This window comes from Sphaerodactylus townsendi, linkage group LG13 (genome assembly GCF_021028975.2).
Source record: "Sphaerodactylus townsendi isolate TG3544 linkage group LG13, MPM_Stown_v2.3, whole genome shotgun sequence".
Classification (NCBI taxonomy): Eukaryota; Metazoa; Chordata; class Lepidosauria; order Squamata; family Sphaerodactylidae; genus Sphaerodactylus; species Sphaerodactylus townsendi.
The window spans coordinates 32725073-32839125 of record NC_059437.1 but is presented as its reverse complement, the minus strand read 5'-3'; the positions used below and the strand labels follow the sequence as shown (position 1 = coordinate 32839125).

General features: G+C 48.3%; 3 protein-coding genes across 14 annotated transcripts; 2 read left to right on the top strand and 1 right to left on the bottom strand.

Annotated features, from left to right (window-relative positions):
• Positions 1–1087: 1087 nt before the first annotated feature.
• On the top strand, positions 1088–28789 carry SHROOM4 (shroom family member 4). Of its 5 annotated transcripts, none has more exons than XM_048514599.1 (11): positions 1088–1420; positions 13769–13920; positions 17502–17633; positions 19809–22062; positions 22658–22719; positions 23878–24540; positions 24858–24970; positions 25048–25321; positions 25625–25784; positions 27241–27513; positions 27966–28789. In XM_048514599.1, exons 1-11 carry the CDS (start codon positions 1250–1252, stop codon positions 28233–28235), a joined length of 4524 nt encoding a protein of 1507 aa, XP_048370556.1. In that variant the 5' UTR covers positions 1088–1249; the 3' UTR covers positions 28236–28789. The 5 variants fall into 5 exon arrangements, with proteins under 5 accessions (XP_048370556.1, XP_048370558.1, XP_048370557.1 ...); XM_048514601.1 differs by lacking the exon at positions 1088–1420 and adding an exon at positions 2295–2309; XM_048514600.1 differs by lacking the exon at positions 1088–1420 and adding an exon at positions 13317–13380.
• An 11785-nt stretch (positions 28790–40574) lies between these two features.
• Positions 40575–99187, top strand: LOC125442724 (diacylglycerol kinase delta-like). Of its 6 annotated transcripts, none has more exons than XM_048514343.1 (30): positions 40579–40892; positions 41399–41624; positions 62990–63100; positions 63353–63433; positions 63595–63699; positions 64210–64342; positions 68759–68865; positions 69091–69216; positions 70589–70691; positions 75716–75878; positions 76090–76198; positions 78052–78191; positions 79410–79491; positions 79698–79789; positions 80655–80754; positions 81329–81575; positions 82369–82470; positions 83101–83200; positions 84257–84364; positions 85947–86043; positions 86773–86880; positions 87736–87849; positions 88150–88284; positions 88789–88955; positions 89551–89671; positions 90008–90094; positions 90831–90968; positions 93497–93608; positions 94920–95050; positions 95582–99187. In XM_048514343.1, exons 2-30 carry the CDS (start codon positions 41430–41432, stop codon positions 95654–95656), a joined length of 3489 nt encoding a protein of 1162 aa, XP_048370300.1. In that variant the 5' UTR covers positions 40579–40892; positions 41399–41429; the 3' UTR covers positions 95657–99187. The 6 variants fall into 6 exon arrangements, with proteins under 6 accessions (XP_048370302.1, XP_048370303.1, XP_048370300.1 ...); XM_048514344.1 differs by having other exon boundaries at positions 40580–40892; positions 90831–90950; XM_048514345.1 differs by lacking the exon at positions 94920–95050 and having other exon boundaries at positions 40575–40892.
• A 389-nt stretch (positions 99188–99576) lies between these two features.
• Positions 99577–110672, bottom strand: CCNB3 (cyclin B3). 3 transcript variants are annotated; one of them, XM_048513643.1, is made up of 12 exons: positions 110590–110672; positions 109624–109735; positions 109215–109298; positions 108793–108911; positions 107208–107310; positions 105986–106084; positions 104752–104844; positions 103850–103987; positions 102894–103049; positions 101903–102052; positions 101575–101705; positions 99577–99845 (listed from the first exon to the last, which is right to left on the bottom strand). In XM_048513643.1, the coding sequence occupies exons 2-12, from the start codon at positions 109711–109713 to the stop codon at positions 99755–99757; spliced, it is 1254 nt and encodes a 417-aa protein (XP_048369600.1). In that variant the 5' UTR covers positions 109714–109735; positions 110590–110672; the 3' UTR covers positions 99577–99754. The 3 variants fall into 3 exon arrangements, with proteins under 3 accessions (XP_048369600.1, XP_048369603.1, XP_048369601.1); XM_048513646.1 differs by having other exon boundaries at positions 107214–107310; XM_048513644.1 differs by having other exon boundaries at positions 110599–110660.
• Between the last annotated feature and the right edge of the window lie 3381 nt (positions 110673–114053).

Genomic DNA, 114053 nt, shown 5'->3' with positions numbered 1-114053 from the left:
CTAGAATTATCATCCCATTTCCACGTCACAATAGCACGTTTTCCACTTTTCCAGCCCAAGTGGATTTATTTTATGTTGGCGCACAGCTAGGTTGGTTAGACAGCTTGGCTGCGGAACACCTAGCAACTACCAGGGGTCCAGGTTTACCTGAAGTGGCTTACCAGACAAGATTCAACAGTAGGTGAACCTGTTTTCGAAGCTTTGCCTAGACCTGGGAAGCGTGAGGTAATAACAAAAATAAATGAATGAAATAAAAATCCGGCTGCAATCCTCCCACCCGCACAAGGGAGTAAATCTCCTGGAATACAATGGGCCTCATTTCCAAGTAAACAAGTCACTCAGGAAGGCTTCTGTCAGAATACAGCTTGTTTTACTGGTGGCAACGGACTCGTGAGGTTACCTTTTTGGAACGTGTTAAGTGCACACACTGGGACTGAGAAGCAGGGCCCTGTGTGCTAGATGCAGGGCCCTGCTTAACTTCCTCGCAGCGGCCTTGAGCCTGAAAAGAGCCAGGGGTCCTGAGCCCCCCCTTCCGCATTTATGAACCACATCTCATCAGTGAATTTAGGGGTCCCTCTGTCAATTCATTGCAAACCACATCTCATCAGTGAGTTTCTCCAAGGCACAGGTTGCTTCAGAGTGTTGATCACATTCGTACCTGCAGGCTGCAGCTCCCTGGTTTTTCAATTCTAGTCCATTAGAATTGCTGGCCCGTTAGACGTGGGGCCTACACACAAAGGCCCCTTCCACACATGCAGAACAATGCACTTTCAATGCACTTTGCAGATGAGCGGAATAGCAACATGCACTTGCAAACAGTTGTGAAAGTGGATTGGAAGTGCATTATTCTGCATGTGCGGAAGGGACCTAAACCAATTCGCTTTTGCACCCCGTGTGCCTCAATCACGGCGGCGAAATTACTGCCAACGTGATCGCGTGCTTTTACACTACTCACACAAAGGAGAAGTGGCGTTAGAGAAATCCTTTCTTTCGCCAGAGCTGGACGACGTCATTTGGGAACTTGAAAGGACGGCTCAGAGAGGGTGCAACGGGAGCTTGCTCGGAAGTAAAGGCCAGCGCTGCCTGGTAGCGCGGAGCGCCGGCAGCTCCGCCCGTCTCGCCCTGTCCCACCCACCGCCGCCGCCTCCGGCCCGCCTCCCCAGCCCGCAGACATCGTCCGTCCCGTCGATGCCGAGCGGCCGTCGGGTTGGCCGGGCCCGCCGTGTGTGAGGGGCTGCGGGATGGTGCCATGGCGCGCCCGACGGGGGAGGAGGCGCAGTCGCGGCGGCGGGAAAGCCCGACGGCCAGCCGGCTGCTGGTCTCCTTCCAGTACGTGCACGTGCAGCTGGGCGGCGGCGCGCCCTGGGGCTTCACTCTACGCGGGGGGCTGGAGCATGGCGAGCCCCTCATCGTCTCCAAGGTGAGAGAGGCCCGTGAGGTCCTGCTGGCGGGCTCAGGGGCTGTGAGGGCTCTGCTGCCAGCGTCGCCCCCGCGCTCTCTTACGCCCCCTCCGCCGCCATTTGGTTGTTTCTCCGGAGTTTAGTTGTGTCGGGGAAAGTTTTTGGTTTGAGTTGGGCCTGGCGAGGGGAGAGTGGTTGCTTTACTGCCTCATTTTTGCAAAACACCCTGGGGCGGTTGTACGGTGCACCCCTGTTGCAGACTAGCGGGATCCGGGAGAAGAGGGCTTGCTGGGGAGGAGGATCGCCTTCACGCCAAGAGTGCTTCCCCGGGGCATCTGTAAGCCCGTGTTTTGGCGACTGTTGCTTGCCCAGGTGTAGAAATAGCCATCCAGCCGGGGCGACTACGCCTCCTGAGCACCTCTGAGGACTGGAGTCATTTGTGCTTTGTCTTTGAACGATGGACTGAAACTACCGTGTCGCTTGGCTTTTCCCGCTCTGATAGTGGTGACTGTGTGGCAGAGCATGGTTGTTGCTGGCATCTTCAGACCTGAGGCCTTTGTGTTGTGGTGCCCTGGATAGAACTACTTACGTGCTGTCCCTGAATCCCAGCCCTCCATTAATTAAAACGGGTTCGACTGCGAATGCAACTTAGCAGTTGCTCTGCCTAGAGGTTGGCAGGCCATACTTCCTCATAAGCGCAAGCCCCCCCCCCCCCCCCGGTACCATATATTTTTCCGCAGGGTGGTGAATGTATCTTTTCCCGTGCCAGTCTCTGCTAGAGATGGCCTTTGGGGCTTGGCTTGCTGCACTGCCAAAAAGGGTTGTGCTCCTAATGCAACTTGCCAATTAAAATCAAATCCATCTGTGGCTTGGGGAAGACGGCTGGCTCGGCTCAGGCGGGATCAGAAGGTAAAAGCTGCCAGCAAGAATGTGGAGAGGGGTATGGAGGTCAAGAGCCGGCTGGTTTTGCATTGCGGTCCATGGAGGGTTGCTGATGGGATGGTTGGGTTTGAACAAGGGGCCAGTCCCTTTAAAATACTTCCTTCCTGTGTGAATCTCCTGCTACCCATCATGGCCTCAGCCTCTGGTTGATTGGCACTGGAGTGTGTGTTAGTTTCTGTGAGTAGTACAGCATTCTGTGTCCGAGGGCAGGCAACATGCATACAACTTAGGGTTGTCTGTACAGCAACTGCTAGGTCATGGCCTTTCTCAGTTGCAGATCCAGCCCTCTAGAATGATCTACTGGAGTGTGCCTTTGGTGGCCACATCCAGGAAAGTATGCAAGATTGTTCTATTGCAGAGTGTGTTTGTGCGAGGATGAATTATTCCAGCTGGCTTAGCTTTGTGGTTCTTTAAAATCTGTGCATTGTTTTTAAATGTGCATTGACTTTGGGGGTCTTTGCAGCTTGGATGGTTGATTAGTTGCCCCAAGTCCAAAGAAATAAGTCAGGATGTAAATTATTTAATTAAACTTCTCAGCTGGATTGGTGGTATTGAAGAATTCCTTGACTGAGCAAGAAGCTCTGATATGTACCCCCATCACCCTTTTAACTGTCAAAGGTAGCTTCACACCTGTGTCCATCAAATAATGAGTGTAATGACGAATAATCAAAGTTGGACAAAGCGCCTGTTGAGTTTTGAGTAGCAAAAAGGCATTGGGGCCCCGACGTGGTTTTTTCCCCCCCTAGACAAAAGATTATGCAGGAAGGAATGAAAGTTGCCAGACTGTTACTTGGGGTGGATCTGGATCATGGCTATCCATTTCTCCTGGTCTTCTCTTTCCCCTCTGGCTTTATGAATATCAGCTGTTCTTGGGGAAGTATTTTGCTAGTTTTAGGAGGAGAAAGGGGTGGAAATACATTACAGTTGCCTACAAATGGCACAGATGAGTTTCTGCTGGCCCCTGTTTGGCAGTGGCAACACAGATAAGGCAGTCTTGCTGGCATATACCATACCCTTGCACTGGCACCTTGACTCTGTCATTGATGGCTCCTGATCCCTTGCCTTCGAAGCTGCAGTGCAGATTTTGATTTTGCTTGATTTCTTTACCCGCTGTGCTTGCCCCAAGCTTGATTTCAGGCCTGCTGCTTCTCCTGTTCTCGTGAAAGAGGCTTTGTGCTGCACTTCACCCTTTTTCTCCCCCCACCTCCTTAAAACATTTCCTGAGTGTTGGTTTACCCAGTCTGTATTTGTTTTAAATCTCCCCAGAAACTCCTTCCTGACCAATAGGAGAAACTACTAACAAAGTGTTATGATAACTGTGTGGGCTTGTATATGCACCAGGAGTTCTTGCTGAGAGTAAGTGGGGAAGGGCCTGCCATTCCTACTGGCCTCTCCCTTGCGTCTGCCAAACTTAGCAATGTGGCGCTTTCTGCTCCTCTTTGCCCCCTCTTCACAGTTTGCCTTGTGCCTTGCTTTCCTGTGCTGTCTGTTTCAGTAGCTGAAAAGCCGCATTGGAGCCCTGTGGAGCAGGCCAGCCCTGTCTCTTGTAAGTCCAGGCATTTCTACCAAGCTTCTTGATTAAGGAGTTGGTCACTGTCCTGTCTTGTGGTTCCTGGAATAATGGATTTGACTTTCCCCCACCTTGCTGCAAAAGCTCCCTCTAGGGTTCTGCCTGAAGCATTTTTGCACATTATAAAGGACTGTCTAAGTCAGTTTTCAGAAGTCAATTTGATATTTGATTTGAGATGGCTGTATGCATGCGCGTGGAAGGTCCTGTAGCTCAGCAGCACAACACCTCCTTTGGATGTACAGAGTTTCAGGCTCAATCCCTAATCTCCCCAGTTTAAAAGTCTCTTTGGTCCCTTCCGCACATACAGAATAGTACACTTTCAGTGCACTTCGCAGCTGTGCGGAATAGCAAAATCCACTTGCAAAGAATTGTGAAAGTGGATTGAAAGTGCATTATTCTACATGTGCAGAAGGAGCCTTGGATGGCAGGGTGGAAAAAGACCTTTCTGTTTTCAAGGGAGAGACCCTGCAAGTTGGAACAAATGGCAGTGGACTCAGTATACTGCAGCTTTCTATCTTCTGGTCATTTATCTAGGGAGCAATGTCAGGGTTTTAAGGGAGAGCCCTAAGCATTCATAGTTGTGAGAATGGGCTTAGAAGATGATGGCTGAAATGTTCTGTTATCCTTTTTTTTAAAAAAAAAAAGTGCACATGTATGTTTTTAGTGAATATCCAATTTAAAAAATGTGAAGCTTCTACTTGCAATAGTCAAATTCCAATAGTTAAAAAAGCCTCAAAAATACTTAAACGGAGAAACAGTGTGTAACACAATTTTGGTTACCCACTTCCCCCAGCTATGGACTGATCTCCTCCCAGCATACTCTTTCTCCCTGACTGCTTGATAGACAGACTGTATGTGTGAAGCAGTATCAGCCTGAACCTGCTGGAGATGCTAGCACACACACACACTGTTGGATCGATTGATGGGCAGGGAGGGTGTGTGATAATAACTGGAAAGGATACAGAACTCTTGGAGGTGTTGCTGCTGATGTTGCACCATGACCCCACTATTGCATGCTTTTTCGTGTTGCTACGTGAATCTCTGTGGTCCCTTCCACACATGCAGAACAATGCACTTTCAGTCCACTTTCACAATTGTTTGCAAGTGGATTTTGCTATTTTCCACAGTCAAATCCAGCGGCAAAGTGGATTGAAAGTGCATTATTTTGCATGTGTGGAAGTGGCCTGTGTGAAATAAACTCAGGTTAGCAAAGCTTTCCTAACCATCTGTATACACCCCCAACCCACTTCCTAGATGGGCTGAAGTGGGTGGCTGTCTGCCAGGAGAGTCGGCTGGGTGTAGATCAGCCAGGGCCAGCCACAGTGAATCATTAACTGTCCTTGTTCCTGCACTGCCAGCTTTGGCATTTGGTTCTTGTGCTTGAGGCAAGGCCACTCCCCTGGGAGGAATGCCTTCTTGATGCCAGGACTGGATTGGTCCCTGCGGGAGGAAAGGAGAAGATTTCAGGTGTGTAAAGGATGACTTTTGTCTTTTGGCATCTGTGGAGGCCTATAAGTCACAACGGCTTCAGGGACTGAAGGCGAAACCTTGCTTGTAGTGCCTCGTCATGAGATAGCTTGTGTGCTGCAGGACCCACCTCTAGAAGCTGCATCCTGGAGGGTTGCTTGCGAGGGGCATGCCGGGAAGGGAATCTGCTTTTTGTTTGAGCAGGTCCACCTGGGCCAGGAATAGACCTCCCTCTGCCCCTGTGGTTGCTGGGATAGTTGTGAGAAGTGGCTGTTGGCCTCTTCCACACAGCAGAGCTTTTCCATTTTCCTTGCATCGCCACCTTGCATGTGAGACAGCTGCTGCTGCTTCTTCACAGCAACAGCTCTCCATGTTGCTCTTCATTACCACTGCAGGTTCAGGGGCCTTTGCAGCAGCAATGGAACATCCTCATGCTTGTTTCTCTCACTGTTTCCTTTCTTCAGTCCCCTGTCCTCCCTCCCTCCACCCACCATCAGAGGATTTAGGGCACAGCGGACTAAACAAGGGTAATTAACTTACAACTGTTTGAATTCTGTTTTTGTAAGCCCTAAAAAAAATTTGGTTAATGTGTGTGTGTGGAAGGGGGGGGGCAGCTGAAGGGAATTGAGGCAGGGAAAATAATGCTGATGTGGACTGGAGTATCCAAATTATGCACCTTCCCTTCGGTACTCCTTGCTAGGGTGCTTTGACTGTGATCTTTTGAATAGATCTCACCGAACCAGGTGTAGAAAAGGTCACAGCAAAGTGGGGGGAAATATGGAAGGAGGACTAAAAAAGAGAGAGGAGGAGATGATGGTCGTGAGGATGCTTCTCAAAACAGTTCTGCTACATGGGAGCCACAATGTACCAAAATATCTGTATGGAAGAAGAATTGGATGACATTTGAAAGTGAAGAAAGACACCTCTGGAAGTGAATAGAGCTGAACAGGAGCTGAACTATAGATCTAGAACGTCTCTCTTGTTAAGGGAATGAAGCTCAGGATGCCGACTGATGTCCCAGGTGGGGCTGGTCTTCAGCATGTAACTCCCACGCATTGAGTGGTTATTTCCTCTGAACTTGGCTTGTTTCTTCATGGTGGTATCACAATGAGAGGCGATGTGATATAGCAGCTAGTTGGACTTGGATTTTAGAGACCTGTTTCAAGTGTCTGTTGCGCTATGAAGTAGCCAAGGTGGCTTTGGACTAGTAGTTGCACATTCAGCCTGACCAACATCTCAGAGTATTTGTGGGGATAAAATGCAGAGGAGCCCTGAGCTTCTTGGAGGGAGAGGGGGATAAGCATAGTGTCTAAAATCAGGCACCAAATCTGGATCTCCTATATGCTTGGACTTCTTTGTGTGTTGTTTTTCTTTTAAGCCTAAACTGTTTGGTAAGTTTTGGAGAAGGCATTACCAACATCTTGATTAGATCTTCAGCCTCCTAGATGCAACCAGAATTCCTTCCTTCTTCCCATAGCTTCCTGCCATGTTTCCGTTTGCCCCAATCCTTTTTGTTTTGCTTGCCAGGGACCATCCACTCTTTTTGCAACTTGCTGGTCACTGTTGGGTTAATGAGCATACAGCTGATGCAAACTGGAGTAACTTTCTGGAATTTTGTATGTGCTCAAGAGATGCAGGGTTGAGCATGTGCCGAGTCCCTCTCAGTGGTGATGGAAAGGGAGTCCCTCCTATCTTTTCCTTGACAGCAGGATGGCAAGGACAGCTAGCATCTTCTTTGCTGTTCTGTGGCAAAGTCACCAGCTGCCCAGGCAAGAACAAGGGCCTCTTTGTGCCACAATTAGCCGTCAGCCTGTGAACTCCCTTTTTTGTGTGTGCTCTGGCCCGGCCCTTTTTCTTTCCCACTCCCTCCTGGAAACTGGGACCTGGTTTTGGGCCAAAAGACTTACGGCTCCTCCTTTCTCCAATTTGGCAGGCCTGGCCCTACCCATTTTGGTAGTTAGAGAACTCTGCCTAACAGACACAGGATCCATAATGTTGCTTCCTTTCTACTGCCCCATCTTGTACGTCAGCAGTGGCCGGAGGACCTGTTCTCTCTGCTTTCTCTGAAGAACAGCTCACTAATTATCTAAAACCACCAGTATCCAATGAAATTATCAAACAAACAAAACACAACCAAACCCAGTACAAAGCAGCAGCAGCAGCATCAGAAGTTAGAAACAAATATTTTACAGTCATAAAAAATGGAAGAGATGGAGTTAGACTAGGTCTCACTACTGGAAATAGTGTGGGTTTCAGTTGCTACTCTGGCCATGGAGTTCCACAAATTGGCTGCCACTCTTGCAAAGGCCTTTCTCATCTCACATCTGGCAGACAAGGCAAATGCAGTGGGGCTCTGAGGAAGATCTCAAATTCTGTGTAGGTCCAAACAGGAAAATGATACACTCTGGACTAATACTCCAGAGGTCAAGTCCAGCACCTGAATTGGGTCCAGAAACCACTTAGAAGCCAGTACAGATGATGCAACTCTGGCATAATGAGACCCATATAGCCAGCTCTCTCAGGACTGACTACCCACAGTGTCTGAATATTCTTCAGGTGCAGCCCTGTGTAGTGTATTGTTACAGTAGGCCAATACAGGGTATGAGTACCTGACCACTAACGAGTCTGGGGATCCCCATCATGGTTTGGTCTTCTGGTCTGGAGGGAGCCAGTCATGAATGAACAAGGGTTTTTTACTTCAATTTGGTCCTGCATTGTGCATCTGTACAGCCGCCTCCGATTGCATCTCACTTGTGGTGTGAAGAGCAGCTGCTGCCAAGCAGCATTGTAATCCAGAAAGTGGGGAGGAGGCAGCACTTCCACCCACAGCAGGGGGTCTATGAGTTCCAGCCAGCCGCAGGCCAGTCGTTTCCTGTGGGGAGGGGCGCACGTCTGCTTATCTTCTTGCAGCCTAATCTATAGCAGGAGGACAATGATGATGGATCTCTTTGTCTTTGTGAGCTCTTTTGAAAGTTTCACTAATATCCTCCCAACCTCAGACCTCCTCCTCCTCACCCTTCACAGTTCCAGACTAAGTGAAATTCCAGATTTGGCAGCCACTATTTAGAGAAGTTAATTAAATGCAAATTTGGATCATTCATTCCGAGCTCAGAATTCACGTCCCCAAAGCTTATCAGGTATCAGTTGGTTGAATCCCCGGCAGCATGTGTGGCAGAAGGTTCCGTTTCCTGTGCTCCCACCTCGGTTCCCTTCATCATGGCTACCTGAAGGCTAAGAAAGATGCCCTTATATCCTTGTCTTGGAGTGGGCTGGGAGAGGTTGGAAGTTATTGTCTTAGCCTTCCTGGGTTTTGATGCGCTCTGTTGTGCATCCACTGTTAATATGGGTGGAGGGACATTTGTGCAGCCCGGGTTTTTCTTTTCACTGGGGCAATGTGGGTGGGTGTGTGGTCTTGAGAGTCTTTTTTGTCCAAGAAGCCAATTGCTGCCTCTCTGCCACCTTGCCTGTTTCCCTGTGGAGATGAAAGCACTGTTGGCCTATAGAAATATTGGGTTAGAGCAGGGGTCTGCAACCTGCGGCTCTCCAGATGTTCATGGACTACAATTCCCATCAGTTAATTCACCCCATCCTGGCAGGGGGTGATGGGAATTGTAGTCCACGAACATTTGGAGAGCCGCAGGTTGCAGACCCCTGCGTTAGAGGCATCTCAGTACACAACTTACAAAATTAGCTTCTCAGGTTGCTCTGACTAGTTTAGATTTAAGTTTTGGGGCAGAACTGTGGAGTGGTTAAAAACGTTCCCAAATGGATTGCTGCTTCATGACTCCCTTTCACATAAATCCTCTATTTGCCTAGGGCTCTCCATGGAGCTGCCTGGCAGTTTCGGGCTCCAGCATTTCTGAAACTGCCCCATTCTTCTTCAATCTTTGTTTTTGAAACCAGGCTATTCCATGTATCTTGTTTTTGAGAGCATGGGGAACATTTGATAATTGATGTTCTTGGCACTACATCTAATTAGTAATTGCACTATGGGATTCCCAGACTCCCCAGATAGATGGAGCGTCTAGACACCGTGCCCCTGTTGCCGAGTCTTGCCTGGGCTTGGTGCCACAGATGGATGAACTGGCTTTTGGCCTCCTTCACCTGGGCTGTCAAGTACTCTGGCTTCTCTGTTCTTTGCCTGCCACACCCCAATGCTCCTGGGCCATTTGCGTCATGTTTAGAACCCCATCGTGGTACCTACAGGAGGAGAGGTATCTTGGACTCAGAAGGCTGCTGAGGCTCTTGGAAACTGGAAAAGTTGCCAGGCAACTGCAGGGGTTCTGAGAACTACGTTCCCCTTGTAGATGGGGATGGAGAAGACTTAGTGTGGGAACTTTTGACAAACTTTCAGAGAATCCTGTACTTCTCTGGGAGGCAGTTTGAAAACCTCTGGCAGGAGCCCGCATGACTGGGACTTCAGACATATGTGTACAGCCTCCGCATCCAGCATTTTTACAGTCCAGGCCTGCTGTTTGCTCCTCCCTAGCAAACTCCAAGCTCCCTGTTGCCTCCAGCTGGGATTTGAGGAATGAGAGCCTCTCTTCTTGCTCTGAGTGTGCCAGGCCCTCTGACTGTGCTGGCCGTCCCCATCTGGACTCTATTTCCGAAATGTGTCTGAGATGCATGGGATGCAGACCCAGAGTTTAGAGCAGAGGGTTGTTTGTTTTCTTTCCGATCTGAGCTCAGCCCCTCGTGGCATTTGGAGAGAATGTGCTGATTTTGTACATTAGCTGTGCTCCGTGCGTTTGGAGCTGCAGCAGACATGTAGGGAGACCGGGGGCATGGGAGAACCAGCAGAGGCTAGGTGGGGTGGTGGGATCACGGAGAGGGGAAATTGGAAGGGTGAGACATGCTTCCTTTTCCTCCAATGGAGTGTGCTCTGTTTTCTGCAATTGAGTGCCCTCAAGCTGCAATTAGGCTTCTTGCTAGCAGAGCAGAGTTGGGTCCCCATCAGAATTTGAGTGAAGCATTCTGCGATCCACTGAGCCCGGGCATAGGTGTCAAACTCGCGGCCCTCCAGATGTTATGGACTACAGTTCCCATTATCCCCATGCCAGCATCATGCTGGCAGGGGATGATGGGAACTGTAGTCCATAACATCTGGAGGGCCACGAGTTTGACACCTGTGCTCCTGAGGGTAAGGCTAACTTATGGCATATCAGTTTGCCATTAGAAAATGATTATTTAAAAAGAATGACTAGACTTTGTAATTTCCGGAAAGTGGGAAGGTGATGGTTTCCCAGCAGTTCGGATGGTGAAGGAGACTTTATTTTCATAGTCTCTCAAATAACCACTTTATAAGGTATAGATAAGAATCCCCTATGGATGTTCAGGAAGGGTGTATCTTGGAAGAGATTTGGAACTTTTTATTCCACACCTCTATAGGAAGGTAAACAGTTCTTGCGGACTACCGTAATGATTTTGCCTTATTGGCAAACCTGTGTTCTTAAGATCTGCCCAACTATTGCGGCTTAGTTTCAAAATGTGGAACTGGACTTTCACTGCATTTAAAGAATGCTGCTATGTTTGTAAGAGGAGGCAATTCCACTGCAAATTGCTATAGCACTGATAAATGACAGATTCTGTATTCAAAGCCCCAGCACATGTATCTGTATGTGATTAACATACCTCGGGAGGTTTGGGGTTTTTTACGTTACAATTGAGGACAGGAGTCCTTGGCTGCTGGAGTTCATTTGTTGGTTTTAATGCCAGGTATTCCTTAGCATTAGCAAGCCTGCAGAACTTGCCGTTCTGGAGATGTTTTGAATTTAACAATTCTGAGTGACAGAGTATCTCCCATATACGTTTGTTTAAAAATGGGTCTCATCCTGTCCTTTTGAGTTTCTCATCAGTTGAGATTCTGATCTTAAGAGAAGCTGAGGGGTTTCTTGGGGAATTTTGTAATGTTAATCATGTGTTTTAGCTCTTTCCAAGGAATGGTAATGCTTGAAGAGTTGGAGTGACTGTCCGTTCAGAATTTGTTCAGCAGAATTTGTTCTTTGTTGGGGATCAGTGGATGGTTCCACTCTGTGGGAGAGGGCAGGTTTTTCTCCTCCTTCATGCAGTCTGGACAAATTACTCACATTACTGTGCCCCGCCACTCAACAACTTTGCTTATTAAACCCTGTTCTCTCATTCAGAAGTGACGGGAGTCCATCGGGATTTGAAATCTTGTCGCAGCCTAGACAGGCATCTTGCCTACCTCCATAGCTTTGAGAAAGTTTCTTGACTTGTACATATCCCAGGATTAACTGTGGGCGGCAATTCATGCAGCTTCTGAACTATTTTCTCAGGTGGCTTCTGTCGTTGGCCTTTGGGTTGGCTTAGAAAGGCTCTTCCCATGTTAAGAAGCTTCTCAGCATTGTGTGTGTGTTTAAAAGTCTCAGCAGCCATAATTGGTCAACACGTGCCATGGCCTTGGGAGAATCTTAGTTGGATGTGTGTGAAGTTGGATACTTTGGGACTTGTGTCTGGGCCAAGCTTTTGGGGCCTCGTGGGGTAGCCAAGCAGATGAAGAAATGCTGGCATTTCTTTAGTGCCCTTCAGTGTTTGTAGATTGTAGCAGGGATCTGCTAGGTTAGAAGTGGCATCTCTCTCTGCAAGGGCCCCAGATATTAGCCTGTCCCTGCAAACCTGAGGACAGAATTGGAGAGCTGAACCTACTAGCCCGGAGGGGGTCTTGTTTCCAATCAAAGTCATCAATGTTTTGGGGGTATGCCTGACCACTTGTCAAACCACATGACTTAGTGGTGAGGTCTCCATTTGCGCTCTCTCTCTCTCTGTGTTTTCCCCTTCCTGCCAATCATCCATTTTTCCTACCCGCCAATCATCCATTCTGTTAGCCAGAATGGTTTTGGCTTGCACTGCTGGGCATGGCTTGAGCATGGACTCTTCCGGCGAGCAGCATCACAAGGCCTGTGTGGGTTCTGGACAGTCCCACTGGCATTTTGGCAGCACAATGGGCCCTTGTGTTTGCCAGGCCGCGGGGGAAGCAGCTGAGGGAGCCCCCTTTGTGTTTCATGTGACTGTGACGGAGAAGGGTGGCCAAGCCCAGCTCTCTGCCGTGCCTGGTTCTGTTGTCCCAGCTTGGTCCTGGAGTTGTTGCTGTCAGAACCGTCTCCTCAGGGTCCCTGCTCTACAGCCAGGAGGTGAGGATAGACTGTAGCTTGTTCCCTTGTCAAAGGGGGTATCCAAGAGAAAGGGGACTATTTCTCTCTGGGTAAGGTCAAGAAGATGGAAGGCTCCAGAGCAGAGGGGAATAGTTTCTATTGGATGAAGAGCCAAGAAAAGGGGAGTTTATTGGCCCCTAAATTGGGAGGTGATCTGGAGTTGAGAGAGGTCACAGGTGAGCTGTTTGGGGAAGGGAGGAGATTGTTCCAGCCCCCCATCTCTCCTGTGGGTTGAGGGTATGAACAGAGAAGTAGGTAAAGAGAAACCTGATCAGAAACATCTCCCTTGATAAGCCTGAGGACTATTTTAAAGAGGATTATTTTTTGACTGATGAACGTTTTATGCCGTTTTTGTGTTCTGGCTGAGGTTTTATTAGTGTATTGATATGAGTGGGTTTTCCCCTATTTATCAAAAATGATGTTATCATTCTTTGTATTGTTGCCAACTATAAACATTTTTCTGGAGTGGTGGTATCTGGGCTTTCTAAATAAAGGTTGTTAGATATCAGCTGCAGAAGAAAGGAGGGGTGCATTGTTGCCTGGATGAGAGACTGCCCTGCGATGCGGGATGGTATTTGGTGGCACTCTCTGTGGTGTTCCATTCTGTTAAAGCTCTTCCCTGGACTTGCTGCCAGTCGGGCACAGGAGAATTGTGTGTGGCTGGGAGGGGGTGGGGGGGAGTTGGCTTGTTTGTTCTCTTTAATGCTAAACTAAGCAATTTCCAGCTGGTATTCATTTCTGCCTCACTTTGGAGGAGAGAGGTTGTGCCGCACTAAGGGGTTGTTGCTTGAAGCATGACCTGCTTCTTGGGAAGAATGCTGCTATGTTTGTAAGAGGAGGCCGGATAGTCTTTCTCCATTTCCTTCTCCTTGGCTCCTTTGATGGGGGCTGCCGCTTGCTGGGCAAATTGGGGAGTGCCTGGGGGGGTGTTGACAAGACCTTGAGCAGGAGCACAGCCTGCCTGTTTGCTCTCACAAGCCAGCACGGTGGTGTGGTTAGAGTCCGGGACCAGGATCTCAGTGGGAATCCCCACTATCATGGAAGTCCAGTGGTTGACCTTCGGCCAGTACTTTCAGTCTCGCCTGCCTTACAGGATTGTTGTTAGGATAAAATGGATGATGGCAGAACAGTGTTGTAGGCCACTTTGGATCTCTGTAATGGAGAAAAGTGAGGGATAAGTATCTAAATGAATTACAGTTGGCCTTCTTTTGGTTCAGGTGGAGGATGGCGGGAAGGCAGCCTTGTCACAGAAGATGCACCCTGGGGACGAGCTGGTGAACATCAACGGGACCCCGCTGTATGGCTCTCGGCAGGAGGCTCTGATCCTCATCAAGGGCTCCTACCGCACACTCAAGATGATCATCAGGAGGTGAGAGGTGCCAGGCAGCTGGAGCAGAGTCAAGAGCGGACCAGACTTTAGCTAGCCCAAGGGTATGCAACCTGCGGCTTTGCAGATGTTCATGGACTACAATTCCCATCAGCCGCTGCCACCATGACCAATTGGCCATGGTGGCAGGGGCTGATGGGAATTGTAGTCCACGAACATCTGCAGAGCCGCAGGTTGTAGATCTCTGAGCTAGCCCTTGGAGAGGTCCCCTGTCCTGTCCTTTTACTGCATCAGCTCTACTGGGCACTGCAGTTGCAGAAGCGCTTGCTTGGTGGTACTTGAGTTTCCTGTGATGCCACAACAAAAGGCCAGTCTTTTCGGCTCCCCTCCATACCTTTCCTGTGCCATCTTTTCCAACTCCCTTATCAGATTCTGGAATCCTTTGGCTGAATTGCTGCTGCCCCCTTGTGGCAGGAATTAAGATTTGTAGACCGAAACTTTTATTGGGGATCACAAAAGCAGCTCCCTTTCCTCCGTCCATCCAAATTCGGACACCATCTCGAGCGGGCTGCCATTATCCGTAATATAATAATTTAGAACTGCTGATACTGCTGTTCTGCAACATGTAATAATTGGACAGATCTGAGATATAAAGTAGATTTCTTTGAGGCAGCTGCTGTTTGTGGGAAAGTGTGTAGACTTTTGAACTTTGCAGAATGTTGTTCAGCACAGCAGCAAGTTGAGCTTATTCCCGAAATAGAGATCGTAATTATAGTAATGCAGAGATGCTTCCGCATTATGTGGGTATCATAAGATCTCTGGTTTTTTTAAAAAAAAGATTACAAGGTTCACGGCAGGAAAGGAAACATCCCTTCACCAATTCTTTCTTAAAGACTGTTCAGGGAAGTTTCTGTCTCTCTGTGAATTTCTTTCTTGGCCACCCTATATATGACTTAAAAGTCACAATCTGCCTTTCAGTATGGTCTCCTGCACTGAGCCAGAGGATCTTGCTGTTAACCTTCACACACATGTGTGTGCAAATACCTCCGCGCACCACAGTCCTTGCTGGCAAGGCGGAGGTGCCTGTCTGGATAGCTGCAGGGCTGTCTGATCCAGGTTAGTCTCCCTGGCTTTGCCCTCCTCTCCTGCCCAGCCCTCGCCAGCAAATCCACGCTCACGAGCATCCAGGCTTCTTTCGCCCCAATCTCATCGCTTCCAGCACAGAGTTGGCAGTGATCTCACCCTTCCTGTGCTCTGTCCCAGCCGCTTCCTGCGTGGGGTGAGTGTTGAGGCTGAGCCAGGAGGCGGCTGTAGTTGTTCCACTAGATGGAGTTCTGGAAATCCCCCTGCCAGTCCAGAACTTGAGGGGAGTCTCCCTGTTTTCAGGGACCTCTCAGTATTGGGGACAGCAACAGCCCCTCTGTAGAGCAGCCTGCCTCCTGCTGTAAGTAAGAGTGGCTAGCAGGTGCTGTGCGTTGGGGACTACTGGAACCTTTTCTTTCCCAAGCAGGCAACCTGGAGTTCCTTTCAGCCGTGGGTCTTGCAGCAGGATGACTGCTGCTTGCAGAGCCAGGAAGCCCCATTCCCCTGGGGGGTGGTCTCCGGCCTCTGATATTACCGCCGTCTGCTCCGTGTGCAGTGTTATCTCTCTGCACATCACTTCCTCCCCACTTCCTGGCTGTGAGGGAATGAGAATGGCTTCTCCCCCTGGGAGTAGGGAGGGGCCAGGAAACCCCTGGCCAGTAAGGAGCCCTTCCCTATTGGGCCAGTTCCAGCCCCTCCAGGCTGAATCTTCCCCACAACTTCCAGCTGTCTGTAGGCAGGAGCGCTGGAGCGCTGTCTGTCCTCTAAGCAGTTCCCTCCAGCCTCTTCCACTTCCCAGTGACAGGTGAGTGTAGACAAACCTCTGCCATCTACCTTGGTTGCATCTCTTACATTTTGGGGAAAGAGGGGAGGTTTTCTCCTGTGCATTTTGCTGTAAACAAACCTGAGCATCAGAGGACAGCAGGGACCCTTCTTTCCCCTTTAGTAAGGTTTCCAATACAGACTTTCTCATTCTGCCTGGACTGATGGAGCTTGCAGGTACATGCATGCAGGTCCTCAGCTGGTGGATTCCAAAGGCTCCTCAACAAACCTCTCTTTTAAGCTGTCCTTGTTCTACTGATAGCGTTAACCTGTGAGGTGCTGGAGTATTTGGTAGTGAAGAGGATGTTATGTCTTCCCTGCGTTGATCTCAAAATACACTGCAGCAATCCCTCCATGCCTGGATTGTCTTTGGTCTTCTTGGTGCTCCGTGGTTGGGTTGCATGGGCGAGGATTAGCCAGCGCCTACTCTTATGTTGTTCCCCACTGGTGTAGCGTTCTAGTTAATGGCTCATAAACCACTTGAGTGTGATGGCACATTGTGGTCTGGATTGAAAGGATGGATGACTTGTGTGATGGTGGAGAAATAGGTGTAGCTATAGCAGGCTGCTGGGCAGAGTAGGTGGCCTTTAGGAATTCCACCCCTCCCAGTCCTATGGGAAGCTGCACACTTGTAAGTCCCTCATGGCAGCAATGAAGCATCATTCCTCAGCCAGGGGTCCCTTTATCCTTGTTCTGCTAAGAGCCGGTGACTGTCACCTCTTGATGGGACCTTCTTTGAGTTCTCTGATTCCTCCTCCTTGTTACTGTGAGTGCTGTTCCTCCTCTCGATGGCTGTTTTTAGATGAAAACTTAGATTCTGAATGTTCCAATCACAATGCTTCCCCCTAACGTCTCTCTTCCCACTCCAGCTGGCACTATTATACTCTGCTGGAATCTCAGGAAAAACATTTTGTAAAAATGCTGTGGGGGAGCTTTTTATCTGGGCTTCTGAGATTCCCTTAGGTTTTCATCAGCAACCTAGAGAGTGACAGTTTTATGGACTTTGGAGGCAACATGCTGTTGCACGAATTGGAGCATTTTCTGTAAATGCATCATCAGTGAACAACCTGGCTGGGTCCTGCAGAGAATGCAAACTTTTCTGGCTGCAGTTCACAGGACAGTAGGGCAAGGTGCCAGGGGCTGGGAATGCGGCATAGGAGTGCTTGGGTGGGAAAAGGAACTGAAGACAGCCAGGGTTGTGGGGCACAGAGGGGGGCCCAGTATGCAGGATTTTTTGCTGGGGTGGGACCCAGTTAGGTCTGGACACTCCAGGTTCCTTGCCTTATGAGCCAGTGTGCTGTAGTGGTTAAAGGCAGGTGTACTCTAATCTATTTGATTCCCCTCCCACTAGAGCTGTGGAGGCTTATCTGGAGAACCAGATTAGCTTGTGCACTCCAACACATGTCAGCTGGGTGTCTTTGGGCTAGTCACAGTTCTTTGGAGCTCCCTCAGCCCTACCTACCTCTTAGGGTGTTTGTTGCAGGGAGGGGTGAAAGGAGATTGCAAGCCCCTTTGAGTCTCCTTATAGGAGAGAAAGGGGGGGATATAAATCCAAACTCTTCTTCTTCTTGGTAGGTCTGGACACTCTAGGTTCCTTGCCTTATATCAGCTCCTCACTATACTTCCCTGGTGTTGTGTGTGTGTGTGTGTCTTTGGGTAAGGGAGTCTTAGTGTGCCTTCCTCCCAGTAATGTCCTTTTCATTCTTGCCACTGGGCAGGAGGAACGTGCCCGTCATCAGGCCTCACTCATGGCATCTGGCCAAGCTGTCCGAGGTCCGGACTGAGACTGCCACCATGCACTTTCCTGCAGATGCCTTCAGCCTCTCCTGGCACTCGGGATGTGACACCAGGTGAGTAGACAGTGGAGAAGGGTCCTTGTGCCCATGCGTTCCCCTCTTAGGTACAGTATTCATAGCAGCAAGAGGGGCTGAAGATGGGTGAGTATATTCAGGAGGATTAATCAGGGGCTCAGACGGTCTGGTGTCTGGTTTCTTTGACGGCCAGAGTAGTTCCTGGCTATTCCACCCCCACTCCCCATGTGTGTGTTTTCATATAAATGCAGAAATGTGTCAGGGTAGTTGGGTGGTCATCTGAGCCTCTCTTTGTTTGGGTTTGTACCTCAGTTATCCTAGACAGCTGCTTTTTTGCTGGATTTGTCATCAAGCCAGAGCTGGGAGCTCTGTGGCTGCCCTGAAGGGCCACAGGATGGATTGTGTTGCTGGTTAGGTTCAGTGCTGAATTTCCTAGGGTGCTGGGGAGGGGGCTGCCTACCCCCTCCGTGCTCTCACTTGGCGGTTCCTGTGAGCCTTGCCTGGGAACTCAGAGCAGCGTGTGGCTCGGCTTCTTCATCAGGCTGCTCCATGACATGAATGGGTCTTGTTGGGGAGCTTCTGCGGGGTTGATTTGCACCCTTCCTTCTCAGAGCTGTTGCTGGCCCCGGGGCAAAACCGTCCCCATGGTGCGAGCTGAGCTGAGCTGAGCTGGGCGTGGGGCACGGGCTGGAGCTGGCTCCCTGGCAGCTGCTTGTTTTGGGCTGAGCTTTCTCTCATCTCCTGTCAGGAAGGGAGGCGGCTTGGGAGATTCTCCGGCTGCCAGAAAAGGAGGTAATGAATTCCAGATCTCTTGCCCAAGTGAAAAGAGCTGGAGCTGCCAATTCCGTCTGGTTGGCGGGTGTGGCAGGCATGTTGTGTGTACTCTTCTCCCCTGACCTGAAACGGCTCTTCGGGTGCTCGGGATCACTCCTGCCTGCCTGGATTCTGAAAAGAGACAGAAGCCACAGCAACAAGGGATACTGGGGCAGAAGTTGCCTTGAAAAGGAAGACTGTCCCCCTGCAGGGCCCAACAAAAAGGATGTTCTATAAAGAACAAGTGGGACATGGGGAAGCATGATGCCCGGGCGGGAGGGGGGTGGGGTTGTCTCCAACAGGTAGCTCATGAGCTCCCAGTAGCTTTCCAGTACCTCCTGCATCCACCCCCACTCCCCATGTGTGTGTTTTCATATAAATGCAGAAATGTGTCAGGGTAGTTGGGTGGTCATCTGAGCCTCTCTTTGTTTGGGTTTGTCAAACTGGGTGTCAAACTGAATTGTTACAAGGATCAGATATGAAACAAATGTGACGGGGGTGGGGGTGTCTGCCTTGGCTGGGGAGTCCCCAGCAGGCCCACTGGCCCAGAATATCTCTGTGGGAGGTGGTCAACACTGGAGGGGGGGGTTGCCTCATCTGGAGAGCCCAGATCAGCACTGTGAGGGTGGAGGTGGGGCTGCCTCAGCTGAGGAGGCTGCAGTGAGGGCAGCTGGGGGTTGGTGGGATCCAAGCCTTCCTGTGAAGCTAGTGTAGACGTCAGATCCTTAGGGACTCAGGCATTCACCATACCAAAACTAAATAGGTCCAGGTGTGTTCAGTACTTGGATAGGAAATTCCCTGGGAATTCCCATATACACTCTTGAAATTCCATAATGGTGGAAAGACAGATTAGAAATAGAATCTGTTAGTAATTCCGTATGTAGCAGTGTAGAAGGGAATGATTTGTCCAGCCCCCAAATTCTGTCATCGCTTGCTTTTTGAGGCTAGGGTGTCATCTCAGCAGGATGACCATCACATGGCCCAGGTGCACCTTTGGGACAGGTGGTGCTGCCCAGTGAAGGACTGTTCATCCCCAAGGGGCAGGGAAGCCATCAGAGAAGCAGCTCCTGGCCTTTGGGGCCATCCTCCACGTTGGGCAGCTGGGATCTTTTCCTCCTCCTGTGCTTCTCCATTACTGGCTGCCAGCATTGCTTAGACCTCCTTGCCTGCCACCCATTTGAGGGTCTTTTCCAAAAAGGTCCTTTTAAATGGAGATGTTAAACATGGGCTGTGGTGTTGTCTTGGCAACATCCTGGCAGATGACCACCGTAAGTAAGGGGAGGGTGGGAGGGTAGTGAGCTAGACTGCAAAGTGCCCTGAGTCAGCTGGGACAGGATTCTGCCCTTCTGAGCTTGAGTGGTCCTGATCTTGGGTGGTGTCTCCTCTTCCCTGCCCCTGCAGCGACCTGTCCTTGCCGTGGAACCCGCTGTCGCGCCACTGCAGCACTGACAAGAGCAGCTCCCTCGGGAGCATGGAGAGTCTGGACCAGCCCAGCCAGACCTACTACGAGGGCAGCCTCTCCCCCATTGACCAGGCCATGTACCAGAACAAGCGCGACTCTGCCTACAGCTCCTTCTCGGCCAGCTCTAACACTTCCGACTCTGCCTTGAGACCCGAAGAGAACAGCTCCGCTGAATATATTCAGCAAGGCCAGCTGCCGGACCCCCGCTACCTGCAGACGGGCAGCGAAGGTAGCGAGACGTCGGGCGCCGTCAGCGTGCCTTCCCTGACCGGCCAGCTCAGCCCCAGTGCAAGGCCAGCCTCCTGCACTCAGGAAACTCACTTTCCCAGCTCTGCCAAAGCCTTTGCCCCTCCGCAGCCCCCTGTGAGGCAGGACAGCCTGCGCGCTTGCAACCCCTCTCCAGCCAGCGCAGAGGTACGGGGGGCTTTGCCTCAGGCCGATTCTTTGCACCCAAAAGGCAAGTGGACCTCAGACATTTCTCTCTGTGTGCGTGGCAGAGACCCTGAAGGGATCTGCGGGCAACTGGCCTCTGCGAGCCACACCAAAGAAACCCTTTCCACCGACCAGTACTATTTGCTGAGCTCCCACGCAGACAGACACCTGCCCATGGAGAGAGGAGCGCAGAGCATGGAGTCACTTCTGAATGAGGAGGGAGGGGTTCCCCCTCCGGAAGAGCCTGCCCAGCGTGCGGACAGCAAGGAGCGTGAGGCTGAGCGAGGCGGCCGGAACAACCTCTCTCCCTTTGCTTGGAAGGCTTGTTGGTTGGGCCACCTGGCTCACCGGCACAGTGCCCCTGAGCAGCTGTTGGCTGCCCAGTTGCAGACTCTGAATGTAGCCCATAGCCAGGAGGGACCCCACTGGACAGTTTCTCCACTGCATGTGGAGAGCAAGACAACCAGAACCCAGGAACCACGGCTGATTCAAGGCCACAGCAATCAGAGCCACTCCGGTCAGGAACAAGAGTCGGACCTTTGCCCAGTTTCAGGGGAAGGGCCTTGGTCTCCCGAGAGCAGCCGCACCATTCAAGAGAGGCCCAGGAGTGCCTCGGTTGAGTTTCCGCCTTCAGGTGACACCCAACCAGGCCTCAAGGCTGTCCCCAGTACAGATGCTTTAATGGAAGGGGGACGAGGTGGTGAAGGGAGGCAGCCCGTCGTGAGGAAGGGAGGCTCGGCTCAGCACCGCTCGGCCCAGATGCGCCGGCACAGCGACCGTTTTGCCACCAATCTGCGCAACGAGATCCAATGGCGCAAGGCCCAACTCCAGAAGGCCAAAGGCTCTGCCATACTGCTGTGTGGAGAGGAGCCGGTGCAGGAGACGGAGGAGCCCCCCGACAGCCCCACTGCTCCTGCCCCCTCTCCTCCTCCTCTTCCTTCCCCTCCTCCTGCCCCTGCTGCTCCACCCCTCCCAGCAGAAAGCAGGCCACACAGAACCACCGGTCCCAAGCGCTGGGGCTCTGAACTGAGTGTGCTGCAAGGAGCGGTTGATCCCCAGAGCCCCAGCAGGGTGCCTTCAGAGCCCAAGTGGAAGGCCCCCTTGCTAGAAACTGAGAAGGTCCCAGCAGCCCTGCACCTGCCCTCTGGGGGAAGAGGCCGCTGGCGGTGGTCTCCGGAGCACAAATTGCAGCCCCACTCTCAGAGCCCCCAGGGGCCGGGGCCAGGCTCACCATCGCGGCCTGCAGAAGAATCTGGCCTCCTGCCTTTTGCTGACAGGCGGAAGTTCTTTGAGGAGACAAGTAAGGCTCCAGCCCCCGTGCATGCAGCCTTCCACCGCAGCAGGCCCGGAAGTCTGCATCCAAGAGAGGTGGACCCAAACTCTTTCCAGCCAGTGAGTTCTGAGCACAGGGACCAGCGCCGGCACTCCATGGACCACTCCTACGGCTCGCCGTCCTCCCCTCCCATCTACCCGGAGTTCCGATCAGAGGTGTCTGGGTTTTACAAGCCACTGGCCCGGCACAGAGACTGTGAGTGTTGGCGGTCCCTTCCCTGTGCTTGTGCGACCCGAGAGGCCTGTGCCTACTGCTGTGGGGAGAGATGTCCCGCCTTGCTTCAGAGGAACATGCCAGCGCCATCCAGCCATTATGCCCACCACTGCCATCATCGCCCCTGGGCCCGCTGCACTGACTGCTGCTGCCCAGCTCAGCACAAGCTCCTGGAGGAAGGAGGTCCCTGGCAGGGCAGGAAGACCTTCCCGCAGGTAAGAGGAGTGCGTTCAGGGTGCAGTGCTCACGGTTTGCATGTACATGGTCACTTGACTTAGTTATAGTGGGGCTGGGGGAGGCTGCTGCTGGCCAGAATAGATGCTTTACTTGGCTAACCCTGTGTAAGAAAAGCAGATGAATCTGATGGAGGACAGGATCTATTGAGGGTAGAACATTTCCCTAGGGGACAGGTAAGTTGTAATCATCACATGTGGCTTACAAGCTACCTGGGGTATCTGCTTTTGCTCGGGTTTTAATGCCCCAGAGTCAGGGGTTGGGGGTTATGCACACTCAGTAGCTCCCTCTTGCCCAGGGCTTCCTCTCATCTGTGAAATCCCTTTCCCTTTCAAAGTGGTGGGCTTAGCCTTAGCACCGTATCTCTCAGCTCACTTGTGGCCCCACAATCCCCAGCTCTGTCAAATGTAGAAAATCAGTCAGGTCACTAATAAAGGTGTTCTCCTTACAATGAGTAAGGATAGGCTTGTCTCTCCTGGACTGCCCAGCACCATCACCATAGTCCAGTCTGAAAGGCAGCCTGCGAGAAGAACTGTGTCCTGTTCCATCCCCTCACCCTTTGGTTCTTCTTTCCAGGAATTTCCCGTGGATAACTGGGAGCCCCCGGCAATAAACAGAAAGAACAGCCAGTCAATGAGGTAAGGACAGGGCGGGGAACACTTGCCCTTGGGTCTCCTGGGGCGGCAGAGAATCCATTTGCCTGCCACAGATGTCCTTGTGGTGCTTGTGGGGTGCTCCTGCCTGTTGAATTTGCTCATAATACAGAAGAGGGCTTTCCATCAATGACCACCGTACCAATGACTATGTGGCCTGAATGCAGTTTTGGGCACCAGCAGCCCACAGAGGGGATTCTTGCGGGTCAGAAGATAGCAAAAGCACTACTTCCCATTCCTGCTGAGCTTTGTGTTTGCCATAGCTGCTCTTCTGGGAGGGTCAAGAGGCAGTTCGCTTTGTGGATAAATACTGCATCTTTGTGGCATCTGGCACATGGCACAAACCGAGGCCAGTGGGGACCGTTCTTTGGATGCCGAGAGCCACCCACAACTCCTCCTGCTGTTGGAGGAATATAGTGTGTGACTGGAATGATAGCAGCCAAGAATGCAAAACATGAACAACCTGTGTGTGTGTGTGTGCGTGCTTGCGTCTGTCTGTCTGTCCACACCACAAAGGAAACAGTGGAGCCCAGCAGAAGATTTGGGAGGGGCCCCTGAGCAAAAGAGCCTGACTTGGGCCTAGTATGTGCAGGAGGCCCTGATGGGCAGAAGGTCAGAACATCTGCCAGTGAGCCCGCTGAAGCCCGCACAAGGGCCAGAGAAAACGCATCCTCCCTCTCCACATACACACGCACTCGCAGCAAACATTCAGAAGATTTCTTTCCCCTCGTCAGGCTTGCCAGACATTATTGTAATGTTGCTGCTGTGGGTTGACAACTATCCCTTTGTGTAGTTGAGCTGTTTTGCTCAGCTGGCCTCATGACCAGAAGTCTGCTCCTGCTGTTAATTCTTCGCGGAGGAACAGTGACCACATTGCAGGGCCAGCTAGAGCCTCGCTTAGCTCCCGGCTGTAACTAATGAGCTGGCATCCTTCACAGAGCTGGCTTTTGATTAGGGAAGGGAGGATCTTTGCCAAAGTGAACTGAGCTAATTGAGGAGTCCAGTAGCTGAAGTCAGACTTCTGGAACGGGCTGGGAGTCCTAAGCTGTGTGCCTCGTACAAAGCCTGGCGCTGCAGGGGCTGCCTGAGCTGGAGAGTCCCAGCGTTGCTGCTCTCTCAACTGTGTCCTGGTCTTTCTTCCAGCGAGCTGGCACAGCAGAAGATGGGCTTTGTGAGGGTAGGACCCTTCCGGGCCTGCTCAGAAAACTTTGAGCCAGAGTGGGCTCCTTTCTGCCGGGCTGTGTCCACTCACAGCCTCTCTTGGGATGGCGAGAGGCCAGGCCGAGCTGTGGAGGAGGAGGAGGGCGCCTACGAGGAGGGTGCCGCTGAACCACGCAAGCACCCACTGCGCGAGAGGGCGTATTCTGAAAGCCATCTTTGCGGGGAGTCAGGCAGTGCTTCTAGAAGACAGAGGCGAGAGGCCCCACTGGCCAAGTTGGAGGAGTTGCCTTGCATGACCAGAAAGAAGGGGCCGCCCCCTCCACGACCCCCACCCCCAAAGTGGGAGAAGTACCACCCACGCCATGCCTTCTGCCACCAGCCGCTTTCCACTGAGGCTGGCCTGGCGGCAGTCCCAGAAGACTCTCACGCCTCCAGCCAGGACAGCACAGCAATGGCCAGGCAACGGTCTCAGAGCCTGCCCCTGGAGCAGCTCTGGCATGATGTGGCCCGGGACCCCCAGCCCAGGCCTCAGGGGTCCCCTTTGCCCAAGGAGCAGGGAAACCTTCACTACTATTGCCGTGGCTCACCACGTGGGACTCCAGAGTGGCCAACTCCAGACTTGGGTGGCGAGAGTGACTCTTCCAGGCAAGTTCCAGGGATTTTTATGTCCTATTGCTCAAACTCCAGGGAAGGATGGGGGGATAGTGCTCCAGGAATGACTGGCTGGGCAGGGTTGGGGAAATCAGTGCCCGGGGTCTTTACATATTCTGTTATTGGGTATCTTGACATGGGCAAATTGCCCCTCTTTGGGGAGGTTCAGCTTGAACTATATTGTGGCTGTAGCAAAAGTTTCTGTTTGGAAATGACAACTTGGGGGAAGGGAGCCTGCAGTACCTGTGCTTGTGAAGATGCAGTGTTGTTAATCTGTTTCTTACCCGTACCTGGTTGGTTTTGTGTTGAAGGCCAGCGAGTTCCCTGGCAGAGGAAGCAAAAGCCGAGCTCTCGTGGGATAAGGAGCAGAGCGCAGCGTCTAGCAGAGACCCAGAGCAGCCAGCAGTCAGCCCCTCCAGTCTGTGTGAGTCACGTTTTGTCTCGGGATTGCCAATGCCCTGATGTCCTTTCTCCTGACTGACACGATGTCTCTCCACATAGGCTCCAAAGACTACGAGTCCATGCAAGCGGGTGCTGGAGGAGACGGCTGTCATCCAGGCACAGCAAGTCCAGCACCGCCCTTCCACCTGAACTCTGAAGAGCTGATGAGGGATGTGGCAGGCAGGGACCGTTCTCTGGCAGGTGTGCTGAATCCATCCTTAGGGCCAGTGACAGCAGCCGAGGTGATGAGCGACCTCTTCTCCCCCGGCAAGTGCGAGATGTGGAAGAGGCAGGACTGGAAACCGCAGGTGGCTGGCAAGGAACTTCCTGAGAGGTAGGAACTGCTTGGTGAGCTGAGACTTGCAGATAGAAGCACCCATGTTTTTGGAAACTGAAAGTGTGGGGGTTGCTGGGGAAGCAGAAAGTTGTCCTACCTGTGGAACTGTTTTGAGTCTTGTGGGACCCTGCCTCAACCTTCCCTCATAGCTGAATACGTGGACATAGGGTTCCCCTGAAGGTGTCCCCGAAAGATAGGGTTTTGTCCAACCTTTTGCTCCCAGTTGTGCTGAGACTTGGGTCTTCTGGCCCCTTGGGGTCACACAGAATTTAGTCTCTGTCATGCTCTTTCTTGGTGCAGGCATCCAGCTCAGCCTGCCTCTCCAACCTCAGCAGGCACCACCTGTTCAGCCTATTACAGCCTGTCATCAGGAAAGGCCGAGTTGCTGAACAAGATGAAAGAGCTTTCAGGAGCCAGTGCAGAAGAGGAGGAGCCGGACCACGATCTGGCCCAAAAAAAGGTAAGAGACCCTGCTCATCCGGAGAGCGAATTGTCTGTCAGAGATCATTCTCTCCTGTAGTCCCAGCAAATCTGGAGAAAGAAGCCCCCAGTAGAGTCCAGAGGAGGAGGCAGGCCCTAACTTTGCTGACCTGTAGCCCCATCTCTAGGACCTCATGCTACAAAAATCTCTAGGACCTCATGCTAGTCATGGGGAGAAGCAAAAAGCTTGTAGGACTCTGAAAGTCCTACTTTCCTCCCTTCTCCCCTAGGTTTCTGGCATGATGTATCCAAGCTTTGCCCCACACACTTTGAAGTCTGCCTTGTTGCAGCCATGAGGGCTAGCAATGCACTCTTTTTGGACAGTGTATGAAAGCTGGGTGCTTTTGGGGCGTTGATTTCTGTGCCCATTTTCTGCAGCTGTCCTCCATACTTTTGTATGAGTCCTCCCCTTGGGGGCAGGGGTGGGGAGGATGCCGGCATGAAAACTTTGCTTTAAATCTTGCTGGAGTTAGCCTGTGGATTAAAGCCTCCTGGGGCCCCTTTTCTCCCATTCAAGTTGCTAATGTATTTTTGCTTCTGCTGCTTGGGACTCGGCTGGGTGTGAAATGCCCACATCTGTCCCATTTGGGGAGTCCCTACTGGGTCTGGCTAACTCTGAAGACCAAAGCATTTCCCATGCTGACCTTGTGTATGAGTGTGTAAGTGAAGGAAGCCAAAGGATGATGGTTGGTGTTAAAGCAATTTGTGCATTACAAAAATAAGGGTTTTTTAGTTGAGAAGAGAGTAGGGCAGATTTTAAGACCCCCAGAGGTGCTCACCAAGAGTCAGAACGAGTTAATTCCCCCTGCTTAAATTTCACCTCCCACGTGTTGGTTTTTGGTCTTTAAAATATTAATAGCTACACGATCGTTTCCAGCCTCCAAGCCTGATTTGATATTCCATCTCAGGCTGAAGGATAGCCTTGTGTGTCTCCTAAGCTTGCCTTTTTCCTTCAGATTTTCATCAATATAAATGTATCTGATTAAACAATAGCCCAAGATCACCTGACATAATAAGGGCTTGCCTGCCTGCCAGTGCTGCACAGTCAGATTGGTTTGAAAACACTTGATTATCATGCATTGCAGTGTCATGAAAACTTTGGGACTTGTCTCTCAGAGGGAGGGTATGGAGAACACGTCATTAGAGATCCTAAGCAATTACAGAACTTCCACTCTGGTGGGTTGGTAGCCAGTGGCTAAAAGAAGTTCAGAAACTTCCTTTTCCCTTAATGCTGCCCCACCATGCTTCTAATGCAGGGGTGTCGAACTCTGGCGCTTCAGATGTTCATGGACTACAATTCCCATCAGCCCCTGCTGGCATGGCCAATTGCCATGCCAGCAGGGGCTGGTGAGAATTGTAGTCCATGAACATCTGAAGTGCCAGATTTGGACACCTATGTTCTAACGGCATCCTATTGTGGCCTCTCCCTTTCCCAGGTGCAGCTGATTGAAAGCATCAGCCGGAAGCTGGCGGTGCTGCAGGAGGCCCAGCGGGGCTTGCAGGATGACATCAATGCCAATGTAATCCTGGGCAAAGAAGTGGAGAGTCACGTCAAGGGGGTCTGCAAGCAGCACGAATTTGAGAAGTTCCGCCTCTTCATCGGAGACCTGGACAAAGTAGTCAACCTGTTTCTCTCGCTTTCCGGGAGACTGGCCAGGGTGGAGAATGCCCTTAGCAACCTGGACTCTGATGCTCCAGAGGAAGAAAAGGTATGCTATGGGCAGGTAGGGTGCAGTTATGGCAGCTTGTAAAACCAAAACACACCTACCAGCTGGTCCTCTTGAATGGAAGAGCATCCTGTTAGCCAACCGGTGTCTCTTTCCTACTACCTCTTTATCTCAGCCTCCTGTAATTCCAAGCCAAATCAGAACAAATAATTATGCAAATGTACCTATAATCTTTGAGATTATGCATGGAGGGTTTCAGGACTCTGCTGTTTTGAATAGGGGGAGAGGAGTTCAGGAACCATCTGCCATTGTTTCATAGGAGAGGGGTGAACAGAAATGCCTGATGCTTTAGGGGGGGTTGGCTAGTTTTGGGCTCTCCCTAAAATCCTGTTCTTTGGTACCTCCTCAGGCAGCCCCTTACTTTTGGCTGACTACTTGCACTTCCATGCAGGCACTTACCTGTCCCCTCCTGTTTCTCTTCCCCTCCCTACAAGCTGGCCCTGCTGGAGAAGAAGCGTCAGCTGACAGCCCAGCTAGAGGATGCCAAAGAGCTGCAGGAGCACGTTGCTCAGCGGGAGAGCGTGGTCTTTGCCAGCGTGTCGCGCTGCCTGCCCAGCGAGCAGCTGCAGGACTACCAGCATTTTGTGCGCATGAAATCAGCGCTCGCCATCCAGCAGCGGCAGCTGGATGACAAAATCAAGCTAGGCGAGGAGCAGCTCCGCTGCCTGCGTGAGAGCCTGCGCCGGGTGCCCTGGGACTGCTAGCGGAGCCCTGCGTGGTGGCCTCCAGGAGGGACACGCCGGGAGGAGGCCTCCCATGTGCCAAAGGAGTCCCCCCTTGGAGAGATGCCGGCTGCCCTGCCTGTCCTGGACTGCTTGCCATCTGCTGCCTTCTCGCGCTCAGGATAATCCTCTTTGCCAAAGACTCTGCCATGCCAGAAAACTGTATCACCTTCTTTCATGGGGGAAGGAAGGGCTCACCAAAGTGTCAGGACTCAGGCTGTGTACCTGGGATGGACGGTTACACCTGCTCAAAAACAGGATGGTGGGATTCCTGGAGCAACACTGGAAGGGCGATCATGGGGCAGTTCAACCTCTCTCCTAGACTTCTATAGGCTGTGCCAGGGAAACCAACTCCTTTCTGCCCCGTGTGGTATCTGCATTGCCAAGCAGAGGGCAAAGGTGCCTGCAAGCAATTGTGTCCTCTCAACCTGGCTGTGGTTCCACATCTCATGTGCCTGATAACACTTGGGGCTCTCTGTTTCTCCTGTTCTATTTATTTTCCGAACTAATTTTGTTTATTAAAAAAAGGAAAGAAAGAAAAATAATTAAGAGAGGAATAATGACGGGATTTGTCTGCCTTCGCAAAGATGCCATTCCTTTCGCGTGCCAGCAGTTCGTCCTTCTAGCCTTCTTCCCGAGCTTATAATGCCAGCAGCAGCCATGACCCCAATCCTTTGGCGGGGGGGGGGGGGGGTTCCCCCCATTTGTGGGGGATCTGTTCAGGTAGACATTCTGTGGAATTTAAACCAAATGCGGAACCCACAATTTTCTCTTCCATCTTTCAAAGTGCCTTGATCCAAAATAGCTCCTGTACGTTCAGGAAGAGAGAAGTCCTTCCAGCTCCTCTTCCTGGCTGAGCCAACTTTTCCCATCAGCGTCTGGAGCAAGGGTAGCCCTTCTGGCCTTCTCAACTGGTTACTCATTTCCCCTTTTTCCATGTAAGGGCGAAGTTTTAAAACTGTCTCTGTGCATCATCTATCCAGCAATGATTCAGCCTGAACACAGCTTTTTTGCTGCATGTGAATGGGGAGGGGAGGCTGGAGCCCCCATTTCCCATGTAACACTGAAGAAGGCCCTTGTGCTTTTCTGATCCCTTGAGATGGGGTCTGGGTAATCCCAGACTCGAGAGCAAAGCTACTTCCTTGCCATGCAGATGAAGCTTTGTTGAAGAGAAGTAGTTGCTGTTGAGCCAGCCGTGGGCCTGCGCCCTCCTTTCCCTTGCCAAGAAGGTGTGGCTGGATCTCAGGAAGCTCCTTCTGGATTTGAGGTTAAGGGTCTGTTGTGGGTCTCTTGGACTACAGTGACCTTTGATTAGAGGCTCTCAAAACTGCTGGGTGTCTTCATGCAGCCGGAGCCAGCCAGATGCTGTCTGCATTTAGACCCCTTGTGCCTTAACGTACCTTACAAGAGAAACTGCTTATTTGGGTACAAGTCACATTTATTGGCCCCTTTTGCTGCCCCTCTTAGTTCTGTTTCAGGGAGATTGTGGGGGTGGAGAAAGAGCCAGTCTTTTTTGCCCCATATTTCTGGAGGAGTTGAGCGTTCCTGATGTGGACTCATCTGTGCAGGGAATGCTTTATGTTCTCTCAGGTCTGAGGAGTTAGTGGGACTTGTCCTTCTTCGTTCCTCAGTCCCCCCTGTGGCCAAAGGAATGTGCTGGGCTCTTGCCACAGAAATTCCACCTCAACATCCTCTTCCTCTCCATTGTTTTTGAAACAATGTTGGAAGGCTGAGCTCTCTTTAACCCCTTGAGCGCACTGCTGCCCTTAGCCTGTTCTCTGGCTGCAGATTCCCTCAGGCAATCAGAAAAGGGGAGGAGAGTCGCTCCCCACCCCCACTCCAGCACAGTCAAAAGCCACCCACACTTTCTAACCTTGGGGCTGCTCTCTCAGTAGAACCTGAGTTATATACATCCAAACCCACCTCCTTAATAACAGAGACTCCTTTGTGGAAAAATAGCACTTAACGCCTGAAAATAGCTGAAAGGGCTTTCAGGTTTGCGACAAAGATAGTCCATCTTTCAGATTCTCCCCTGTTAAAGGATTACTACACTTCCCCTAATGAGACATTCGTCTTCTCCCCTCCTCTGTTTGTCTGCACAGCAGCAAGGTGATGCAAATGGATGTGGGGTTTTATCCCCCCCACCCCTTGTTTTCCTGATTCAGATCTTTTTCTCCCCTGGGGCTGTTCTTTGCCCTCTGGAGAGGGAAGCCACACAGGTGTGCCCTCAGCTAAGCTTTCAAAACATTTGTCTGGAGAACTTTTCCGCAGGCAAGCCTCAAACTGTCTAGACAAAGTTGGCCGTGTTTGGATGAGAGGTAGACAGTGAGTTTGATTAAAAACAACAACCGGGGACCTCCTTTACGCTAGCGCTGTTCTGAGCAAGCCAGGGACTGCAGAGTTGGCAACGCTCTTCAGGGGCAGCAGGGAGGTCTGGAATACCCTGCTATCACCTGCCCTGCTGGAAAGGGATGTTTCTCTAATCTGTATGGGGTTGGGCAGGCTTCAGGGACTCAACAGGATTGATTGTTTGCCAGTCATTCCAGAACCCCCTTTGCAGCCACACACTCCCTTTCCAAGCCTGCCTTTGCACGGAACAAAGGCAGGCAGCCCGGCTTGTTTGCTTTGTCCACCCCGCCCCTCTCATGTAGGGCTCTGGTCTCTGTCTTTTGGTTTCTAATCTGGTCTTTCCTCCACCCCAAACTGTATTTATATGATTTACACAGAAGTCAGTTCCTGTTGCTCATAATCCCTCAGGGAAGGTTGAACCTTCTGCCTGACCTTTACGAAAACGTTAATGTTCCATTTTCAACGGCATTTAGACACCCACCTTGGCTTCTGGCCCTGTGCAGCATTGCAGGCTTCTCTTGGCACCTGCAATTGTTGCTGCTCCCTGGATCACTCTCAGCTATACTCTCTGCTGCTCGTGTGTTTTCAGGGGGTGGGGGAGGTTCCTTCGTTTCCCAGCCCTTGAGGCTCTTACCCAAAGCTTGGATCTTGGATCTTACCCAAAGCTACTGTCCTCTAACCCAGAGACCATCTCTCATCCTCTTGCTGCTGTCCAAAAATGGCAATCTTGAACTCAAGTGTAAGGCTTTCCCCACTAGTCTGTTCAGAAACTAGCGTAGGGTTTGCTTGCTTTTTATCCCCCTTCTTTACATGGTGGGGCTTGAGTTTCTCATCTGGTGCAGCCGGGCGTGAGCCGTTTGCTGCCCCGCTTGCTCCACCAGAAGCTCCGGCCACCATCAGCTGGGGTGAAGCTTTTGTGGGAAATGGACGCAGGCCTCCTGTATGCCAAGGCCCTGAGAAAGGAATGCGTTCTTGGGCTTATTGCCATGACTGTACTGGTCCCCTGCTTTTCTTGCAACAGGGGAAAAGTTATTGTCCTCCCCCAAGTGATTGGGGAGTTGGGTGTCCTCCCCCAAGTGAGAATCAGACTAGGCAAGACAGCATCTCTCTGTATGTGACCAAGTTCTGGTGGTGATGGAATATGTAAATTTTTTACACAACAGGGTTCTTTGTCAAGTGGGGTTAAAAGCTGTTTGAAACATTCTGGGTAACTTGGAAACTTTGCATACTTAAGATCACTCCCCTCTTTCTTTGGGGGGCTGCTGAGGGGAGACCAGTTTTGCCGGGTCATATGTGAAGGGATCAGACCCTGCACGCTTAACCAGGCTGCCTCCTCCCCCTCACACCCCTGTCGTGCCATTCCCAGGATAAGCCGCCTCTTCTTGCCTAGGCCAGCTTTTCCTCTGCACAGGGAGAGTCCAAGTGCCAACTCTGTATGTTGCTATGTTATTAAATGCATGTATTGCTGGGTGTAATTTTGTGCTTCCTACACACCAAAGAAATCAGTGGTTGCTGTCCAGCATTTCCACAGCAAAGTTTTTTTCAGTAGCATTTCTGAAGGTGTCTCTCGCCAGTCAGGTGGTTTGGAACCTCCTCCAGCAGCTCCTGCCTTGGGCGTGGGAGGGAGGGGAAGGGGGCAGAGTCACTTGCATTAAACGGTGCTAATGATGATAAGCTTATGGAGTCCTGTGTGGTGATTTTCCACTGGAGCCGATGCTTGCAGCCTCTTTTAGCTGTGGAAGGGCAGGAGGGCTGCATCTGAACTCTCAAAGACATGGGCTTAGGTTGTGGCAGGCTGCTGGCCTTCCAGCCCTAAAGACAGTCCTTGGAAGTTAAGCCTGAATACTGGCTTCATCTTTGCTGGCGCTCTTCAGGAGACAGAGTTGATAGAAAAAGAAACAGATTGGCCACATCTTGAAGGCCAATAAAATTTTAATCCCTCTTAACCTTTTATGACCATATCTTGTTTTGTCAGATGCATGTAGGGGATCCCCATTACCTTCCATATGAATGTTTCTCTGCTTTGGCTTCCAAATTGGAAGTGCTTTTTCTTTCTTTTTTTTAAAGCATCTATATGATGCTTTGACCTAATTGTGTTCCAGTTGTCCTTCCTTGTCCGCAGGATGCTTTCCCAAACCTGCTTTTTGCTGTTCTCACCGTTCATGCATATTATCACAGCTGCATAGGATTGTGGCCATTTCCAAAGGTCCCACCTCAATTAGCACTGTTTTCCTATCATCATCATCAGAAGAAGAAGAGTTTGGATTTATATCCCCCTTTTCTCTCCTGTAAGACTCAACGGGGCTTACAATCTCCTTTCCCTTCCCCCCCCCAACAAACACTCTGTAAGGTGGGTGGGGCTGGGAGAGCTCTGAAGAACTGTGACTAGCCGAAGGTCACCCAGCTGACATGTGTTAGAGTGCACAAACTAATCTGGTTCACCAGATAAGCCTCCACAGTTCAAGTGACAGAGTGGGGAATCAAACCTGGTTCTCTAGAGCGCACCTGCTCTTAAACACTACACCACGCTGGCTCTCAGCCCCTTGTGACTCTCATTCTCCCCACACAGAACCCACAGTTGCCATAGTGCTATAACAGGACTTTTTTCAAAGCCCTTAAATGGCCATTTGAAGGCACAGCAGAGGGGAAAAGGCAGGGAAGATGGTGGCTGATGGACAGAGGGCACAGAGAACGTGTGTGGAAGCTCTGTTGTCCCTGTCATATGTCTGCATTTGCAGTGGCAGCGAACACAAAACAGACGCTTCTCATGTTGTGGTTGTAGCCGACAAAGATGCTCCTTGATGAAGTCCTGAACGAAATCGAATAAAATGTAGACCCTATTTATGTTTATAGTGTATCTTGTGAAAAAACCCCACATGCATCTGTTGTAGCTGATTCTAGCGCATCAGAGTTGCTCATGAAACAAAATCTTTGTAACCTTTAAGGTGCCCCCTTTTTAGTTTTGCCAAAATAGACTTCTCTAGAGTAGGACAGGTTCTGTAGTGTTCTTTGTGAATGAAGTTGCTTGATCAACCTGGCCCCTGGTAAGGGAAAGTCTGTTAGCATACTGGTTGTTGTGGGTTTTCCAGCCTGTGTGGCTGTGGTCTGGTAGATCTTGTTCCTAATGTTTTGCCTGCATCTGTGGCTGTCATCTTCAGAGGTGTATCACAGAGTTACACACTGTGCAGACTTCCCTCTGTGATACACCTCTGCAGATGCAGGCGAAACTTTAGGAACAAGATCTACTAGACCGCAGCCACACAGCCCGGAAAAACCATAACAACCAGTTGAATCCAGCCATGAAAGCCTTCTACAATGTTAGCATGGTTTGCTGTTTTAGCCACCAGAGGGCCCTCCAACACAGCAGCAACCCAAATTATGGAAGCAATGCAAGAACCAGAAGGATGAAGTCTGAAGACCTCTTTTCCCCCAGTGATGGCTGCAATTATTGTGTGATAGCCTGGTCCTTTGAAGCTTTCAATGGGAGCGTGACTCACAGTTCCAAAGCCTTTTCAAAGGTTCCTGCTTGACTTGATCAGATTTTACAGCCCTGCAAATGGAAGTGTTGTTAGTGACCCATTTAAGAGATTCTGAAACACACAGCCATATTTGACCAGCAGCCCCAGATTCTGCTAGACCTGGACTGGGGAGGGGACAATTCTGACATGTTGTGATTTCTGCTTGAATTAGCTTCTTCCAAGAGCATCCTCGCCAGGCTTATAGACTCAAGAATGAATTAGGACCCTGACATTTGTTGCTTGGACAAGCTACATGAGGCTTTAGGGATGGCAGGAAATGCTAATTAGCAAATGGGTCCATTTAGTTAGTATTTAATAATCATGTTTGTATAACTGCAAGTATTACTGACCTTTTGAGACTTATGTCTCTTAACGGCTGTGTAAAGGGAAGCTTGAGAGTTGCAGCTTGTCCGTGGATCGAGTGCAGCTTTTCATGCCTTGGATGGGAAGAGAAATTGGTAGGGTAATGATGAATGGCTAAAGAGCCAGTCTAATTGGCCTTCCTTGCTGTAAATCACAGAGTGGTCGCATACATATTCTCCCCACCCTTCCACCCGGCTCCCTTTGGGGTTAGATGGAAACACAAGCCCTTTTTAAAAGGGATCAGCCATGCTTATTGCTTTCAGAAGAAGACAGGCACGCTGCAGACCTTTGAGCTTCTTGTGAGTGTTGTAATTATTGGTTATACATTTATTTATTCTCCTTCCTGCATAGAACTCCCACATACACAATGACCACATAAAGTAGCTTCGCTTGAACAATGACTGTTGATTTTTGGTGGGGGGCGGACAGGAGCGTCTTTCCAAATACATCCAGCCAGGCCATTTTGAGTTTTCACATCTATAATGTTGGGAATACTTGCAAGAGCCCTGAAAGGTAAGTAGTTGTTGCTTTCTTCAGGATACAGGGGAAGCATCTGACTTTTAAAAGCCCAGTGCATTCATGTCCAAAGCCACATCTGAACCTAGCGTATAGGTCAGCATCTCACAACCTAAGCTTATTTCAAAGGGAAGATTCTAGTTCTCATTTGGAGTGACACAACCCAAACCTTGGTTTTGTTGGTAGGGAAGCAAGGAAGCAATCCTGAGAAGCAGACATGGTACAAGATTAGCTCTGCTCTTGACGGCCGGAAGCAGTGAGACAAATGACTGACATTTCCCCAATCAGCCATCTCTGTGGGCCTCCAGAAACTGTCCAGCAATTAAACTCCCTAGAACTACTGAACACATGAGCAATGGTGATTGACAGGCCTAGTGTGTCCCTCCCTCCCATCCACCTACTCATTCAGCAGTGATGCGCCAGGCTTGGTGACTGCCACAATAGTCCAGGCTGCTAGCTGCTCTTGCTCAGCCTGTTGTCATGGTAGGAAGTTAAGGCCACTTGGTAGGCCTGTTTTAAAGAGATCTCATGAAGGTGTGCCCACCTAGCTTCGTATTGTTGTTTTTTGTAAAGCCCATGTTCAGGGTGAGTCTTTTAAAATAGCAGGATTGGACCATAATGTATGTATGGGAGTGTGGTGGGGCTTCACTCTCCCCTTTCATTGGCAAATGTTATGTCTTCCACAGACGGTGCTACTGATCAGGAAGCCCAAGAGCTCCTGGTTCCTTAAGAGAGTTCACAGGTCCCACTGCCCTCCATTCTTCCTTATCACAGACCTCACGTTCCCTCCTGCCCCTCCCCAGCCCGGTGCCTTGGAGAATAATTTGTCTGGACACCAAAGGCTAATAAAATGGCCACCCAAACCCAGCTCCCATGGACATGTATATTAACAGATGCTGACTGAGAGCAGATTTAAACCTATATTGCCTACCTCTGTTTATTGTCTCGGCCAGCAGAATAAGCAGCCCTAAAGAGCTCTTGCTCAGAACAATATAGGTTTAGATTCAGCCAGTTCACCTGCTGTCCACTCCCCACCCCTGTTTGGCACTGATCAGGTTATTCTCTCTCCTGCCTAAATACAGGAAATGTCTAATAACCCTTTGTGCTTCCATATAGTAGCTTCACGGTGTAGGCTGTTAGTGCTTCCATTTCAGTCTGGAATGTGCATTTGATAGACTTTGAATCAAATTCAACCTTGAAATATTGAATTAATATAAAAGTTAAATAGCAGAGGGGCCAGAATACAGCCTTCCTTCTTGACAGGGACCTTGGAAAATGGGTGGTGCTGTTGGGCTACATTTTATAGTAAAGAAATCATTTTCATGCAACCTATGAACAAGTAGCCTGCGCCCTACTGAGGATGCCTCTAACCTAGCCCAAAATCTATCTTGGACAATACTTTGAAAAGCCATTTTGTAATCTACAAAGACCTGGTTCTATATTTCATTGCTAAATGATATAAAATCAGGCATTTGTCCAAGCAGAGAGACTGGGCCTAAAGCCCACTTGTTTGTCAGCTATTATGGTCTCTCAGCAGTGGTGGGATCCAAAAATTTTAGTAACAGGTTCCCTCGCCAGCCCCCCCTCAACAAAGGGGGCAGAGGCATACCTAGGCAAATCTGAACCCTGGGCAAAATCTGAGTTGGATGCCCCCCCCCCCCCCCATCGGCAGCCACCCCACCACAACTCCCCCAAATTTTTTTGCACCTGGTCATTTCTAAATCATCACATTATAGAAAATGCCCCAACTCACAAATCTGAACACAGCAATGGTGAAACACTCAGGTTCTTTGATAGAGACTGGTGAGATAAAAAGTACGAAAGGCTGAGAATCAATGAATTGCAGTACCTGAAAGGGATTAACCCAGTTCAGGGAGTTACATTATTAGTCGCAATTGCTATATGGAACCTTCATGTTCAAAGGCTGTATGCCTCTCGGGGAGGCGAGGGTGTGGAGATAGAAAAGCGGACCCAATTAGTAACCCCCTCTCAGCACACACAAATAATTAGTAACCCACTCTCGGGAACTGGTGAGAACCTGCTGGATCCCACCTCTGTCTCTCAGTCCCAAAACCTCCAGCACAAGTGCTTGACATAACGCTTACTTACTACAATTGAGCGAGCGAGTTGGGTGATAATTAAAGGGGTAACATTTGTCCCCTTCTCATGCACTTGGATGATAATGGCTCGGCCCCAATCAGTGGGGATCTGTGCTGTCAGATCAATAGTTGTAAAAAGCACAGCCAGCACTGGCACCCACCACTCAGTGTTTGCTTTTATCAACTCTGGAGGAATCATGTCACACCCTGAAGCTTTCCCTAACTTTAATGGAATTCTTAGAACAGAATTAGGGGAGATGTCACTTAAAGCTTATAGCTGGTATCAAACTACATGAAGAAGAAGAAGAAGAAGAGTTGGATTTATATCCCCCCTTTCTCTCCTGCAAGGAGACTCAAAGGGGCTTACAAACTCATTTCCCTTCCCCCCTCACAACAAACCCCCTGTGAGGTAGGTGGGGCTGAGAGAGCTCAGAAGAAATGTGACTAGTCCAAGGTCACCCAGCCAGTGTGTGTTGGAGTGTACAGGCTAATCTGAATTTCTCAGATAAGCCTTCACAGCTCAGGTGGCAGAATGGGAAATCAAACTCGGTTTCTCCAGATTAGAGTACACCTGCTCTTAACCACTACGCCACTGTCTTTGGCTCAAGTGAAATTTTAATCTGTCTGGATCAACCCTCTTAATTCTCTTGGACAGCTACCACTCAAGTTGGATAGTTGCAACTGACAATAATATACAGCTTTTCCTTCTTAGCAATATGCAACACAGGTTCTTGAGAGCTAAAGAAAAGCTTAACAAAAATGGACTATAGCTCTTCAAGCTGATAGAGGTCAGGTGGTAGACAATCATACCCCACATTTTGTGTGAACAAGCTATCTTTATGCTTTAAGAATCCCCGAGATGTCTCAGAGCATTCATTCTAGTCTTTAATTGCCTACCCTCAGCACTGTTGAGAAGAGAGCTACTTACACATTCCCTGCCCTCAATGCCTGCATTCTTGCCAACTGAATGCAGTTAAAACAGTGGAACATGTGTTATTATACTGTCTGTTGTATATGGACATCCATTCTTCATATCTCACTCCTACACTATCCAAGTTCCCAGGAAGAGTTGAAAAAGTCTTTTTGTTTCCTCTTTGAAACCCTCTCCAATGAGACCACTTCTGAAGTGGCCAAATTTGTGCTGAGACTTTGTCCAAAAGAAAGCAGATATTCCAAATCTTAATAACATTTTATATACAATTAATTTCACCAAATTAAGACTATGCATTTTAATCTCAGTATATTAATTTTCCATTTATGCATAAACCATGCTGTTGAATTGTTGTTGACTTGACTGGAATGCTGATTGATCGAAGGAGGTTTTAACAGCACAGAGGCAGAGTATGACTGAAGTGGAGTTAAAATCCTCCTAAACCATATCAGATGCCAGAGATTAGCATCATGAAGGCAGATGAGAACCAAGATTACTCTGTTCTCACTTGAGTTCAAGCTGAGTTGTGAAATGAAGCAGCAGATATTGGGCAAAACTTACAGTTGGACCAAATACCTTTAATCTTTTCACTCTAGAAGGAGACAAATGCCTGGACTGAATTTTTGGGCAAAAAGGATAGTCTTATGCTGAGGAGCTGGTAGTTAAGGTCAAAGACATGGACTGGCAGCCATGGCTGCCAAGTGGACTGGAGAAAATAAAACAGATCATTAAAAGTCCATTCCTGTCTTACAATCAAAATCTACACATCTTTTTTTACTAGTGCTTCCCTTGGATTGAAAAAAGTAAAGGATTCAGACAATTGGCCATTTCTGCCCATTGCTGTTTGCATGAAACACCTCACTGGCCATGATCCATCGCAGCTGAACATGCTAAGTCCATTTGCAGAGCCGGGCCTTTCATTAGACCCAGTGATGTCAACCTAACTTCAGGCCCAAAACAGTCAGCTATTCAGTTTATGATCACTGTGGGGTGGGGAGGAGGAACCATTTGGATTTTTAGTTTTAGGCACCAAAAATACCTTGGGGTAGTTTCTGTACCCTTGATTTCAGTGGGTCTTCAGGCACTTCAACAATGCTTTCAACAACCCTACTGTGGATGCTTACTATTCCTGTTTTCAAGACCCCATGCATTCTGTACAACTGACAAGAATGTACACAATTGCAGATTTAATCTGGTCTTTTTCCAGCTGAGGCTTTATCTTTAGCCTGCATATATGAGATCAAAATGCCCCTTGTAAAATATAGATTAATTAATCAAAAATAATTATTCTCTTCTCTTGTGAGATTGTGTGTTTATTTTCTGCCCCTCAATAAAGCACCCAGTTGTAAAGCAAGAGCGAAGCTTACATATGTGTTTGCACCTACTTTAAGCATACTAGTAGATTAAAGTTGTGGGTTTTCCAGCTTGTGTGGCTGTGGTCTGGTTATTTTTGCTTTTAACATTTCACTGCATCTATGGCTGGCATCTTCAGAGGCATGCCATGGTAAGATGTGCCATGGAGAAAAACACACTTTAGTGTGACATGCCTCTGAAGAAACCAACCAACCATAGATCTGGGCAAAACATTAGGAGCAAAAACTACCAGACCATCACCACCCAGCTTGGAAAACCCCAAACAGCCAGTTGATTCCAGCCGTGAAAGCTTTTGACAATCCATCATTAGCAGAACCCTGCTTTAATAGGCTAAGGAAGGAAGCCCATCCAAGCATCGCTTTTCCCACAATGGCTGTCCAGATGCTTGTAGAGCATCTGCAAATACAGCAACAAGGCAACAGCACACACACACCCCTCCAAGCTGGAACCCTGATATACTCCTCTGTGCACAAAGGTTCCACTGTCCCATTGAGGCCAACAGCCATCAAAGGACCTTTGCTCCGTGCATTAGTTCAATTCTCCTTTCATGCCATTTCAGCAAGACGTCACTATTGCATCTTGAGACAGTGAGTTCCACAGGTGTGCATTTATTATGTGAACAAGTACATCGTTTTATCCATTGTTATGAAAGTCTAGCTGTGGTGATCTGAAAAGAGAAAAAATTCCCTCTGTTCTGGTCCACAACTATATTGCCTCTACCACGGCCCCCTCTTCCAGGCGTTCTTCTCTCAACTCAAAAGTCCTGAACACTTTAGCCTTTCCTCCTGAGGCTTAGGCAAATTGAGGCGAGGGCTCCGTTTGGGGCCTTAAGGTTCTGCCTGGTGTGTGGTGGCCCCCTAAGAAGGCAGAGGGGGTTAACACCACCGCGCTTCAAATCCAGATACGCCCCCCCCCCGCACATTCATATGTATAATGTGATTGTTTTGTGGGTGACACGATTATGAATACGGATTAATCTGAATTCATTAATTCGGATTAAAAACAATCCGGGCATCTCTCTCGGAAAAAGCAGCTGGCGTTTCTCTCCGCACTACGGACTGACTCAGTTCTGAGGAGGGGGCGGGGAAGAGGGTTTTTTTTTCCAAGGGGGGGGGGGTGGAAGACGACACTGCAGTGCCGCTGGGGCGGCTGCATGCGCGGCGCTTCCTCGCTCGCCAGCCAGCCAGCCTGGCCTGGTGGGCTGAAGGGCTGACGGCTCCCGCAAGGGAGGGCGGGTGGCTGGACCGGCGGGCGAGGAAGCAACACGTGCGGGGAGCGGCGGCAGCGGCGGGGCTGTTGTTGCGGGGCCGCCCTCGCCAGGCTTCGGTGGCGCCGCTGCGCCTAACGGGCTGCAGGACGACGAGCACGCGCGCTCCCCCACGGCGCTGCAGGAGCCCCGAGGAGAGGAGGCTCGGGGGAGGCTCGGAGAGGAGGCTCGGGCGGCGCGAGGCGGCATCGCTGCGCTCCTGGCCGGCCGGCAGGCAGGCAGGTAGGTCGAGGCGGGTGCGAGGGAGGGAGCCGCGGCCCGCCGGGGGAAGAGAATGGACAGCCCGGGCGGCTCCAGGCCAGCCAGCAACCACCTGTTCGCCCGGTGCTCCGGCGCAGTTGCGCGGCGAAGATGCCTGCGCCTCCGCCCAGACAGGCAGGCCCGGGGAAGGGGGGGGCATGTGTGGCCGAGCAGCCCTTCTGAGCCCCCCACCACCCCCACCCCCACCCCCACCCCCACCCGAGGAAGCCGGAGGGGGCAGCGCCAGAGCTGCGGCTGGGCAAGCTGTTGACTGCCCGAGGCCCCAAAGGGGAAGCAGTCAGCGCTTTTTGGGAGGGGGGGGGGAGCCGGTTGTAACGTCCGGGCGGCCTTGGAGGGTCTCCGCCGAGCCGCCCCCGTGGCCCTCCCTTGGGGAGGAAGCCCTGCTCCGCTTGCTGCTCCCCCACGGGCCGGCGCCTGCCTGAAGGGCTCCTCCTCTGTTTCTCCCCCCCCCCCCCCCCGCGTCCCAGGAGCGGGGCCCTGGGACGGCTGCTGCTAAAGATGGCTGAGAAGCTGGCTCCCCCCGGGGAGCTGTTCCTGCGCAAGGGCCGGGAGTCGGTCTCCTCCCTGGATATGGACCGCCTGGCCCCCGGCGAGGCAGCCGGCGAGGAGTCCTCGGATAGCGAGGGAGAGCAGGACGGCAGCTCCCACAAGCTCATCCGCAAAGTGTCCACCTCTGGCCAGATGAGGACCAAGGTAAAGGACGGCGGGGGGGGGTGTCGAAGGGGTGAGGTGGGCAGAGCTGTCCTGGTCTTCACCTGGTCTGCTTTGCTGCCTGTTTGGGGCGGGCGAGGGCGGGGGTGGGGGTGGGGGCTGGATCGAATGTTCTTCTGCTTAGCGAAATCAAGCAAGATCTGAACCTCAGTGGCAGTCAGTGTGGGGCAGGTGGTGTGGAATAGGCCACTGGCCTGGCGCCTGCTTTCATGGGAAGCGGCTGCCCGTGTGCAAAATCCTCCCATGGCATTGGCATGGGGTCGCCAACCTTGGCCTTCAGAGCAGCTATCTTGAGCTTGTCTTGGGGAGCTTCCTGCCAAGCAGGTGAGGGCAACGAGAAGAACAGGTGAATGCTCCTCCTGTGGGAGGCTGCGATCAATTTCTTAAAATGCAAGTTCTTTGCAAATATTTGTTGATAAGCCACGTTCATCCCAATAGGGTTGGATAAATCTCAACTAATAAAGGGGGCTGGGATGTTCTCCTGTGCAGAGAATACCTCAACAGTGCCCCCCCCCCCCTCCCCAGTGTTTCTCTGCAAGTATCCAGACCTGGTCAGTGTTGAAGGCACGCTGCTGGGCAAAGAAAGCCACATATGGATTTGGTCAGGTTGATCTTTGCTTGTGTGCTTGAAAGAGCAGATAGCCGTGTTCTGGATCTGTGGAACAGTCCCCTGTTTCCTTCTATGAGTCTTGCTTGGGGTTGGATTAATTTAGCAGCGTTCGATGGATCGTTTAGCACTGGTCGCCATTTCCTAGCAAAGTTCTCACTTCAGCAAAGACTTGGAATTCAGCCTCCTGAATGTCGATGTCTGAGAAATTATGTCTTCTCTGTCACTTCTCAGTCGTGTGTGATCACACTTGCAGGACCGCACTAGCTCTTTGCACCCCTAAATGGATTCTGAGTCACTAAATAGACTTGGCCACCAAACCTGTAACCATGAGCTCTGGCAAGAAACTGATCAGGGTTTTACTCTGTCTTCATTGCAGCTGGATTTTTAAATGGAGGGGTCTCTTGTCCAGTGGTGGAATTCAAATAATTTAACAACTGGTTGTGGTGGTGGGATTTAAATAATTGAACAACTGGTTGTTTACAAGCACCATTTTAACAACCGGTTCTGCCAAAGTGGTGCGAACCTGCTGAATCCCACCACAGGTTTTTGTCTCTAAACTCTTCCTCCACTTAAAAAAATAGCCGTTTGGGCTGGGACTAAGATTGATTTTAACATATAACAATACTTATGAAATGTGAAGTTGCACCATAAGGCGAATCAAAGGTGAGAGTTTGCAACCACAATCCATGTACTGAAAGTTAAATTACAGCTTAAATTAAATTAAAGCTTTTGCATCTTTCCTGCAGAACCTCCATGGATTTTGTGATGTAAAACTAATGTTGCTTTGTGGATCAGCTAGTCTTGAGTCTTGTAGCACCTCAGAGACCAACAAGATGTTTGTGGGGGCGTTAAGCTTTCGGGAGTCAAAGCTTGCTTTGTTGGAAAAGGAGTTATTTTGTGAGTACTCCTCGTGAAGAAAATAGGTTCGAATGGTCCCTTGCTAGCCAGGGCAGCTGAACCCTTACCTGTGCAGTCGTCCTAGGAGAGAAGTCTTTAGGAACCATAGAGAATTGTTTAAGACGCTCAAGAAGAATTCCTGAGCCAGAAACACGATAGAGAGAAAAGCAATTGGAGGAAGACGTTTTATTGTTTCTTGGAGACAATAGGGGGAAAATCAATTCTGAGCCATTACGAAAAATTAGCTGATCAATGTGCTCTGCAATCTATCTCCAGCTGTTCTCCATAGCCTTGAGAGGGCTGGCATCATTGACAAATGATTAGATGTTTGTCCCAGCATTTGCACTTTTGCTCATTGGGTGGACAATGTCACAAGAGCATCAAATGTCAGTCTTCAGGACACGACAAGCTGGGAAGGTGTGCCATTCTGGGGAAGCTGGTGTCCTTTTCTATCCCTGAAGCACTGACTACAGCACCTAAGGAACCGGTTCTCTTTGGAGGCTCAGTTTGGACAAACAGATCCAGGCATCTGAGTGTGTGGATGGAAGCACAGCTTGCTGCAAATTGACAGACGAGGAATTAAAAACTGGGCACTGCTCAAGCATGCTGCAAAGGAGTGGCTTGCGGGGAGTTATCATGGAAGATGCCAGGAAAGCTGGCCAAGAAAGAGGCACAGGGAGTTGGAACACTGAGCTCCCTGTTCATCTCCTAATAGCATTTTAGGCTTGTCGTTTTTCCTGTTCACATTGGGAGCCATCCATAATGGAACCCTTATATAGGGTGCTGAGTTGTTTCAAATTGTGTACAGTCTCACTGAGGGCAGGGCAGGGTAGTCCCCTTGCTCTTTCCAATAATGGCAGGCTTCAGTTGAAAGGGAAGCAGTTATGCTCCAAAACTGAAGCCCAGGTGAGCTTAAGGCAGAGAGTGAACCAGCATGGTGTAGTGGTTAAGAGCAGGTGGACCCAGCAGGAATGCAGGAGTGCGGAAACACATCTGGTTCACCAGTTAAGCCTCTGCCTCTCAGGTGGAGGAGTGGGTTTGATTCCCCACTCCTCCACCTGAGTGGCAGAAGAGTCTCAGATGAACCGTGGTAGAATCTGTTCGCCACCTCCTCCCCTACTGTGAGGTACCTAGGCTGATCACAGTTCTTCGGGACTCTCTCTGCCCCACCTACCTCACAAGGTGTCTGTTGTGGGGAGAGGAAGGGAAAGGAGCTTGTAAGCTACCTGGAGTCTCCTTACAGGAGAGAAAGGTGGGATATATATCCAAACTCTTCTTCTTTTACTTCCCCTGCCCAACCATTTCATTCCCTAGAATTTCTTCCCTTTATATGATGGATTTTATTCTTCTGATGTGACAAAGAGCAGGACTCAGCAGTATGCTTGCTAGGACAGGCAAACTCATAAGAACTGCATGATGATGCCACCTGAAAAGTAAGTGTCTTATTTGCACCGGGCCTGAGGATTCCTTAGCATAGTATCAGTGTCAGCCTCGTGATGAGGTACCTGAGGCTTTTGGCTTTACAAAATTTGTACTGTTTTCCCCAAAGATTTAGCAAAGTTATGTCTGTCCTTCTTATCGTCACAGCAGATCATCTTGAAGAGGTCTTTGTAAACCTCTCTTTCTCCAAGCAGCCTGTGAGAAACCCTGGACCAAAACTTGGCAGGCAAATCTGTATCTAGAAGGGCCCATCTTCTTCTCTCTGTAGAATGTCTCAAAAAGGGGAGTTTAACCAAAGAGAACCAGTTTCTGGAGGGCCATGTAAGGAGTTACTTGGACAAAGGATACTTCATGATTCTTCCTTGCTCAAACATTTGCCCCAAATGGCAGTGACAATTAGCATGGGCTTTTCTGGTGCTGGAGGATTCTTCGCCCATGGCTCCTGCTTATGAATTAGAAGGGGAAATGGGATGACTTGAGGAACAACATTGTGATGGGGCATGTCAGAAACTGTGGCTAATCTGATTATAGTGCCTCGAGTACCCATGTGGATTGGTCTTTTTTGCTACTTATTTGCATTGAGCATTATTATTTTTTAAAATGTAGATCCCCGCCTCTCAGCCAGCATAGTGTAGAGGTTAAGAGCAGGTGGATTCTAATCTACAGAACTGGGTTTGTTTTCCCACTTCTCCACCTGAGTGATAGAGGCTTATCCGGTGAACCAGATGTGTTTCTGCACTCCTACTTTCCTGCTGGGTGACCTTGATCTAGTCACAGTTCTTTGGAATTCTCTCAGCCCCACTTACCTCACAAGTGGTCTGTTTTGGGGAGAGGAAGGGAAAGGAGCTTGTAAACCACCTTGAGTCTCCTTACAAGAGAGAAAGGTGGGTTATAAATCCAAACTCTTCTTCTTCAGCAGAAGAGCTTTTGAGATGGTTTATCAATAAAGTTCATCCCTAAAACAAATCAATAAAGTACCAGTAGTTGTTAAAAATCACCTGTTTGCCCAGCAGCAGGCATGATTAATTTCCGAAGGGATTGGGTTTGCTCATTCACCTTGTTTGGAGAGATTTCAGTCAGTTTTGGAGTTAACCTTCCTGGATAGCTTATTGTTCTCCAAATGTTTTACTTCCTCTTAGCTCAGCCATCACACACTAGATCACTAACAAAAAAGCAAATAGCTCTGGGCCCAGTTTGAATCCTTAGTGTTTTCTGGGGCTTGTGAGAATTGTTGCTGTCTTCCCCAATGTCTGTGTCCTTTAAAAAATAGAAATCCATAGTCACAGCGAAGAAACCTTGAGTGAGGGTCTCATTTAAAAGCTTTTTGTAAATCTTCACATTTACTGCTTTTCAGTTCTATTTATTAGAGGTTTATCTCAAGAAATTATTAGAGGTTGGTGAGGCAGGCGTCCCCTTGCAAAATTTACATTGCCTTTTTTGCCACAAGACTTGCTTACCAATCAATTCCAGCTTTTAGTAATATCTGACCATTCTCCTTATCTGGAAATATATATGGGTCAATGAGCCTGTCACTTTCTAGTTCCCTAGTCCAACCCTGAATTTCTTTTAAGAAACAGCTGATATTTTATCTGTCTTGCAGTTCTTTGGGTTGGAGGCTGATTTTAACAAGTTGCATCTTTTTATAGAAAGATAGCCTACCTGGGTAATTTGTCAGATGGGTTTAAAGCGTGAGCTTTTGTGACTTCTATCAGATAAAACAGTGGAGTGAGTGTGGGTTTCTGTCCCCAATGGCTTCCATAATTAATAAAAAAATGATTCATTTTGCAATCTCCCTGTTCTTTTGGTGTAAAAACAATTTCTCCATTCCAGCCATAAGCTGTTCATTTTATGTGTGTGTTTAAGTATTATTCAGGTTTTAAACATGACAAAGTTTTCTGGGTTGCTTCATATTTATTTAGGTTTAGCTAAGATGCAGAAATGCATAAACATTCTTATCTTCAGACAAAATGGAAGGAAATGTGTAGAAAGAGGTCAGGAGCCCTATATAATCAAAGAGCCAAACCATACCAAAATTCAGAGCAAGGGACCGCAAAAAACTGGTATAAGAATGTCCATTTGCATAATGGAGAATATAAAACTTAATGTTATGCAATAATAAATATTATGTCCTTTATCAGAAAAAAAATGTCTGCTGCCCAAGCACTAGCTGTTGTATCCTTCCAAATCAAATGGCACACAAAAGACTGCACAAGAAGCAATAAACCTATGCAGAAGCACCCTGCACATTTCTTTTAGCACATTGGCATAAATCTGTGCATGGCTTGTTCTAGGATTACAGTCATCTGTTTATTCTATAATTTCCCTTTCTGTGAAGCATATCTAAAAAAACCCTTTTAATCTCTTATAAATATTTTCCTGCCCTTCCCTTCACGTACATGTTTTTTAGTATCCGACCTACCCCTCCATTATACCTTAAATACTGGATTTTCTTTTTTAAAGAGCCATATTTGGGTCTAGAACCATAGATACAGAATATACTTGGTTCCAGACCCCTGGAGTAGAATGCATTTGGATGAAGCAGAAACACGTTCTGTTGGACCTTTCAGGTTCTCAATCCTCCCCGACCACCAACTTCAAAGAGCCAGGAACCCATGAAATATGATTCCTCCGGCTATTTGTTTCGGCATCTGAATTTTTTTTACTGCCTTGAAATATATTTTAGGTTGTCCTCATTAGATATCTGCTCTGAGAGGCCCCTCACGGCCCAAGAAGTAGATTGGAAGCTCTCGTGGGGCTGTGCATTCTGCAGCTGCACGTCCCACAGTGTATTGCCTGGTGATGAGTCACCACTGCAGTCACTGAGAGAAACCTAGTTCCCTGCAACTGCCATCTGCCTGGACTGCCACAAGTCAGAGTGTTTTTGCTTGGATTTTGGAGGCCTCGGGGGTTAACGGAGCTGCTTCGGAGCAGAGGGTCCAGGTGATGAGACTCCACTGCCTTGCTTTATTTTGCCTCTTCCAGGTCTAAAGGCAGGCTTGCCAAGGATATTCTCTGAGCACCTGTCCTGAAGCACTTTTGTGAATGGAGGCAGAGCACTGGCTGAGCGCTCCGGCTTGAGCGGCACGGCAAACGAGTGCTCACTGTAGTCTTTGAAAGAGACTGAAAGGATCGACTGGACAGGCTCCTTTTTCTCTTCGGCTGCGCCGTGGAAGGAGAGGCTGTTCCCAGCACCCTGGAGAGCGCTTCTGTATCAGAGCGAGGCCCTCTGGCAGCAGCCGCAGCTGAGCTGCGTTAAACTTATTTGGGCTCCATTGACAAGAGAAAGTATGGAGTCTCCTCTTTATCTTGTGCCCTGCCCTTTCTCCTAAAAGCTCAGAGCAGTGATTTAGCGTCTCAGCAGCCACGTGAAATTAGGTTAGCTTGAGCGAGGGAGCGTGTGCAACTTGACTTCCCCCCCGGAGGGGGGCACCCAACGAGCTTGGGAACTGAGCCAAACGCAGCGCAGGTGTTCCCGTGCCACACTCGCTTGCGTTCCTACACAAAGTCAGGCTGTGAAATGGAGTCATCACGAAATGCCACTTGGAAGCTGGCTCAGGCAAACTTGGCCCGTTCATAAAATGCAGAGAGCACTTTTGAAATATATCTGAACCATTTCAGTTATGCTGTGGTAACTTGTGTAATGTTATCACCCTTTCCCCCATTAGATTGTGACTTGCATAAGACCACTATGTGGGTTACATGTTGAGCTAGGATTGGGGAGGGGGTGGGACTTTCCAATTTATTGGCTTTAGCTCTACACTTTGCCAGTTCTAAGCGAGCAGGTCATTGTTCTTTGGTGGGCTAACATTTGTCGGCATAAAAACTGGCACGCTTTCTTTTTATGCAGAATGCCTCCTCTTGCAGAAGTCAGGTTTCATGTTATCCTGTGTAAGTTCTTGCTGATTTTAGGAAGGCTGGACAGAATAAAAGTAATTAATAAAATCTCCCCCCTGCCCCCAACACATGAACATAAATACACCGACCTTTTTCTTTTCACTTCTGGAACATGAAGATTGACCAGCTGAGTGCCCCCAATTTCACAAAAAACACTGAAGAGTTGGTATTTATTTATTTACTTGCTTCATTCGTGCCTTTTCCGTTCTCTTCAATGGGCCCCCAAAGTAGCTTACATTATACTCAATCTCCTCCATTTCATCCTCACAATCTTGTGAGGTAGGCTAGGTTGAGAGACGGTGACTGGCCCACGTTCACCCAGCAAGCATCTATACCAGACCCAGGATTCGAACCTGGATCTCTTAGATCAGGGGTAGGAAACCTGCAGCTCTCCAGATGTTCAGGAACTACAATTCCCATCAGCCCCTACCAGCATGGCCAATTGGCCATGCTGACAGAGGCTGATGGGAATTGTAGTTCCTGAACATCTGGAGAGCCGCAGGTTCCCTACCCCTGTCTTAGATGCTAGTTCAACATCATAACCATGACACCACTCAGATTTCCTTCTTCAAAGGAGCCAGTGGACACCGATGTTGGATGGTCATGTCAAGGGGATTTCTCACAGCTCTGTGGGTGTGATGCCATTCCGTGCGGATTCCATTCTTCCCTGTCCTGCATTTCAAAACTACTAAACGACAAGCTGCAAATGAAGCAAGTACCCGCAGATGCGGCTTGTTTGCATAACGCCATTTGGCTTCTCTGATGAAAGTTTTCAGGATTTTTCTTACATGGCATCCCGAGCTCCTTTGGTAATACACAAGCCATCTTAGCCTTGTTAATGAGCTCATTCTGAAGTTCAAGCAGAAGTGAAGGAAACCAGGGAGGGCTGGCCGGCCGGCCCACTCAAGCCACCCACTTTTTCCTCTGAGCTGAAATATATCCTGTGGTCCCCCTTTGCAGATACTCCAGAGGGGCAGGTGTGTTGTGTAAGAAGGACAAGGAATGTACAAAGACTGTGAAACTGGGCTCCCTCTTTTCAGCAGCTGCCATGGGAATGAGAAGTGGGCTAATAATAGCCAGCAATAGCCCCATTTCTTGCACTTAATGAGCTTGGGGCTCCAAGGTTTTGTCCTTGTTCTGAAAAAGATCCCCTTCCTTTTCAACATCAGGTCTAGGATTTGCTATGGAAAGTGACAACCCAATTAGAGGAGTTTCAGTTGGGGAAGGCAGCTGGGCTTGCATCAGGCTGCAGAGAGGATTGAAACTCATCCAATCAGAACAAGGATCTGGAGCTCAAACTCTCCCTGTCCTCCAAGGCTGGTACAGATAGTGGATGAGTATTTACCCTAGGACAGGGATAACCAACCTATGGTGCTCCAGATGTTCATGGACTACAATTCCCACCAGCCCCTGCCAGGCTGGCCAATTGGCCAGGCTGGCAGGGGCTGATGGGAACTGTAGTCCATGAACATCTGGAAAATCATAGGTTGGCCATCCCTGCCCTAGGAGGTTGCATGAACGCTAGCTGCTGACCATCTTAGCAGCACTGCCAAAGAACCTGGCCCAGGTCAGCATATTTCTTGTCATCCCTGCACATTTCCTGGCCCAGTTGAACATTTGGAACATCCATCACCATGTCTGACACCGTCATTGCTCAAGACAAGGGGATGCAGGGGGCCCTGGATCTGCTTGCTCTTCTTCTCTGGAACTCAGGCTCTGCATTCTGGGTAGCAGCAGTTCTGCTTTTACGATAGACATAGCAGGACCCTGCAACCAGCATTCAGCTGTCTCAGACTTGAAACCCAAACTGGTATGCTCCAAATTGTTGTGAAAGTCAATACATTTTTCAGTTAAAGCAGAGGATATTCTGTGCAACGGCCTCTTAGAAATCCCTTAGAAATCGTGGTCTGCTCTAATCTCTGAAACAATCCCTTGTGCAACCAACTCTGCATCATGGGACAAAAATTGAAGTTTTTATTTCTGCAAGTCTTTCCCCAAACCCTTGGTTTCTGGAACAGGAGACTGTTGTTTTCACATAGCACATTTTTAAAGCCTTCCTGTTGCTACCATGAAAAGATGCAGAAAGCTGTTGGCTGAGGAGCCTCAGGTGGACGAGTAAGCATCTCTGATTTAAGCAAATATGGCAATTTTGGAAGTCCAACACATGAAGCTGATGGCTGACTCTTTGCAAGCGTTGCTTTCCCATCCTTTGTTCACAGCTGTGTCTGGGCCTCCCGTTCCCCACCATTGTTCTGCTGCTGCCTTGAGGATCTCATAAGCTGCAGCGGAGTGCTCTTTAGAGAGGTGCAGAGACCCAGGAGCCATGTTTTCATTGGACGGAAACAAAGGCTTTCTACTTGCTCTTAGTTCTGAACTCTTAACGGCATTGGGGTTTAGTGTGACATTGTGTTGCAACCACCTCCTGCCAAGTTCAAAGCACACCCACCACATTAGGCTTCCTGACAGGGAGGCAGGTTGAGCTGACTTACAGGCAGGGAGACCAAGAAGTCAGAGCAGAGCCAGGGAAAACTGTATTGGTGATCCACCCCAAGTTTACAGCAAAGTTCCCAGCTGTAGCAGGATCTGACCCTGGTGCTGAGTTAGAAGGCTTACCTCTCCCTCCTGTGGCGTACAATAATGAGGTTGAAGAGGCAGTGCGCCTACTCTGAAGGTTTGCTGTGGCTTGCGGCAATTAGAGGGAGCTGCAGGCCTTTCCGTAATGGGCTTTATTGTGCTGTTGGAAGGCTTGTAGGAAGCTGTTTATTATGCAGATGGAGAGAGCAATGCTGGCGATAAATAGGGCTTATTAGGCACTTGGCTGCGGGGCCATCGGTGAGCACAGCTTCCCAGTACTCTTAAAAACTCAAATCAACATTGTTATTTCTTGAATGGGGGAGTGTGGGGGGTGCCAGCCCTTCCCCTTTCTTGCCCTATCCAGTTCTTTAGTTCCCAAGGCAAATCCATGGATGGGTTAGGAAAGGCGGGTGGGGGCGTGGGGGGGGGGGGCTGATCACTGCCAGGAATCTGAGCTTGTTACATGTGAGTCGGGGATAGAAATCCCCATCACACTTATTTAAATGTATTGGTGAGTTTGCATTCCGGCAATTTAAGCCCACAACGGCCTGACCACTTTCCTAAACTCTTGTTAAAAGCACACTACCTTGAACTCAGCAAAGACTGAATATATGTGGAGAACTGAATACGTTGTAAGGGAATCATATCCTTGACTGGAATGGAATGGAGCCCGGCAGAGGCGTTTGGCAGCTCACTCCAGTATGAATACATAAAGGTGCCTCATGCAGAATAAGATCACTGATTCATCCAGGGAGTATTGTTTACACTGACAGGCAGCTGCTTTCCTGGGTCTCTGCCAGGGAGGAGTCTGGAGCGAACCTCCAACCTTTGCCATGCAATGTACAGACTCTGCCTCCCCTTTGCAGGCATTTTGGCTCTTCGTTATGCCGGCCAGGCACTTGTGAGGGTGGACTGTTCCTACCGAGCATGAATGCCAAGTTTTCCTGTGCTAGGTAGAGATTCGGGTTCAGTGGCAGATGAACAGCAAAGAAGTTCCTTGGCTTTAAGAGAGTTGGGCAAATGATGTGAAACGTATCTTGTGGTTTCTTTTGGAAGCCTCAGTCATGACCCTGCTGCACTGGGTGAGGCAATTCTCCCCTCCTGCATACTTATGACATTTTCCTCTCGCTGTATGGCAGGATATCAGGGGCTGTCTCAACAATCTGTGTGGGGGACGCTGGGGCTGCATCAAATATAATCTCCTAGGAAACCTTCTGGAGGAGGGTGTGTTTGAAGTCTGGGTAGAATTTCCTCTTGGCCAGCTAAGCAGTCTTCCTGCATTGCCTGCTTTGGTGCATGGACCTTCTTTATGTCTTGTTGGGGTGCTGCGACCAGAGCAGCAAACCTTGCTGCATTAGGATGTTGTCATGGAACTGGAATTCACAGCTCTGAGGTCATCTGAATGACACAGGTGTTTTTGACTGGCAAGGAAATTTCAGAGCAGAACTGAACCAATAGGTTGTTTGTTCTGTTACAGATGAATAAAGGCAGCTATCAAGGGATAGGCTGAGAGCACTTGATGTCACCACTGAACAGCAAACACTTGGAACGTGACTGTTCCTGGATCCTCCTCCACACACACACCCCCCTTGCACTTCTTACCAAAATTTATAAAACGAAAACAATTTTGTAGGAGATGAGATCCAGGAGGGGTTTTAAGGGAGACAAATATCCTGAAACACAGGATTTTGGCAATCACAAATACCCGCCAAAAATGACCAACTGTGTGTCATGATTGGAATTCATCACCCTGTCTGATTTAGGTGTGGGTTGGGTAGAATGCAAATGGAAGAGAGGGAGGGTTTGAACCATTATCAAAAGAAAGATTGTATCTGTTCAAAGGAGTCATCGGAGCAGAAAGCCTTGGGCGTCAAAGGGACTCAGCAAACCAGCAAGGAAGTAGAAATTGCTGCCTCTTCCTCTGGATAAGCTTGCTGTATGTCAAGTGTATGGGAGATTCAAACAGGACTGCAAGCAAGATGAACGAGGAACCCACTTCTTTAGAGGTCTAGTGTGATGTGCCACCAAATGATTTTTTTCAGATTCTCTGCAACCAAGAAAGTGTATTTTCCATGTTTGGATGTCACATATCTCTTCTGATACTGCTTCCAAAATACTGACACCCAGTTCAAAATGAAGTGCATGTTATTAGTCATGAGATCACATTCCCAAGCAACTCATACAAGGCACATGGACTAATTAGAAGTGACATTTTCCATGTGGGTACATGCAAGCACTTGTAAGTGTACACTTGTGTCTTGCTGGAGCATTTCAGAGGTCAAGATCTGTGATCCATCCAGACTCCAAGAAATAACATTTATTTGCAGGATATGCTTTCTAGAATAAGCTTCTTCTTCTTCTTCTTCAGAAAAGACTCCCCCAGCGTGGTGTAGTGGTTAAGAGCAGGTGCACTCCAATCTGGAGAACCTGGTTTGATTCCCTGCTCTGCCACTTGAGCTGTGGAGGCTTATCTGGTGAACCAGATTAGCTTGTGCACACACAAGCTGGGTGACCTTGGGCTAGTCACAATTCTTTGGAGCTCTCTCAGCCCCACCCACCGCACAGGGTGTTTGTTGTGGGGGGGAGGGAAAGGAGATTTTAAGCCCAGTTGAGTCTCCTTACAGGAGAGAAAGGAGGGATAAATCCAAACTCTTCTTCTTCACACAAAGAGAACTGCCCTGTGTTTAGCCCAATTGCCTCAGTGAGTTGCCAGGGTTCCTGCTGGATCCCTCGTGGTATTCTTGGTACAACTCAGCAGATGCCTAAGGAAGGGCCCATGTCCTGGTGGGGACTCTCTGCATCCTTTGGTCTAGTCAGGGCTGGAAAGCAGTGGCTTTTCTGCCCTCCAGCTACTGCAGCATTGCTGTGGGAAGAGGATGTCACCCTGCTGTGGAGGGTTCTTTTCCTTGCTTGTGCCACTGAGCTTGTGCCAGGCACACAGAGAGGTCTAGCAGGAATCCTGGCAGTTCATGGCGTCAAGTGAGCTGAGCATTTTGGCAGCGGAGAGGTGGGTTTTTTTTCCTGAAGGTGCAGCAGTTTGGACTGGAAGGGAGCGAAAGCAATGAAACATAATCTTCTTGGATTTTGATCACTGAAACTGTCTCACCAGACAGAGGTCAGGGTACACTTGTGAATATTTATAAGTATATATGTGGGGAAAGGTCACATTTGGTTAGTCTTGTGAGGCATCAGGTGGGAAAGAAGGCTTAGGACTGGGGGACACGCTTGGGGCATATCAACAGCTTTGTAGTGAGGCACAGAACATTTTTCAGGCGCTACTCTTAGGCCTCTGGTCCTGCCCTGGGGGAAAACATGTCCCAAGGCACTGCTTGTTGCCTAAAAGTGTAAATTTTACTAGAATCGTCCACAAGGTGCCATGTTTTACAGTTTTCTCCACTCCTTGCAGGGTCCCACTAGAACTTGACTTCCCTTTCATAGGAGAGTGGTTTTACTCTTGTGACTGTATGACCTCTCCCCCTCCCCAGCTTGGTGGTGGTACTTTTAAGCCAACCCAAGGGCTATTTTTAGCAGTTCCTCCCCGATAAGATCATGCCCTTCCACCTCTGTGTTGTGCTGCCTGGAACTGTTATGAATGACTCAGCCGCTGTGGCTTACAATCAGCAAACTGAACGTTTCCTCCTTGGTTTGCCTGCTGTCCTACTTCGGAGCCTGAGGCTGCTTGAGGGAGGGAGTTGCTTGTGGGTTTTTCTGCTGTTGACTGCTCTTGTCACTTGGGCATTAGTTAGGGCGAGATCTGGCACATTCCAAGAGCCATAACTATGTTTTCAGTGATGTGAATGTTTTCCTCAAGAGAAGAAGTTTTTTTTAGAAACCCACAGCAGTTGCAGGAACCTTCAGTTTGGAATGGAAGCTCATGCAGGTGAGCAGAGAATCTTTTTCACTTTCCTGTGGGCTGTTTTTGTTGTCAAAATTCTGTTTGATAAAAACAGCATTTTCCTTACTTGAACTGTGGCTTCATGTAGCAGATTTAATTTTAAGAACACCCAAGAAGGTGCATCCTGTGTAGGTGACTCTTTAGTAGTGGGAAAGGTGTGGAGATAGCTTTCTTTAGTCTCTTGTTTCACAGTGACCATTTAATGGCATCCAAATGGGACTGTCTGGAAGAGTCCACATTTATTATGGGCTTTGATATTTTTAAAAACCTGATGATTTCTGTCCTTTGATTCCTTGAAACGTGTAGTGCAGGTCACAGATCCTTGACACTCAATTCATTCCCTTCCTCTGATCTGCCTTCCCTTCAACTGGGATCTGTGGATGCTCAAGGCAATGTTTTCTTGGCTGAGGGATGATAGCTATGGTAGTAGGAGTGAAAGAGATCCTGTTCTCAAAATCATGGTGTCCACATCTTTAGAAAAACTATCACCCCACTTCATTTTGCAATATGTGTCTGAAAACAGCCTTAGAGAAAGAAAAAGAAAGAGACAGATAGGGAACGGAGGTTGCAGAGAGCAGAACTGGAAATTGCACCAGTATTTCCTGTGTCAGAATAAAGAAAGAACAGCGGGGTGGTTCTGGAAGTGCCCTTATTGCATCCAATCCAAACGGCTCTTGTTTTTTTCCAGTGCAGACAGACCTCTGGGAAAAAATGGTCCTGAAAGCAGGGCAGAAGTTTGCACTGCATGGTGCCGGTTGGCTGAACCCTATGATGTCATCATGAAATCTCTCTTTCTCCCTCCCCCCAACCCCAAGGAAATGTCACTTCAAAATATTAATAAGGCAGTGAATGATCTGATAAAACTCATGCACTTCAAAAAGGTAAGAAAAAATAGGCAACCTACCTGAAGGGGCTGGACTGACAGCTGTCTGTTCACATTACTTTCAATGTTCTTTATTAGATTTACTCTTCTTTGTCCTTATACTGTATATGCCTAATAAAGGTCTCTGAATCTGAATCAGTTCTGACTGACAGCAGAGATAATGTTTGATTTGTCAATCTGCTCTGGTAGTAGTTCTGATCTGAAGTGTTTGTCCCCTGCCGCCGCCACCCTGTGACTGAGGAATTATAAGCTGTGACTTCCACTCCGTCTTTTTTCAATCAGTCCAGATTCTTGGCTGTCTTTCCCATTTAAATCAGGGATCAATCTGTCTGTCTAGTCAGCTCCACACCACAGCTGTGGACCTGGGTGGCTTGAAGAGAAAAGCAAAGCCATCCGTTGCAATCTGGAAGTAAGATGGTTGTGGTGGGTTTTCCAGGCTGTGTGGCCATGGTCTGGTGGATCTTGTTCCTAACGTTTCACCTGCATCTGTGGCTGGCATCTTCAGAGGTGTATCACAGAGGGAAGTGTGTAACAGCCACAGATGCAGGCGAACTTTAGGAACAAGATCCACCAGACCACGGCCACACAGCCCGGAAAACCCACCACAACCAGTTGAATCCAGCCGTGAAAGCCTTCGACAATACATTGAAAGCAAGATTCTTTCTAGCACCTCCTATTGCTTGGTCACCAAATGTAAACGGTTTGGGGCCTGTTTTGGGATTTCCATCAGCAGCTTCTGCTATTGTGAGAGTGGGGGCTTGTGCCAGAGGGGCCAACATCCTGAGCTTGATTGATTGGAAACTGACCCTTGAAGCTTTATCAGGTTCTGAGACAGACATTAAGATGTTAATACAGAGCCTCAGATAATGGTGTATAGCTGTGGAGTTGTGAGTTGGAGGGGAAGAGGGAAGCTGTTCCATATCCTTTCTGAGCCAAGACTGATCACCTCTCCTGTAAAGAAAGAGGCCTGTTTTTGCTCACTCAAAAGATACTGGAGTTTTGACTCTAGAAAGTGGGACACAGCAGTTGAGGGAAGAACTGATTAGCGTATGGGAAGAGCAGAAACCCAGTTCTAAGGAAAGCAGGTTGCTGATCCGCATGTGTCCTAAGGGCTGGTCCGAAGGATCACCTGTGGCTTCTGGGATGCCCTGCCATTTGTGCTTAGGTAGATGGTCAAGGCCACCTCAGTTGTGGCAGTGCACCTCGGCAATTGTACTCTGTGCAAGCTTTACTTGGTACCTTCCTTGTTTGGCCTTGAGATTTTTGCCAAGAATCTTTTTATTCCCTCAGGTCAACTATTTGGTACAGCTGCTCTTTCTCCCTCCTCCCTTTCTTTTCATATGTGACTTTGGTCCATGAGGGCTTTTTGTTTTTGCTGCTGGACTGTCATGATGTAATTTTGTAGTGTTTTAATTTACTTATTGAATTTTTAATTACTGTTCGCCGCTTGAAGAAATTGACTTTTTGACAAGAGGCAAATGTGATCCTAATAAAAATTAATCATATGCCATCAATCCTGAGCTTGATGCTGTGTACATTTGACAAGGTACAGTAACCGGCCTGGTCCTCTGACCAGCATATCTCTGTGATCCTGCATCTTCCCATGCAGATTTGATCTCTTCACAGTGTGTATTTTGAAAAAGGTAGTGTGTGAAGGGGCTCTGAGAGTTGAGGTGGTTGTCATTGTTAAAAATGACAACTTCTTCCCCCTCCTCCCTTGTAATACTGCCAGGTAGAGTAGTAGTATGTAGTACTCTTATCTCAGTTTTTCTTTTTTGGGGGGGGGGAGGAGGGAGCACAAGGAGCTTCTCTTCCTATTTGAATTTTTAAAAATGAAACTGTCAAGTGATGTCAGGACAGCCTGGCCACCTGCTCCTGCTTCCAGGCTTGTTGCGGGGTCACTGCCAACGGTAGAGTTGCCACCCTCCAGCTGGGCCTGGAGTACTGGAATCTTCAGGTTTCAGAGGACCAGGCTGGTTACTGTAGCTTTTCAAATCCAGATTGGTCATCTTCAGATGGCAGAGGACTGTTCCTCTGGAGACAATGGCAGCTTCAGAGGACAAACTACCACACCACATCCCTACTGATCTCCCTCCCCACCCCTGCCTGTATCCCCAAATCTCAGGACTCTGACAATTGACCTCTGGGAGGGGGAGATGTTGCAGGTTTTGGGCTGGTCTTGCACAAGCCAAGCAAACCTGTTGTGGTGTTGTGAATGTGAGCGATTCCATCAGCTGTCCCATCAAGTGTGAGCCAGGAAGGCACTTTTAGTCCTTTGTTTAGTCCATGCCCTCCTGTAGCCTGTTCCCCCACCCCACCTGAAGGGAGGGGAGGGGGAGGTGGAACTGCCCTGCGCTGCTGCTCCTGCAGCTGTGCCCCAAGAGATGATGCTGACCTGCAGGCTCAGAGAGGCTCCTTAAGTCGCACAGTGAGGGCTCCAGGTTTTTATTCCCCTCTGTCAGTCAGGCAAAGAGCAAAAGGCTCGGCAGGAAGCCAGGCACATGTTCCTGTTCTCCTTTGCCTGACTTGGTCTTCCTCTTCCAGCATCTCCTGCTCTATTTTTATCCCTTGTCCGTCCACCTGCTGCTTCCCTGATTCACTTCCTCGTTGTTTACCTGCATGGCAAGAAAGGCAGGTGCGGCTCATTTAGCATGCCGGCCTCCCATTTGCTAGGGAGGCTCCTCTGAGAAGACAGTCTCTTGTGCTGTGGAGCCCCAGGCAGACTTGTCCCCCTTGACGCAATGAATGGCCAGTTAAGGCCGGAGGAGAGAAGAGCACAGAAGGAATGCGTGGCTGGAGGCTGGTGATCCGACGGGGCAAGGTTTGGACAACTGTACACTGGAAGGGGCTGAATGTTTCCCCTGCCTGCTCGTTCCCTCTCTTTCTGTTTCCTCAAGGGCGCATTCACGGGGTGAGTGGGTGTTTCATTCCATACTGGGCATGGAGGAGGTGGTGCAGAGCAGTGAAACTCTTGTACTCTCCAAAAGTGAATCACAGGATGTACCTGGCTGTATCCTGGACCAGTACTGGTGATACTCCAGGAAGAGTGTATTGTACTGTTCTTGATTGAGACGTGGTGCTTTTCAGCAATGGGGGGAAAATGGAAGCACTGGCCTGTGACTTCAAGGACAGGTTTGTTGGCTGTCCTCCTCTTTGCTACTTTTTTTGGGAACATCCATCAGTTGTATTTGTTCTCCCTTAGGTGCGCCATCTCCATAATGTACAGGAATCAACGTAGAGGAAACTGGTTGTTGTGGGTTTTCCGGGCAGTGTGTCCGTGGTCTGGTAGATCTTGTTCCAAACGTTTCGCCTGCATCTGTGGCTGGCATCTTCAGAGGTGTATCACAGAGGGAAGTCTGTTAGGGACACAGTGTCACTGGACTTCCCTCTATGATACACCTCTGAAGATGCCAGCCACAGATGCAGGTGAAATGTTAGGAACAAGATCTATCAGACCTCGGCCACAGAGCCCGGAAAACCCACAACAACCAGTTGAATCCGGCTGTGAAAGCCTTTGACAATACATAGAGAAAACTGTTTACATTTACATTTCCATCTCCTCCTTGTTGTTCATATAATGATCATAGCGTCAGGAGTGGGGGAAATGCTTTGGAAGACAAGAGGTCCTGCTTAACCTGATGAAAAAATGGGATGATCCCCAAATACAAACTTGCAACTCTGTTGCAAAGGTAGCCACAAAACCCTTTGAAGAGGAGGCGGGCTGCCTCCTTCACACACTTCCACTGTCTTTCCAGCACAGGCTAGTTTTACTTCCTTTTGAGGCTGGGGCTCAGACTATAAGGGAGAGCTGGGGCAGCCAAGGAGAGGGAGAGGGAAGCATAGAGTTTGTGTGTGTTTACCCTGAATTTTCCTCCAAAGGACCTTTGTTTGGTCCTTCTCAAAATAAACAAGGCTAGAATAATTTCTACCTGGGTTAGGTAAGATAATGTAAGGATTCCAGGGCACTTAGTGATCAGGTCGATTTTTTTTTAGCTTGCCTTTCCCCAGCTGCCTAAAGCTCTTTGTCAGCCCTGCAGGTCCTCTTGTGGGAGGAATGCTGCTTTGTCTTCCAGTTAAGGCAGGGGTCTGCAACCTGCGGCTCTCCAGATGTTCATGGACTACAATTCCCATCAGCCCCTGCCAGCATGGCCAATTGGCCATGCTGGCAGGGGCTGATGGGAATTGTAGTCCATGAACATCTGGAGAGCCGCAGGTTGCAGACCTGAGTTACGGTTTGCACCCACCTTGTGCCTTGTGTCCTCAGTGGTGCTCTTTCATTTTCAGAATCCTAAGGTATGCAGAAAAATGTGGGTTGCACCCAATGGGGTTTTCCAGGCTCAATATCTGACATTAGCTTGTCTTCATTAATACATTAATGAAGCTTGACATTAGCTTGTCTTCATTAATACAAAGCAGGAAATGTTTACATGGTGTTTACATGGACAACTTAATCATTGAGCTATTAGTACCCCACTTTTCCTCCAAAGTAGCTTATGATGCTGTTCTCCCTCCTCTGTTTTATTCTTATAACAAGAACCCTGGGAGGACAGTTACACTTAGAGAAAGTGACCAGCCCCAGGTCACTCAGCGAGCTTTCATGGCAGAGTGGGAAGTCAAGCATAGACCACAGATTCTAATCCAAAACTTTAACCACTACACCAGCCGATGTGTGTGTGCTCTGTAAAAGAAACCTCCATGTAGTATACCACTCTATACCAGTTGTCAGTGTCACCCTTTCTGCACAAACCAAATAAAACGTTTTGAGGCAGGAAATAAAATGTTTCCTCCATGAAGTTCCACATGGTTTTTAGCCTAAAACGTTTTATTTCCTGCCTGAAAATTTTTTATTTGCATGCTGTTCCCCAGCTATTCTTTCTTGAAAATGGTTTGAAAACGTTTTCACTTGATGTGCCATCTCTTTAAAACATTTTCCACATCTCTCGGCAGTCCCCAGACTTCCTGTTCAGCACTATTTTTCTGAGCGTGCACCAGCCGTCTCACAATGTATTTGTCAGATATTTTTTTTATTTTGGGGAGTTGTGTCTATGTAGCTATGAGTTCTAGATACGAACTCTAGAGAATTGCAGCATGAGGCTTTGAAGCTTCATAGCTGCGAATCTCAGAAGAAAGTAAAAGAAAACAGAATGACGACAAAATGGTGGCTAGGAGGCATTTTCGAGGGGAGGATGAGTGCAGACAAGTGGGTTTTTAAAAAAACATTTGCAAAACGTTTTCAGGGGCTTGTGCGGAATTAGCCAGGCCTGTGGGGGGAGGGGTGTTGGATGGGGAGGGGGTATTATCTTCATACCCAGCTTGAGGGTATTCTGATCTCATGTGGTTGGACACTGTGGACTAGGTGGACCTTTGGCCTGATCCATCAGGGCTCTCCTGCAATTCTCTCAAGTAATTCTCAGCTGGAAAAAAACTTTAACTCCGTAGGCTTTTCTGGAAGGCATAACTATTATCCTATGCAAATCAAAATGTATTTCTATGAAGCTGCCTGCAGTGCCATCTTTGTGAATTAAACTATGCTAAGACTTCCTGAGAGTGTGTCCCCGAACAAGGAGCTGTCAAGTCAAGAAAAGCCCAAGTTGCTGCCATTCTTTGTGTGCACCTCTTGTCCTGTGCAGCATGTTAAATTAACCCGGGTTAAATGTGGATTTATTGTTCATTGGTATCTAATAAAATTAGCTTCCTGGTTAATTGGAGGAAGAGAGCTTCAATAGTATTGTGATTTGCATCTTATTTAAATACCAATTGGATACTGCTAGCAGGCCCAGGTGGCAGCGAGTTCAAGGAGCAGCTCATGTTTGGCAAACAAGGATTAATCCTCTGCAAACACAGCCTGGGGAGCTGAGTAAATAGGAGCCGGGCAGGTTGCTTATGTACCTGCTTGGAAGGGAAGCCTCTTTAGCCTGCCGCAGGCAGAAATGGGAGCCCAGCAGCATTCCTCAAGTCCCTGGACTGCCTGTGATCTCTCTATTGTTCAAAGACCAAGGGGGGGGGGTGTGTGAACCAAGGGCCAAATTACGCCTCCTACAGAGTTCCTTGATTCTTGAACAAGACCTTTTCTTTGTGCTGTGCGTTTGCCACAGAAAATCCTGATTTTAACCCTGCAAAGCAAAATATTCTGGCAGAACATAGTTCTACTCTATAGTATTACTAACTCTAACTTTGCTATTTATAATTGCATTTGGGATTTGTATAACACTGCTGAGCATTCCAAGGACTTCATGTGAATTAGCACAGAATTAACACAACTCCATGAGGTGGATTGGGGGTATCACCCCTGTACTGCAGGCTAGCAGGGGCTGATGCATAGAAAGCCCTGTCTTAATGAATTTGTGGGAGAGGCAAAATTTGAACCAGGGACTTCCTGATTCGTCTCTTTGAATCACCAAGCTGTGTTCAGGTTCTGTCACTCTCTTTGTCTTTTTGCCTGTGGCTGGAAGCCCATTCAGGTGTGATGCAGCCCTTCCTGACAGCTTGTGCTTGTGGATGATGAGTTGATACTCCCTCTGTGCAGCAGTTTGGCCTGGCTGATCTTCAAAGCTCCTTCCACCTTTCAAAGCAGTAGAAAGATCAAGTTTTTCTGTCCTTGCATTTTATCAGTCTGCTGTTTCTGCATTTGCAATCAAAAAAACCCGTTACCTTTGTCCTCTTTCATCGTGGAGTTGCCCTTGCTGGTTCCAAAGGCCAAAGTCTCACGTAGCTGTAAGGTGGGCAGAGAAACGTGTAGCTATCCAGGGAAAGCCCTTTGGTCCTGCTACAGACATTGGGAATAGGTGTTCATATGAGCAGTAGCTGTGTGTATGTACTTATGCTGCTCTCTCAGGGGCTGATGGCCGATTGGGGGATCTGATGCCTTAGGTAGGCTTAGTGGTAACAGGCAGGGGGGAGTGACCCAGCAGTTATCGCAAGCCATAGGCAACAGTGAGAGACTGTGGCTGAATGCAGGGATTGGTGAGAAGTACAGTGGCCCAGCCTGCCACTGTAGGGTGCAAATATGACAGCCACCAGTACCTGATTAACAAACTGAGAAACCAAAGTACTGAGCAGATGGTAGGACCCTGCGTGCTCTTCCTTTAAAATGTAGTGCTCTGGTGATGGGTTCTAATGCCAAGGAATTGGGGCCTTTCTTCATTTATCTGCAGAAGAGCGTGAAGGAGGGACTCCTGCTGAAGCAGACAAGCTCCTTCCAGAGGTGGAAGAGGCGGTACTTCAAACTGCGCGGGCGGACCCTCTACTACGCCAAGGATTCTAAGGTAAGTTCTCGTCTGCCTTTCAGAGGGAATTTTGGCTACCAAAAAACTATATATATATATATGTCTGCTACCAAAAAACTCAGTTTTCTTCATCTGTGTAGTGTTCTGGGCAAGATTTGAGACTGTTTAAAAGCTGGAAAGATCTGGGATGAACAGAAGAGCAGACGGCCAGCTGCACCACTGGCCTAAAATATTAAGCAGCCCAGGCTTCATCTCTGGCACTGGCTTTGCCTTCTCCCTTGTTTTTTCCAGTCTCTGATCTTTGATGAAGTAGACCTGTCAGATGCCAGTGTAGCAGAAACCAGCACCAAGAATATTAACAACAGCTTCACGGTAGGTCTGCCTCCTGTGCCCCACGGGATTGCTGCATAGGTTTTCAAATGATCCGTGGGCTCAGAGGCTTTAGACCAAGTCCCCCGGAAGCCTTTCTTCCTTCTCCTTTGCCCGGATCAGTCAGTTCTGGCGGCTCATCCAAGGCAGCCCTTCTTCTCTAGGTTATTACACCATTCCGAAAACTCATCCTCTGTGCAGAGAATCGGAAAGAGATGGAAGACTGGATTGGTGCCCTGAAGTCTGTCCAGAAATGGGAAATCAATGAGGTAGGAGAAGCAGAGATAAATTGGGGGGGAGTGAAGCACTGTGCCATGCGAAGGGAGCAGGAAGGAGTTAACCTTTACACCTGCAAGAACTCTTTCAGGGTGTGGCCCTGACACAGTGGGGTTTGTGTTTGCACCATTTGATGCAGTCCTCCATGACATAACCTGGTAATAAGCCCCTCCCCAACTTATAAGAGAGGTATGTGAATGGACTGGTTGCTGGAAGCCCTTTCTGACACATAGAAGGTGTGGAGTGGTCATGGCAGAACTTGCTCACTTTTCTGAGAACTGTCCCTCCTATAAATGTGCTATCCAAAAAACACAGAGGTATTTGTCAAGTGGGGGAATGTGAGAGTGCCCATCGGGAGATTCCTTTAACCAGAGTGACTGTCCTCCTCTGAAGCCAGTTCTGGTAAGAGACAGAAGCCCTTGTAGTTGAAGCCCCTCTCTTATGCACTCCTCAGCCTGTCACCTTCTCCTCTACTAACACCCCCTACTTCTACGTTGTTTCAGGCCTCCCAGTTCAACATGGAGCACTTTTCTGGCATGCACAACTGGTATGCCTGTTCCCATGCTCGGCCCACCTTTTGCAATGTCTGCCGGGAGGCACTGTCTGGAGTCACCTCTCATGGTCTTTCTTGTGAAGGTAATTGGTTGTTTTGTCTTGCTTGCAAACCTTTCCCCTTCAGGGACAACAATGGAAAGTGAATGAAAGAGGTAAGCTAAAATGCTGTTCTTTGCAGCAAGGAAGTCAAGGCCATCAATAATTTCTTGTCTTAGTGGTGCAAACTGGTAAAATTATGTTCCCTATACTCCCTACTCCAGCAAAAGGTACCGGTAACTTTAAACAATCCTGCCCATACCACCTTTCCTTGGTGAGGCACTAAACTGTTTAAAGTGTAATTTAGTAATTTATTGTAATGATAGAAATTGCTTATTGCTTTGAGATATTTGATTATATAAAATAGAATATATCTGCTCTAAGTAAACAAAAAAGGCCACTAAAGCATGTAGACCCACATGGACCATGAACTAAACTGAGTCTTGCATCTTGTTTCACCCAGTGGCCAAATGCCTGCCCTGGAGAGTTAACAAAGTCAGCATAAAAGGCCATCCCAATGTTGTCTCCTAGCAATGGTGTTCAGAGGTTAGCTGCATTTGAATGTGAGGTTCCCTTTAATGATTGTGGCTAGAAGCAATTGATGAACCTCGCTTCCATGAAGCTCGCTAATTTCCTTTTAAAGTCATCTATGCCAGTGGCCTAATTTAGAACTAAATTATTCCACTTTATTTCTTCTCCCACTTCAACCATTTGTATCTATAATGTTCTAAAAGCTTTAACACATTTTATAGTGGATGCACACTGATACTCCCCCATCACACGCACATGTACTTTTTGATACAGAAGGAACCCCCACACACAAATACTCTCTTACTTTTAAGATCACACAGACAAACAAACCAGCCTCAGTAAATGCATACTCCCCTCCCCTCAGAAGAACCAAACAGAAGTTTTTGGGAGGTGAATGGTAGATTTAGGTGGTCATTTGAATTTGCACTTTCGTAGTACAGTAGGAATCACTTGCAACTGGTTTGTCTTATCCATGCAGGGAAATCCAGTTGTGAATTATGGGTATAAGTCTGTGGTGACGAACCTTTGGCACTCCAGATGTTATGGACTACAATTCTCATCAGCCCCTGCCAGCATGGCCAATTGGCCATGATGGCAGGGGCTGATGGGAATTGTAGTCCATATCATCTGGAGTGCCAAAGAGTTAAGCTTTCTATTCAAGTGCTGTTCTTTGCAGCCTCACCTTCAGATATGGAGTGGGTTACAGACAACAACTTGAAAAGGGGGTTTTTAGTGGTATCATCTCACCTTCAGAAAGTGCTTCCTCTTGAAGCTCAACTGGCACCTACTCTACTGTCTTTCAGATGTCAGGCCAAAACATTTCTTTCTATCCAAGGATTTCAAGCCTTATTGAACCTGCAGGCACTTCAGGGATTGTTTTTAGAAATAATAGTGACGCTACCACAGAAATACTGTCATAGGGCAGGGATCAGTTGCAAAATGGCTGCTGCAAGGTATGGCCAATAACAATGCACTGGGAAGTTCCAAACTAAGCAACTTCTCATGACTGGGACAGCTGTTCCAAAAGGCACTCAGTGCATGTACAAATGCACAGATGCCTCCAGGGCTCATCTAAGCTTGTCAGTCCCTGTTGTAGGCAGACACTCAGCAACTGAAGTTGGAAGCAGTCCACAGCCAAACCAGTAGTTGAATGCACACCAAGGTATCTAAGCACCAAATACAGAAGGGTGTAGCAAAGCCAAGCCAGAAGTATGAACTGAGGGCAAAACAAGGATTAAACAGGATCATTGGTTTCAGAGTCAAAACACAACATTGCTATCACAACTTGGTTCTGGCCTCTTATATACTGAATACCCCACCCAGCAGTATAAATCCCATACAGCTGGGTTGCCTCACTCTGGCTCCTGAAAACACTTCTCACTGAGACGGGCTCGCCCCAGAGCTGCTAATCTGCTGCTTTTCCTGTAAACTGGCATGCAACTTCTTCCATCGTTGCTCACAGGGCTCTGGGAACAGAGGGGGTGAGCAAGCTGGTGCTGAATCTTCTGTACAGGGCTTGAGGTAAGGAGGCTGCAGAGTCTCAGACCTCGAGCCTGACTGTGGCTTTAAGACTTTGTGCTCTCTCTGAGCCTCTGGTTCTGGTTCTGGTCCTGCAGGGAACATTGGAGGCTCAGGATCTGAGTCTGCAGGCTGGACCCTGTTGGATCAGACCAGTGGACCATCTAGTTCAGCATTCTGTCTCACAAAGTGGCCAACCACTTCCTCTGAATGTCTAACAACAGGGCACAGAAGCCGAGGCATAATGAGTTGGCATTTCCTACTTCCTTCCTCACCTGCTGCTGGAGAAAAAGAGGCAGGGAGGGAGGAGAGCTGTAGGGGGTAGGGGCAAGGCCCAGCTGGCCAATCCCAGGCCCGTAGAGAGGCGAGCCCCTCAGCTCAGACTCAGCCCTGGAGAGTTTCTAGGGCAGGTGTCTACAACTCGTGGCTCTCCAGATGTTCATGGACTACAAATCCCATCAGCCAAATTGGCCATGCTGGCAGGGGCTGATGGGAATTGTAGTCCATGAACATCTGGAGAGCCACAGGTTGCAGACCCCTGTTCTAGTCCAAACTGGCATGGGGAGAACGCAATTTCAGTTCTTGCCCTGATGCCAGTTTCTGTAGATACACCCTTCCCAATGTTGCCTACTGCCTCTGAACATGGAGGTTCCCTTTAGTTACCATGACTAGTAGCCACTAATAGACCTATCCTCAGTGGTGGGATTCAAATAATTTAACAGCTAGTTGTTACAAGCACCATTTTAACAACCGGTTCTTCCGAAGTGGTGCGAACCTGCTGAATCCCACCACTGCCTATCCTCCAATGAATCTATCCAACCCCCTGTCATCAATGTTCATTAATGTAAAAAGACAGGAGAGATTAGCAAAAAATCTCACTAAGAATTCTTTGAGGATCACTAAAAATATAAGTGTGATAAGTTGAGACATGCACTTGGATTTCCAAGAACATTTAGACAAAGTCCTTCACTAAAGCTCATGAACAGAGTTGGATAAGAAGCCCTCTCATGGATGAATAACTTAAATTTTTAAGTTTTAATAGGCATCAGTAGGCAGTTCTTGTAATGGAGGGGTATAAGAAAGAACCCCCTTTCCACTACAAGATATGTGTTTAATGAATGGCGCCATTTTATTTATTCATTAATGATCAACTGTTAAGGGTAGCCAAGTTTGTGGATGACCCCAAATTTATGTGTGATTGCTGCATAGCAGACAATTGAGAGCTCTGAAATGGTCTCTTTAAACTGGGTCAGTTGGTAACAGAATGGCAAACGCGACCCAATATAAGTAAGTGTAAAGTGATGCACATCTAGGGCAGAATATCCTAATTATATACTCTCCCTGATGAGCTCTGAACTGGTGGTGACAATTGATGAGAAACTTGTGGTGTTGGACATTTTAAAAAAATCAATTCTTTGGGCAGAACAGTTAAAAAGACAAGCTGACACTGAAGTCTGAGGTTAAGAAACCATGTCAAGTTCTTTGCTTCTGACAGAAGGAATTGGAAATAAAATTGCCAGTATCAAAGCATCTGCATCTTCACCAAAGGTGCACTTTCAGCTGCAATACTGTACAATGGTGATTTTAAAAAATATCCTAGAGCTGGAAAAAGGTGTGGAAAAGGACAACTCAGACTGATAGATGGATTGGAGCATCTTTTCTGTGAAGGCAGGTTAAGAGCAGGTGTATTCTAATCTGGAGGAACCAGGTTTGATTCCCTGCTCTGCCACCTGAGCTGTGGAGGCTTATCTGGGGAATTCAGATTAGCCTGTGCACTCCCACACATGCCAGCTGGGTGACCTTGGGCTAGTTACAGCCTTTCGGAGCTCTCTCAGTCCCACCAACCTCATAGGGTGTTTGTTGTGAGGGGGGAAGGGCAAGGAGATTGTAAGCCCCTTTGAGTCTCCTCCAGGAGAGAAAGGGAGGGATATTTTATTTATTTTATTTATTTATTGTTTCGGCTTTTATACCGCCCGATCCCCAGAGGGCTCCGGGCGGTGAACATAAATCCAAACTCTTCTTCTCTTCTTCTTCTTAAGGATTTTCCAGTTCAGAAAAAAAGAATTGCTAGGGGGTGACGTGATAGAGGTTTAGAAAGTTATACAGAAGGTACAGAAGGTAGAAAGAGAGAACTTTAGTCTCTGTCCCATTTATTAAACCCCCTTGATGCAAGACAGACAAAATGAAGTCCTTCATGCCATGTGTAATTAATTTAAAGATTTTTTTTTCTCAACAAATGGGGCTCACATTGCTTTAAAAAGAGGCATAGACCAATTTGTTCAAAATCTGTCTGTTGCAACCACTGTTGGAGACAGGATATTAGCCAGGATGTACCCATTAGGATGTTCGTACATTCAGAGTCTTCCTTCCAGCAAATCATCAGTGGCTTGATTTTTCATCCCCTCTTCCTAGTTTGCAAGTTCAAGGCCCACAAACGCTGTGCTGTGAGAGCTACCAACAACTGCAAATGGACCACTTTGGCCTCCATAGGAAATGACATCATTGAGGATGAAGATGGGGTAATGTTGAAAAATCTTCCTTCCTACACCCTCCCCTGCACCACCACTGTAGCTGCTGGGGTCTGATAGCCTTGCTGCATTTAGCTCTTGGGGTTGAGGGTTCATGCCGGACGTTGCGCATTGTGGCATCATCCTCTGCTGCATATCTCTGTGCCTCCTGCAAAGGATGAGTCCAGATCTGCAGGCACGTGAGCCCTCTAAGCTCTTTGGTCCTTTGCCTCTCAGGTGGCCATGCCCCACCAGTGGCTGGAAGGAAACCTCCCGGTCAGTGCCCGCTGTGCTGTTTGTGACAAGACGTGTGGGAGTGTGCGGAGGCTGCAGGACTGGCGCTGTCTCTGGTGCAAAGCAATTGTAAGAGCCACTCCTCCTTCTGTTCTCACTCTCCTTTTTGACAAGTCTTTCTCGCCCCCTCCCTCCCTCCCCCACCCACCCACCCACCCAGGCGTAGTTCAGTAGAGTCTCTACAATCCCAGTATGTCATTGTGACAGCTTTTCTGAAGTACGACCAGACCAGATTACTAGTAGTTTGATTTGTGCATGTGCTAGGAACTCTCAGCTGATATGGGGGTGGAAAACCAGCAGTTCTGGGGAAGGGGGGAGGGTTTGTTCTCACAGATGCACCCTGGGAGTTTCAAAATTCCTGTTCTTTTGTAGAAGGCTTAGAAGTGCATGTTTTCCCCACCCCTTTGCACAGAAAACTAAAAGCCACTGAGGCTGCAGAAGGGATGAATGGGAAAGCTGGGAAGAGGGGAAAGAGCGAGGGAGAGGGCTACAAGAATGAAAGGCAGCTTGGGGCCAGGGGAGTAAGGTTTTTGTAGCTATAGGAAAGAAACACAATTCTTGGGATGGACCTGGTAATGCTTTGCTGATCTCTCAGCTCTATGTATAGAGAGCACAGATGCAATGTAGCTGTTCTGCCTTGTGCACCAGCCCGGTCTCTGAACATCTACACAGGGGCTTAGTGCATGGGGCATGGTTATTGACCTGTGATGTGGGTCGTGCGTACACCTGATCAATATGTGCATGGATGTTTGGAGATGGAGTTGACATACCAAGTGGGAGGAGCAGGCATGTACATCCATTCTCCTCCAAGTATCCAGGAGAGCGATCCACAAAGTATCATCTGATCCCGTCCCTTGGTACATGCAGCTGATGTAATGTGTTAAGAAGACTATTAAGTGAATTGCTTTTGTAGTTCATTCCTAAAGGATTTGGGATTAGTCCACTGTGTGGAACTCCTTGCCTGGCAGAATGGAAAAGAAGCTGACTCTCAAGAATGCGTGGCCATCCATAGAGAGAAGAGTAAATTAGAGTGCAGGCTACTGGGAAACCGTACGGCTGAAAACAGGATATTTACAAAGCTGTAACCATTTAAAATGTTGATCTTGTCTTTTTGCCAAGCAGGCTCATGAGTGGCTGAAGCCCAATTTAATTTAATTATTTTGCATTGTGCCTTATCTGTTCTGCCGGGGAAGGGAGGTCTGGGAGAAGCCTGTGCTCTCCACACAACAGTGAAAGCTGTTCAAAGTTGCAAAACGCTGTCTTGCAATATGATAAGTGGGCGAGACAGGCTAGTATTTCTCCCTATCTCCAAACCTTTAGACTCCAAATACAGGACAGTCTCCTGTTTCCAAATCCCTCACAAGTGACTGTAGATCCCACCCGTCTTGCTGTGGGAAGGAATTATGTGCTTAATGGCTTCTGTTGTTCTTGTCTTTGCCAGGTCCACAGTGCATGCAAGGAGCAGCTGGGGAAGAAGTGCCCCTTGGGGCAGTACAAGGTGTCCATCATCCCCCCTACCATCCTCAACAGCATTGACTCGGATGGTAAGGCTTGGATATGTGCCTGAAGTACAGCAGGCCTCCGTGGGCCTAATCTGGCAGGCGGGTTACCTGCTAATCATTTGTAAGAGTGGCGCTTTTTGTTCAGTCAATGTTGAAAATGCATGATGTGCTGAGCAGTCTGAGCAGCTGCAAGCAGAGGCGTAGCAAGGCGGGAAAGCGCCCAGTGCACTGGTGTGTCTTCCATCCCTGCCCCGGAACTCCCCCGCCCCAGAACACTCCCGCCATGCCCCTGGAACACCCTCACCTCACCCCCACAAGGAGTTATGCACCACACACACACACCTTCTTGGAGCTACATCTCTAGCTGCAAAGTAGTGGAGCTTCTTGCCCTTCCTGAATAGCTGCTAGGCTTGTTCTGTCCAGCTTCTTCTCCTAGCTTCTGTTGCATTTTCGGCATGCTCCTAGTCAGCCCCTTAGCTCAATTTGGACAGTGGTGATGGAAAAGTTATCCCATTGCTCTTTGGTGTTCTATCGACTAGATTTCCTCTTGGCTGGGAAAAAACACTGTAGAGAGGCTGGACTTGTGAGCTGGATTCAGCCATCCATCTTTAACTGTAGTGTTCTCTTGGAATAGATTTGGACATTTTCTCCTGTTGGACCTCTTTATGAGGCCTCAGACCGCATTCCCTACACTCCTGAGAGGAGAAATTCCAGAGTGCTTGTGGGGCAGGGGTGACTGCAGCTGGAAGATTGAAAGCTGCCAAACTCTCTGCGGATGTAGTGGTTTCAGCCTGCCCTCCTAATCGGAGAAAGTTCTGAGCTTATGCTTTAGTGAATTTGCTACTCATGGAGTTCTCTGTGCTTTGGGGTGTGGGTAGTTTGCCTTTGGAGGGCATGAAGGATTACTCTAGTTACCTTTGGAGTGTCTGTATCAGATGCCCTCTCTCCCCCAATCTAAGGCTAGATAGGTGGCAACCTGAAAAAAGTCTTCCTTGACGTTGGCACCAAAACATGGGAACCCCCTCTCAGAGACATTAGCATTGTCTTCTGCCAGTGGGTGATGACTTTTTGTTTGTTTGCTTGGTGTTTTCCCATTCACTGTTATTGGCTCTGATCCCTGGTTGTGTTATGTGTGTTTTTGCGTTCATATGTTTTATTGAGTTGTTTAAATATTTTATGTATACTTACAATATAAATGTAGTTTGAATGTCTTGATGTTTTAATGTCAAAACGGTTTAATGTTTTGATGTTTGCTGCCTTGGGGGACCCTACTTGGGTGGAAAGGCTGCATAGAAATATTTCAAGTAAACAAACAAGCAAAAGGGCTGTCTGCCACTAAGAGAATTTGTTTTGAATTTCAGGGCATGTATAGAAAATCATAGATGTGGAGCCAGCATGGTGTAGGGGCTACAGAATTGGACTAGCATCTGGGAGACCCAGGGCCACTCCCCACTCACCATAAGCCGCGGGGTCACCTCTTTAAAAGACACGAGGAGGATGGACGTTCCCCACGTCACCAGCGCCCACTGCGCAGCTGCCCTTAATTTGCCGCTCTCCCATCTCCTTGTCGCGCGGCAAATTAGGTCCTCTGAAAAGAGCAACATTTTCAAAAACCCCGCAGGTGCCGCAGGGGGGTGGGGAACCTCGGCTGTTTACTTCGCTGACTGATTCGGGCTCTGATGCGCGAGCTTCCGGTAATCCAGGAAACAGGGAACCCGCTCATTTTGTTTTAGGGAGGGTATTCCCGTCCAAGAAAGTGCTTTCGAAATTGAGGCGTGTGCACAACAAGACATGCCTAACATTGCTCTTTGCTCTTTTTTGCTTGAGCTCCACTGTTTTGCAGCTTGGCAAAGTGCTGCTGAGCACAGGGTTGTCGGCGGTGTAAACCGAAACCGATATTTACTTTCATTTTTCTGCCCAAGCAATTTGCAACAGGTAGTGACGTCAGCATGTGCAGACGTCTTAAAACAATGCGTTCAGCTTATCCAAACTAACTTTTCGGGTCAGCCAATCAAAATGGAGCCTCCGCCCGCCGGCTGACAACCGCTTTCCCGCGTGTAAATGATGCACACGCGTGCCAGCCAATCAGAACGCTCGATTGCCTCTTTGACTCTTGATGTGGAACCCCGCGCTATTTCCTGAATGGAAAATGAGTGGGGAACAAATGTCTCCGTTGTCAAAAGCCACGGAGGCTTTTCTACGAGGGGTCGCTGCGGGGTTGCACTCAGACGAGGCAAGTGGGGAGTGGCCCCCAGTTTCTAAAGCCCACTCTGCTGTGGAAGATTGCTAGGTGACCTGGCGCCAGTCACACTCTCTCAGCCTAACCTGCCTTACAGGGTTGTTGTTAGGATTAAATGTGGTTTTCCAGATGTTCATGGACTGCAATTCCACTTGGCAGGGGCTGATGGGAATTGTTGTTCATGAACATCTGGAGAGCCAGTTTGCAGACCCTTGGATGGGAAAGTGATGTTGTAAATATTTTGGGTTTTCACAGGGTTGGGGGAAAGTTGGGTTGTTGTTTTTCATTTGTAAAAGGCAAATGGTGCATGCAGCCCAAATTTGGATTGGGGCTGTGCAGAGAGGGGAATGCTTTTTAATCCCTGTTTGGTTTTGATATCACATCGTTTTTTCAGTTTATAACGGTAGTAGCAGCACAGGGACCTTGGTTTTGATTAATCATAGATAGCAGGACTTGGAAGGTTTAAGCCCCCTCCCCAAATAACTCTGATCCAAATCAGGGCTGCATATTGAGTTTACGTTTTGCAGAGTCATGGAGTTCCACGATCTAATTAGGTATATAAAGAGTCAACTGAACTTTGCAGGGAGAAAGGTAAGGTGGGAGTTTATGTAGGAAGGGGTCTCTGAGGAACAGAAAAAGCTTTAAACTGTTGGGAGGGGGCAAAGGCACTTACCCAAGGAGACTGTTTGTTCCTGGACATGCCGCTTCTCTGCTCTCCAAGTGGCTCTGAGCCAGTCAGGCATAGATGCCCAGCCAGCTATTGATCTACCCTTGTGGTGCCAGCCTGGCTCAGTGAATGTGTTTTGCTCCCAATCTAATTTATTTAAAGTGCCTGCAGATTGCCAGTCCTTTGTGACCTGTCAAAAGGTGATCTTGTTTTCTTGCATCTGGTACTATTCTCTGCCAAAGAGACCATTTGCACATCTCTGGGCAATTTCCAGTCAGCCTGGTAGATTTTTCATTTTTAAAGAGAGTCATCTGGCCTAGAATTGGTGCCCAGGGTAGGCTGAGAGCCGCATCTCTCCAGCAACCTTGAATGGGTTGCTGAATCTCTCCAGCAACTCTTGACCAGTCCAGATTGCTGCATGCTGTAGAGTTGCTCCCAGTGCTTTAATTGTGCTCCTGTCAAAGTTGGCCTGACACATGTTTGTTCATTTATTTGCAAAAGTTATATTTTGCCTTTCAGGGCCACCAAGGTGGCTAACCATTTAAAACATACACAATAAAATACATTATAAAACTATTACAATAAACCCCTCTCCCAAACATGTGAGGTTGCTGTTTCTCTGCTTTGGGCCACTCCGGCTGACGTTTCTCTGCTTTGGGCCACTCTGTCAGCTAATCAGGGACAGGGTTGGCCTGAGGCCCAGCCCCCACATCCATCGTTGTCAACACATCAACATAACTTCCAACATTCACCAACAAAATGGGGACACTCTGGAACTTGGGCAAAAGCTCTATGGTAAAACCAACTTCTACCATAGAGCTCTGGCTCCAGCCTGGTGGACCACTATCAGCTGACACCAGGCCCCTGCGAGACCTTACTCAGTTCATATACCAGTACATATAAAACAGTGGTTGGGAAGGAGGAATCCCAAATGAAGCAAAAAAAAAATCTTCCACCTGCTGGCAGAAGATAGCAACAGGAGAGGACAGACAAATCTCCCCAGAGAGAGTTTCAGAGCTTTGATGCAGTGACGGAGAAGGCCCTGTCCCAGATTGCACCTGCCTAATTTCAAAAAGGTGAAGACACCTGCAGCAGGGCCTCCAAAGATGACCATAATGGTCAAGCAGGTTCATAAAGGATTTGTCCTTCAGGAGTGTTGGTCTCGCCATGTAAGACTTTGAAAGTTAAAGCCAGCACCTTGATTTGTGTCTGGAAACAAACTGGTGACCTGTGTATGTTGGTCAAGGTTGGAGTAATGTGGTCCCTTTGACGCAATCCATTCAACATCCTGGCTGCAGTGTTCTGTACCAATTGAAGTTTCCAGACTCTTTTCAACAGCAGCCCCATGTAGAACACACTGCAGTAATTGAATCCCGATGTAACTAGGGCATGCACCACAGGGGACAGATCTTTTTTTGTCCAGGAAAGGCTACAGCTGGCTGACCAGTTGAAGCTAGTAGAAGGCACTCACTACTGCCACCTATTTATCCAGCAGTGTGTCTGGGCTCAAGACCCCTTAAGGAGAGTGCAACCCTAACCAGAACAGGGGACACCTTAAATCCTGGGTCAGACATTCTACCCAACAATAGCAGTTCCATCCTGTTAGGATTAAATTTCAGTTTATTAGCCCACATCCACTTCAGAACAGCCTCCAGGCACATGTGCAGGGTTTCTACAGCCTTCCTGGGATTATCTGGAAGTGCAAGATAGAGCAGAGTGTCACCAACAAATTGGTTACAACCCAGCCAAAATCCCTGGATGACTTCACCTAGAGCATGGAGTCAACATGAAACTTTGGGGGATCTCGTGGGCCAAGGGCTAAAGGCCTGAACAGCATTTCCCCAGCACCACTTTCTGAAACCTTCCCTCCAGGTAGAACTGGAACCACTATAGAATGGTGCCTTGCAATCCCAGTCCAAATAGGTGGTACAGAAAGGTATCAGAAACTGCTGAAACTTCAAGGAGAATCAACAGAATCACACTCTTTCTGTCCATCTCCCAGCACAAGTTGTCAACAGGGTGACAGGTGTTGAAAGTGCCAGGAGAGGACAGGAGGGCTTTAAGATTCAGCTGGAAGAATGAGCCAGTCTAGGAGGTGAGGAGCCATGCAGGTCATTTGCTGCTTCTGCTGTTAACTGCACTGTCTGTCTGTTATGCCAGGTTTCTGGAAGGCCACCTGCCCCTCCTCCTGTTCCAGCCCACTGCTGGCCTTTGTCAACTCCAAAAGTGGGGACAACCAGGGAGTCAAATTCCTGCGCAAGTTCAAGCAGTTCCTCAACCCGGCCCAAGTCTTTGACCTGATGAATGGGGGGCCACACCTGGGGTAAGTGTCCCTTCTGAGCTCTCTACTCCTTGTTCATGCTGTCAGCCTGACAATGCAGGGCCTCTAGCCCTGCTGGGAGCTGTCCTGCCTTTTGGGCAGCATTGCCCAGAACGCGCAGGTCACCTGTCTGTCAGATGCTACACTCCTTGGAACAACAGATATATCTGGGTGCTAATGTGTTAGTGTTTCCTTCTTTCTCCTCCCCGCCCAGGTTGCGCCTCTTTCAGAAGTTCTCCACTTTTCGGATCTTGGTATGCGGCGGTGATGGCAGCGTGGGCTGGGTGCTGTCTGAAATCGACTCACTTGGACTACACAAGCAGGTGACACTAATTCTATTCCCTTGCTCTCCTCTCTCTTGCCTTATATACTTTATCTCACTTGAAGATGGCGTGGCCTTTTTAAGATCTCAGGAGATGTATAAATTAATCTGCCACATCTTCCAGGACCTTCTTTTTGGTGAAATGCTCTGCCGAGGGGTCCTAGTGCCTCCCTCTTTCCTTCCAATTCTCTTGTAGTATTTAGGAGTCTTACTTAAGCACCACCTTAATCAAAAAACCATTGTTCTCTGCATTGTTAAACAAAAAACGTTGATAAAAGTGCTCTTGTATCGCCTTGGATGGCTATCAGCAATACTTTTGTTTTATTGTGCATGCCATTTTCTTTCCCATTCAGTAGACTCTGTGCTGCTGCGGGAAAGAAAACAATTGGTGCAACTGTGCAAAAAATGAAAGTGTTGATGGTAGCCATCTGAGGCAATATAAATGCACTTTTATCAAAGCTCTGTGTTTAACAGTGCAGAGAATAATGGTTTTGATGAAGGCGGCACTTAAATAAGGCACTTAAATTGCTACAATTTAACTGGACTTCTTAACTGGACTTCTTTTTCAAGTGTAGGAAGGAACATGCTAAATGAGCTTCTGCCAAAGAATGCACAGCTGCATTTAGATCTTTGAAATGGATCTAGCAGTGGGAATATTATAAAGCCCCAGGATTATGCACCCCCAAAATCTGATTTCAGTTTCTTCCGCATGGAAATTCTTCTCCATTTTTTACCCTTCTCCCATGGCAGCAGGGGTTTTTTTTGGAGCTTCTGCATGACATTGTTGTCCAGTTAACCATCATCTGGGTTGTCCTCAACTTCACTGCATCCATCCCCCCACCCCCCCGCAAAATTTTCTTGAAAGATCATATTCAAAGAGGAATTGGGTATGCCACCCACAACTGGCGCCATTTCTCCTTTCATTTCCCCTTGTGCGTTCATTTCTCACCACTAGTGCATTTTTTTACAGGCAGTAGGTATATCACTATAACAGCATTACACTATAGTGATATGGCTACTGTCTTTTTCTAAAAGCCAACAAAAAGCACTCCAGTGGCAGGGGATGGTGGGAGAAACTGGGGAAGAGACAGAGAATCCGCTCCCATATTCAGAGGCTCCATTGCCTCAGTGTGAGCCTTTGCATTTTCAGCGGGTATAAAAGCTCAATGGGGAATTGCCCATGTGTGTAAGCAATCTTCTGTACTTCATAAATCACATTATTTGAATGCATTGCAGGAACCAATCAAACCTGCATCTATTCTCTTAATCCCTTCCCGTCGCCCTTTCTCCCTAACTTGGTAGGGTGGAGGTTGCAGAAATCAAATCTTGTGACATAACAAGCCTGCTTGTGACAAGGGTTGTTTGCATTTTTAACCAAAACAGATGGTAAATATTCATGTAGGGGGCTCATGAAGTACAAAGGGCCATGGAGAGAGAGAGAGAGAGAGAGAGAGAGAGAGAGAGAGAGAGAGAGAGAGAGAGAGAGATTCTGCCACATTTTGTGATTGCTCCCTCTATGAGAGGAAACTTGCATTTATTACTGAGGGCCGTGTTGGTACATTTCAGTCTCTGTTGCTAAAACAAGAGAGCTTGCAAGCTTCCTTGCACAACCATCCCCAATGAATAGCTGTTACCCTGACAGAGAACATGATGTCAAAACATATTGGGAAATATATGAAACATTTATTTTTAGACATGTTTGGATGCCATCCTCCTCTTTTGTCTCTGTCAGCAAAAAAGAAGGGAGAGATGGATCCTCAGCCTTCATGGTGTTAGATTTCTGAGCAACCCAAGAATGGCAGTAATTTTTGCACAGCTCTGTCTGTGCTGATTACCGCTCTTGTTTTTCAACAGTGCCAGCTTGGTGTCCTGCCACTAGGGACTGGTAATGACCTGGCTCGGGTGCTTGGCTGGGGCAGCCTTTGTGATGATGACACACAGCTAATGCAAGTTCTGGAGAAATTGGAGCGAGCCACCACCAAAATGCTAGACAGGTGAGCACCACCTAGAGGCCATTTATGAAATGGAGAGGCAGGCAAGCAGCATATGCTGGACTGGGACCTTTTTGGCACTATACCCAACTCCAGCGGATGGGTTGACGTGTTGCAAGAATATGTGCAATGGAGGTGTAACCTCAGCTTGTGGGTTTTGTGGGGCAGTACTTGGAAGGAGTTGCAAAGAACCAAATTTAAACAAAACAGTTTACTTCTCTCTACAAATAACATTAAACATCAACATTTAACATTTACAATTCAAGGTCCTGTTCAGGTTCTCAAGTCCTTCCCTGACAAGCAAGTCTACTGATATTGCCAAGTGCGCATTTCTTTCTTACCAGGATTGGCTGGCTCGCAGAGAGCTCAAGGGGCTTGATGAACGGGTTACTATAACATGATGAAGGTTTCCAGGAGAACTCTCACCCATTACAACCACAAAGGAAGCCAGCAAGGTGTTAAGGGCTTATAGAAATCGAGATCTGATCTGGTACCCTTGTCTTCTCCAAAGAGCTCTCCTGCAGCCCTTGCTGCTCTGAGTCCTCCACCCTTACTGGGACAATCCGTTCTAATTGGGCCAACCCATTCAGTTTAGAGCAGGGGTGTCCAACTCAGGCATTCTCAGATACCATCTGGTGAACTACACTTCCCATGCGGCAGCCCCTGCTGCCAGTGGCGTAGCAGCGGACGTTGGTGGAACTTTGGTCCATGAACGGGCAGGACCATCTTGGAAGCGCCTGAGTTGCCGGACTTTGTTCCATGAAATAGCCACCGGTGTTTAGAGCATCCTTTTCCCATGGCAGAAGACAGGGCTGACTGTGCCATGCCCAAATCCAAGCTCCTGGGTCCTAACTGCATGATGCATTGGAAATTCTTTGATTTTGGAAATTGATCTACCAGGCATGTGGGGGTCCAACTGGGATTTTCCTGATCAAAAATGGCCATAGAATTGATTAACATATTGCAAAAAGATAAAGTTAAAGTTTCCCCTTCAATCGTAAACTTCCCACTACACCTCCCCCCCCCCAATATGAAAAGCTTAAAAGCTGCCTCCCCTTATGTGGCGCTCCTGATCAAACTCAGGCCTGTAAGTGTCAGATGAATTGTAAAACATGCTGAATGCTGCATATACATAACTCCCAGCATGCATGGAGTTAGGACCTCCAACTGGGCAAGCTGCTGGATGGGACACAACCCTGAAATCTCCGCCTCCTTTTGCAGGTGGAGCGTCCTGACCTATGAGGCCCCCAAACAGTCTCCTCCGGCCATCAAAGAAGAGGAGAATGAGGATTCCAACATTCAGGTTAGGATGGTTGCAGGCAGCCACTGAAGCAGGAATGGTATAACCAGAGCAGCTGTGTGGGTTGTGCGGGAAGGGGCTTTGGGAGTTGGGAGTCAAGATCCAGGGAGATGCAGTTTTTCTTTGAGAACCCTTCCCTTGGGCAATGCTGATGGAAAGATTATACAGTGAACATTGGCTTCTGCTCAACTCTCCCCATTGTCTCTCAGGCTCAAATTACCCACTATGCTGACTCAGTGGCCTTCCATCTGGCAAAGATTCTGGAGTCCGACAAACACTCTGTGGTGATTTCTTCTGCAAAGTAAGGGATGGGACCCTGACTTGCGGGGTGGGGGTGGGGGGTGGGGAGCGGAGGGAACCAGTCCAGCATCAGCAGCTTCAAGAAGGAAAGATGTCAACATGCAAGCTGTGCCATGGAGAAAGTCAGGGGAGCTCAGTGGCCAGAAAGCTGGCCTTGGCAGCCTGGATTCTAGTTCAGGGCTCATTGTGTTGAGGGCTGATGCGGAGGGGAGGGGGGCGGCTCACTCAGCCTCCACTTCCCATCTCTGAAACTAGCGATTTACTTCAGTCCCAATATAGGATCCCTTTGCAAATTTAGGATGCAAATAGGAGTAAGTAGTAAGGTCAACTGTAAGTAACTGATGTGTGTGTGTTTGGAGGGATTCTTGCCCATTGGATGTGTCTACCAGATATGGAGTTTCCCTCTCTTTGGATAGCTGTTCTATCCTCATTAAATTTCAAAGCCAATAGAGCTAATTAAAGAGTGTGTATAAATATAGACGACTTGAGTGGTTGTGATCCCACCAAGGATGGTTTTCGCCATTATAAACAGGATACACAAAGCAATAAAAATATACATACCAGAAATAAGAATGTATGCACTATGCTTGATTTTTTAAAAATTAAATTGGAGCTTTCAGGTCCCTTTTACAACCTAGATACATGGGATAGGTAGAAAGTTTGACATTTCTGCGGCATTCTTGGAGGCATTTGAGTGAAACCAGATGTTTCACAGCTGGAGGCCAAAGAGATGGGGAAATAAGTATTGCTTCTGGATATTGTGTGTGTTTTGGGATGGGTCAGCAGTGGCAATAAAGCAGTCGCTTTGCTGGGTAGGTAGAGAAATTGCTCCCTGCAGATCCTTCTTCAGCTTCCTTCCCTCTCAGGTTCCTCTGTGGGACAGTGAATGACTTTGTGGCTGAAGTTGGCAGAGCCTATGAGCGGGCAGCTGACAGCAAGCAGGAAGCCGACACCATGGCTCGCAAGGCAAGTGTGTGGGACTCACAGGGCCCAACTCAGTGTTGCATTTTCCTGGAGCCCTCCCTCTGCCATAAGGTTTTGCCATAAAGACTTTGCCATAAGGACTTTGAATAAGGTTCTGCCATAAGGACTTTGAATCAGATGTGCCTGGTGAGTTCCGGCTGAGAACTCAACCCCCAAGTGAGGAGGGGCATGCTTTAGATCAGCACAGTGATTCCCAAGGAGAGGGGGCTCCAGCCTCCCCCCTCTCTCGCTCAGGCCATATTTCCAACCTAAAATGGCTGCAGGAAGCTATATTTTTTTGCCCTGTGGGGATTACTTGAATGTACTGGCAGCTATGCATAGGTTTCCCCAGTGGGTCAAATACCGCCTCCCCAAGCCATTTCAGGTCTAGAAAACTGCATGGGGAGGAGATTTTATCCTCCCTTTCCTTGTGCATCATAGTCCTAACCTGAATCAGTTCTGTGTATGTGTGAGAACAACTGAACATCTTATTTTAAACTAGTGATCCCCTAGCCTAGGCCTTCTTCTGGAGCCTTCCTGACCTTTCTCTCTCTCTCCCCACCCCGCTGCATTTCAGTGTGCAATGCTGAATGAGAAGTTAGACTCCCTGGTTCGGGAGCTGAATGATGAATCACAAGCTATTGTAGTCCCTGAAGGCACAGCGCCGGCAACCTTGCCCAGTCCTGAAACCCCAGACAACAGCAAGGAAGTGACGTTCCATCCCAGCCCCGTGCCTAGGATTTTTAAGTCCAAGGAGCAGCTCATGCTGAGGGCCAACAGCCTGAAAAAGGCCCTGCGGCAGATCATTGAGCAGGCTGAGAAAGGTGAGGAGCAGATACCTGGCAACTGATGCCTGTGGGCTTTGCCTCACTTGCAGGCTGGACATTCTGCAGAGGGGTTATTCTAGCTTTTGTAATGCAAAACTGCAAATTCTGACTTGGAATGAAGTCTTCAAGTTGGAATAACTTGCCCACTCTGTTGAGATTCCAAAATATGAAACTAGTCAAGAACCAATTTAAGCATGGAGTGTTGGGGGTTTTCCGGGCTGTTCAGCCATGTTCCAATAGAATTTTCTCCTGGTTTCGCCTGCATCCTTGGCTGGTATCTTCTGTACATCAGATCCGCTGAAGATGCCAGCCACAGATGCAGGCGAAACGTCAGGAGAAAATGCTATTGGAACATGGCCATACAGCCCGGAAACCCCACAACACTCCAGTGATTCTGACAATACATTTTAAGGAGTATTATATTGCAAGGAGAAGGAATTGTGCAGCGGAAGTAGGCAGGAATTGGCAAGAAATGATTAAGTGGTGTGTGGGAGTAGGGGCCTGAGGGCCAGGGAAAGGGCTGGAGGCTGCACAAAGTAAAGATGCTGCACCAATGGACCTAGCCCGCCCACCCTAGCAGAGGGAGGGGGAGGGGAGGGAGGGGTGGCATGCAAGGGTGGGGAGGGACTGAGGGGTTGCATGCAAAGGAGAGGAGGGAAGGGGAGGTATTTGCCCTAGGTGCCCTACCAGATTTACCTGCCAGCCCCTTTCCTCTTACTTGGCCCCTTTTAACAAATGCAAACAGGCTTTGCATGGAGAGAATGCCTTCTGTTTTTCTCCTTCTGAATAGCTGTGGATGAGCAAAACAAGCAGACCCAGACCTACAGGAGCATCACAGTTGCAAGCAAGAAGGACAGCAGTGAGGATTTCAACAAGGAGACAGAGAAACTCAGTAAGGACCTTGTAGGCCTAATGTGGAATTGGAAGACTTTCTCTTTCCTGGGAGCCCTGAGATGGATGCAAGAGTCTCCCCTCAAAGTCAGCTTCTCCCCAGTTTCTCCTCTCCCCATTCCCTGTGCAGTTCCAGCAGCCCATCTCTTAAGGTATCTGCCTAATTTGCACAGGTGTCTTCTTGACGTATAAGAAGCTATTTAAGCAGAGCAGAAAGAAGTGTTCTGTGTCAAAATGCTCCTGTTTGCTTTTTCCTTGGATCCTTCCCTTGTGCCAGCTGGGAGGCCAAAATGGAGCCCCGCATGGCACTACTGTTCCATTTAGGGAGCCACCTCTTGACCAAGGTAAACAAACCCTGAGAATGGCTTGCAACCTCCTGAAAGAGTTCCTTCCCTAGGAATCTAACCGGGTCTTGGGCTGGCCGTTGTCATGCTGTGTACAACCTGGTGTGTGATCTCCTGAGTACCCTGGAGGAATGGCAGGAGTGTGATGTAAAATATGGGTGAACACTTCAGAGTGAACATGACAACCCTCCCCCAATTCCCTTCCATCAGACTGTTGCTATTACCTACAGGAGTAAGGAGATGGCTTGGAGGCTTGAAGATTTAACTGGCATCTTTTGCTGTTCCAGAATCCCGCCGGGACACTGTCATCAGCACCACTTCCTCTATCATCCTGGACAGACCTGACAGCTTCAGTGCAGTTCACTTTGTTGAGGACCCAAATGCCATGTGAGTGTCTGCAGGTGCTATGACTGTGTCACTGTCTTTCACTTCGGTCATTCGAAAAAACTGAGGTGCTTCAATCACAAGCCATAGTGGATTCTGGGGGACACGGATGCTGTCTCTACACTGAAAAAGCCAGACAAATGACTGTTGAATATGTTATCCATTCAATTGGTTATCCGCTCCTACTTGTTCATGGCATTTATGGAAAATGATACTTGCTAGGCTGCAGCACCCTCTTTTTGCACTTCTTTGGTTGCTCTTGACTTGTGAGATTTATGTAAACTGGTCTATGTGGAGGTTGCTTTGGAGGTATTAGAGGGTCTAGAGACATGTCAGTCCAATGCACAGTGTGGTCAGGAGCACTGTGATTGCCCAGCCTCCATTCTTCCAGGACTGCTTCAAAAGAAAGGCACTATTTTGTGTGTGTGTGTGTGTGTGTCTCTCTCTCTCTCTCTCTCTCTCTCTCTCTCTCTCTCTCTCTCGTAGGGAGGTCTAATAGCTTTCTCCTAATCCCAATAACTCAGAAATTTATGTCATATTTTTTTAATCCCACCCTTTTGTTAAGGAGTGCTGGGTGGCTTACACAGTTACCTCCTCTGTGTCATCCTAACAATGGTCCTGTGAGGTTCAGGCTGAGACTGTGGCTGGTTGAAAGGCGCTAATTGACCTTCATAGCTCAATGGGGGTTTGAACCCAAGTATCCCAGCAGGTCCTAGTCACATGCAATAAGCACTACACTATCCTGTGCTGAAATGCCTGGAACAATCTGTAACAATTGCACAACAAGACAAACCAGAAAACCAAGCAACGCTTCATGTCATTTTATTTTCTCTTAGAAACCTGGGAGTAGCGTCATTCACAGCCAGATGTGGGTGTGTCTTGGTTGTAAGCTAGTTGGAATCCCTCCCCTCTTGGAAGTGATGCTGAAAAGCCATTTTCTAGCTTTCTCTGGTGCTTGAAATAACAGGACGAGCATTTTGTATTCTGATAGCATTTTGCTGGCTCTGCTTCACTGGTCATCTCTGAACTATTTTCTCTCTCCCTGTCTGCTGGTTTCAGACAATTTTCCGAAAGATGTGTCATGAATAATTATTTTGGCATTGGTCTGGATGCCAAGATCTCTCTGGAATTCAACAACAAAAGGGACGAGCATCCCAAAAAATGCAGGTATGTTACCATTTCCCGCCACTTCTCCCATGCAGAAAAGGGGAAGTCCATGGATTGTGACACGTTGCTGCTCTTCTCCAGTTCCAAAGAGGCAGAACCGCCATTGTGTGCATGCCTTGACTTAGGGAGTGACAACGGGGAAGAAGCTACAAAAACAACCAAAAAATAATTTGTTAACGCATAGAGAAATTGCATTTGCAATCTGATTAAGAAACTTTCCTTCTCTGCCACCATTTCTTCTGCAGCGCTACACATTTCCACTGAACCCAGAACCTCCCAAACAGTTTCTGCACTTCTGGATGGGAGTAAGTGAGGCTAGGCGTTGTGTAGGTGGAAGCCCCTGTCTTACAGACCAGGAAATAGACTTCTCAGACCTCTGCCTGAATCACTGTTAACGGGCATTTGGAGCAATGTCCAGTTTAACAGGTGGCAGAATCGTGGTCTTTTGCAGTACAGATACTCCAGGGGAACTCTGCTAGGAGTGAAGAGATATACCTTTAGAGTGCAGCTGCTTAAAGCCTAGGATTTTGTTGTTCTTTTGCATGGCCTTCCTTCTCAACACAGTTTGGTGGTAGTTCATCTCCTAGTTGTTGGATAATCTGTGAGATTATGCCAGTTCACATTGAGCAGAGTGCGACTGGAGGCTAGAGTGCAGCGCGGCCTTTCTCAAACATGCATGTGAGCTTTTAGCACAAAGAAAAGTCAGAGTCAGTTGTAGTTTCTAGTATTTATTAGTGAACGCATTCTGGATAGAAAGGTAGGTAGATAGGTTCACTAATCTATCTGGATGGAAATGGTTATGAGGAACATCCATCCTCCCTCTGGGCTTGTTGGAGTAAGATGGAGAAGAGTGCGAGAAGAAGGTGGAAGGAAGTCCCTTAGAGTATCAGTCTAATATCAAAGGGATAGAGCCAACATGATAAAGGTGTCAATCCCTAGGTCCCTCTCTAGCCACTGGTTATCTAGTAAAAACCCCTCTGTGGGTTGAGGCACGAAACAGTAAAGTCCTTCTCTTCCAACACTAGTGATGCCCTTTATTCGAGGACCTGGCAAACAACCATCAATTAGTGGTCATCTCTGGGATCAAGCAAACGTTGATCGAAAGCCGATGAGACGTAGAGCAGTTGCAGGCATTGGACCTAGATAACAATCTGAAATAAGCCAGCACTAGAAACAAAGCTGGAGGTGCCTCGCATGGGTGGAGGAGAGAAAGATGAATAATGCCACTTAATTATCCTTAATTGTCTGCCCTGGAAGGTTCTAATAAGCCATGAAGGAGACTGCTGATTGCATTTCTGTGAAGGGGTGCCCATTGTGTGGCTGCACCAGGGTCTCCAGCATACAGAAATCCTGGAACATCATGCAGAGAAGCTAGCCCGGAACATTTTATGTTGGGACAGGCTGATTTGTATTGTCTGTCAAAAGATAAAAGCCACAACACACGATAATGATCTAACCATACTACCTGATGGGGGGTGGAAAGCATGGCATGAGCAACATTGGGTGGGGGTGGAGTCTGAGCCGCTCTCCCTGATCAGCTCCTGCATGACCTGTGAGCATGTCCCCATTTGTTCCATTGCAGCAGCCGAACAAAGAACATGATGTGGTATGGAGTTCTGGGAACTAAGGAGTTGCTCCAGAGGACCTACAAGAATCTGGAGCAGCGCGTCCAACTTGAGGTAGCTCTAGGCCAGTCCTTGCGGGCATGGGTCTTCAGGACAGATGCTGATCACCTTTTGACTTAAGCAATCCTACAGAGCAGAGGTGTCCAACTCTGGCACTTCAGATGTTCATGGACTACAATTCCCATCAGCCCCTGCTGGCATGGGACTGATGTGAATTGTAGTCCACGAACATCTGAAGCGCCAGAGTTGGACACCCCTGCTGTAGAGTTTTCAAGGCAAGAGAGGTTCAGAGGTGGGTTGCCTCCGCATCACAGCACTGGTTTTCCTTGGTGATCTCCCATCCAAATACTTGCCAGAGTCAACCCTGCTTAGCTTCTGATATTTGATGAGCTCAGGCTAGCCTGACCTATCCAAGTCAGGGCATGATTGTGCATATTTGTCTTAAATAGTACAGTGCCTCAAGTCTGCCCTTGCTTAACTGTAGCCTGTGGGGAGGTGTTTGGTGAATGAGTTAATCTAAAAGCGCCATTGTGCTGCATCTTAATGTTGCAGCTTCTGGATGTTTGTTTTTAAAATAAGGAATACTTCTGCACCAAGGATCCAGTTCCAGACTGGGGGATCCTGGGGACAATACCGGCATTCAGGTTCTGTAAGATGGAGGAAGCTCTTTGGGCTCTGTCCTGGTCTCAGTTAAATCTGCTGTTGAACCCAGATTTTTGTCACTCTTTCTGGAGGGAAGTACTTTTCTTCTGGGGTTTCTGAAGTGTCCTCTCTTCTTTCCAGTGTGATGGGGTACCCATTTCCTTGCCTAGCCTGCAGGGCATTGCCGTGCTGAACATCCCCAGCTATGCAGGAGGTATCAACTTCTGGGGAGGCACCAAGGAAGATAGTGTGAGTTTGTGAGTCAGGAGGGGGCAGTGGCGTAGCTACTCAGGGCTCAGTGGGAACAGGCACTTCTGGTGGACGCTGTTAGGGTCACATGGGGGTGGAAAATTGCCCCCCACCTCACCCTTCCTCCTTCCCCCCTTGCCCTGCCAGGTCTGGCAGAGGCTGCTGTCAGGCTGCATGCACCCCTGATAAGCCCCGCCCTGCCAGGATCAGTGGAGGCCGCTGCGTGTGCACCTGCCCAGCCCCTCCCCACCCCACCAGGCCCCACCACTGGCTAATGTAAATGGGGCACGGGGAGGGCAGGGCACGGGGGAGGACGGCACGGGGGCCCATGGCCATGGTGGGGGCAGAAAACTTGGAGTCTGTCCCAGGCTCCGTTTCCCCTAGCTACGCCCCTGGGAAGGGTGCAAGGAGATGTCTCTGGCCAACACCTTTTTTTCCTTGAACCATTCATTCCCTTCATTAAGAGAAGCATAGATCCTTTTTCTTAATCTCTCAGCTTGTCTCACAGACTTAAGTATCTATCTGTCACATTTTTATATTCACAACAACCCTGTGTGGTAGGTTAGACCAAGAGTGATTGGCCAAAAGTCAGACAGCAAATTCCGTGGTTGAACAGGAATTTGAACCTACATCTCCCTAATCTCAGTCTAGCACTTTATTACCCCAGACTGGTTTTCTGATTCCCCCTCTTGTTTGTGTGACAGAGAAGAGTTGGAGCACCATCCACGGGAATGACCATGTCTCCTTTGGTTGAATCTTTGGGACATCTGTCAGGATAGACGAGGAACCACTTGCACAGAACTTTAAGGATTCTTTTGACATCTTGAAGATGTTTATAATTTTTCCATCTTTCAGAACTTTGGCGCTCCCTCCTTTGATGACAAGAAGCTGGAGGTGGTTGCTGTCTTTGGCAGCATCCAGATGGCGGTGTCACGGGTCATCAACCTTCAGCATCACCGCATTGCACAGGTGACCTTGTTCTTACGTTTGCCTTCTTCTCTGCCCAGGTAGCCCCCCCCCCCCAGCATAAGCCTCCATGTTCAGCAGCAGTTGCTGACAACAGAGGGCAACTTTGACAGCCCTGCCTTTGCTTGTAGACTTTCTTGGCCATGGTCCAGATAGACCCTTGGTTTGATGCCTTTGGACTACATTTATGTTAAGAAGAAGTGGAGTAACTTGAACCTGATTGGCTAGAGTTCCTGCAGGTGAAGGAAGTGCTGATATCTATCTCTGGGGAGTCCTTCAATGCTTCTTGTGTTTGCCCATCAGTGCCGAATGGTGAAGATCACAATTCGAGGAGATGAGGGAGTCCCAGTGCAGGTGGATGGAGAAGCATGGATCCAGCCTCCTGGCATGATCAAAATCCAACACAAGAACAGAGCTCAGATGCTGACTAGAGACAGGGTAAGAAACCAGGAGCTGGAGACTGCAGGACCCTGTGGGCATCCTGCTAGCACACAAGAGTTTGTTTTCAGGTGAATTGGCTAGGCTAGGGGATGGCCAAATTTGCATGCTGGTTGTGTGGCCAACTGAAGGTGGCTGATGTGCTCCAATAATGCATTGGGTGATTTTCCAAAGCTTCTCTGGCTTCCATTAGCTTAGCTGCTGTGAGGTCAGAGAAGGCCTAGGCAATTTAGTCTTCAGGAAGAATGAGCAAGGGGAACGGATACCTCAGCTGGTACAAGTCAGTTGAGATGGGTGTTCAGGATGTAATATTTGCTACCTTTGTGTGGGCTGTGTGGCCTGTTTCCCAGCCTTCTGTGTCTGCTGCAGAGATGACTTCATATCCCCCACTCTTAGTTGCATGTGGAATATGGGTTTTAATACTGCCAGTGCTTCCTACCCCCGCCCTCCCCCGCCCCCGGTCTTGTTGTTTGTGCCATCTCCCTAAGGTGTTTGTCCCTGCAGGCTTTTGAGAGCACCCTCAAATCATGGGAGGACAAGCAGAAGGGTGAGGGCTACCGATCCGCATCCCGCCCCCGCCTCAGCTCCCAGCAGTCCATGGAGAACTTGACGGAGGAGGAGCACTGCCAGATGCAGCAGCTTGCCCAAGTGACAGAAACGCTCATCAGCAGGTAGGAGGGAGCCAAGGGGGCAGCAGGGCCATTGGCCTAGGAGGGAAAGAGCTGACTGTGCCAGAGAACAAAAACAGGAGCCGGGGTGGGGAACATAGCAGTGCCCCCTCGGCTCACCGGGGCTGCTGGGAAGGGGGGCCCTTCCCACAGGGGTCATCCTGGAACAGCATTGGAGTTACTGGTTGAGCTGGATCAAGGCACTCACTCCCTACACCTCCCATCTGTAAAATGGGGCAAACAATGTCGCTGTTCCTCTCACACCCCCACGTTTGTGAGAATTACTGGAGTAAGGAAGCTGAGTTCACACGAGTCTTAGAGGCTGAGTTCTAGCCCAAATGGATCACTGAATGTCAAATGGTGCTCCCACAGCACGGTCATCAAGAGATGCCTTGGAAACTTGGTGGGTTTCCCTTCAGTGTCTTTGTGGCAGGGATGCAGAAGGATTGGGGAATGTCTAACCTACAGTTGCCGTCTTCTAGTAGTGGTGGATCAGGTGTTTGGTTAAAAGTTGGGAGGGGAAGAAAGAGACAGTGCTGAGTTTGCTTTCCAGTTCTAACAGGCCCATTTTTATTTTTATTTTTTTGCTCTCCTGCAGGATTCGTGAAGCTGCCAAGACACGCAAAGCCATAGAGCAGGAGTTGGCGCATGCCGTGAATGGCAGCTCCTTGGCACTGAGCGAGGCCTTGCCCAGCAAAGGTGGTGGCAGCAGCCCTGAGGTGTGGAAAGCATTGGTTTGCTCTTCAATGGCTGCAGGGTTTAGGCCTCTACCTTGTAGAGCTACAGGACATCTCTGGGGGCAGTAGACCTCTGTCTGTCTCGGGGCCTACATGTGGAGGAACAGTGTAAAACGGTATAAGCCATTGGGGAGAAGGTGGGATATAAATCAAGTGAAATACTAAATAGAAGCCAAGGAGGAAAAGGAGCCTGTCATTCTCGAGATTTAGTGGCTGACTGGTTGTCTCTCATCCCACAGCCTTTCCCAGCTAAGATCATTCCTTGTTCAGGCTTCGTGCCATCGCCTTATTTCTTTCCTTTCTGCCTGGTTTCTTCAGGTTCTGAGCAGAAGCACAGCAGTGGAAGTGTCAGTGAGTGTGAAAGCCCTTTACACTGAAACCCGAGCTTTCTTGGAGGGGAAATTGGTGAGTGCAAGACCACAGGGAGAGCAGGGTGAAGGAGTGGGCTGCATGCCTCCCTCCGTGCTTCCCCAAAACCTCAAGAACTGCATCTCTTCTAAATGGGCCAGGGATGAGCAGCACCTACCAGACAGTCGGGTCTCTGGAGAGAGAGAATATCAGTTTTCTCAATCAATAGATAGCCTCTACAGAAGCAATGTGAAGGAGGAGCTCATGAATTTAAAATTCAGTGCCAGTGCTTAGATGAGGAATAAGAGGGAAATTGCTTTAGAATCGTTAGAGCCAGAAGAGAGTGGAGTGACCCACAAGCTGACTCCTCCTGTTGTTCCTGTGTGACTCAGTCCCAGTCCGCAGAGTCAGCAGAGAGTCTGCAAGGCTCCCATTCATTCCTTTATCTTTCTCAGCATAACTTTAACCCAAAATGACATCAGCTGTCGTCAGAATTAATATGACGTCTTCCCAGAAACCAGAGAGCACAGCTGCTGCCGCCCCAGCATACTCGGACAACTACCTGCTGTGCCCCTTTCCGCTTTCCTTTTAAACTGAGCGCTCATTACACCAAACCACCTTTCAAATTCAGAAATGAAGTCAATTCTGTCTTAGCCTCTGCTCCCCCAAGCAAAAGGGAGTCCAAATCTAGTCCCTTTTTTAAAGGTGCATCAAGAATAGGGACCGGGGATCCCACCTATTGGGGGAGAGGAGGAAATGAAATAAAATCTTCCATCCTTTTTTTTCTTAACAGCAGTTGGATTCCACCCAGCAAGAAGAAGGACTCCGGCATGCCCTGAGTGCCGTCGGCCAAGAACTTCAGAAACTTTCCGACATTCATTGGATGGCACCAATTATCAACTCTGCTGAGGAGGTGGGGGCTCCCACAACTGTAAGAGCCCACGTCTGCTTTTCCCCAGTAGGGAATGGGCAATTAAGGAAATTGGCCTAGAGTGGAGGCTACTTGTCTACCCACTGATATGAAATGATAATCCACTAAGAAGGGAGGAATTTGAAATCAAAGGAAGGCAACTTTGGGACTGAAAATTAACAGAGAAAGGAGACTTAGAGCAGAGATGGGTGGGTGTGATTTGTTTTTAATAAAGATTTTATTTGTATAAATAGAACAGAAAAAATATCAGAACTGTTAAAATTGTATCAAAAAGCAAAGCAAAGAAAGAATATATGTATATTCACATATACAATCATATGATAAAGAATAAAAAATAAGTGATAGCAGTTATATACAGTAAACAGTGATGCAATAATGAATAAATAGTAATTATCATAATAATCTTAGCATAAATCATAAGGTACCCTATGCAATATTTGATAAATCCGATAGTAATGTTAAACAATATTATAAGATGTATTACAGTAAAATAGGATAGATTTTAAAAGTTTGCAGTGGTTACCATTGTAAACTGCTTAAAAATACTTCCCGAATATTGAAAATTAAATTCACATGTTATTATCATGTATTCATAATCTATTTAAGTGTTTTCCTCCCTTTTGACACCTTTTCAATACAACACTTTAAGGGGATTTTTGATCATTCATACATATATGCATACATATAGCAGGGACTGATGGGAATTGTAGTCCATGAACATTTGAATCACCAGATTTTTGGAATATTTTTGGCAGAACCTCTAATGGCATACTCATGACTTGCACAGTAAATTTAATTTTTAAAATTTTCTGAGTTTTGGCATGTATGTCTTTTTAATTTTTTTATCATGTGTCTACCACATATGGTAGAGTGCTGTCCACTTCTTTACATTTCCAACATTTCCCTTTATAGGTCTCTCATCCATCTTCTCAATATCCTTTGGAGTAATATACTACTGATAAAACATCTTGTACTAATTTTCTCTTAAAGTTTGACTGGCTGTAAATTTTATCTCTTTCATCCCTAAGGTTTCTCATTGCTGAAGACTGATTTCTTCCTCAAAATTTTGCACTTGCCTAACCATACATGTTTTAATTTGTTCTGTTTCTGTGTCAAAATTAATAGTTTATAGATTTGTCCTAATAGATGTTCTTTTTGTTGTCTTAACATCTTTCCAAATTCAGTCAGCTCCCTTGTTATGCCTCTTACACCTCTGATTTATCTGTCTCTGCCATTCTTTAAAGGTTTTTTCTTGTATATTGATTGATAACGTCAGAAATAAAAAAATGGTAATACATTCATTTTTATTGTGGAGATTCTTCTTCACCATGAATTTTTTAAAATGAAATTTTATTAATTTTCCACAAAAAATGGAACATAATAAAGAAAAAGAAAGAAAAGAAAGGAAACAATATTTGGATCTACATTCAAAACTGATTCAAAGTATGATAATAAGACAAAATTTGAAATTTGTATACATAATTTTAACAGTTTCATATTATTATGATCATACAATTGATTCATCCAGAATTGTTTGTCATTATCTATATATATTAAGAAAGTATACATTGATGCTCGTATACTTTAAAATCATATTATTGAAACTCCCAGATAGCTGTAAATTCATATTCTAATCTTCTATTCATAGCTGATTTTACTCTACAAAAATATTTTCTCAGTTCTTGTATATGGAACGTCTTTCTAATTTTCATTAACCTTTGCTACAGTTGATAAGTATTAAATTAATTCTTATTTAGTTGCACCCAACCTGCAAAATGCCCCAATCTGGTTATACCATCTTCGGCAATTTGCTGGTCCCCTCCCGGGAGTAGGACTGGACTCCGTCAAATAAATAAATATGGGGTATTGTTGCTACTGGGTTTTTTTAGTGAATTTTAATGGTATTATTTGATTATGTATTATTTGATTATGTTACTTGTTTTTTATGCCTTGTACATCGGGAGTACAGCGGCATATCCAATAAATAAACAAACAATAGTTTTGATACGTTTTCTTCTTTGGAAGAAAAAACTTGATAGCCTAATAACATCAGCGGTAGGACCCATTTAAAATTGATCTTTGAATTTTTTTTGTATTTCAGTATAAATTAATATCCAAACTTTTTTGTATCTTTTTACAAATCCACTACATACATACAGACAGACAGACGGACGGACACACACACACACACACACACACACACAGCCTTTGTGGTTGGTTTGTTTAGACCATCTTTGCTGGTCTTCCTGGATTTTCACCCACATTGTTTTGTCTTTAAATAACATATCATTTTTTGTGGTCAGGTTTGTTCTCAAATATTTAACTAGATTTGACTTTACTATACATCCTGCAATCCTTCTGATTTTTTCCTCTTCCTGCTGGGTGGGTATGATTTGAATTGCTTACCAAGATGGGGGACCAGGTATAGGAGCACAGAGCAGAAGTGGGTCTCTGTCTTCCCCCGCCCCTCTGCTCCTTAGCCATTCCAATCAGTGCAATGTGTCTCTTCTCTTCTGGGCACCTGCTAGGAGTCTACTGGTAGCGGCAACAAGGGGAGCCTGAAATTACGCATCAACCTGGCCAAGCCCAAGCGAGAGAAGGAGAAACCCCAGAAGCAGAAACCCGGCAGCCTCACACCAGGTAAACAGCTAAGGGCAGGGAGTAGTAGTTGGTGATGGCAAGACGTTGGCAGATGATCTGCAGATCAGTGCAGATCACATGAAATGCCCCTCCTGCCACCATGAATAATGTCTAACAAAAGCCATTGTGTGCTCTTTGGCTTTGGCAGAACACAAAACTTTTTGTTCTCACCATTTGTCAAGGGTAACTTCCTCTTGCAGAAGCAGGTTAAAGGAAGAGGGGCATCAGGTCTTCTATGGGATGGACCTGGGCTGGAGCGAGGGGGAACTGCACCCAGGGCATGCATGCGCCCCGTGTTCCTGCCACCCCCTGCCACGCCCCGGAACGCCCACACCGGCATGCGCCCTGTGCATTGTGCATCCCCCATCCCCTTGGTGCTACGCCACTGGGCTGGACTTAGCCAAAGGCAGGTGTGGAGGGAGACCAGGAAAGTGGCTTCCAGGTTGGGTGCAACTAAATGAGATCAGGCATGCAAATTTGAAGGTAGAACAAAGTCTGAAGCCAGGGTACACAGACAAGCAGTAGCGGTGTGGTGAAAGGTCTATGTGGCATGGTCCAGAAGTGGCAATCCAGTATCTCTTGCAGCATGAGAGAGGCTCAGCTAGACCCATTTTCTGATTCACATGCCACTGCCTCTTGGCAGCATTGCAAGAGACCTCAGATTGCTTCTTTGGGTTCATAAGTCCATTTGTGGTACCTTAGTCAGTGCCAGCACCCTGAGCACTTGCTTGCCTTGTGTGCACAATTGGTCCAACCCTGGGCTCTTGGGGCCCTCCCGGATGACAATGCCCCAGGAAGTCTACCCAGAGAGAAAGGTGTAGCTGGACTGAAATACTTGATTGGAGCAGCAGTCCAGAAACTTCCTTGCTGTTGCACATTTTGTGGGGAAGTGATGCTTACTGGCTGAGGGGCAGACCCAGGTTGCAGCTGCTTGCAAATTGCATCACTGCCTTTGTGTTAGCACTCTGTTATGTTAGCATCATTGTCCTTCCAGTGGAGACAGTGGGCAGCTGGGAGGCTGGTTGTACCTTGCATTGCCTGGGGCTGTAGAAGCCAGAGGCGGGAAGAGCAGGGGCCAGCTGAAGTCTAGTGCTCGGGGAATGCTGAACCTTGGCCTTATGGGTCCCTGGTGTCCCAGAACCTTCCCAGGCCTCCTCCTGCTGCTGCTGCTGTTTCTGCCCTGTGGTTGTTTTTGTAACTACCCCTGCTGTGTTTTGCTGTTCTCGGTCCTGTCTCCTTACCAGCCTCAGCTCAGCACGTTTTCCCTTCCTGCAACTGAATCAACCATCTTTTAATTTTCTTTTTTGCTAGTGGACAAATGGGGCCCTGAGGAAGTGTCAGCCTGGCTGGAGACACTTGATTTAGGGGAATACAAAGACATTTTTATGCGCCACGATATCCAGGGCCCTGAGCTGATCTTGCTGGAGAGAAGAGACTTGAAGGTACTTCCTCTGGCATGCTCCTGTGCCCTCACACCTTCTGCTGTTACGTGCCGTCGCTTGTGTTGTGGGCGCTTGCATGGGTGCATGGCATTGCCCCAGCTGAACTTCTGATATGGTCTGTGCCTCGTCTTCGTCTGTCTTCCCTGCTGTGCAAGTAGCAAGGAAAGCCCTGGGAACTTGAGCCAGAGTAGCCACCTATCGAGAGCAGCTGCCCCACTTGCCTGCCCATTTGGAAACCCTTCCTAGGTTTGCTGGGCCTCCGCCACTGTCTTTTAGCCAGCAGATTCATTCTGGCAGATGAATAGTACAAAAGCTCCACCTGCTGACGGCTACAGAAATAACTACACCGTGTGCTTAATTGTGTTTCAGTGGCAAACATTTCACTCCAGTGCACTCTGAATGAAACAATAGAGAATGTGGGGGTGAAAGGGCATATCTGTAGCCAGGACAAAGCTTAAGAACTGCACAGCAGTACTCAGATAATGGCCTTCAGTTGTTGTTACCCTAACTAAAGTTGCTCTCTCTTTTCAGGATCTCGGGATATCAAAAGTGGGCCATGTGAAGAGGATTCTACAGGGAATTAAAGACACTACCAGCCAGCTTTAGGTGCCAGCAGGAAGGGGCAGCCACGCCCTCTAGCCCCCTGTGTTTCAACTGCTGGTCTGTCTTGACTTCTAGAACCCCCACATCTGATTTGGACCCAGTTTGAGCCTTTTGGCCCTGGAACCCTGACTCAAGGACAGCTTCCCATGCATTCCATGCAATGAGTTGACATTTCTGTGTCTGCCAAAGATTGTGGCTTGGCTGTGTACGTCTCTCTTTGCCTCTTGCTCCCTCCTTTCCCTGTGGCACTCCTTGTGTCTTTTTTGGTTCATGTGTTTGAGCTGCTTTAAGTGAAACCATTCATTTCCATCCATTCCTGGTACTTGGTTTGGGGGTGGGGGTGGGGAGCTTTTCCAGCTGCTCCTGGGCTCACTACATAAAGCTTTAGTGCCTGGCTGTGCTGTGAAACACTATGTCATGACAAGAAGCAAGCTGCAGGGGAGGTTAACAGGAAGCTCAGCTGGGTAATTATGGCCTAGAGGACCCCGAAACTGCAGGAGAGAAGGACATGCTTCAGAGGTCTCCTGGCTTCTCCGTTGAGCCAAACCCTTGTCCTCTGCTTGATGGCTTCTCACCTGCAGACAGAAACACCCCAGGTGTGCTGCCTGTCCAATAAAACCAAAAGCAGTGGCAGGCCGTGGCTGCTTTCCTCTGAAAGTCTCCAGGACATTTACCAGCTCTATGCCAGGCAGAAACGTAATAGGTATAGCTGCCCCTGCTGCTGAGCTGTCTGTTATTATTTCTAATTTCCTAGAGTGCTTTCTTGTGTGGGTAGGTTGAGAGCCTCGTCCCAGAGCGAGAACCTCCAAGTTCCATTGATGCCTTCTTTACCCTCCCCTTCCTTTCTGTTTGATTAGCTGGAAATGGAAGGTGCCAAGGAGCAGGGGCCTCAGTGCTCACCTGATTAAAAGATGGTTTACAAGGGGACACCCTCCAGGATGATATCAATAGTAACTTGCAGTACGGGTGCTGGATGTTGCTGTCAAGTAGGAAAGGTGCCAAATTTCCAATGGGGAAGCAGTGTAAGCAGCCACAAGCTTTTTGAGTTTTGCAGCCATCAGCAGCAGCTAGAGATTTTCTGTTCTATTCAGAAAAATGATCAAAAAATTATGCACTAGAGCTTGGGACGGAAGCATGTGTGTTCTCAGGATTCCCCAGGTCTTGAGCATGAGAATACATTTTGAATGGGTTGTGTTCTGTGCCCTACCTGGAGAAGGCACTACCTTGGCACCATGTCCTCTGCCCGTGGCTTGTGGCCATCTGCATGGCTGATAGAGGAGAATCAAGGAAGCCCTTTCTGCTTCTTCCTAAGCTGCTGAAGTGAAATAATTACCCTACCCATTTCTGGGAGAGAATGTAACTAGTTTGGAGAGAAAGATATTTATTTAAATGTTTAATATATAAAGCTTAATTTATTTTTCATCCGTGTCGTGCAATTCCACTTTTCAAGCCCCTCGACAAAAGCTGTCTTGTCCGTTCTGACTGCCAGCTGTCCCATGCTTGCCTGTGAAGTGAGATGTGGGGGGTGGGGTGCACCTCTGGGCCTTTCTCAGGGCGGTTAAGCTCTCTGGCCATCACTGTTTGCCTGCTGGCTTTGCTTTAACTGTGGCAAACCATCTCATGTGCCGATACAATCACTGCTGCATGAGCTAGGCTCCGAAAGTCCCCGATGCCAAGATCCAAGCAGTTTCCATAGGACCGGTATCGAGGGCAACTTGGACGGCTTCTGCTAGACGGTTTCGAGCAGAAGGACCTGCTCCCCTCCCCTCAGAGGCAGCTGCCACAGAAGTGTTGCAAAGAAAAGCTGGGCCTTGGTGATCCCGAGGAATGTGACGGGCCTAGCGCCCTGACTCAACACAGCAAGTGCTGGGCCACCTCCTCATCTCTGCCACTCCAATGCTAGCCTCTTTGCTGCCCTCTGTTACTGAAGCCACTGCTGTTAGCCTGAAGATCAATATATGCCACTCACAGGCACTATCACACTGTCCTTTGCGGTAGCTCTGAGGACTCCAGACAGCGCAAGATGCATCTTCCCCTGTCTCCCAGCACCCTAAAGCAAAACAGCAATGTGGGGGGAGGAGGGAGGGGAAGTCAAGGCTTAAAATGAGGCTTGTGCCTAGGCCAAGCCAATGCTGCCTCCTTCTGTGGTGCATGAAAGAGGTAGAGCTAAAGCTAATGCTACAGCCTGACATAACTACAGCAGCCAAGGACTGGGATGGGGGGTGGGGTCAGCAAACTAGAGCAGCCAGCTTTGAGGGGAGGGGACCCCTGTTGCTGACTGGTGCAGCTCTGCACAATCTGTGCTGTTGGGGTGGGGAGGGAGGGTGTGTGGCTGCCATCATTGTTATTTCTTGTGCTAAAGTGATCGATTTATATCGTGACTGTGAGTGTAGGGGGAGGGAATTGTGGGGGAAGGGGTGTACATAATATTTCCTCCTGAGGGAATCTTGGAGGAGAGGAGGCTGCTTGCTCAGATGATCCTAGAGAAGGCCTTCCCTGAGGAAGCAGCAGCAAGCAGCACTCCTCAGTCCCTCCTAGAGGGCTACTTTTGTTGGCCAGAGGCCCCAGACCCAGTTCCAATGCTCCCTTGCCTGATGCTGGCTCTCCAAAGCAGAAGAGGTAAATCCTACCAGCTGCCCTTACAGAGCATGCTTCCCACCAGAAGTCAGGGATAGCCAGCCTCTCTTCTTTAAGGAAAACAACTGGAACTATGAAGGTTGTTGCTGTCTGGAGTCAAGTGGGCAACTGCTATGTAGGACACACCCCTGTTGCCCTGACTGGCCCTATAACATCTTTGCCGGTCTTTTTGACTGCAGCTTTCAGGAGATGGAAGCAAAAATTGGAGCTAGAAAGACAGCAAAACATTTCTCAGTCCCTGCATAAAACTGATGCACTGAAAGACAGCCAGAACCAAAAGCCAAGCAGATTGGTCTTTCATTTCAAAAAGAGTGGGGGGAGAGACATGACTCTTACTCATGGAAGGAATTAATTTTTATTCCATTCTTAAAGGTCAGCCCCACCCAACCAGGGCTTGAAGGCAGCAGTTAAGCCCTGCAGTTCCCCTCCCCACTGCCTTTTATCCCCATCACCTTCTTGCAGGGGAGGTAAGAGTGAACTGCCCGCCCCCAAACCCTGTACTGCTTGTTCAATAAATGAGGCAGCTGATCTGCTCCTGCCAAGAGTCTCATGTCTTTTCCTGGCTGCCTGACAGGCAAAAAAATCAACAGACGAGGCCTTTTCCTTATGCCACACTCCGCAGCCCAGCAAAAACGTTTACCTGTGGGTTGCTGCTAGATGAAAACATTCAGGTCCTAGAAGTAGGACCAGCACACCACTCCTAGCAGTATACTGGTCCTTTCCAGCACCCTTACAATGAGAAAGACACACACACACACCGGGGGGGGGGGGGGGGGAGGGGCAGATGACCCACCCCTCTCTGCTTGTGCTGTCTTGACAAAAAAAACCCCTGAATTTTAATTGCTACGTTCAGAATTCATGGATGCCAGAATAAACAACACATATGAGTGGGGACGAGTTGAACGACTGATTTTCTTCTTGGTGCACTGCCCTTTCCTGTCCAGCTAAGGCCCACCACTGACCCTGCTCAAAAGAAAAGGTGCACCAGCATTCTCAGCCACTAGGATTTCACAACACTTGTACTGTGCACCACACCTGTTGCTCAGCAACACCTCCGTTTGGTAGTTCCACAGGCTTCCAACCTCCTACTGGGCATCAGCTGTTATGGGGGAGGCATGTTGGCAGCTATAAGGTAGGCACAGCAACCATCTACCAAGTGCTACCAATGGCATAAGGGAGGAAGAGGGAAACCAAACAAGAGTCAGCAAAGGGCTATGAGCCACAGCTGAGAGAGGAAGGTCCAAAACTGAGCACTAAAGACAGTGACATGCAAAGAGGCAGAAGTCTCATAGCATCTTTTATTGAAAGCTTCTTTAAATCATTTCCCTCCCCTCCCCTCCCCTCCTACACAAACACACACATTTCTTTTCAGTTCTTTCCCCGCACAAATTAAAAAAGTTATATACAGAGTTCACCCAAAGTCTTATTTACACAGTATTTACATGCCAGCTGCTTTACTGTGCTTTATGATAAAGACCTCCTGCTTGCCCTTCTCAAGGAGTCCTCCAGCTTCAGCATATCCATAGGTGGCATTTTGGCCACTGCAAAGAAGACCCTGCAAGGCAAAGAGAGAGATTCTTGTGCAGGTTGATGCAGGCAACGTGCCAAACACAAGGCAGGCTTTAACATGCAAGGTACGTTTCTTCCATTCATCCTTACAACCTGTGCTCTACTTCCTCCTCCATAATTCTTCTACCATAACACAAGAAGCTGCCTTTCACTGGATCATACCACTGACCTATCAAGCGGAGGTCTTTCCCAGAACCTACTACCCAAAGCTTTTGCCTGGAGTTGCGAAGGCTTGAACTGATGGCTTTCTTCATGCAAAACAGATGCTCTACCACTGAGTTACATACATTTCTCTTTGAGCATAAAAGGGATCTAGTCTGTCCAGCAACAGACTACAGATGCAGTGGTAGTGGCTTGGGAGGCACCTGTGGCACTTTCAGGCACACCCCCCAATGCGGCACACTCCTAGCACACACTCTCCCATGTGCTAGGAGAGTAGGCAGGGTAGTGGGCTGGGAGGGCTTACGGTTGGGCATCTTGAAAGCTGCCACCAGAGGAGAGGAAGGACCCTTAATCAGAAAGTCTTACTGAATTGCAACCCGCGTGCCAGGGAGGGAAGGCTACTGTCTTTCCTCTCTCTTTTTTGCAGCCTCTGTGCTCTCATCTCAGTACTCAGGTGGCTGGCCACCAGAAGGAGAGTCTGTGCGCAGGTAACCACAACCCAGTGGCAGTGACTCCCCACGACCAGCTGGCTCTCCTCTTGGTGCTGTGGCACTCTCACTCTCCCGCCAACCTGCTGAGCTTCGTGCTGAGGAGGGAGGGGGAAAGCAGAGGAATTTCAAAAAGTGCAGAAAGACTGGCTAAGGTTCAACAGTGTCGGGAGAGATAACTCTAACTGTGCAGAGGTGCACTGGTAACTAGAAAGGTCATAGTTAAATAGCTACACCATTTATAGTTACTGCATGCACAGGTTTGATGGGGTTCTTTTGTTCAGAGTCATGTGTATCTCCAAATGTGGCTCTCTAGCTGCAGAGTGAATGCCACCACCCTGATAGAATCGACTGCTTTTAACACCAACTGTGACAGTCACTGTTAAAATACAGGAGCAGGCTACGGGGGGTGGGAAGTAGATGCAGAAGGAGGTCTGGTGGTCCCTCCCCACAATGCCTTCCACAGTTGGGCTTTGTTTAGCATTTTCTCCTTATTGTATCCCCATGTCCTGGGCCCACACATTTGTATTTACATTTGGGGAGTGTTTTTAGTTGCAATCTCAGTCGCAAAGTCATAAAACACTCCGGTAACAAGTGCCCTGCTGTTGAAAACAAATTGTGCCAGTTAGTTGTAAGAAAAAGCACAGTAATAAAGGGGATAGAGGAAAAGAAAAAGAAAAAACCCCAATATATACGAAGCTGCTCAGCTACTCTCCTTTGCCCAACTATCTCAGTCCTTTAATAAGCAAGGCAACTAAAGCTGATACTGTTAAGTTTGTCATTAATTAGTTCTATTCAAAACAGCTACAATCATAAGCAACTTAGGAACAATTTTATTTCTCCCCAGAGGGTAGAAAACATATTCCTCTATTTCTTTCATTTCAAAGGATTTATGCTTGAGACATCCAAACATTCCAATACTCCAACACTTACACCATGAGGCTACAAGTATGTAAGGTTACTATGCGCACAATGATATCACCACCCTTGCACATTTAGGAGTATGCATCTTTGTTCATGCACATGCACTATACACCTCAGGGCCAGAATGAGAGGAAACCTCACCTATGAGAGTATTTGTTGCGCACAGCCTTGAATCGCTCATCATGCTGGTAGGTCAACAGGAAATTCAGCTTCTTAACCAATAATTGGAGGTCTTGGACACTGTAGCCACTGTAGTACTCCAATGTGGGATTCTGCAACACAGCAGCAATTTGCACCATACCAAGACAACTTCACAAAGAGAGGGCCTAAGCCAGGAGGCTGCAGATGTCATGTGCTGTACTTCCACTACCATGAAAAGCCCTCCCTGTTTGGCATCTTATCTGCTATACTCAGTAGGGGCTCCAGCACCCACCCCCTCCCCCAAGGTGTTGAGAGGATAAGGGCTCACCCAGCCATCAAGGTCCTTCATCTTCAGTGCCAAGAGGAGGCAGCTGGCAGCCAACCGAGATGCCCTCTCCTGGACAAAGTCATATTCCTGCAAGGTCAGTTCACAGATGAACCGGGCCAGTGTCAGAGTCTCCATGGTAGCATGGGCGACCTGCAGAAGAAGAAGAAGAGTTTGTATTTATACCCCACCACCCTCTCCTGTAAGGAGATTCAAGGTGGCTTACAAGCTCCTTTCCCTTCCTCTCCCTACAACAGACCTCTTGCAAAGTAGGTGGGGCTAAGAGAGTCCTGAGAGAACTGTGACTAGCTCAAGGTCACCCAGCAGGAATGTAGGAGTGCGGAAACACATCTGGTTCACCAGAATAAGCCTCTGCCACTCAGGTGGAGGAGTGGGAAATCAAACGTGGTTCTCCAGATTAGAATCCACCTGCTCTTAACCACTACACCACAGAGGGAGAAGGAGGAGGGAGAATATGAGTGAGGCAGCATTTCCTGAATGCATTTTTCTTTTCTCTTCCCAACTTTTCTAACATCCCATGTAATACTAAAGCAACAACACCAAATCAGAAAGCTTCCCTTGAACTAGTTCCTCATCTCCACCCTTGATTATGTGACCACAGCACGTCCAACCATGCAAGATGAGTCCAAGACATGCCTTTGAGAAGCCTACAAAGTCTTTGCTTAAGAATGAACAATAATTTTCATATTAATTCAGGACTATTTTCTAATGCAGAAGCATACTATTTTCTCTACTGCTGCACCATGACTGACTCTACTTCAATCTTTCAGAGGAACAGAGATCTGTGAACCAGCACCTTGAATGGTAGCCTTTGACTTCCTGGAAATGTCAGTCAGGGCACAGTGGCTTTTGCAGAGATGTAAAGGCAGAATCCAGAGCTCATTAACCACACATACACAAACGTTTGTTCTCCATGACAGACCTTGAACACTTTCCTATTTCCCAAGCAGCAGTCGAACACTGACTCACTCACCTTGGCAAACCGACGGAGGAAGCGGTACGCAACAGGAATATTTATGTCAAAGTGGAGCGTTTGCAATATGCTCATTTCCATGGAGATGAGTTCTTCCCTCTTGTAAGCATCATCACAGATGTACAGGAAGTCATCCACACAGGGGGGACAGCGCTCCTGCATAGAACGGGGTGGGAAAGAGAGTGCAATGGTTCTGAAAAAGCTCTCAGAGCCTTACTGGCAGTACAGCCTGTATCTAGGGGCAAACCCTGAACAAAGAAAAGACAACATTCGAAGGCCTGTAATTTTAATACAACATTTTGTGACACAATTTTCCTATTAAAATGATGTGTTTTAGAATCACTGTATTCTTCTTGTAAGCGATCTTGTGAATTTGTAAGCAGAAAGGGGTGTGATATGTGCCACTGAAATATAATATCTTACAATCCCCTTTAATGTAGTAGGATAATTATCCTTGGGGGAAATGCGGGGGAGTGGGGTTCTGATCTGGAGCTTTTGAAGCCAACAGCAAAAGGCACATAGGAGGCCTACAGTTCATAGGAGCAAAACCTCAGAACTTTTTCAAAGAGAACACATTTGTGAACTCACAGAGTGGGATGAGAGCAGATCAAATCTAAAAAGGTCTCTGTAAGGGATTTCTAACAAGAGAGAAACAGACATGCTCCAGCTTGTGCAGCATCTTTTAAAAGCCCCTTCACTGGATCACTGAACTACTGCTCAAGAGTAAGCCAAGACCCACCAGCCCAAAGCCAAATGGAACTGCCTGCAGAGGCTTGGGAACATCATGGCCTGCAGATGTGTCCCAGGCTCCAGGGTGATGGATAATGGAGAAAGAGACAGCAAAGCCTCATGGCAGAAGTCACAGGCCTTGGGAGAGAGACGCAGCCCTGACATTTCTCCAGCAACCAAGATGGAAACACTCAACTCCCTCTGAATCAGCTCGGCCTTGCCCTTACCTCAAACTTGGAGGCAATGAGGATGGCTGTGGAGCCGATGAGCTGAAGCTTGTCCCGCATGCTGGTCACCTTCACCAGGTAGTGGTCCATCAGTTTGACTGCCAGGTAAAGTGTCTCATGAGTGAGGTCAAAGTTCTCCTGCAAGAACCCAGGAGATAAAGATGGGAGACAGCGGATGGCTCTGTCTGCTTCAGCTGGCAGCTGTTCTCCAAGGAGCCAGGCAGAGAGACAGAGGACAGAGGACTCTGAGACAGAGAGACAGAGGACTCTGACAGACAGCCTGCCAGTGAACCTTCTGACTGGGAACTGAACGCAGGATTCTTCTGCATGCAAAAGCATGTGCTTTGCCACTGAATTCCAGCCCCTCTCATAAAACAACAACCATAAAGAGGTTCTAGAGCCCAGATGAAACAATACACTCATAAGGGACAAAATTTCAATTCTCAGCTTCCATTTTAGACTGCAACACATCCAGCAGCGTCAGAAACAATGGACAGTCTCAGGCAGCTTCTCAGAGCCCTAGTCCAGCTCAAGACGTAGACTTGGCACAAACCAGCTCATAAGCAGACAAGAGCCCCACACCTGGGGGTACACTTGGCATTGGACTACTCCATCCCCAGAAAAGCCAGCCCTGAGTGGGGAAGGAAACATCCAACTTCTTGCTGGCCATGAGACGGGCATCATGACCCAGGACTTGCTAACGTCTGCTAGCACCATCCCCAATCAGCCCCTCCATTCATCAGCCCCTTTTCTCACCACCAGGATAGCTGAACTTGAGTCTCTTCTTCACCCACAAACATTGGCTCAGGCAAGAGATCACCCTGCCCCAAACAGATGCATTTCAAGCTTTGCTGAGCGGTCCTGCAAACAGGATTCATTTCAGGTTTGCAAAAGGCACCCACCTGCACCTCCACCATCCAGTCTACCAGAATGGCTCGCATGTCCCTGGTGATGTCAGATTGGTCCTCCATGTAATCTGGGATCAAGAATTTCTCCTGGGAAAGATGAACAGAAGAGGAAGAGCCAAGCATGGAGTCTCCTACCCTCCAAGCTGCTTTCCAGACCTTCCAGAGGAAAAAGTGACTTACAAAGTCCAGCCAGGAGGCGGCAACAATCGGCAAGGCTGATGCCGCAAATCAAAGCCAAATCTGCCCTCAGACTGACACTGGCATTGCGTTAGGAATCCAAAGAGATGAAGTTGGACTTTTCATTCACCCACAGCTGCCAGAACAAAAGCTTACTCCAGGCCTTGTTTATTCCATACCCCAAAATCAAATTATAAATCTGTAACAGATTTTAAAAGGAGCTTCACTCCCCCACATACCCTCAGGAATTTCCTCTTTTATAAAGGGATTGACCATTAGAACATAAGAACAAGCCAGCTGGATCAGACCAGAGTCCATCTAGTCCAGCTCTCTGCTACTCGCAGTGGCCCACCAGGTGCCTTTGGGAGCTGACATGCAGGATGTGAAAGGAACAGCCTTCTGCAGCTGTTGCTCCCGATCACCTGGTCTGTTAAGGCATTTGCAATCTCAAAAAGTTCAAGATTGGTAGCCATAAATCGACTTCTCCTCCATAAATCTGTCCAAGCCCCTTTTAAAGCTATCCAGGTTCGTGGCCATCACCACCTCCTGTGGCAGCATATTCCAAACTCCAATCACACGTTGCGTGAAGAAGTGTTTCCTTTTATTAGTCCTAATTCTTTCCCCCAGCATTTTCAATGAATGCCCCCTGGTTCTAGTATTGTGAGAAAGAGAGAAAAATTTATCTCTGTCAACATTTTCTACCCCATGCATAATTTTATAGACTTCAATCATATCCCCCCTCAGCCGTCTCCTCTCCAAACTAAAGAGTCCTAAACGCTGCAGCCTCTCCTCATAGGGAAGGTGCTCCAGTCCCTCAATCACCCTCGTTGCCCTTCTCTGCACTTTTTCTATCTCTTCGATATCTGTTTTGAGATGCGGCCACCAGAACTGGACACAGTACTCCAAGTGCGGTCGCACCACTGCTTTATATAAGGGCATGACAATCTTTGCCGTTTTATTCTCAATTCCTTTCCTAATGATCCCCATTGAAGCCAGGGCACCCCCCCCCCCCAAACCAACACCCATCCCCAAGCTACCTCACTCTAACTACCTCACGCTCCTGCATGTAGTTGAAGATATCCTTGGCATATTCACTGCTGGCGTAAGGATCGTCCTGCTGGATTCTGTCAATGTCCTCAATTGGCTTCACCTGCGCATGGAAGGAAGTTTTGTTTTATAAGAAAGTATCAAAGTCAAACGTGCTCTCTGTCCACTAAAACTGGAGAACTTGAATGTTTTATCCACAGTTTACTGGTTTTCTCACATGTTCCCCCTGTTAGGCTCATCTTATACCAGGGTTGCCAGTCTCCAGGTGGTGGCTGGAGATCTGCCAGAATTTTGTCTGATCTCCAGATGACAAAGATCCATTCACCTGGAGAAAATGGCTGCTTCGGAAGGTGGGCTCTGTGGCGTTCTATCCCGCTGAGGCCTCTCCCCAAACCCTGCCTTCTGTGGGCTCCACCCCCACAGTTTCCAGACATGTCCCAACCCAGAGCTGGTAATCTTATCTTACACCGCTACAGTCACTTGAAATCCAAGTATTACTAGTCCAGTTTGAAGTAAGTCCAGTTTGCTGACCTAGTCTGAGTCTGTTCACTGATCTGTCTATTCTCAACTGACAGATGTCCAGTGTTTGTGGCTTTCCCTTTTTAGCAGGGACAATGAAGACTGATCCATGTAGAAAATCTACTATTAACCAGCTACAATCTCTTTCTGATCATCCTCTGACTTCTCTAAGTTATGGAAAGTTTGCCCCATCTGCACTGGTAGAAGCTCACAGCTGGGTCTGGAAGATCTAACTGAAAGGCGGGGACTGAACCAGCAGTGACAAGGGATCCAGCGGATTCTATATGCATGCAAAGTGGCGTGAAAACATTGGGGAACTCTTCAGGGAAGGGAAGAAATTCATCTATAGCATCAAGGGCCCACTACATAAGTCTTTGTCATGGCCCAAGAATTATTTCAAACTGGATATGCGAGATATGCGAGAACACTGCAGATAACGATTTGATGGCATGAGGAGGATCTATTTAGCCACGAAAAAAGTTCAGGTTCATTGAGACTCCAAAGGCTCAGTCAGTCTCCCCCATGAAGTGGGGCATCAAGATAAGCAGATGCTACAAGCATTCTCTCACACACTCAATATTGCCAAGAACAAATATTGCCATCTGTCCAAAATAAAGTTCTATCACTGACACCCCTTCCTCGTTTCCACCCACCCACATGCTTCTTAGCTTCCATGAGCCACAAAGCTATCAAAAATGGTTGCTTCCCTGTACCAAAGTCACTTTATCCACTGATGTCTTTGGAGGATCCTCCTTCTCTGTTGGAACCTTCTCAGGTAGTGTATCCTCAGAGGGAGCTTTGCTCACTGACCTGGAAGAAGAAGAACTGGGTTATCAATGGAATCAGATCACAGACAATATCCAGATAAATCACCTACTGGTGGGGCATTCCAGCCCATTAGCATTTGCTTCCTAGAAACCTCAAGTAGACCAGTGTTTTTTTTCCCCCAAGGGAAAAAGTACCAGACTTTATGAGGGAAATTTGAAATATAGGCCATATTTACTTTCCTATCAAACTAATTTAACAATAGAAAACACATCATTTATAATTAAAATTGTACTATTTGGCATATTGATGGAATTTAAAATATCAATATTTTCTTTATTGTCTACAAGAAAAATACTCGAGAAAGAGTTGCAAATTTCTATAACCTATGCCATCACAACAGGTGTATCTTAAACTTTTGCCATCTGAGAAGCTGGAAAAATAAAAATTAAAGGTAGCAAATAAATTCTGTAGTAAACAATAAATTGTATTGACAGAAACTTTGATTGAATCATGAAGAGTCATGTTTGGATATTCATGCTTTTACGATAGCACTGAAAACCCTGAACTCTTTTATTTATTATTGTTAAACACATTATAGCATATACATTGTAAAAGTAAACAAAAAACATTGTTGAAAATTGTGCTTATCTCTATAGTAGAAGGGGATTTCTATCCAGTACTCCTGAGCATTTCTCAATTTTTCCATTGGAAAAATTGAAGACGTTCTCAGACATTTTCATGCTGCACATTTTGAACGTGAAAAACCTTGAATTGAGAAGCATTATACTTATTCTCAAAAAGAAAACATTTCATAAGAGTTTTTCTTCCCTTGGTGCCATCCCCACATTAAAAAAAAATTCCATTAGGAAAAAATAAAAAGAGGCTGGGGAGCAGGGTATAAACAGCTTTGGTTTTCAGAAGCTAATTCCCCAAAAATCTTGTTTGTCTCTAAGGCTGGCTTTGAAGCTAGTTCTTCTGGGGGGATTTTTTCCCTCCCCCAGGGCTAGAACCAGTGCTACCGAAGTGTACAGTAGATGTGCAGATCACAGGCAGGACAAAGGAACTTGACATTTGTATGCAACTGAGGTGGGACATGCATTTGATCCCTTCAACAGTGAACACAGACAAATCAAGATGGGATTCTAAAATCCTCCCTCCCTCAATGTAGCCTTATCCTTTGCAAGTCAGCATACATTTGCCAAAATGTCCTGCAGATGAACAGCAAACTGCCCTGGCCTTCTGCTAAGGAAGGTTTAGCTTCCTTCTTTAGCAGGAACAATGGAGTTTCTGCTTGACAACTGGATACATGCAACCACCAGTCCAAACCACATTTGCCTTCTTCCTCTTGCTTACAGCTGAAAATCCTCCACAGCCCAGGAGGCCAATGGCAATGGCTCACAGCTCCTGCCTATCTGCCTCTCTTGCACAAAATGTGAAACGACCTCAGGAGAGACACCAGCAGATGAACAGGCAGAGGCTCGGAAGCAGGAAGGACAGCACAAACCAACACACTTGTGAACTCACTTTTTCAGGTTAATCTCATTGTTCTTTGCAACGCCCAACACAACCAATCCTTTTGGGGTCTTCTTGGAAGCGGTCTTTGCTGTCTCTTTTTTTCCTAATATGTGCTGAGTCTTGTGAGCCTACAAAGGAGAGACCAACAGGTTATTAGTGAAGGAAGCAGACCCTATTATTGCCTTTGTCTATCTGTACAGTTTATGCTGACTTATGCCTTTCTCTCAGCTCTAGAAAAGACTGTTGGACATCCCAACGTTTCTTTATTCTCACCTGAAAAGGTGGCAAAAGAGATTCAGCTTTGTAGAGCCAACCAAGATGTCAGCGAGACCAAGGCATCAGAACTCTGTCCATGTGTTTAAAGCTGTTTTAGAAACATGTGTAAATTTGGCCTCCTCCCCACAACCCAAATGGCAGAGGTTCCTACTTACATTGGTGATATCTCCAAAGGCAGAACGCTTCTTGGGTGCACCCTGCGGTGAAGAAGGAGAACGCTTTGCCTGAGAGCTTTCCTCCTAGGATAGAGAAGGAGAGAAACTGGGCAGTCTGTGCAGCATACCTACATTCAATGCCAAGATCCCCTTCAGAAGATCCAGACATGTACAGGAGTGCCAGTTTTCAGAGAAGCTTGTCCAGCAGCTTCCCATAAACTAGGAGTTTCGCTGTTTATCATCCCTCTGTAGCTATTCTCCAAGGTCTTAACACAAACTAATGTCACCACATCCAGCCCATCTCTTGACCCACAGAACAGAATGACTTGTCCTTGCCAAAAGATTGCCCCAGGAACATGCAAGTCCTGGTTACCCAAAGAGCAAAAAGGACACCAGAGGTTCCATTCACCTTCTTGGCTTGGGCATTTTCCACAGTTGGTGCTCTGCTTGGGCAGGGTTGCTTGCTCCCTGCTACCTTGGTATTACGTGGAGCTGGCATCCTGTCTGTTTTCAGTCCAAAGCTGGATACAAGAAACACAGTCAGTCAAAACCAGAAAGCACAACCACCCCAATGCCTCTGCCACCCACCATACCTTTTCCCAGGCATGCCTTTATTATGCCAACAAACAGACTTGGGGGCAGTTGAGAGGTGGAAGGTTGTCCAGGCAGAGAAAGAGCAAGATTCAGTAGCATCTTAAAGACCAACAAGATTTCCAGAGTATAAGCTTTCAAGAAGCAAACCTTCCCTTCTTCTGTTACCTAACATATCTAACAAAAGGAGTGTTGACCTCTCCAAAGCATATATCCAGAAAATCTTGTTGGTCTTCAAGGTGCTACTAGACTCAAATCGTGTTCTTCTACAGCAGACCAGCACAACTACACACCTGAATCCGTGCAGAGAAAGGAATCTATGTCACTGCCAGATACCAAAAATCATATGTTCAGCTGCTCCACCAGCAGTTAATCTCCACCAGCTGGATTTCTACCTGACAAATACCAAGAACTCTGCCACGACAAAATGCTGGAGGCATGCTGGCTGGAAGATCCAGCACAGGGGAGGGTGGATTTAGGCAAAAAGGTCGGCTACTGCATCCACTCCGTAGCCGTAAAGCAGGGACAAACAATAGATCCAGGACTCTTCCAGGGAGGGGATCCCTTTGCTGCAGCAGTGGGCCATAAACCGAAGAACGGAAGTGAGGAAACCTTGCACAGTGCTAGGGAGAAGGGATCCAAAGTCGGGGTGGGGAATTGGAAGCAGCCTCGTTGCACAAGGGATCAGAGCCACCCCTACCCACCCAACGCTCCTCGAACCAGGCAAATAAGTGCACCGACTGACTGCTCTCCGAAAGGATCCGAAAGGATCGGGGCCACCTACCGCTCCCACCTGCAAACACCCAAGAACCTCCACCCAGCTCTCCACTCGCCTTACTCGACCTGCGGCAGCACAAAGTGGGAATTTGAAAATTGCTACATTGGCAGAGGGCGGCTGCCGATTGGCTCCTCAGTAGCCAATCCGAGAGCTTAGAGGAATGCGTTGCTAAGGGCGGTGCCTGAAGATTTTTAAAAACCGGCTCTCGCAGCCAATAGAAAGCTACGGGCGATAGTTCCGGCTTGAAGGGCCGCTCTTGCTTGCTAGTGAAGCTTCAGATAGGTCGAACTGCAGTAGAAAGTAACTTTTTCTTAAAGGGCCTCTCTGATGTGTTGCTTTCTGCGGTGCTTGGACTGAAGGAGAGCAGAGCCTGCGCTTCAATAGGAAACTTCTTTGACTCTGGTGTTTCCCAGGTTACAGGGCAGTCGCTTTCCTTTAGACAGCTGGTTGGATTCCTACGGGTAAGAGACAAAATGAGTTCATCTGTATTTTCCTTTTGTGTAACTCTTCAGTTTATACCCGCAGAAAGTTTACACACGCTGGATTTAACTCCCAAGTGGCTGCAGCATCAGATGTAAAATGGCTGGAAAGAGGCTGCCGGAGTTCCTTTTTTTTTAAGTGCGAATTTTTATTTATTTTACTCATTGTAAATAACACATACATAGAAAGATAAAGAAAAGATCCCCATCTAGTCCTCCTCCCCCCGTAATTATCTTCTTTTCTTCTTGTCCCACTAATGCAGGATCCGCTGCTCGGATTGGATTTTTAAACACCACTTCGCTCAATGGAGCATATTGTCTGGTTGCAAGCATGTAACTTTCAGATCCCCATTGATGGTATCTTGCCCTGGTTGCTTTGGCTATCCGAGTGGCTGCCGACCAGAAACCTCAGTGTGATAGGCAATGGAAGTGGCTGGCAGGGAGAAGGAGGAGGGGGCCCTTCGGCAGGGACTGCTGCTGCTGCTGGAGGTTCGTCGTCGCTGGGGGGACTCTGGCCGCCCTCCCCTCCCTCGCTAGCCCTGGTGGACGGGGGGAGGGGCTGGCAGCGGAGGAACGCTCGGCTGGGAGGTCCTGCGGGGCGGTGGGTCCGTCGCTTGCAGGGGGGCAGGAGGAGAACGCAGCTGCTGGGTGGGGTGGGGAGTTCTCGTCCCGGGATGCGTGGGGCTGATCTTGTCCGCCTCTTTGCTCATTCCGCATCAGGAGGAGGAGGACGGGAGGAAGGCTCGCTGCTGCTGCTACTGCTGGAGGCTCGTCGTCGTCGCTGGAGGGACTCTGGCCGCCCTCCCTCCCTGGCCCTGGTGGACGGGGGGAGGGGCTGGCAGTGGAGGAGCGCTCGGCTGGGAGGTCCTGCGGGGCGGTGGGTCCGTCGCTTGCTGGGGGGCAGGAGGAGGGGACAGCTGCTGGGTGGGGGCAGTTCTCGTCCCGGGGAAGAGAGGCATGCATGGGGCTGATCTTGTCCGCCCCTTTGCTCATTCAGCAGCAGGAGGAGGAGGAGGACGGGAGGAAGGCTTGTCGCTGCTGCTGCTCCTCTCCGGGAGACCCCTGCACGGTCCTCTGGGTGGCCTCCGTAATCAAGCCTCCGGAGACACCTGAGCCTGCCTGAGCAGGTGAGCAGAGGAGCGCCCTTTTCCCAGGACAGCAGGGGTGTAACGAGTCAGCCCTGGGAAAACTGTAGCCCTGGGCAAAACCTGAGTTGGATGCCCCCCCCCCCCCCCCCGCCCCGCCAATGGGCAGCCACTCCACCACGACCATTTTTTTTTGCACCAGGACATTGATGCCTGCAGGGGGTGCATTTTTAGACATATCAGCACCAACATTTCAGCGTATCATCAGGAGACTGTCCTTATGCTACTCCCCAAGTGTGGTGAGGTTTGGTTCAGGGAGTCCAAAGTTATGGACTCCCAAAGGGAGTGCCCCATCCCTCATTGTTTCCAATGGGAGCTAATAGGAGATGGGGGCTACAGTTTTGAGGGTCCATAACTTTGCCCCCCCCCGAACCAAACTGCAATTCAAACAGGGGTACTACCATCAGGACAGTCTCCTGATGAGACCCTGAAAGTTTTGAGACTGTGCCTTCAGAAATGTGCCCCCCCCAGCCTGCAACCCCCATGGACAGCAATACTCAATGAAAACTCAATGCAGAACAACTCAATGCAGAACAAAGATTCTTGGGCAAATTTCTGGGATGTTCCTGCAGGGGGCGCATTTTTGGATGTATCAGCACCAGAATTTCAGGGTATCATCTGGAAACTGTCCTTATGGTATCCCCAAAGTTTGGTGCAGTTTGGTTTAGGGGGTCCAAAGTTATGGACCCTCAAAGGGGGTGCCCCATTCCCCATTCTTTGCTAAGGAGATGGGGGCTACCCTTTGAGGGTTCATAACTTTGGACCCCCTGAACCAAACTGCACCAAACTTGTGGGGGGGGGGGCCATCATCTCCAGATGATACCCTGAAATTTTGGTGCCGATACATCCAAAAATGTACCCCCTGCAGGAACATCCTAGAAATTTGCCCAATAATCTTTGTTCCCCAGCTGAGTTTTCTGCATTGCTGTCCATGGGGGTTGCAGGCTGTGGGGGGCACATTTCTGAAGGCAAAGTCTCAAAACTTTCAGGGTCTTATAAGGAGACTGCTCTAATGATACCCCCCAAGTTTGGTGCAGTTTGGTTCAGGTGGGGCAAAGTTACGGACCCTCAAAACTGTAGCCCCCATCTCCTATTAGCTCCCATTGGAAACAATGGGGGATGGGGCACCCCCTTTGGAAGTCCATAACTTTGGACTCCCTGAACCAAACCTCACCAAACTTGGGGGGCAGCATAAGGACAGTCTCCTGATAATACGCTGAAAATGTGGTGCCACTAGCCTAAAAACTTCGCCCCCTGCAGGCCAAAAATGGAAAATCACTAAAAATACCCAAAAACGAACCCAGCATTTTGATGCCCCCCACAAGGTGATGCCCTGGGCAGCTGCCCACCTTGCCCAATGGGCATTACGCCAGTGCAGGACAGTGATCGTGGGATGTAGTTGAGCAGCTGCAGACTCTCAGGCTGGAAGGCTCCACGGTGTGACGAGGTCCTTGGGGCGAATGTTGTGCTAGGCTAGAGGAATCAGAGAAGGACACACTGGTGGGGCCGGAAGGAGGCCCAGGGGGGACGTTTCCCGAGTATATGTAGCCACTTTCATCCTGGCCTTGTGCTTTCCAGGAGGAAAAAGAAAGGAGGCTTCTGAGACTGAGACCTGGTCCAGAGAGATTCCCAGCAAACAGAAGAAGATCTGGCTTTGTCCCTGTCCCGTCTGCACAGAATGAGGTAAGTGATGGTGTTCCTGTAAGTCTATGCATTGCAAAGGTGTTCTCCACTGGGAACTCAAAGGCTAAGAGAATGGGGAAAAAAGTAAACAGGAGTTTTCTTCTGGGGTGAGTATAATAGACACAGCTGCAAGCTTTTTTGCATGAATTCTTACCACCGTTGA

Excerpts from the sequence above, each read along its gene's own strand:
- SHROOM4 (XM_048514599.1), top strand. The coding sequence starts at position 1,250 with ATGGCGCGCCCGACGGGGGAGGAGGCGCAGTCGCGGCGGCGGGAAAGC. Across the intron at positions 13,921-17,501 it reads CTCAAGATGATCATCAGGAG|GAGGAACGTGCCCGTCATCA; the intron begins GTGAGAGGTGCC and ends GCCACTGGGCAG. Across the intron at positions 24,541-24,857 it reads GGCGAGAGTGACTCTTCCAG|GCCAGCGAGTTCCCTGGCAG; the intron begins GCAAGTTCCAGG and ends TTTGTGTTGAAG.
- LOC125442724 (XM_048514343.1), top strand. The coding sequence starts at position 41,430 with ATGGCTGAGAAGCTGGCTCCCCCCGGGGAGCTGTTCCTGCGCAAGGGC. Across the intron at positions 69,217-70,588 it reads GTCTCTGGTGCAAAGCAATT|GTCCACAGTGCATGCAAGGA; the intron begins GTAAGAGCCACT and ends TGTCTTTGCCAG. Across the intron at positions 90,969-93,496 it reads AGGTGGGGGCTCCCACAACT|GAGTCTACTGGTAGCGGCAA; the intron begins GTAAGAGCCCAC and ends GGCACCTGCTAG.
- CCNB3 (XM_048513643.1), bottom strand. The coding sequence starts at position 109,713 with ATGCCAGCTCCACGTAATACCAAGGTAGCAGGGAGCAAGCAACCCTGC. Across the intron at positions 109,299-109,623 it reads AAAATGCCCAAGCCAAGAAG|GAGGAAAGCTCTCAGGCAAA; the intron begins GTGAATGGAACC and ends TCTCTATCCTAG. Across the intron at positions 99,846-101,574 it reads CGCAACAAATACTCTCATAG|GGTCTTCTTTGCAGTGGCCA; the intron begins GTGAGGTTTCCT and ends TTTGCCTTGCAG.